Source organism: Gobio gobio (genome assembly GCF_949357685.1).
Source record: "Gobio gobio genome assembly, chromosome: 24".
Taxonomy (NCBI): domain Eukaryota; kingdom Metazoa; phylum Chordata; class Actinopteri; order Cypriniformes; family Gobionidae; genus Gobio; species Gobio gobio.
In genome coordinates, this window is record NC_137120.1 from 7,502,019 (window position 1) to 7,606,651 (window position 104,633).

Here is a 104,633-nt window from a genome sequence, read left to right on the forward strand (position 1 = left end):
CATGTGATATTTCAGTTTTTCTTTTGTAATAAATTTGCAAAAATGTCAAATTCTGTGTTTTTCTGTCAATATTTGTACATTAATGAGAAAAAAATGAACTTAAATGATTTTAGCAAATGGCTGCAATATAACAAAGAGTGAAACATTTAAGGGGGTCTGAATACTTTTAGTACCCACTATATATATATATATATATATATATATTTTTTTTTTTTTATTATTTTTATTATTATTATTATTATTTTTAAATTCCAGTAGTAATGAACAGATTTATCTTGAACTCTGTCATGGAAACTAGCACGAATAAACCGTAATTAAGCAATATAATAATCAATTAAAAATAATGTATACCTGTATGATATTACACTGGACCAGTGCGGTTTGGAAAACGGAAGGATGATTGATTCTGCTGCGGGCACCCTCTTCTGGCGAGACGCAGGAATTAATTTGGCTTGTGAGTCTCACAGTGCATTATGGGTATTCTCTAGCCGTTGAGCATACATCAGTTGTACACTTGTTATTGTGGTACATTGTGGGATTGAATAAGTGTACATGATAACGTCCACTGTGGTTTCGGACATCACTACAAATGGCCGTCCCCTCAAATAGTGCCCTATTTAGGGTATAGGGGGCGATTTCGGACACAGCCACAGTTTTAAAATGTCTCTTCTTCTGCACCAAGTGTGCTGCACACATCCTGAAAAGTGAAGCCAAAATGTTTTGACCCCCCCAGGTGGCTGGTCCCAGTTTAGCTCATAAACCCCGCCCTCTCCGTGTATTCTAATGGGATGCGAGACAAACTAAACAATCAAATGAAACTTCAAATAATTTAAAAAAAAATTTTTTTTTTGGTCTAGCAGTTATCACGCTGATGTAAGTTCAAGTGTTCATTCTTTAAATACATTTGGTTTTAGTTAGTTATTTGATGCTATGAAAACAGGGGTGCGACGTCATGATTGACAGCTGAGATTGACGGCTTCTCTGAGTGTAGTCAATGAAGCTCCAAAATACTTTTTTTGGGAGGAGATTGGAGCTTTAGCTTTAATTTTTACATTTCACTGTTTATTTCACACAGACATGATGAATTGTTCTGTGGTAAACTGTACTACCCGATTCTGCGGGAGTGTGGGCGGGGCCTTGATATCGCCGCTCCACTTTATGCTCACTAATGCGCAGATTCTGGCTCCAAGATATCAGTGCCATATTTGGACTCTGGCGGCTTTTCTACAATGGAGGAGAGTGAATGGTCGTACGTACATTTTTTTTTTTTTTTTACAGTTATGGTCTGCACCAAAAACCAATTGACATAATGGTTTAATTAGCCTATAGACAAACACAAATCACACATGCACACACAATAATAAATACACTCTGAATTTGGACTGAAACTGACATTGAGACAAAGAATATATTAAAGTTAATTCCATAAACCGTCAATCCGAAACTGCAGAGAACAGACAGAATACCCAAAAGGCAAGGTGCCAGCAAAAGATGCAAGCAAACAATGGCAAAGCCCAAAGAAGAAAAAAAAATGACTGTTGCGAAACTACAGCACCAACACATTACACGCATGCTCACTCAGCCGAGACACAAACACAGAAGTAGATGTAGATTTTTTCTACACGACTTTACTAGAGTCCCCATCGAGCTCAGATAATCTTTTTCAACATCTATTTCAATCCTCAGAGCTGCTGGAAGAAAATGTTTAAAGAAAAAACATTTGTTTTCTGGCTGTGCTTTTGCTGTCTGGTTGGTAAGTTGCAAAACTTTTTTTTTTTTTTTACTTTTTGGTTCTGGTAGAAGTTTGTACAGATCAAGATGTAGATGTACAGATGTAGTCTGGATTTGTTTGTGATTTTAGTATAAGATACAGATTTAGTGCAGTAGTCTAATCAACATTATTCATTTCTTTATCAATGTCTTTATCTAATCGTCCTGTTCAGCTATAAAACAAGAAAGCTGTACTTTCAGTCAGTTTTTCCCATTTTAAGGTACAAGGTGTTTATAATTATTTTATTGATGGTGGAACTGAAGTTCTTTAGAGCTCCACACAAATAACATTTTACTGCAAATGTTATTTGAGTGGAGCTCTAAAGAACTTCAGTTCCACCGTCAATAAAAAAATGGAGATTGACACTGTTTATTAACTTTAATAACTCAAACATTTAAAATGTAAAATATATGAAGATGTGTTCATTCAGATACCTGTATTTTGCACCTGGCCATTTATTTTCCCACACTGCTGATCTTTTGTGGTTTCTATCTTTCTATAGTTTGTTTTCATTTCAAAACTACTTCAAACTTCAGTTATAGATTTATTAAACATAACTTTAATATGTGTGAGTGAGAGACTGTGTCTGTTCTTCAGGTGTGTTTGGTGATGAACTGAAGTCAGTGTCAGTGATGGAGGGAGAATCTGTCACACTACAGATTAATGTTACTGAACTACAGGCAGATGATGAGATAATGTGGACATTTGGTGCTAACAGGAATCTTTTAGCTAAAACCAATGGAGATTTCAGTAAGATCTCTATACATGATGATGTTCTTAATGGAACATTCAGAGACAGACTGAATCTGGACAATAAGACTGGATCTCTGACCATCACAAACACCAGAAGCACAGACTCTGGACTCTATGAAGTGACCATCAGCACCAGCAGATCAGAGACTGAACACAGATTCACTGTTACTGTCACTGGTGAGTAGACAATTACAGATCACTCTATTATATAGGCTACTACAGATTCTGCATATTATTCACATAATTCTTCTTAGAACTGCCAAAAAAAAAAAGTTATGAGTTATGGATTTTTTCTCAACGTCTTTGACACATTTCTCTATGACACTGTAATTCCATGTCAGACGAGGCAGGCCTCTTACTTCTGGTAGATAATTCCTCTGAAATTTCATGCTACTTTTTTCATGCTAGCTGTGTGTGTGATATCATGATTTATTACACAGCTAAAACTTGATTCTGATTGGTAAATCACACCATCCAGAGGTATGTTATTCCCCTATAACAACCTGTGAAAAGGATAACACAGGCTCATCCGGGTAACAAAAGTAAGAATAATTTCATAATCGTAATAAGCCAAATCGGTTTAAGTGTGACTTCATGTTAATTGCGATCAATCATGCAGCCCTAATACAAATAATATAAGAAACAAAAATGTTACTTTGAATGGGGCGATATGGCAAAAAATTTCATCTCTATTTTTTTTCTGAACGATTGACCGATTCACAATTTCGATATTTGTTAAATATCTTTGCAGAAAATATGCATGAAATATAAAGGCAAATATTGTACAAACAATATTGCATGATATATTGTTTTAGCAATGATTGCGATGTGCAATGAGTATAGGGATTGTAGTTGATCTGTGATCTGTATGGACAGCTGCTCCCCGGTCACGTGAACGCCTCTTTTTTTCTCTTTTCTTCTTTTGAGCTTAAATGGTCACGTGTGCGCAAAATAAAGTCAAAATCTTGTCGAATATCCTTGTAAACACAGTCGGTTACGTGTTGTAAACAATTGAGAAAGAAAAGAAAGCATGTCATGTAATTTATATTAGGTCCATGCATTTGTCTTAAAGGGACAGCAGCCTAATTTATTCACAGCTGAGAAATTACTTTAACACAAATTGTATTAATTAATTATATTTAATTTATATAATGAAGACTGTTATTTTACATTTGATTATTGAATTTCTGTATCTAAATACTGTTATATTTACCATAAAGCATTGCTTATTTCAATTTTAACTTTCTTCTATTGTATTTTTTATCTATGCTTGTAATTAGTTTATTATTTTCTATGCAGATTCACTCCCCTATAAAATCAGCCCAATTATTCTAGAATGATTAATTATTTTCAAATAGAGCTATTGAAATCTGGTGAAATTGTTTTTATATAAAATCGCAATATACATTGCAGAAAAACTAAATATCGCAATGTACGTTTTTTTTTTCCAATTTCGTGCAGCCCTAGTACAAATGCATTTGTAACATATCCTATACACTCAGAAATAATATAAATGCTGAATATTTCTTTGCCAAAAAGTAATAGCAATAAATAACACCAGTAATAGGCTATTACTAACAGCAAATGCTCCATTCAGCCTATCATGCAAACATGAAATATCAAACATACAGTAGTAATTCTTTACAGGCTTTAGCATTCCATTGATCTATTTTTAGGGCCTGAGCACCGATGGTGTGAGGACCCTATTGGAATTCCGTTTATTATTATTATTCTCCCAAATTAATCGCTTTTTTGAGGGCATAAACACGCTTGAAAACTCAGAAAACTTTACACACGTGTCAGAAGTCTGTTATGGGATTCAGAATTGGGTGTGGCAAAATGGCTCGCCACCAAAATTTCAACAAAGTGCCCCTCCCGCTACGTTTTACATACAGCTATGAAATTCGGTAGACACATGTAACAGCCCAATACCTACAAAAAAGACCCCTGGTACGAAATCTGAACACCAACAGGAAGTGAGATATTTTGAAAAGATATTTTGCAAAATTGTTGCAAATTTAGCCATTTCCAGTTTTCTATTGTTTACATGTTTAGTTGTGTACTCGTGTCTCGCGTCATTTGCAGCGTCTCACTCATAATGAAACGGCATTCTAAAAAAGCAGCGCTCAAGTTAGAAGAAAGTTCAACTTGTGAATTTTTCGCAGCTTTCATTGGCCAAGGACCGCCCAAGAGGACGTTTGACTGACATGTAACGCAGTTTTGACTGACATGTAACGCAACCAATCACAGTTTGTTTTGTTCCTCGTCATGTTTATGGGAGTGAAAATGTAAAGTCGATGTCCCTGCAATAACAGATCGGCGTGTATCTATAAATTAATCATTCAAGAATGTTGTGCAAGTTTACTGCAACAATGGACCCGCAAACTTGCCAGTGTATAGTGTAGATGTGTTCCTAAAAAATATATGCAGATTTTTAGGAACACATCTACAAAAATATGCCATGCCTGCATTTCAAGTTGATAAAATAATTTCAAATCCATATCGATTTATTTGTGCGCGCACCCTCCTAGGAGAATCACAACCGCGCGATCTGCCTGCACTGCACTCGTCGAGATGGATCATGAGGAGTTGAAGAAAAGATCGTATATTGGATAGTCGCAAATGTGGAACTTCATCACAGAGGAAGCACGCAGATAATGTGGTAACAAACCAAGCACAAGCAGTTCTATCGAACGGAGACAGAACTGAATGTGCCTCGTAGAGATGATAAGGACACAACCATGTTCTTCATGATGTAGCCTTTTGACAGCTTCAGCTGAAGTTGTCCTTGGGTTAATTGTCGTGTAATAACTTCTGATGCTGGCAATAATCATTTTTGTAAGTGTGTCTATAATGTGAATTGCTAAACTGATTTTATTTTGGGTGCGGGTCGGGTGTCGGTTCTATTTTAAGCGGGTTGGGTCGGGTGCGGATTTTAATTAGTGCTGCTGTCGGGTATGAGCGGGTGCGGATTTATAAAATCGGACCCGTGCAGGACTCTGAAGTAGATCGAGTCCATCAACAACTCAAAGCTTCATGGTCTTATAGCTTGTCCTGGGGCGACATTTCATTCAATGAGCTGTTTTGATTTATATGCTGTTTATTGTTGACGATCGCATTATTTTTCATATGCATCTGCTTATATGAGATCGCTTATTTGTGCTTCTTTTTCGCCTCTGTTTTGATCAGGAGATTCTGTACTCATTCAGGAGATGTGTAATAGCACCCCCTACCGTATAACAGTGAAAACACGGAAAGCCAGAACATCTCAAGTTAACAAAAAAATAAAAATAATAATAAATCACTCACTGCTCCTGACTGAATAACTTTGATAAGAGTTAATCTATATTTATACACTGAAGATTATGAATTGATATTTGACATTTGATTACTATTTCTGTACCTGAAAATCTAGTTTAGACTCACATGAAAAACCTGAAAATAACTTTTTCATTTGTATGTTCTATTGTATTTATTTGAGCTGTTGCTCGTAATTGTATTATATTTATTATTTTATTACTGACCATCTTTAATAATATTTAAAATTTAAATAGTTAGGCTAGTAGTTTTTGGAGTCAACTTTATTTATTATGGATTAAAAAAACAAAACAACTAGGCCTATTTTCTTTCATTTACACTTTTTTGTTGAGGGGCCAGTAAAATTTTGACTTGCCCTGACAAAATTTTTAACCACTTGCCCGACCTGGCCAGTAGAAAAAATCCTTAGCGTTGAGCCCTGCTATTCGCATTTCTGGAAATCCATTTCAGTCTGACCACTCTGATCGGATTTTGTGTGGTTTACGATTTAAGTGTAAACGTCGCTGCAGAAACAAGTTTGTGTTGTTGCAAAGTGCCGGTCTAGCAGAAAATGACAATATAACAGAGACATGTTTTGAAACCGGCGGAGACGACAGCACAGAATAAAGCCACTCATTTCAGCCTCCTACAGTTCTGCCATTGCCTCAAAAGACGCAGTAGTCCAGTGCGGCTGATACACATTGTCATGTTGTAAATAATATCTCTATTGCAAACTCATGATGCGGTTGTTGTTGCTGTTTTGCCATATAAACCAATGCAGAAATTCCGGAAAACGAAACGGCTGCATGATCGGATCAGAACGGTTGAGATATACAAATGTAGACATCAATAATTTTAGATCGGATTCCAATCGGATACACAAATAATCGGATTTAGACTGACAGTGTGACAGAAAGACAAAGACAAAATCACTTCCTGCTCTTCACTGGCTTTAATAAGAATCAATGTATAATTTACGCAGTAAAAGGGATATTAAAATTCACTTGAAAATTAAAAATCTGTCATTTACTCCAAACCTGTATGAGGTTCTTTGATAAGTTTCATTCTTCTTTATTTTGAAGAATGTTTGTAACAAAGCAGATAGAGCAACCATTGACTACCATTGTATTTTTTCCCCACTATGGTAGTCAATGGTTACTCTATCTGCTTGGTGTTTTTAATAACAAAGATAAAATTAAAGCTGCAAACAATGATGAAAGGGCCCTCGCACCCGTGCCACCCAGTGGCTTTAGGAAAACAAAGCACAGTATGCAATATGCATTTAAGATAATAAAAACATCAGTCATTTGTATTTGTCACACTTCCGGCTACCAAGTGGTGACTATAACTAAATATTGGCATGTAGATGTCTTCAGGCCAGGGCACTTCTCAAACTCTTTAATGTGAAGTTTGAGGCAGATCGGACATTGTATGTTACAACAACTTCCTGTTGAAAGATCTTCTCAATTTTACATCACCAAGGCCTTTAGATTAGACTGTGCAAATATGATGTTGATCTGATTAAATCTCTAGGAGGAGTTTGTTAAAGTACGTCTAGAAAAGGCAGAATTTTGCAGCTTTTTGCAGAAAAAATTCTAAATATCTCACTTCCTGTTGGGTTTTCAGATTTTGCTCCCAGGGACATTTTTGTAGGTATTGGGCTGTTACATGTGTGTAATTTCATACTTGTACGTGAAACGTAGCACGAGTAGAGCTTAATTGAAATTTTGTAGGTGGCGCTATCAAGCAATTTTGCCACGCCTAATTCTGAAACCCATATCAGACGTAAATTCTCACCACTTCTGACGCGTGTACAAAGTTTCATGAGTTTGAGCATATTTAGACCCTCAAAAATGTAATTCATTTCGGAGAAGAAGAATAATAGGCCTAGCAAATACAATAGGGTCATCATCACACCATCGGTGCTCAGGCCCTAATAATGATATAAAGATTTTCATCTTCATCCACCCCTACTCTGGCCTAAATGGTCTTTTTTCTTTTATATTTTGTTACCTTGTAAGGCTACATAATTAAATTAAGAATCATGCTAAAATCATGATATATTTTTCCCATATCACCCACCCCTAATTTATTCATATGGTGCATTTTTTATATCCAACTCATGAAGCCCATCTAAATGAATGTCATGCAAGCATGGTGAGAGTTTTTGCATGGAGACAGCATCTCCTCCATTGACTTCCATTCAAACCAACAAATAATTTAATCATTTGACAAAGAACAAGAAAAAGAGGAGTTAAAATGCCACACAACCACAAAACATAGCATTTACTATCTAGTCCATCACGTATTGATAACTACGGCAAATCAGCTCTTCTCCTGTAGTAGACGGTTACAGTAGCAGAAGGTTACAGAACGTCACAAAGTAGCAATAAAAGCAGCACATGTTAAACGCCAGAACGCCGATCGTTTGACATTGAACATACACTCACTGTACTATAAAAACATACTTTGAGGTGTCCACTGATGCCCAGAGGTATGAACAGGGCAGCCTCTATTTAGACTATCTAGACTGCCATCTATAACTGTTTTATTGCCTGACTGTTTTATTCTGTTGTGCCATATATTGCTGTCTTTGTCAGGTTGCTTCACATTCATATTTTTCCTTGAAGACTTAACGAATCAGTGCCAAAAAACCCTGATAATCAAAAGAAAGGGTAGAAAATGTATTATGAAATTAATAATGAAAATAATACAATTATGAGTTTATCATCACAATAAACTCTCACTGACTTACATAATACACTTTTGTATTGCTGATATTGTATAGTGTTTGATACAGCTCTACTGCTTTCTCCTACCCATTCACTCACACAAATCAATGTCCCTCTTCAGCTGCTACAACAACAGATCCACCCTCTACATCACACTCTACTTCACATCATACTTCAGGTTCTTCTTCACGTCCTCCTTCAGGTTCTTCTTCACGTCCTCCTTCAGGTTCTTCTACACGTCCTCCTTCAGATTCTTCAGATTCTTCAGATTCTTCAGACTTCCACTATCTGACAGTGTGGATCTCTGTTGCTGCTGCTGTTGGATTTCTGTTGCTTGTGGCTTCAGTCGGGATCTTCTGCATGTGCAGAAAACAAAAAAAAACAGAGCAACAGGGCAAGTGTTACCTACTGCAGACACAGCTGTAAAAATATATTAAGTATTGTAATGAATAAGCATATTTTATAATACACCTCAAATAATGAAAATGGATGTCATCAACATTTGTTGATTTATTGCATCTATTATTGTTGTTAACAGCGGAGACCCGTGAAGAAGATATCACTTATGCTAATCCGACATTCTACAAAAGAAACACACCGAAATCGGTAAGATCGTTGTCATCTGTGTCATTTGTGTTCACATTTATATATGTTTAGTGTATCCCACTATAAGTGTGACTGGGTATGCTTCCCAATGTTTTAAACTACTAATTTGTATTATTTGTAGTTACTAAAAAACATGCAACACTAAAAGAACACAATGATTAAAGCATTAATCGTCTGGTCAGAAAAAAAATCTGGGATTTAAAGCTGTAGTTTGTTTCATTCACTATAAATGGCTGCCTCGGCAGTTTAAGCAAAAATGATGAAGCAGTGAAGCAGCTCATGTCTTTAACAGTTAAATGGGAAGTACACCCAAAAAAAAAATTGTGTGAAACTTATGTTTAGTTCCCAATCTTCACCCAATCTGCTGACACCATCACAGCTTTCACCAAGCAGCTGAAAAGCTTTCACAATCACACGGGTCTCAGATATACTAATGACAAAGTTTTTTGTTTTTTGCTTAGGGGTAAAAATAATATTGGAATGTGTTTTCAGTGATATCCACCTTATTTTTCAACGCTGAAGTAGTAAGCTATTTTCTGTGAATGTGCGAGACTTACGATTCATTAGCTGTTATAGGTATAATTAGAAGAATAACAAAGTGTAGTAAACGGTTAAACTATTTACACTACAAACCAGTGTGTTTATAATTATGGCTATACATTAAAATAATATAATAAATAACAGAAATATCAAGCAGCATAATGAGCTGTTTTGTACAGCTAAAAATAACTGTATTCCAATTTATATTAGGTGGCCTTAAAGGGTTAGTTCACCCAAAAATGAAAATTCTGTCATTAATTACTCACCCTCATGTCGTTCGACACCTGTCAGACCTCTGTTCATATTCGGAACACAAATGAAGATATTTTAGTTGAAATCTGATGGCTCTGAAAGGCCTCCATTGGCACAATGGCACTTTACACTCTCAAGACCCTTAAAAGGTACTAAAGACGTTGTTACAAAGTCCATCTCACTACAGTGATTCTAAAATAACTTTATGAATCGGCGAGAATCGTTTTTGTGCGCAAAAAAACCCTAAATAACGACTTACATAGTGATGACGATTTCAAAACAAGGCATCATGAAGCTTCGAAGCGTTATGAATCAGCGAGTCGAATCAGCGGTTTGAATCGCCAAATTTCAGCAGTTTGGCGGTTTGACGCGCAATCCGAATCATGATTCGGCTCACTGATTCATAACGCTTCGAAGCTTCATGATATTTTTCATGATAGCTTCATTAATTTCTGTTCCGAAGATGAACGGAGGTCTTACGGGTGTCGAACGACATGAGGGTGAGTAATTAATGACAGAATTTTCATTTTTGGGTGAACTAACCCTTTAACTACTGGGTACTTACATCAAAAAATAAGTACAATGTATTAAGTTTAAAGGTGTGGGACAGGTGTGGTGGGATGGGTAAGTTTAAGGGTAAAGTTAGGGACAGGTGTGGTGGGATGGGTAAGTTTAAGGGTAAAGTTAGGGACAGGTGTGGTGGGATGGGTAAGTTTAAGGGTAATGTTAGGGACAGGTGTGGTGGGATGTGTGGTGGGATGGGTAAGTTTAAGGGTAAAGTTAGGGACAGGTGTGATGGTATGGGTAAGTTTAAGGGTAAAGTTAGGGACAGGTGTGGTGGGATGGGTAAGTTTAAGGGTAAAGTTAGGGACAGGTGTGGTGGGATGTGTGGTGGGATGGGTAAGTTTAAGGGTAAAGTTAGGGACAGGTGTGGTGGGATGGGTAAGTTTAAGGGTAATGTTAGGGACAGGTGTGGTGGTATGTGTGGTGGGATTGGTAAGTTTAAGGGTAAAGTTAGGGACAGGTGTGGTGGGATGGGTAAGTTTAAGGGTAAAGTTAGGGACAGGTGTGGTGGGATGTGTGGTGGGATGGGTAAGTTTAAGGGTAAAGTTAGGGACAGGTGTGGTGGGATGGGTAAGTTTAAGGGTAAAGTTAGGGACAGGTGTGGTGGGATGTGTGATGGTATGGGTAAGTTTAAGGGTAAAGTTAGGGACAGGTGTGGTGGGATGGGTAAGTTTAAGGGTAAAGTTAGGGACAGGTGTGGTGGTATGGGTAAGTTTAAGGGTAAAGTTAGGGACAGGTGTGGTTGGATGTGTGGTGGGATGGGTAAGTTTAAGGGTAAAGTTAGGGACAGGTGTGGTGGGATGTGTGGTGGGATGGGTAAGTTTAAGGGTAAAGTTAGGGACAGGTGTGGTGGGATGGGTAAGTTTAAGGGTAAAGTTAGGGACAGGTGTGGTGGGATGTGTGGTGGGATGGGTAAGTTTAAGGGTAAAGTTAGGGACAGGTGTGGTGGGATGTGTGATGGTATGGGTAAGTTTAAGGGTAAAGTTAGGGACAGGTGTGGTGGGATGGGTAAGTTTAAGGGTAAAGTTAGGGACAGGTGTGGTGGTATGGGTAAGTTTAAGGGTAGAGTTAGGGACAGGTGTGGTGGGATGGGTAAGTTTAAGGGTAAAGTTAGGGACAGGTGTGGTGGGATGGGTAAGTTTAAGGGTAAAGTTAGGGACAGGTGTGGTGGGATGTGTGGTGGGATGGGTAAGTTTAAGGGTAAAGTTAGGGACAGGTGTGGTGGGATGGGTAAGTTTAAGGGTAGAGTTAGGGACAGGTGTGGTGGTATGGGTAAGTTTAACGGTAGAGTTAGGGACAGGTGTGGTGGTATGGGTAAGTTTAAGGGTAGAGTTAGGGACAGGTGTGGTGTGGTGGGATGGGTAAGTTTAAGGGTAGAGTTAGGGACAGGTATGGTGGGATGGGTAAGTTTAAGGGTAAAGTTAGGGACAGGTGTGGTTGGATGTGTGGTGGGATGGGTAAGTTTAAGGGTAAAGTTAGGGACAGGTGTGGTGGGATGTGTGGTGGGATGGGTAAGTTTAAGGGTAAAGTTAGGGACAGGTGTGGTGGGATGGGTAAGTTTAAGGGTAAAGTTAGGGACAGGTGTGGTGGGATGTGTGGTGGGATGGGTAAGTTTAAGGGTAAAGTTAGGGACAGGTGTGGTGGGATGTGTGATGGTATGGGTAAGTTTAAGGGTAAAGTTAGGGACAGGTGTGGTGGGATGGGTAAGTTTAAGGGTAAAGTTAGGGACAGGTGTGGTGGTATGGGTAAGTTTAAGGGTAGAGTTAGGGACAGGTGTGGTGGGATGGGTAAGTTTAAGGGTAAAGTTAGGGACAGGTGTGGTGGGATGGGTAAGTTTAAGGGTAAAGTTAGGGACAGGTGTGGTGGGATGTGTGGTGGGATGGGTAAGTTTAAGGGTAAAGTTAGGGACAGGTGTGGTGGGATGGGTAAGTTTAAGGGTAGAGTTAGGGACAGGTGTGGTGGTATGGGTAAGTTTAACGGTAGAGTTAGGGACAGGTGTGGTGGTATGGGTAAGTTTAAGGGTAGAGTTAGGGACAGGTGTGGTGTGGTGGGATGGGTAAGTTTAAGGGTAGAGTTAGGGACAGGTCTGGTGGTATGGGTAAGTTTAAGGGTAGAGTTAGGGACAGGTGTGGTGGTATGGGTAAGTTTAAGGGTAAAGTTAGGGACAGGTGTGATGGTATGGGTAAGTTTAAGGGTAAAGTTAGGGACAGGTGTGATGGTATGGGTAAGTTTAAGGGTAAAGTTAGGGACAGGTGTGGTGGTATGGGTAAGTTTAACCCTTAATCGCCCCTCAAGTAGGGTTTACGTTTGAGTCCCTTGGGGTCAGATAGACCCCAAACTTTTACAGAGCGATTGCATAAGGAAATATAATTTTTTTACATGGAAAACTATATATCATTTTTTTTATTTACTTCTCAACTATACATTTATGCTGTGTTTTTGTGGGTATTTGGTAGTTTTTTACCTATTTACTGCACAAATACTTAACTATGTCATAAATTGGCTCATTAAAAATTATTTTTTTATGAAAAAATCACTTGAATGATGATCTTAAATAAATATAAATAGTTTTTGGACATTGCTCTATGTGTTAGGGATAGAATACCGCCATCTGTAGGTTTGTGGAAAAACTTTAGGAATTATAGTTAAAGAGAAAGAGAGTGCAATGACCACATTATCCAATAGAGGTCCATAGGGAAGTTATGCAAAAGTTAAGCTGCTTTTCATCTTTCTTTTATTTGCCCTTTTCCCTCTCTTTCTCATGATTGTTCCATGTTGCATTTGTGCTCTAGTATTTGTCCTTCATTTATGTATGGAATTTTTTCAGATTTATGCCAGTTTTGTTGATTTTATTTGCCAGTTTCTATAAAAATGCTCTCTGTTGCAGTCATACACGTGTGTGTTTGTGTGTGTGTGTGTGTGTGTGTGTGTGTGTGTGTGTGCGTGTGTGTGTGTGTGTGGGCATGTTTTCGTGAAATATCAGGACACAAATGTGTATAATGACATGGGTATGACACAGGTATTACAAAAAGAGGGTGAAATATGAGGACGTTCCCCATGTCCTCACTTTTCAAAATGCTTATAAATCACACAGAACAAGTTTTTTTTCACAGAAAGTGAACTGCACAGTCTCCTGTGAGGGTTAGGTTTAGGGGCAGGGGCAGTGTAAGGGGATAGAAAATACGGTTTGTACGGTATAAAAACCATTACGCCTATGGAATGTCCTCACATTTCACAAAAACAAACATGTGTGTGTTTGTGTGTGTGTGCGTGCGTGTGTGTATGAGACAGAAAGTTCGTTCTACTTTGTGTTTATGCTCTAGGACCAGACCTTGATATAAATGTGGAAATTTTCAGATTTATACTGGATTTAGTAAAACATTTTTGACAAAAAAAGTGAAAAAAAAAAAAAAAAAAATGTAATTAATTTGTTATTAATTTGTTACATTTATATAGCGCTTTTCTAGGCACTCAAAGCGCTTTACATATAGAAGGGCAATCTCCTCAACCACCACCAATGTGCAGCATCCACCTGGATGATGCGACGGCAGCCATATTGCGCCAGAACGCCCACCACACACCAGCTGATTGGTGGAGAGGAGACAGAGTGATGAAGCCAATCTGTATATATATAGGGATGATTAGGAGGCCATGATGGACAGGGGCCAATGGGCCCATTTGGCCAGGATGCCGGGGTTACACCCCTACTCTTTATCGAAGGACATCCTGGGATTTTTAATGACCACAGAGAGTCAGGACCTCGGTTTAACGTCTCATCCGAAGGACGGTGCTTGTTACAGTATAGTGTCCCAATCACTATACTGGGGTGTTAGGACCCACACAGACCACAGGGTGAGCACCCCCTGCTGGCCTCACTAACACCTCTACCAGCAGCTACCTGGTTTTCCCAGTTGGTCTCCCATCCAGGTACTAACCAGGCTCAGCCCTGCTTAGCTTCAGTGGGAAACCAGTCTTGGGCTGCAGGGTGATATGGCTGCTGGTACACTTTCCCATTCATTTTCAATGTGGGGTCAATCTCACTTTCCCATTCATTTTCAATGTGGGGTCAATCTGACCCCGAGGGACTTAAAGGGTTAGTTCACCCAAAAATGAAAATTCTGTCATTAATTACTCACCCTCATGTCGTTGGACACCCGTAAGACCTCCGTTCATATTCGGAACACAAATGGAGATATTTTAGTTGAAAGCTGATGCTGAGAAAGGCTTCACACAGGCCTCCATTGGCATTCAGTACATTGACACTTCCAAGATCCATGAAAGGCACTTAAAACGTCGTTACAAAGTCTATCTCACCACAGTGGCTCTACAATAATCTTACGATGCGACGACAATAGTTTTTGTGCGCAGAAAAAAAATCAAAATAACACCTTTATCCAACTTGTTCTCGACTTCCGTGTATGCCTCCACGACGCATGCGCGAGAATATGACGCAGATCCGGCGTTCGGACAGATGACCCAGAAGCGATTTGTTTACGAGCAGAGGAAGACGCGCGTGTCTAAGCTGTTGGATTCTACATTGATCGTGCTTTAGGTCCCGGCGTAGTGCTCAAAATGGGGTTAAAGTGTGTATTTCATGGATTCCCGAACACCAGCGCTACGTCATATTCTCGCGCATGCGTCGTGGAGGCACACACGGAAGTCGAGAACAAGTTGGATAAAGGTGTTATTTTGATTTTTTTTTGCGCACAAAAACTATTGTCGTCGCATTGTAAGATTATTGTAGAGCCACTGTGGTGAGATAGACTTTGTAACGACGTTTTAAGTGCCTTTCATGGATCTTGGAAGTGTCAATGTACTGAATGCCAATGGAGGCCTGTGTGAAGCCTTTCTCAGCCATCAGCTTTCAACTAAAATATCTTCATTTGTGTTCCGAATATGAACGGAGGTCTTACGGGTGACCAACGACATGAGGGTGAGTAATTAATGACAGAATTTTCATTTTTGGGTGAACTAACCCTTTAAACGGTAATTTTTTTTTTACACACCTTTAGAACAACCAAATCAAGCCCAGATTTTTTGTGCATTTTTAGATAGATTATTTAGGAAGAGTCACAGAGTCTCATGGCCCTGAGATGAAGGGAACACTTTTAAAAAATGGAGGAAAAGTCCAGTGGGGTCAGCTGGACCCCAAGGGACGATTAAGGGTTAAGGGTAAAGTTAGGGACAGGTGTGGTGGGATGGGTAAGTTTAAGGGTAAAGTTAGGGACAGGTGTGGTTGGATGTGTGGTGGGATGGGTAAGTTTAAGGGTAGAGTTAGGGACAGGTGTGGTGGTATGGGTAAGTTTAACGGTAGAGTTAGGGACAGGTGTGGTGGTATGGGTAAGTTTAAAGGGTTAGTTCACCCAAAAATGAAAATTCTGTCATTAATTACTCACCCTCATGTCGTTGGACACCCGTAAGACCTCCGTTCATATTCGGAACACAAATGAAGATATTTTAGTTGAAAGCTGATGGCTGAGAAAGGCTTCACACAGGCCTCCATTGGCATTCAGTACATTGACACTTCCAAGATCCATGAAAGGCTCTTAAAACGTCGTTACAAAGTCTATCTCACCACAGTGGCTCTACAATAATCATACAATGCGACGACAATAGTTTTTGTGCGCAAAAAAAAATCAAAATAACACCTTTATCCAACTTGTTCTCGACTTCCGTGTATGCCTCCACGACGCATGCGCGAGAATATGACGCAGATCCGGCGTTCGGACATATGACCCAGAAGCGATTTGTTTACGAGCAGAGGAAGACGCGCGTGTCTAAGCTGTTGGATTCTACATTGATCGTGCTTTAGGTCTCGGCGTAGTTCTCAAAATGGGGTTAGAGTGTGTATTTCATCGATTCCCTAACACCGGCGTTACGTCATATTCTCGCGCATGCGTCGTGGAGGCGCACACGGAAGTCGAGAACAAGTTGGATAAAGGTGTTATTTTGATTTTTTTTTGCGCACAAAAACTATTGTCGTCGCATTGTAAGATTATTGTAGAGCCACTGTGGTGAGATAGACTTTGTAACAACGTTTTAAGTGCCTTTCATGGATCTTGGAAGTGTCAATGTACTGAATGCCAATGGAGGCCTGTGTGAAGCCTTTCTCAGCCATCAGCTTTCAACTAAAATATCTTCATTTGTGTTCCGAATATGAACGGAGGTCTTACGGGTGTCCAACGACATGAGGGTGAGTAATTAATGACAGAATTTTCATTTTTGGGTGAACTAACCCTTTAAACGGTAATTTTTTTTTTACACACCTTTAGAACAACCAAATCAAGCCCAGATTTTTTGTGCATTTTTAGATAGATTATTTAGGAAGAGTCACAGAGTCTCATGGCCCTGAGATGAAGGGAACACTTTTAAAAAATGGAGGAAAAGTCCAGTGGGGTCAGCTGGACCCCAAGGGACGATTAAGGGTTAAGGGTAAAGTTAGGGACAGGTGTGGTGGGATGGGTAAGTTTAAGGGTAAAGTTAGGGACAGGTGTGGTTGGATGTGTGGTGGGATGGGTAAGTTTAAGGGTAGAGTTAGGGACAGGTGTGGTGGTATGGGTAAGTTTAACGGTAGAGTTAGGGACAGGTGTGGTGGTATGGGTAAGTTTAAAGGGTTAGTTCACCCAAAAATGAAAATTCTGTCATTAATTACTCACCCTCATGTCGTTGGACACCCGTAAGACCTCCGTTCATATTCGGAACACAAATGAAGATATTTTAGTTGAAAGCTGATGGCTGAGAAAGGCTTCACACAGGCCTCCATTGGCATTCAGTACATTGACACTTCCAAGATCCATGAAAGGCACTTAAAACGTCGTTACAAAGTCTATCTCACCACAGTGGCTCTACAATAATCATACAATGCGACGACAATAGTTTTTGTGCGCAAAAAAAAATCAAAATAACACCTTTATCCAACTTGTTCTCGACTTCCGTGTATGCCTCCACGACGCATGCGCGAGAATATGACGCAGATCCGGCGTTCGGACATATGACCCAGAAGCGATTTGTTTACGAGCAGAGGAAGACGCGCGTGTCTAAGCTGTTGGATTCTACATTGATCGTGCTTTAGGTCTCGGCGTAGTTCTCAAAATGGGGCTTAAGTGTGTATTTCATCGAATCCCGAACACCGGCGCTACGTCATATTCTCGCGCATGCGTCGTGGAGGCGCACACGGAAGACAAGAACAAGTTGGATAAAGGTGTTATTTTGATTTTTTTTTGCGCACAAAAACTATTGTCGTCGCATTGTATGATTATTGTAGAGCCACTGTGGTGAGATAGACTTTGTAACGACGTTTTAAGTGCCTTTCATGGATCTTGGAAGTGTCAATGTACTGAATGCCAATGGAGGCCTGTGTGAAGCCTTTCTCAGCCATCAGCTTTCAACTAAAATATCTTCATTTGTGTTCCGAATATGAACGGAGGTCTTACGGGTGTCCAACGACATGAGGGTGAGTAATTAATGACAGAATTTTCATTTTTGGGTGAACTAACCCTTTAAGGGTAGAGTTAGGGACAGGTGTGGTGGGATGGGTAAGTTTAAGGGTAGAGTTAGGGACAGGTGTGGTGGTATGGGTAAGTTTAAGGGTAAAGTTAGGGACAGGTGTGATGGTATGGGTAAGTTTAAGGGTAAAGTTAGGGACAGGTGTGGTGGTATGGGTAAGTTTAACGGTAGAGTTAGGTACAGGTGTGGTGGTATGGGTAAGTTTAACGGTAGAGTTAGGGACAGGTGTGGTGGTATGGGTAAGTTTAAGGGTAAAGTTAGGGACAGGTGTGATGGTATGGGTAAGTTTAAGGGTAAAGTTAGGGACAGGTGTGGTGGGATGGGTCAGTTTAAGGGTAGAGTTAGGGACATGTGTGGTGGTATGGGTAAGTTTAATGGTAGAGTTAGGGGCAGGTGTGGTGGGATGGGTAAGTTTAAGGGTAAAGTCAGGGACAGGTCTGGTGGGATGGGTAAGTTTAAGGGTAATGTTAGGGACAGGTGTGGTGGGATGGGTAAGTTTAAGAGTAGAGTTAGGGACAGGTGTGGTGGGATGGGTAAGTTTAAGGGTAAAGTTAGGGACAGGTGTGGTGGGATGGGTAAGTTAAAGGGTAAAGTTAGGGACAGGTGTGATGGTATGGGTAAGTTTAAGGGTAGGGTTAGGGACAGGTGTGGTGGGTAAGTTTAAGGGTAGGGTTAGGGACAGGTGTGGTGGGTAAGTTTAAGGGTAGGGTTAGGGACAGGTGTGGTGGGATGGGTAAGTTTAAGGGTAAAGTTAGGGACAGGTGTTGTGGTATGGGTAAGTTTAAGGGTAGAGTTAGGGACAGGTGTGGTGGGATGGGTAAGTTTAAGGGTAAAGTTAGGGACAGGTGTGGTGGGATGGGTAAGTTAAAGGGTAAAGTTAGGGACAGGTGTGATGGTATGGGTAAGTTTAAGGGTAGGGTTAGGGACAGGTGTGGTGGGTAAGTTTAAGGGTAGGGTTAGGGACAGGTGTGGTGGGATGGGTAAGTTTAAGGGTAAAGTTAGGGACAGGTGTGGTGGTATGGGTAATTTTAAGGGTAGAGTTAGGGGCAGGTGTGGTGGGATGGGTAAGTTTAAGGGTAAAGTCAGGGACAGGTCTGGTGGGATGGGTAAATTTAAGGGTAATGTTAGGGACAGGTGTGGTGGGATGGGTAAGTTTAAGAGTAGAGTTAGGGACAGGTGTGGTGGGACGGGTAAGTTTAAGGGTAAAGTTAGGGACAGGTGTGGTGGGATGGGTAAGTTAAAGGGTAAAGTTAGGGACAGGTGTGATGGTATGGGTAAGTTTAAGGGTAAAGTCAGGGACAGGTCTGGTGGGATGGGTAAGTTTAAGGGTAATGTTAGGGACAGGTGTGGTGGGATGGGTAAGTTTAAGAGTAGAGTTAGGGACAGGTGTGGTGGGATGGGTAAGTTTAAGGGTAAAGTTAGGGACAGGTGTGGTGGGATGGGTAAGTTAAAGGGTAAAGTTAGGGACAGGTGTGATGGTATGGGTAAGTTTAAGGGTAGGGTTAGGGACAGGTGTGGTGGGTAAGTTTAAGGGTAGGGTTAGGGACAGGTGTGGTGGGATGGGTAAGTTTAAGGGTAGAGTTAGGGACAGGTGTGGTGGGATGGGTAAGTTTAAGGGTAAAGTTAGGGACAGGTGTGGTTAGGGGTGGGCGATATCTCGATATTTAAAATATATCGAGATATTTTTTAAACACGATATGGATTTTGACATATCGTATATATCGATATATTGTTTATATTTAATTCTGATTCCGCCACTTTGCTTGTTTGCTCTCTGTGCTGTGCTCGCCCCCGCTCGCTCGCCCCCTGCCACCTTGCTTTTGTTCCCCCTCCCCTCGCGTGTTGTCATGGCGGCGTCCGCAACCAGCTCGAGGCTACAGAACTCGTCTTAAAAACAACTGGCTCCATTATATGGAGATACTTCGGTTTTAAGGCGTTGGACAAACAGCAGACAGATGTCTACTGCCATGAATGCTGACAGTTGGTTCTCAAACACTTGATCCAAGATACAGTTTACCTAGGCAGCATTACTTTGCGAGACAAGAACTCCCGCGACTGTATACTACGGAGAGAGAGCGGCTTGCTTGCTGGAGAAGGTTACTTACTATGCCCTTGATTTGAGTTGTTTTATTTTTGAATGAAAAATCCTTAATTTCCAAGCGTTTTAAAGCCTTGTGCTTAGGGCACCATGTGCTTTCCTGAGCGCGCGCACTAAAAGCCTGTCAAACAAGTGATTACTGGACTAAATCTTACTGCGCTAATACTGTCAAATACACACAAGGTTAACATAAACACAGTCGGTTATGTCTAAAGTGAAAGTAAAATCGGCGTGTGTCTGTATATTAGATGCGTGAAAGTCTTAAATTGACAGCAGGGCAGCCAGTGAACACGCTGCCGCTTGTCCTTAAAGGGACAGTTCACTCTAAAATGATGTCATTATTTACTCACTCTAATGTTGTTCCAAACCTGTATTCATTTCTTCTGTTGAACACAGACAGCTGATGGTAGCGATTGACATTTATATAATTATTTCCTACAATGGGGACCAGCAACTGTTTGGTTTCCAATATTCTTCAAAATATATGTTATGTCCAACAGAAGAAAGAACTTTATTCAGGTTTAAAACAACTTGAGCGCGAGTAATCAATGACAGAATTTTCATTTTTGAGTGAACTATTCCTTTAGTGGTTAATAAAATAACAAAAGACAAAGACAAAATCACTCACTGCTCTTGACTGAAAAACTAATACAGTAGCTTTAATAAGAATCAATGTATATTTTATAGGGAAGTCTATGTAGTGTTTTATTTTTTACATTTATTAATTCAATTTCATACTTAAATGCTGCTGTACAGCTCTGAGCTGCCAGTGTAAATCTTTATAAATATATATTTATTTTATATTATACAGTACACTAGGAATGTGTACAAGGTTTTTTAAAAGTAAAGTTTTAAGTTTAAGTAAGGTTTTTCAAGTCTTTTAAGTAAAATAAAGAAAGAGTATTGCAATAAAAAAACAGTATTGTTTCCTCCTTAAGCTCTTGCTGTTTGGCTAAGAATAGAATAGCAAAAATCTGATGTGACTAGCCATCAGAACCGAAAATCGTGGTAAAAAAAAACAGAGGTATGTATTGAACTGTGGACTGTTGCATCCCTACTTTGTTCCTACATGAACTGCAAAAAAAACTTGGTGGTATTTGGCATATTTGTTTTTGCAGTAGTTTTTGGGGGGTTATTTTTCCTGTAAAGATAGATATATATATCGTATATCGAGATATAGCAAAACATATCGAGATATATTTTTTGCTCCATATCGCCCAGCCCTAGGTGTGGTGGTATGGGTAAGTTTAAGGGTAGAGTTAGGGACATGTGTGGTGGTATGGGTAAGTTTAAGGGTAGAGTTAGGGACATGTGTGGTGGTATGGGTAAGTTTAAGGGTAGAGTTAGGGACATGTGTGGTGGTATGGGTAAGTTTAAGGGTAGAGTTAGGGACAAGTGTGGTGGGATGGGTTAGTTTAAGGGTAAAGTTAGGGACAGGTGTGGTGGTATGGGTAAGTTTAAGGGTAAAGTTAGGGACAGGTGTGGTGGTGTGGGTAAGTTTAAGGGTAAAGTCAGGGACAGGTGTGGTGGGATGGGTAAGTTTAAGGGTAAGGTTAGGGACACGTGTGGTGGGATGGGTAAGTTTAAGGGTAAAGTTAGGGACAGGTGTGGTGGTGTGGGTAAGTTTAAGGGTAAAGTCAGGGACAGGTGTGGTGGGATGGGTATGTTTAAGAGTAGAGTTAGGGACACGTGTGGTGGGATGGGTAAGTTTAAGGGTAAAGTTAGGGACAGGTGTGGTGGGATGGGTAAGTTTAAGGGTAAAGTTAGGGACAGGTGTGGTGGGATGGGTAAGTTTAAGGGTAAAGTTAGGGACAGGTGTGGTGGGATGGGTAAGTTTAAGAGTAGAGTTAGGGACAGGTGTGGTGGGATGGGTAAGTTTAAGGGTAAAGTTAGGGACAGGTGTGGTGGTATGGGTAAGTTTAAGGGTAAAGTTCGGGACAGGTGTGATGGTATGGGTAAGTTTAAGGGTAGGGTTAGGGACAGGTCTGGTGGTATGGGTAAGTTTAAGGGTAGGGTTAGGGACAGGTCTGGTGGGATGGGTAAGTTTTAGGGTAGAGTTAGGGACAGGTGTGGTGGGATGGGTAAGTTTAAGGGTAGGGTTAGGGACAGGTCTGGTGGTATGGGTAAGTTTAAGGGTAAAGTTAGGGACAGGTGTGGTGGGATGGGTAAGTTTAAGGGTAAAGTTAGGGACAGGTGTGATGGTATGGGTAAGTTTAAGGGTAGGGTTAGGGACAGGTGTGGTGGGTAAGTTTAAGGGTAGGGTTAGGGACAGGTGTGGTGGGATGGGTAAGTTTAAGGGTAAAGTTAGGGACAGGTGTGATGGTATGGGTAAGTTTAAGGGTAGGGTTAGGGACAGGTGTGGTGGGTAAGTTTAAGGGTAGGGTTAGGGACAGGTGTGGTGGGATGGGTAAGTTTAAGGGTAAAGTTAGGGACAGGTGTGATGGTATGGGTAAGTTTAAGGGTAGGGTTAGGGACAGGTGTGGTGGGTAAGTTTAAGGGTAGGGTTAGGGACAGGTGCGGTGGGATGGGTAAGTTTAAGGGTAAAGTTAGGGACAGGTGTGGTGGGATGGGTAAGTTTAAGGGTAAAGTTAGGGACAGGTGTGGTGGGATGGGTAAGTTTAAGGGTAAAGTTAGGGACAGGTGTGGTGGGATGGGTAAGTTTAAGGGTAAAGTTAGGGACAAGTGTGGTGGGATGGGTTAGTTTAAGGGTAAAGTCAGGGACAGGTGTGGTGGGATGGGTAAGTTTAAGGGTAAAGTCAGGGACAGGTGCGGTGGGATGGGTAAGTTTAAGGGTAAAGTTAGGGACAGGTGTGGTGGGATGGGTAAGTTTAAGGGTAAAGTTAGGGACAGGTGTGGTGGGATAGGTAAGTTTAAGGGTAGGGTTAAGTGTAAGGGAAGTGTCAACACTGTAAATGGGTTGTAGTCTCTTAATAAATCATGGGTGTGTTTTGGGGGTAACATGCAATAAACCAATCAAAGCAAAAAGGGCACTCATCTAATCAGAGCAAAAAGGGCATGTGCTTGAGCACCACTTGTGGTACATGTGAAGACTAAACCAATTCAACATGGTGGTGTGCAGACTGGTTTTGTATATTATGCTGGGGCCGAATCTGAAATCTCCCCCATACCCTTAAATAGGGCACTATTTGAAGGGACAGCCATTTGTGGTGGTGTCCGAAACCATAGTGGACATCATTAAGTGCACTCATTCTATCCCACAATGCACCGCAATAACGAGTGTACAGCCAATTTACACTCAACAGCTGTCTGACTTCATGCACTCGTTTTCATTTACTCATCAACTGAACTATATTAGTAGACTAACGTAGGGAATAGTGAATGAGAGTTTAGGGGGCAATTTCGGATTCAGCCTGCTTTTTGACACAACCAGAAAAAAAATGATTATTGAGTACCATTGCTCCCTATACATGGATGATGCACAATCTCCACCTTCTAGTAGTCCATCTAGCTCACAAACTACAATCAGGGCGTCCACTCCGACAAGATTACCTGGGACAGGTGTGGTGGGATGGGTAAGTTTAAGGGTAGAGTTAGGGACAGGTGTGGTGGGATGGGTAAGTTTTAGGGTAGAGTAAGGGACAGGTGTGGTGGGATGGGTAAGTTTAAGGGTAAAGTTAGGGACAGGTGTGGTGGGATGGGCAAGTTTAAGGGTAAAGTTAGGGACAAGTGTGGTGGGATGGGTTAGTTTAAGGGTAAAGTCAGGGACAGGTGTGGTGGGATGGGTAAGTTTAAGGGTAAAGTTAGGGACAGGTGTGGTGGGATGGGTAAGTTTAAGGGTAAAGTTAGGGACAAGTGTGGTGGGATGGGTTAGTTTAAGGGTAAAGTCAGGGACAGGTGTGGTGGGATGGGTAAGTTTAAGGGTAAAGTTTGTGACAGGTGCGGTGGGATGGGTAAGTTTAAGGGTAAAGTTAGGGACAGGTGTGGTGGGATGGGTAAGTTTAAGGGTAAAGTTAGGGACAGGTGTGGTGGGATGGGTAAGTTTAAGGGTAAAGTTAGGGACAGGTGTGGTGGGATGGGTAAGTTTAAGGGTAAAGTTAGGGACAAGTGTGGTGGGATGGGTTAGTTTAAGGGTAAAGTCAGGGACAGGTGTGGTGGGATGGGTAAGTTTAAGGGTAAAGTCAGGGACAGGTGCGGTGGGATGGGTAAGTTTAAGGGTAAAGTTAGGGACAGGTGTGGTGGGATGGGTAAGTTTAAGGGTAAAGTTAGGGACAGGTGTGGTGGGATGGGTAAGTTTAAGGGTAAAGTTAGGGACAGGTGTGGTGGGATGGGTAAGTTTAAGGGTAAAGTTAGGGACAAGTGTGGTGGGATGGGTTAGTTTAAGGGTAAAGTCAGGGACAGGTGTGGTGGGATGGGTAAGTTTAAGGGTAAAGTCAGGGACAGGTGCGGTGGGATGGGTAAGTTTAAGGGTAAAGTTAGGGACAGGTGTGGTGGGATGGGTAAGTTTAAGGGTAAAGTTAGGGACAGGTGTGGTGGGATAGGTAAGTTTAAGGGTAGGGTTAAGTGTAAGGGAAGTGTCAACACTGTAAATGGGTTGTAGTCTCTTAATAAATCATGGGTGTGTTTTGGGGGTAACATGCAATAAACCAATCAAAGCAAAAAGGGCACTCATCTAATCAGAGCAAAAAGGGCATGTGCTTGAGCACCACTTGTGGTACATGTGAAGACTAAACCAATTCAACATGGTGGTGTGCAGACTGGTTTTGTATATTATGCTGGGGCCGAATCTGAAATCTCCCCCATACCCTTAAATAGGGCACTATTTGAAGGGACAGCCATTTGTGGTGGTGTCCGAAACCATAGTGGACATCATTAAGTGCACTCATTCTATCCCACAATGCACCGCAATAACGAGTGTACAGCCAATTTACACTCAACAGCTGTCTGACTTCATGCACTCGTTTTCATTTACTCATCAACTGAACTATATTAGTAGACTAACGTAGGGAATAGTGAATGAGAGTTTAGGGGGCAATTTCGGATTCAGCCTGCTTTTTGACACAACCAGAAAAAAAATGATTATTGAGTACCATTGCTCCCTATACATGGATGATGCACAATCTCCACCTTCTAGTAGTCCATCTAGCTCACAAACTACAATCAGGGCGTCCACTCCGACAAGATTACCTGACCCACACGCTGACATGATCGCAACATATGCAAATGAACGATAGAAAACCACTGCACAAATTACCTTTTTTTTTTTTCCGTGCACCCAATGCCGTCCATGCCTGATCCGCCACTGACAAATCCATAACTATAAACAAAGGCACTTACTATTAAAAAACCTCTCCTTCTCTTCTTTTCTGCATTTCACCTCTAGCTCTTTTATTCATATTTTAGTTTACTAAACCCGACATTGCCTGCTATGAATACTGACAAGTTGTTCTTTGTGTGTTTTCTTTCTTTTAAACAGGAGGATGAGGTGATATACGCAAGTGTCGTCAGACGTTAATGAAATTATCTTTTCCTCATTAATGATGTTCTTATCAATAGGGTTTACACGCACACTAGAAAGGCTATTGTAACAAAGCAGTTTAAGATTCAAAAGCGGTGCTCATGCTTAAATGTGGTGTGTTATCAGCCGCTTCCGTGGCCATAGAGACACATAATATGCATTCTTACTATTTTCTAAAGAGTGCATGAGTATGAGAGAGAAGTAAAGTAATAGAGAGGTTTGGTTAAAGCTGATTACTGATATTGGCCATTGTGTATGCAGGTTAAGAGCATGACGCTAACACAGCATTTCAATTTCTTGTGTGCATGTAAACTCTGAGTGTGTAATGTGGATTTTTTTTTTAATTTATTTTATTTTTCTGATTATTGTGATCCTGCATGTTAATGTGTGTTTCAGTTATAGTAAAGGTTAAAAGATCAAACAATCCCATAGAGATAGAGGGAGATCATCATGGGAGATCATGGGAGATTAACTGGATTTTATTCAAGAGTTTCTCATTTTTAACACATCTTTTGATTTGTGAGTCTATAATTTCTGAGCTCTTATAACCCTGTGGATTCTCAACAAGCCCAAAACTCATCCACATTTACCAGATGTTTATTTATTCATTTGAATTTAGCACAAAATCTGGGGGGAGAGTGCAAAGTTAGGCCCCACTTTATATTAGGTGGCCTTAACTACTATGTACTTACATCATAAAATAAGTACAATGTACTTACTGTGTTCAAATTGTATTGCAAAACACCTTTGCTGATATTGAGGTGGGATACGGGTAGAGTTAGGGACAGGAGTGTTGTAATGGGTCAGTTTAAGGGTAGGGTTAGATGTAAGGGAAGGGTCAACTGTGTAATTACAAATGTAACTACAGAAATTAATTACAGATCATATAATTACATGAAGGTATTTTTAAAAATGTAAGTACAATGTAAAAACATGTGTGTACACAATAAGTGCATTGTATCAAATTATTAATTAAAATGTTACTACATAGTAGTTATATTATAAACCTAATATAAAGTGGGTCCCAAAGTTACATAGATGACAAACTTCATAACTGGGACTGATGTGAGAGCTCACATGGGAACGGCTCAGATATTTGTTCACAAGTATTTATTTTGAGCAGGGTATTTTTTCAGTTTTACAGTTTGTATGTTCAGGAAATCCCAGCAGACTTTAAACAGCCATTTTATATGTTTTAGCAGCTCATTCTCAATGCATTCAAATCAAAGTTCACTGATTGACATACAACTAGAATAACAGTACACATTTAATTTCATGATAAATATTAGCAGATGTTTTTGATGTATTTGTAGAGTATTGTATTCAACAGACTCAAACCACAGAAGGCCTCATTTTTAGATCTGGTGTAGTTTCATCTGTTGGGTAGAGAACATGTGCATGAGAATGTGGTTTATCACTGGACGCTTGTGGCTCATGTGCGCTTGTGTTTGCATGTCTTGAGGCGTGAATAGTGTGAGTGTGTGTTCTTGTGAATCTTGAGGGTTGAAGAACTTCCACAATTTAACTTCCTCTTTATGCAAAACATAACGGCTTACAGCTAAATGTAATTTTACAGAATTGAAAATGTTTGACAAAAATAAACTCTCTCTGTGAGATCTTACTGTGTGAATGTGAAACATTAAAATGTATCATATATGATTGTGTATGTGAAATATAAGAATAATATTCAGCGGCATGTGCTTCTCTCTGTATGTCCATGACCTTATACTCTTATACTCTCATGCTGTGACCCTGCAGATAAGAAGTGTTAGTTTCAGATGTTATTTGCAGCTTCAGCAACACTTCATTATTTCTGAGAAGTTTCCACTCTTCTTATCATCACGCCCAAGTCCGTCTATCTTTGTTGCTAAGAACATATCATGTTGGTCTGTCAGAGTCAAAGACAAACAAGTTAATCATTTAAAAAAATAAATGCAATGCCTTATTTATTGCCAGTTGCAATATTTTGTGTTTATGATGCATGAGTAGGCTATGTATGACTATGATGTCTTGTTTTCATACATTTTGGGGAGTGTTTAACTGAAAGTGGTAACATTTTTATTAGCATAATTGTTTTAAACATCGACTTTTCCAGTAACAAACTTTTTTCAACCACTAGCAGTGCAGCATGACAGATGTCAACCACTTGAGTGAGTCATGTGACTGATCGCTCTAGAGTCTAGATTAAACTTCCTTCAGCAGACAGTGAAAAACATCTATTTAACACTCTTTAGAGCCTTTAATTAAAAAATAAAATAAAAAAAACTAAGCCATCAATGGAAATATATGATTTTTGCCTGAAAAGGTTTGGTGTAATTACAGTATCTGTAGGGGCTAACAAGGCTATGCTAACCTGCTAAACTCTGACCCCGTGTTATTATGATACCGTTCTTTCACTGTTACACTGCGCCCTCTAGTGTTCAGAACAAGAATTGACCTCTATAAGAATAGCTCGTCAATGAGAGTTTCAATCTAACTTTAGGAAAATTAATAAAAAACTTGCAAAAATAGTCACAGATACTTTACATATTTGTACTGTTTTTTACATGTTCAGATCTAAACATGGTTTTATCTGCAGTAAAGCGTCGTTCACAAATAAGTTCAGCTTAATAAAACCTTTAGTGAAAAGTTGATCCAAACAATTCATGGCATCAGACCTTAAAGGGATAGTTCAACTAAAAATGACATTTCTGTCCTAATTTATTCAGCCCTAAGTTGTCCCTGTTTGAGTTTCTGTCTTCTGTTGAACAGAAAGGAAGATATGTTGATGGACCCCATAGTGACTTCCATAGTGTTTTTTCTATTTATTGATTCCCGTTTGTGCATTCGTTTCTTCCTGTTCATGAAAGGCTGAATAATTATTTTACAGGAAAATACAACAAAGGATATTGTTTACATGTAGCACGTCAATTCTGTGTGGTATAAGACTCTCTCGCTCTCTTTGAGTGTGTGTGAAACGTTAGGTTACTTACGTAACCCTGGTTCTCTGAGAACAGAGCGAGGTATCTCACATATGGGGAACGCCCCCAGGCGTGATAGACTATGGAAGCACCAATTACACCATGTCTGTCCGAAGGATGGACCAATCACAGCTCATACAAGGAGCCCACCCTCTCCCTATATATATTGCTGTGATCCCCGAAAACGGCATTCTAAACATGCTCTTCCCCCGTGTAATGCGAGTAGGGAAGCTTGGTGAGATACCTCGCTCTGTTCTCAGAGAACCGGGGTTACGTAAGTAACCTAACGTTCTCTTTCAAACATAGCTCGGTATCTCACATATGGGAATGATATAGCCAACTCCCGAAACGCATGCTTTCCGAAGCCGCCGAACAGACCCGGCAAGAACGAAAGATAACCTTTCAATTCTTCAATGAGCCACATTAAGAACTGCATGAGCCATTGAAGGCGCAGTGACATCCAGACGGTAAAATCTGATAAATGTATGAGGGGAAGCCCAGCTTGCCGCTGCACAAATATCTCCTACCGAAATCCCCTTGAACAAAGCCCAAGAAGTAGCCATACCTCTTGTAGAATGAGCCTTTAAGCCCGCTGAGGAATTATAGCCCATAGACGTATAGGCCAATTCAATCGCCTCCACCATCCAGTGGGAAAGGCGCTGTGAGGAGATCGGTTTACCCTTACATTGAGTGGCCCATGAAACGAATAACTGATCATTCTTCCTGAACGATCGTGTCCTGTCAACATAATAGCGTAATGCTCGTACAGGACACAAGGTGTGCAATTTCCGCTCGTTCTCCGAAGAAAAAGGAGGGGGGTAAAAGGCACGTAACTCCAAAGCAGAGCAGTTATAAGCTGAATCGCTGACTTTGGGAACGAAGGCCGGGTTAGGCAGCAGCGTAACCTTGCTGTCATCCGGACTAAAATTCAAACATGTTCGATGAACTGACAAGGCATGCAATTCCCCCACTCGTTTAGCTGAGACTAAAGCAAGTAGTAAAATTGTTTTTAGAGATAGGAGCTTAATATCCACACTCTCCAGAGGTTCAAATGGAGCCAGAGTTAAAGCATTCAGAACCATGGACAAATCCCATGACGGGACCAGGCGTTTAGATACTGGTCTCAGACGCTTCACTCCCTTCATAAAACGGCATATTAGAGGGTGCCGTCCCACTGAAGCTCCATCGAAGCCTACATGACAAGCTGAAATAGCTGCCAGGTAAACTTTAATTGTAGAAAACGCTCTCCCATTGTTCATTACATTTTGTAAAAAGCAAAGCACATCACTCACCGCGCACTGAAAAGGAATAACTCCTTTGCGCGTACACCATTCCTCGAACACACGCCATTTAAGGTCGTACAGTGAGCGCGTTGATGGAGCTCTCGCGCTCTGGATAGTGTTTATAACCTCCTGCGGAAGCCTGAGTGCGTTTAAATTTAACCCTTCACGGGCCAAAGATTGACTCGTTCTGGGTAAGGGTGAAATATCTGCCCCCCCGCCTGTGACAGCAGGTCCCGGCGCAGCGGGAGCGGCCAAGGCTCGCCCTGGAGGAGCTGGACAATCTCTGCCAGCCACAGCCTCCCCGACCAACGGGGCGCTATCAAAAGGAGAGATAATCCGTTTTCTCTTACTCTTTCTAGGGTGGGAGAAATCAGACTCAGCGGTGGGAAGGTGTATAGCAACACGTTCGGCCATGGGTGTGCCAGCGCATCCACACCCAAAGGCGCATTTTCGTCCCTGAGAGAGAAATACAGCGGACACTTTGTGTTTGCCTGCGAGGCGAAGAGATCTACGGCGGCCTTGCCGTACATCTCCCAGATCTGATCCATCACCTGCGGGTGAAGCACCCATTCTCCGTACAGCGGGTTTCCCCTTGAAAGCAGATCCGCCCCCACATTCAGGACTCCTGGTACGTGCGTGGCGCGCAGCGAGCTTAAGTGCGCCGCGCCCCAGACAATCAATTTGCGCGCTAGATTGTGCAATTGCAACGAACGCGTTCCCCCTTGGCGATTGATATAGGCCACCACCGTCGTGTTGTCTGTCCTGACCAGAACATGAAACCCTTCCAAGAATGGGAGAAAATGTTTCAGGGCCAGAAAGACTGCCATCAACTCCAACATATTTATGTGAAGCTTGCGAAGCTGGGGCGTCCAGCGGCCGTTTACCGACCTGCCCTGGAAAACAGCTCCCCAGCCCAACAGGGATGCATCCGTTGTCACTACTTTTCTCAGCAACACGCTCCCCAAGGAAACCCCTGTCTGGAATAAACAGGGATCTCTCCACTGATGAAGAGCCATCACGCAATCCAAGTGTATTCCCACTCGGCGCGCAAGGTGCCGATGAGGACACAAACGCTTCGCTGCCACCCATCGCTGGAAGTCTCTCATTTTTAACAAGCCTAGCGGGACCAAGGATAGCGACGAAGCCATCATGCCCAAAAGGCGGAGACAGGTCCTGAACGATACCAGGTTTCCCTTGCGAAACTGGGCAAGGCACTGATAAAACGTCATGATCCTCCTTTCCGAGAGCATGGCGCGGTAAGCCACAGAGTCTATTCGTAAGCCCAAGTATTCTATCTCCTGGGATGGAATCAGCTGGCTTTTGGCCTCGTTGATTCTGAATCCCAGATTCGATAGATGAGATGTGAGCATCTCTGTGTCCCGCTCCGCGCGCTCCCGCGAGTGAGCGCATATCAGATAATCGTCCAGATAAGCCGATATTCTGAGCCCCTTGTGTCTCAACGGTGATAACGCTGTCTCTATGCACCTGCTGAACACTCGTGGGGCAAGACTTAACCCAAATGGAAGGGTAACAAATTCGTACGCTTCGCTCCGAAAGGAAAACCTGAGATATTTCCTGTGCGCAGGATAGATGCTTATATGAAAGTAAGCATCCTTGAGATCTACCGGTTAACCAATCGTCCCTGCGGATAGCGCGCATGAGAGTTGTGACAGTGAGCATCCTGAATTTGTACTTCCTCAAGTGTTTGTTTAGAACACGTAGGTCCATTATCGGGCGCAAACCCCCGTCTTTCTTTGGAATTAGAAAATAACGGGAGTAAAAGCCTTTTTGAGTTTCCCCCTCTGGAACCCGTCTTATAGCTCTTTTCTCTAAGAGGGAGGATATTTCCTCTTCCAACACACGCGCTGAATCCCCATTTGCTACAGATGCTATGACCCCGTTGAACGGGGGTGGTTTTACAGCAAACTGAAGCCTGTAACCTTTGGTTACCGTCGTGAGGACCCACGGGTGCGCAGAACACTGTCTCCAAGCCTCTTGGCAAAGAGCCAACGGGTTCAGCTGAACCGAATCCATAGATGGGGTTAAGGCGCCATCTAGTGGACCGAGAGAAAAACGGCCGGGCTCTGTGAAGCTCAGAGACCGCTTTATTTCTGGGTTCATTGCTGTTATTTTGTTTTTGTTTTTCTGCGCCCTCGGCAGTGAGCCTGGATGCGACAGAGAATTTTTTATTATTTTTAAACCCAGGGGCTGAAGTGCTTTGTGACAATGCACTTGAGAACTTGTGCTTGTACCCAACAGACCACCTACTGGTGGTTGAGTGTTTTGCACTCGACGGAACCTTGTGTGTCGAGGGGAAGCTGAACTGGCCTGACCACAACTTGGAACCATTTTCTCGTCCAAACTCCACATCCTCCGCTTCTTCGCGGGTGGGGGAACAGATATGGCGGACTCGGGAGGGGACATCACAGAGAACCCTAGGTGCTGTCCGTCCCTCCCATGCAGAAATTGCGTCCTAGGTATCCCTCCTCTTTTTGTAGGACGGGATAGCAGACTTTGACTTTACGGCTGTCGCCGCGAATGACTGCTTTGCCCACGGTTTAGCGTTTGAAGCAGCGGGGGGACGAGCCGCCTGCTCCGTGCTCTGGGGTTTCGCGGGCCTGGATGCATTCAAAAACCCCCTGTTCTGCGCCGGAGGAACAGGACGCGGGGGAACAGGAGGACGCGGTGCTCTCTTGCGTGGCAGGCATATGTCGAACGCCTCACCCTCCTTCTTCTGAAGGTCGCACCGCTGTCTCATCGCTGCAACGGCCGTGCCAAACAGCCCACTAGCATCCATTGGAGCATTGAGAAAATCTAACTTCTCTTGGTCTCCGATGCTCGAGAGATTTAGCCATAGCGATCTCTCGCCTGCGACGGCAAGAGCCATAGTAAGGCCGCAGCTTTGCACCGCGCCACGTGAGGTGCGCAAATTGAGATCCGTTATGTTGCAGATCTCCTCCCAGACAGCCGGGTTTGGATTTCCGGCGTCCAGCTGAGTGCCCAGCTCCTCCAACAACTCGGCTTGATAGGCTGTCAACAATGAAGTGACATTAAGTGCCCGCACTGCCAGTCCAGAGGATTTATATATTTTTTGGTACATGGAAGCGGTGAAGCGTTCCATTTTTCCCGGGAGGGAGGGACTGGCAGATGAGAGAGTGGTCCGCCTGTTTGGATGCAGGTGGTGGGCCACTGACTGCTCGACCGTGGGGGGGTTAGAAAGCCCTAGCCCTTCCATTTCACTCACATCGAGTGACGAGTAACCCTTGACGGGCACCCGGTGAGAAAAGGGCTTGTCCCACGATCGCTTCATCTCCGCTACACACGCTGGCAACGCGGGAAGAAGTTGTTTCGCCGGTGGAAGGCGAGCAGGGAGCCTTTTCCCGTCATAGATATCCCGTTTAACTCCTGGATCCCCAGGAGTTACGGGCCAGTCGATGCCAAGCTTGGTCGCTGCACGTTTGCAAACTTCCACTAGGTCGCAGTCTACGACCGTTGATGCCATGTCGCCGCTTAGCGCGCTCACTGGCCTGGACGCTTGCGCCGCAGACAGGATTGCATCATCTTCCTCATCATCCGGCTCATCACATTCTTTCTAAGACCCTGGCCGGCATTACACGACAGTGCGCGCAACTCTCCGCATCCGCCAGTGCAGCCTGAGCGTGCTTGACACCCATGCATGCGATGCACATCAGATGCGAATCCCTGCCTGAGATCATGAAACCGCATGCTGCCGGACACGAGCGCGAAGAGGCCTCTTTCTCCGCTGCGGTCTTGGACACCTTCGACATGGTGAGTAAATGAAGTTTAGCTCGCCTTAACGCGTTAGCTACAATAAGAAAATGACTCAGTAACGAGTAGAAATCCACAACAGATTTAGTCTGCACTGCGTTCGGCAACGTCTACCTTGACGGTACGTTTGTGAACTGAAGCAGGACAGGTGCTAAAGGAAAGTCTTCACGGGGAAGAGAACAAGAATGCCGTTTTCGGGGATCACAGCAATATATATAGGGAGAGGGTGGGCTCCTTGTATGAGCTGTGATTGGTCCATCCTTCGGACAGACGTGGTGTAATTGGTGCTTCCATAGTCTATCACGCCTGGGGGCGTTCCCCATATGTGAGATACCGAGCTATGTTTGAAAGAGAACACGGAGCGCTCTCAGTCGCGCGCCTCACACTAGTGTTTAATGTGCGTCAAATGCACTGCGCGTTCATTGAGATGAACAGAAATAGTTTGCTTTACCGATCGATTGAGAAAGAGCGAATATCTTAAGCGCTCAGTCCAAGTGCTCAGCGAGTGAAAATACATCTGTATGTACAGGTTCAGATTGCCCTCAGGTAGCCCCTCGTTTAGCTATGAACTCTTCCGCAGCTTCCGCCATAGTTGTTTTCGCTCTGCACGTGAGATGCGGATTCAGTGCCGCCGCTCCCATTGCGCGGCGCTTAGGGGGCCGAGTGCTGCGGGGGGCACCACGAGACAATTCTCTCTCCAACCCCCGTTCAGCTATACAAATTTACGAACGCAGCCACCGCGGCCATCATAAAATAAACGCTTTAAGCATCAAGAGACGGCCAGCGGTGGCACGGTGCGGATGGGTCGCGCTATCAACTAGGCTTTATCGTTATTATCGCGGGAAGACAAATTCTTATCGTGGGGAGAATTTTTACCGGTATATCGCAAACGATAAGATATCGCCCATCCCTACTTATAAGTATAGTAGAGCAATTCAACAAGCTTTTTTGTTTCAAAAACATTTGGCATTATTTTACTTCCATACTAGGAGACCTTTGTGTTTGACAACGAACAACTGCAAAGCTGTAATGTTTTTTCTTTACGTAATCGGGAAATGATCGCCTTTTTGGTCGGAAGGTGGAAATATCAACTTAAGGCCAAAGCTGGAACCCAAAGACAGCAGATGTGAACACCCTCAGAAATTATAACATAAAGAAGGAAGAATCATTCTCACAGAATAAACGACGCCTGTAATGTGCTATTTAAATGGGCAATAATGCTATTTCGTCATATTAAGGATATTAAAGTACTCTTCTTAAAAAGTCAATTAGCATTCAAAAAACATAATTGATTGGCCATGGTATCCATAGTTTTAATATGGCCTGTTCTATGTAAGACGCTTCAGAATCTTTCTGTCTGATATCACATCATTGCCACTTTAAGGGAAATGCCCCTGTTTGCAATGGCCTGCATGAATCTTGAGTAGTAAGCTTGAAATAAGGAGGGGAGGGGGGGTTATTAACCAGGAATTCCCCTTTCCAAGATTACTTCCAACATCCAATAAAAATAGGTCTACATTAAATAGAAAGCTTTTTAAATTACACTTGACAGGACTGAGTTGAGCAGCTAGTCAACGCGAGTAAAGGTCAAATGTTGAATCCTAAAATGTTAAAAGTTTAGTGTATCAGTGTTGAACTGTGGACAGCGCGAGGGTGTTTCTGTCAATCTTGTGGGTTGAAGAACTTCCACAATTTAACTTCCTCTTTATGTAAAACAATATTTTACTGCAAAACGGAATTTTACAGAATTTGACTAAAATAAACTCTCTGTGAGATCTCACTGTGTAAATGTGAAATAATAAAATGCATCATATATGATTGTGTATGTGAAATATAAGAATAATATTCAGTGGCATGTGCTTCTCTCTGTATGTCCATGACCTTATACTCTTATACTCTCATGCTGTGACCCTGCAGATAAGAAGTGTTAGTTTCAGCTGTTACTTGCAGCTCCAGCAACACTTCATTATTTCTGAGAAGTTTCCACTCTTCTTATCATCACGCCCAAGTCTGTCTATCTTTGTTGCTAAGGACACATCATGTTGGTCTGTCAGAGTCAAAGACAAACAAGTGAATCATTTTTTTAAATAAATGCAATGCCTTATTTACTGCCAGTTTTGTGTTTATGGTGCATGAGTATGTATTATGTCTTGTTTTCATACATTTGGGGAGTGTCTTACTGAAAGTGGTAACATTTTTATTAGCATAATTGTTTTAAACATCGACTTTTCCAGTAACAAACTTTTTTCAACCACTAGCAGTGTAGCATGACAGATGTCAACCACTTGAGTGATAGTCATGTGACTGGTCGCTCTAGATTAAAACTTGATTGGACACCGTGTTCAGGACTGAGTTGAGCATAGCGTTGCCACCCGTCCCGGTTTTCACAGGATTATTCTCTTTTTTGAGCGTCTGTCCCGGAAAATATAGGCCTATATTCTTTCCCGGGACACAAATTGTCCCGTTTTTTTTGTGAAAATTTACTTCTAAAGTAGAATTTCCTGGCTTCAAATTAAACCGTTTCCTTATTGTTACTGTGTTTTCTTCATGGTTATGTATCCAATCCTGTGTGCTGTCGGTCGGTCGCACGCACGCATCCATCCACGCACATGCGGGATAAAACAGTGTGTTCAGTTGCTAGCTAGCTTTTTTTAAAACTTTATATTAACTCAGTTTTGTGAAATGGGGGGAGAGACGGACTAGGAGGATAACGCAACAAAATCGGATGAGCCACCGCCAGTGTCAAAGATAAAACGATTTACAACCTACAACTGAGACTGGGCGAAAAGAGAGAACTTTTCTGAATGGGTAAGGCCCTCCCCCAAGGAGACCCATTCTCCGCTACCTGCGTTTTGTGTCCTGCCAAAATTTCAGTTAAATAGGCTATGAAGGAAAAAAAGCGCTGGAAAATCATGCAAAAACAAAGCAGAACCCGAGTTTTGCATTAAGCAAACGCAAAAATCTATAGCCATTGCAACGTTTATGACGAAGAAAGGGAGTCCTACAACTGTTAACATATTTGCAAATATGGGTTGACCACCGTTAACTTCCTCTTTATGCAAAACAATGTTTTACTGCAAAATGGAATTTTACAGAATTTGACAAGAATAAACTCTGTGAGATCTTACTGTGTGAATGTGAAATATTAAAATGCATCATATATGATTGTGTATGTGAAATATAAGAATAATACTCTCTCATGCTGTGACCCTGCAGATAAGAAGTGTTAGTTTCAGCTGGTATTTGCAACTTCAGCAACACTTCATTATTTCTGAGAAGTTTCCACTCTTCTTATCATCACGCCCAAGTCTGTCTATCTTTGTTGCTAAGAACACATCATGTTGGTCTGTCAGTGTCAAAGACAAACAAGTGAATCGTTTTTTTAAATAAATGCAATGCCTTATTTACTGCCAGTTGCAATATTTTGTGTTTATGATGCATATGTATGCATGATGTCTTGTTTTCATCCATTTTGGAGAGTTTCTTACTAAAGCTGATAACATTTTCATTAGCATAACGGTTTTAAACAGCCACTTTTCCAGTAACAAACATTTTTCAACCACTAGCAGTGCAGCATGACAGCCACCAACCACTTGAGTGATAGTCATGTGACTGATCGCTCTAGATTAAAACTTCCTTCAGCAGACAGTGAAAAACACAAAACTTTTACACTCTTTAGAGCCTCCAAATACTTTTAAATAGCTATCAATGGAAATATATGATTTTTGCCTGAAAAGGTTTGGTGTAATTACAGTATCTGTAGGGGCTAACAAGGCTATGCTAACCTGCTAAACTCTGACCCCGTGTTATGATGATACCGTTCTTTCACTGTTACACTGCGCCCTCTAGTGTTCAGAACAAGAATAGCCCTACTGTTATCCCTCTATGGTACGGTGTTGCCTCCAGGCAACATAGTCTATTTTAGTTTATTTTTAACAAAATGTAACTCCAATTTATTGGTCAAACCTATCTCAGGGAAGAAGAACTCAAATACTAATCAATGAAAGTGCAAAAAAATGGTCACATGACCCAAAGGGGTCCATTTTGTGTCCTGTTTCAGTACATGTGCACAGGTCACATGGTTCCATATTTTCTCCAATTAAAAGAAATTCTGTTCAATTAATCACCCACAAAGATATGAGTCACCTTCACTGGTAAGTAAAGAAGTAATTTCAAGAACTACATTCATCAAATGTTTTAGAGTAAATAACAAAAAACTGTGTGTTGCCTCAAGGTAACATTGTGGAATTGCATAAGGCCATACCAGACACACTAGGTTGGATACAAATATAGTATTTTAAAGAAAAGAGTTAGAATTCTCTAAATATATTTGCATTTTTGCATGATTTTGTAATGCACTTATAAGAGTAGTAATTCACATACTATAACTGCACATATTATGATCTGCACATTTTCTATGGCACTTAAAAAAGGTATAAAACACAACTGATGAGGGTGAGGATGAGGATAAGGTGTCATGTGATGAGGAAGATGAGGTCATAGTGACAATCCGGCTGGGAGAGAGTGAGGATGAAGATGGATATGATAACTTGATATGATGGTTTGGTAATAGTTGTGTTCCACGATGGTACAATGTTGCCTGAGAGCAACAGCTGAATATGAAATGTGACTTTTTATTAAATATGAAATTTGTAATACATTAAAAACTGGATAAATGTGTTATAAATTGAGAACATTTCCTTTTTTCTACACCATTGTGGTACAATGTTGCCTTGAGGTCACATATATATTTATATACTTTAAATATTTTCGTGTATTGATGTTTTGTTTTTGTACATATTCAGTTGATGGTCCCCATTGACTTCCATAGTATTTTTATACCATGCAAACATAATTCAAAATATCTTATTTTGTGCTCAGCAGAAGTTTAAAGAAATTCATACATGTTCATACATTAATTCTCATGTCTGGGTGAACTATCCCTTTAATGAATCATTCAGACTGAATCGCGAATCGATTCAAACAATTATGCTAACCAACCCGTTTGGCCAATTCATTGAAAAGAACCGACTCAAGAGAGTGATTCATTCACAAATCCGATTTGTTTTCATTCTAAACAGCCGACAGAAAATACCGGACACATTATAATCCTGTCGGAATAAGAAATAACCCTTTAGGCCTACATTTAGGACTAAATATTTAATAGCAAAATGGTGACAGACCATATGTGTGATTCGCGGTATAGTTTAAAGCAGTTGAAGATTTAATAGACAGAGCCTCTTTGATAAATACACCTAATTTATTGCTATCTACATAATGAACCGTTACAAATTATTTATGCAAATTCGGCACTTCACAACGCCAAAGGATACAAGAAAATGCACAATTAAAATCAAGTGTAATTCAATCAGCAATTCAAAACAACATGTGCAAGCAGAACAGGCACGGGAAAATGAAGTTAAACAAAATGTGTCAGAAAAAAAAGCGTATATCAAAGAAATCTCACCTTAAGGAATCCTGATGGCGCCAGACAGACAGACGATGAAGATCTGCACCTGCTCCAGTTCTCAAACTGTAACCTGTCAAGGTGGTCTGAGGTTTCAGTGGCTAACTGCGGTTGCTAGGGTGTTCTGTGTGGTTGCTATAGGTGGTTGTTTACTAGTCTAAAGAGCCAATCGTCAATATTGCTCGGGTCACTCATTCCATCAAAGTCTGTGGGAATTTTTCATCTGTTTATCGTCCAACAGGTGAAAAATGTTAATGTTATCACTTTGTACTTGCAAATATAACTGTGCAATATTATTTTTTAGGTTTAATGTTAATTTGCCGCCTCACAAAGTGATCATTTCCAACTTCTGTTAAGAAAAGTGCAATATAACGCCACTTACATCGGATTTACAACTCATACGGAAGTTTATAACTTTGACGTTGCCGAAATGCTGATGCGTGTGACGTCATGCGAACATGGCGGCACGCAGTCAGATGTAAACACACGATAAACATTCGCTTTTAGACACATACAATTGATCAAATATGACACTACAATATATTACAACCTCTCAGTAAACGTTTTCGGAATCAAGTGTGAGAGACAGGCTAAATTATCCTCTCTGTCGATAGCGAGACACAACACAAGTGCTAGCACTATAGCAGAGTTTATCCGCTAGGATCTTCTTCTTCTCTTTTAACGGCGGTTAGCTTTTGGTGCATATACCGCCACCTTCTACTCCGGAGTGTGAATCAGATATCAGGTTTACAATCTAACATTATATATTATACCATGTCCTAACCTTAACCTCGTCAATACTACTTCCTCTCTTCTGTCTCCACTACTTACTCTGTTTACATTAATATTCTTTTGGATGTAATGTAAATGTCTCCCCTTCTCCTCTTCATCCCACCTATCTTGCCACATTTGTTTAATTATTCCCAAATAATACATTTCATCTCTACTTTAGTTTTCATTAATTACTTTTTTTGCCACCTCATTGACTCTCTCATTTCCCTTTACTCCCACGTGCGCTGGTACACACAAGAACTTAACCTGGCCTCCTTGTTTTATTATTCTTGTTACCAACTGAATAATAATATATTTTGACGACTTTTGGACCGAAATGATCTTAAAGGTGCACAATGTAACTTTTCCGTCCACTAGAGGTCGCCTGTTCAAAACAAAGGCGTAGTTTGATGACACTAAGTTTGAACGCAGAATCTTGGGACATGTGGTCTTGACCTCACAGCCGGTGGAAAAGAATCGGGATAGGACTCGGACAGAAATCATGTTCATGGATGTGATTATTAACGTTACTGTAGTATGAAGCAGAGCAGGGCCGAGTGTTGTGGAGCTGAGGAACCGCTGGAGCGATTGTTAAAGGAACACGTCGACTTTTTGGGACTTATTCACCGTATCCCCCAGAGTTAGATAAGTCCATACCATTCTCATCTCTGTGCCATAACTCTGTCTGACACACCCACCGCTAGCCTAGCTTAGCACAAACACTGGAGGTAAACAGCTCCAGCTAGCCTACTGCTCAATAAGTGACAAAATAACACCAACATTTTCCTATTTACATGTTGTGATGTGTAGTTACATCGTGTAAGACCGATGGAATACCTGAAAATAGGCTAAATTCTATCACCATAGCCAACGTGACAACCTGCTTACACAGAGAGTGCGCTGGGGACTATTTTCAGCGCTGTGTAATATCCTTGCGCCGCATATGGCAGCAAAGTTCCTTTATTACTACGCAGGAATGAGAGAATGGTTCCTAGCCATATCGGTCTAGAAAATCACAACTTTTCATTTTCCGTCGGTCTTAGTACACGATGTAACTATACTCATCACAACATGTAAATAGGAAAATGTTGGTGTTTTATTGTCACTTATTGAGTCACTGGAGCCGTTTACCTCCATCTAAGTGTGTTGAAAATTAAAAACTAAGGATATTAAGTAGGCCCACACCACTTTTTTAAAAGTAAATTAGCATTAAAAAGCATTAAAAAAATTACCATGGTATCAATATTTTGACCTCTTCTATGTAAGACGGTTCACAATCTTTCAGTCTGATACCATATTACCACATTTAGTTGTAAAAAGCACTATAATGTTTGCATTTCCCATTGTAAATTGGGGGGAAAAAATGGCCTGACATTAATCTTGAGTAGCAAAAGCTTACAATATGTGCTGAAAATAAAGGGGGAAAATAAAAAGAGGAAAGATTAACAAGGGATTCCCCTTTCCAAGATTACCTCCAACATTTAAAAATTGGGCTACATGGAATAGAAAGTTTTTAAAAAAAAAATGACAGTTGATTGGACACCATGTTCAGGATTGAGTTGAATAAGGTCAAATGATGAATCCTAAAATCTTAAGGTTAAAGTGCAATGCATCAGTGTTGAATGTACAGAGACACAAGGTTTTACGGTAAAATAAATGAGCAGGATTGATGATTCAGTCATATAAAATACTATAAACATGGAGTTATTACTAGAGACAGACTGACAAATGATTTACCGATATCCTCCTGGGACACAGAAAAAAAAAAGTTTTCATGTTATTACATTGTTAGAGCATAAGAAACAACTGAAAAACATATAATGTATTCATCATGTTATGATATGTCCTCTGTAGTTGACACCAGGACTCAGTTGTTTAAAAAATAAAATGACATGAAATTGCATGTACAGTCATAAACAATATAATTTATTTTTAATTCACCAATCAATTTTTAGGTTTCAGGTTTTTTTTTTTTTAACCAAACTTTGTTTAAAGATGATTCTGAACTATGTTATGAAAGATATAACGGAATGCATTGATATACCATTTTACTTTATGCAATATGAGGATAAAATGGCCATACTTGGATATTCCCATTCAATACAATGTATCTATACACTGCATCTAATTTGCATATTAATGTGTTCTTGGAGCAACATGTAATGAAAATAGAAGTGTAATAATGGGAGCAATAACTAGCAACATTTTCATAATAATATCTAATCAATGCCCTGTTTTGTAACAGAAAGTCATATTTTGATAAGAAACCCCATAACATTTTCCTGAGATGTTGATTTATAACAAACTATTTGAAAATGAATCTGATTTAAATTAACTACAAAATATTATAATATTTCCAAAAGAGTGCTAAACATTAATGTCAGCTGTTTTTAAAGACCAAGAAGAAGTTGTTATCCTGGTGAAAAAACGGTGACATATGATGTCAGAGACATTCACTAAAATATAATGTCCACTACAGTGGACAAAAGTCTATCCCTGGGTCCCAGGAGGATATAATGATATATCTTTCTACTTGGATCATCAGGTGTATGATATTGATAGAACTGATAAATTGCGCCATCTGGTGTTTTCTTTTTGAGGAACAAAGCGTTAGCCCTATGAGCTCAACCCCTACTATGTTTTCTGGGTTGGTTATTATGTAAATTAGCCGTGTTCTTTAATTTTAAAGCTTCGAAACATTTACAAACTGTTTGTTTCAAATAGTGGTTCAGATCGTGTTTCTACGGAGGCCCTAAAGGGACGTGGAACAAATTTAGGGTGGGACGATTTTTTTTTTTTTTTTTTTTACTTTTGCGTTCCCCCGAGAAACTTTTGCTTTCCTTGCAAATATATTTCAGTTCCAACTTCCCATGCAAAACAGTCAGTGCTTACTTCGGCTGCTTTCCGGTCCACTTTTAGACACACACTTGTGAACTTCCTTAAGCACTTAATTCCCCTCGGGGGAATCCCCGCCGCCATTTTGAAGTGTGTTCCATTTCATGTTTATTGCTGCGTTCCACTCCAGTTTTAGACACGCACTTGCGAACTTCCCCTCGGGGTAATCCCCGCCGCCATTTTGAAGTGTGTTCGGCCATTTTGAAGTGTGTTCCACTTCGTGAAGTGGACAAGGTAAGTTTATATGGACAGACCCTTGCTCCCTCGATTTTGACCAAGGGAGTGAGTCTACTTCATTTACACTTCAGGCAGCTTCATATACCACAATGCAACACGATTGTGACGTCACTGGCACTGCATATCGCGCTTGATTTACCTCACCACAAACAACTCTATGATATATTATTATTAATTTAAATGTTTAAAACCACCCAAACACATAAAATGCTGCATTAAACAATTTCGTAAGGAAAGAGACGGAGGGAAGTTAGCGAGCAGCACAAAATGAGTTCAGTAAAGTTGGCAAATTCACAGATTCAAACTTCCCGGATCGCAGACAACGAGCTACAACCTAATTTTCCTCTAAAACGAGCCTTGAAAAGATCTCCATGAGCAGAGCAGGTGCTGAGAGACAAGTCCGAAGGGACAGTCTGCAAAGTGCAAAACCCGAAAAGCGTTAAAAACTACAATGTTACACACTGTAGTGTCTCCAAATTGAGTTTACACATCAAGCTCTCCTACTAGTCATACAACAACACATAATTTTTATGATTTTATAGAAAGAAAAATATTGAGCTAACCTCACTGAAATGCACTGTCACCAAATTCACTTCACACATCTGCTCTCCTGGTACAACATTTAATTTGTCAAGTAATAGCACCTAAAATTATTAAAAGTTTTATTAAATAAAAGAAAAGTAATAGCACACAATATGCTTATTCTTTACACAAATGTTGGTAGCCTATACCCAGCTAACATCCTACAGTAGTTGCAACCATAACTTTTACATGATAATTGCTTACTGATTTTGATGGCATTACAATATATAACAGTGAAGTTATTGAATATTTTTTTAATAATGTGAATTAAGGTATTGCTTTTATTTAATAATAAATCATCATAAAATTACGCAAAAAGACATTTGATCAAACTAAGTGTTGTAGTATGAAGGAGAGCTTTGATGTGTAAACTCAATTTGGAGACACTAGTCAGTACAGTGTGTAACATTGAAGTCATTGCATATTTTTTTTAGTAACGCTTCTCTGGTTTTGCACTTTGCAGACGGTCCCTTCGGACTTGTCTCTCATATTATAAGGCTGGTTTTCGTATTCGTAACAATGTAAAAAAAAATAAATAATAAATAAGGTTGTAGCTTGTCATCTACGTTAAAGAGGTGTCATTTGTGTTTTAATACCTATTAGCTCACAAGCTATTGATCCGGGAAGTTTGAATCTGTGAATATGACAACTTTACACTGACTGCGTTTCTTTATACTTAAGTCCAAGTTCAAAATAAAACTCTGAATTGCTCCATTGTTAACGTATTGAGCTAAAAAAATTTTTTTTTAAAAATCCTCCTAACCTGCCAAGTCACGTGATTTCAGTAAACGTTTAGAAATTTCAATGGTTCACCGCTGGGGGCGATCTTTTTTTTTTACAGTCTATATGGGATTCACTAAGAAAAGTGTCTATTACCGGAGTATGAAGTGTCTATTTCCTTATCTGTCATGAGGTTTATACATTTGTAGACGTTTAACCATACATAATAAAGGCTAGATGTCTTACGGCGGAGTCTCTAACGTCATCATCGGCGGCCATCTTGTCACAGGCAAGCTTTCTGGCGGGCTCTGTGGTAACATGATGTAACGTGAGTGATCTGCACGAACACAAATACTCTTATCTCGCTGAAATCGTGACTGATTTACAAATGGTTTCGTTTCTTACAAATGTTATTAACGTGGCTATAATTCTGGATGCTTGGAACAAATTATGAATAATTATTCATAAATATGCAGTGTCATAACTACATCTATGACGTTTATAACAAACCAAACAGTTTGAAAATCGGTAGAAAATTGAGCAAGTTATGGATATTTAAAAAGTACATGCACCATTAAAACCTAAAACACAATGTTACGAGTGAGCCAGCTGACTAACAAGATGGCCGGCAGGTGCGGACGTCGACCTCCATTGGCCAGCAGCGCGGATGAGACATCTAGCCTTTATTATGTATATCTATGCGTTTAAATTAGGTATTTGTACAATTACATGGATTAATAGTAGTTAATAGTCTCTGGTTAGCTGACCCAGCCATATAACAAACAAAACAAGCACTGAAAATGGATAAAATAATACATATTATACAGACACTTAATATTTAATGGTATTAGATGATCATCTGAATTATACTTTCAATAAAACATTTGCAATGTGTTTGTAAAAGCAGTAGCCTATTTATGCATGTTTGTCATGAGTTTTTGTTGCATGTACACTGTTCTGTCCAGCAGGGGTCACCAGCGCGTGGAACGCTTCGAAACAGTGAATCATTTTGCGAAGCATTTGCTTCAATTGATTCGAAGCTTTTCTCCCATCCCTACTTTCCACTCCCTCCAGTGATTTGATGGGATTGAGCTCTCATGTTAATCTGGCCTGTTTATTAAATCTGGCCCTCCAGCACAAGAGAGTTGAATCTAGCAGGCCATTGGACATTGTGATGTTTGTCAGAAGTCCACATCCATTGCTACACACAACTGAAGCTGTTTTACAACAAACAAAACAATAGCACTGAGAATACATTTTATTTTATTTTATTCAGTGAAGTGAAGCAAATGTTAGGCTTAAAACAGCAAATATAAAAAGCTGAACCTTCTCTAATAAAATTATTATAAAAAAATAATCAGAAATCACATTAATAAACTCAAACAGCGATAAACCAACACCCGTATCAGATCGTTTAAATTCACATTCACAATCAGAGAATAAGGCAGATTTACCTCAGATAGGATGAAAAATAATTGAAATTAAGAGCAATTATGTCGTATAGTATAAACATAGGTGCAGTTTATATTTTGATTCAAGCAAATAGAAATAAATGTGCAGAATTCTTGCAGTCAGATCAAACTTTATACAGAGCAAAAACTGTATGTGTGGCACAAACATGTGTTACTAGAAACATTTAGAAAGTGTAAGTGTCACATGTCATTATTATTCTCTATACATGACATTTCTCATCAGATACTTTGGCTGATTATACAAGAAACAGGAAGTGGTTTATCCGGCATTCATTATATGTGATGAGTGAAAGGAAGGAAATGTGAGATTTAGATTAGATTTATCTGCACACACGTGGCTCACATGAGAAGTTTTGATTCATTTTGAATAACGATTTTGTTTGGTTTCATACTGAAGATGTGGGAAAGGTTTTCCTTCACCAAAGGCAGGTCTGTGTCCTCTGGATCATTTCTTCTTTATGTAGTGGAATCTGACAAAAACAAGGTCAGAAAAGAGAAACACATTTAAAAATAAAAGATATATTACGCACAAAACTTGTGTTTTTGGATGTACAGTCAGAGCCGACGCCAGCGTGTGAAATACTGAAAGGGGTCGATGATTACGTTCATTGCTGCCACATACATATTTTTTCTACTCAAATATGTCGTAATAACGAGATGTTATGTCGTTAAAACGACATAGTTTCTCCTAATAAGGACATGTCATGTGTACAAAATATGCATTTATCCACATTAGAGAATTTATATAGCCCATGTGCCTTTGTCACACTTCCATGTTTGAAAAGCAGAAACAAGCTCAGTGTAAAATCGGCTCTTCCGCTGCCTGTATCAGTGGCAGTGCCCATAGCACGAAATTGTTATAATTTATTGATGTAGCCTAGCCTACAGTTTTAACAGATAGCCATGGGTAACAGGTGCCATGGACCGCTCATGATTAGCCTCAGCGGCGTAACTTATGGCGGACCCTGGTGCAGCCACAAATATCATAACTAGCCTATCTATAGTAGGCCTACTGTAATTAAGACATATATTCAAGAAGTGTATTAAAAACAGAAAGACGGGCTTACTCAAAGGCCGCGGAAACATTCCAGTGGGTTCGTTACGCACGTCAATAGGCCTACATTCCCGACGATCTTGGTTTGCTTCTTATTTATTAAATATACTAGGGATGCACCAAATCCAGATTTTTGGGGTTCGGCTGAAAACCGAATCCACTGGTTAACATCCGGCCGAATCCTAAACTGAATACCGAATCCTTCTCCTCAGTCCATTATCACAGTAAACACATTAACGAAGTAAACAACGTCCACAGCAGTGTAGCCTATGCTATTGACCATTTAACCGTTAACCGAAAGTAAGAACTTTGACAGATTAATACTACCAGTTAAACGGTTTAAATGTTTTTAACGCTTTGTTTGTTTGTTTTTTGATGCATGGTTAAGAAATATGCTGTATAGCGTTATTTGTTCACTCACGGAGCGCGTCGACGTGTGCAACCACAAACCAGATATATCTCGCAAAATTAAGCAATGGAAAAGCTTACTGTGGACCATTTTGACAGAAAAATACAGCAGCACAAGCTCCTGACTGGTGGAAAGCAAATGAACGGCGCTTCCCGAGGCTGGCCACTCTAGCGAGGCGTTCTCTCTGTATTCCCAGGACATCAGTGCCATCTGAAGCCTTGGTTAAAGCTTTTAATATTGTGGTTTTGGTCAAGTTTACTAAAGTAAACATTGTCGCGTAAGTTCTTCTCGCCGCTGTTTCCTGATGGTTTATAGAAAAATTACCCAGAGTCGTCCTCTGTCGTTTAAAAGAAGAACACAACGGAGAGCGCAGGAGGAGCTACAGAGACAGAAGGATTGAGGTTGTTTTCTGCCGCGGATTTAACTGTCAACAGGCTGCGCTCCAGACTAACCCACATCACTTAGACATGTTACTTAAAAAACAAACAAAAAACATACAAGGTGTGGATTGCGGTAGCCTAGGCCTTAAATTTGTATTTAAAAAAAAATAATAATAATAATTCCGGTTCTTCAAAGCTTACGGATTCAGTGTATTTTCATTTTGTCATCTTAATTTGGTAATTATTTAAGTGAAAAATATTTAGTGTAGGCCTATGTATTTTTTTCTTTTTATTTATATTTTATCTGATCTATATGCGACTGTTTGCACGGTAAAATAAAATACATTTTGGCTGCTGTCTGTAGATTCCTTCATGCTCAACTCGTATTCTCTCGGATGTTTCATATGCAAATATTTTAACAGCGGCTGTTGTTTAGGGTCCGTCATCACGAGACAAATCGGCATTGCAAATTGAACATGTAGCTCGACTTGAATCGCCTTCTTTTAACTTAAAGTAGCTACTGCCACGTTTTCTGTTCTTGAGTTCCATTTTCACTTTCAACGGCGACATCATTACGTCCGACCAGCGGGCCGCGCATAGTGCAAGTCTAGGGTTCGGGTTCAGTGGAAAAAAATTCGGAGGTTCGGCAGAAACCAAACCCGAATCCTGGACTCGGTGCATCCCTAAAATATACAGCCATTTAGTTGACGAAACCTTACTCAAAATTAAAATAGCTACAATTTATAGAAATTAAAAACCACTTTAAAGAAAGACTTTCTACAAAACAAAACTCAATGAAGTCTCCAGGCATATTGCACATCTTATAATGAAGTTTATCTTATGCTGCTCACTTTTCATAATCAACATATGAAAAAAAAAAAAAAATTATATATTTATATACATGCGGCAACACATTTTTTCCTTTATGACAGCGGAAACAACTCACACTCTGTCATTTTTAGCCATACAGATAAGTTCAAGATATAATTATAAACTTTAAACTGTCTACTTTTATTTGTGTAAACTCATAATACCAACAAAGGCCGTGGATTCAGGGAACAGATTATTTTGCATGCGCTCCACTCCAAACGCTGTCTTCATTTCAATATTAATTTTGTTTATTAAACACAACGTTTTTAATCTCAAAAGCATTTCTAAATACAGTTCAAATTTGTATTTCCAAAATTTCAAACAAACGAAATTACAAGCCAAAATAACGAAATGGTAAAAAAAAAAAATTCAAACATGACTAGGCCTACAACCCGACAGGAGAACGGCATTCAACTAAATGTTCTAAATACATATGCACATAATAATAAACAAATACACAACTTATAATAAAAAAATTGGTTTAGTTTGTTTTGTTTTTTTTCCTCTTAACAACTTAAGTCTTACCCAGACAGTGCGCAGGTGCGACTCAGTGTGACAAAGGCACATGGGCTATATAAATTCTCTAATGTGGATAAAGGCATATTTTGTGCACATCATTATACAACACGTATATATGTCGTTCGTAGGGTGGGGATGGGGGAGAATACTTAATAATATGGCCGGACCAATCAAAATTCGACTTTGCCTAACAGACTTTCCTTTACTAAAATATTGCTATTTAAGATTAATATTCACTCTAGGAAGAAAAGGCAATTTGCAAATGTTATTTTTTTAAATAGAATATTTTATCATTAAAATTCAAGGTTGATCTGAGGGGGCGAGAGTGTCCGGGTGAGGGGGTGTCGCCCCCTCACGCCCCCCCTTGGCGCTGGCCCTGTGTACAGTAGGGAGTATAGAGCTTTGACCAATAAAAGACCACTGGAAATATTAGACATAAATACAATATCAATACATTATTGTTAATGTTAAGAACACTTTTTCTAAATATCTCAAGTTAGTGTCATTTTAGTTAACATATTTTGATCATTATAAGAATTTCATTTAGAGGTTATTTGAAAAACTATTTAAAATGAGCAGATGATTTAAAATAAATATAATCTCTTCAAATAAAGGATTTAAAGGGATAGTGCAGCCAAAAATGAAAATTAGCCCATGATTTACTCACCCTAGAGTCATCCTAGGTGTATATGACATTCTTCTTTCAGACGAATACAATCTGACAATGACAGTGACTGGCTGTTTTGAAGTCCATAAAAGTGCATCTATGCATCCTATAACTGCTCCACATGGCTCCAGGGGGTTAATAAAGGCCTTCGGAAGTGAATATTTATCCATATTTAACACGTTATAAAGTAAAATATCTAGCTTCCCGGCGGACCGCCTTCCGTATTCTACGTGACAACGTAGGACCAGTGTTAATTTTGACAGCAAATTTAGATTTTAGTTTTAGTTATAGTCATTTGTCAGGGATTATCCTGCATTGAAATTTTTTTGACGGCCGCCAAAACAAATTTGTCCCACCAAAGCCTAACTTGATGAGTTATTGTGATTTATGAGTGATGTAGATGACTGCTGCACTTGTTATGGTGTGCATGTTAACTGAGTGACAGAGAGAATGAGTAGAGAGCCCTCCCCCTTCAAAATAAGCACTGTAGTTCTTTCTCATAGCCTAATTCACATATTAATCAAAATCAAAAAGTCGGAAGACAGAATTAGGGCTGAAACGATTCATCGAGTTACTCGATTAACTCGATTACAAAAATTCCTCGAGGCAAAAATTCTGCCTCGAAGCCTCGTTAAATTCCTATGACGCGCACTATACGTGCAGGGATCTGATTCACACGGACCGCTGTTCAATGTTCAGGAAGCACACCATAGCGCGTTACACATTTTAAATTTAGTTTAGATTCTAGATGCCCAGAATCACTATAGTAACTGTATGTTTTACACAGTTTATGCAAGTTGATTACCGTTCTTATAGCTGCCCCACACACACACACACACGGCACGCGCAAGCCCCGAAGCCAGATCGCTTTCACTTTCATCCTCATTAAGTTTGTCAAGTAAATGCTTTTAAAGCCTTGCCAGTTTGAACATTGAAGCGATTGTGCACTATTCAAAAACAACAATACGGAAAACTTATCTGTTCAGTGCTCAGCTTTTTTCTGTGACACGGAGAGTTGAGCCGTGTTGCGTCTTTGACAACGAGCGCGCGCCCAGAAGGCAGACCTCTTTTCACGTGAAGATCGCGCACGGAGAGCAACGCAGAAACGCAGTGTCAACGCCGTCCTGTGACTAAAGTAAAGTCACTAAAGTAGCTTAGAAACTCAACTCAACCGTTATAGGCATATATTTGAATACCTTTGAAGTAATTACAAACCACAGCTTCATAATGAATAGAGACGGAATGAGTAATTCACACACACAATCTCTCTCATTAATGCATCCAAATAAATGTAATGTAGGTCTACTACTGTGTTAATGTATCTGTATCTGATGTACAACAAACAGAAATCTGCTCCATAGACAATAACAGCTGAAAGTGAACCGTTTCCTTCAAGTATTTTAAAATCACAAAGAAATGCACTTTTTGCATTTGTTGGAAAAATTCCAACTTTAATAGTAGAAAATCAGTAACACACACACACGCATGCACCCTCCTCTCTCTCGCGCCAGTCAGACCAATCGTGGCAATGCATCACATATGCTTAAACTTTTATGTAGCCACGCAACAATAATTTCAGCATTCACTGTATACACTGGGACGTGATGTTGTGACGCGATTTTTCGAACGGATGCTTCACCTAAAATGCACCGCGATGCAAGCCAAATACAGCGTTCTATTGAAAATGAATGTATGTATTCCGTACCAAACTGCAATAAAGCCGCACACACACACACACACACACACACACACACACACACACACACACACACACACACACACACACACACACACACACACACACACACACACACACACACACACACACACACACACACACACAGGTTGCTAGGTTACCATAGCAAATAGGCTCACCCCATAAATTATATATTATTTGTTAGTAGCCTAATGGTAAATGCTGCAGGTGTAGAAATCTACATAAAAGATATTTACTTTGATGTCAGGGCTAGGCATGAAACCTGTTGTGCATATTAATAAATGAAATTGCTTTTCCTCTTCATTTTCATTATGCATTATTTGTTTTGGTTGTTTAAAAACACAGAATTTTTTATCCGATTAATCGATCGATTAAGTGCTAGATTAATCGATTACAAAAATAATCGATAGCTGCAGCCCTAGACAGAATCCATGTTGCATGTGGAGCATTGACACATTTTTTTAAGTAACTTTAAGTAATAAGTAACTTAAATTAATTTGTGTATTCTACTTTTCATTTTATTACTGTAACAACAGCGCCCCCACTAAATATATATATTTTTATATATATATATATATATATATATATATATATATATATATATATATATATATATATTTAGTGGGGGCGCTGTTGTTACAGTAATAAAATGAAAAGTAGAATACACAAATTAATTTAAGTTGATATACATATATATATATATATATATATATATATTAGGGGTGTAACGGTTCGTGTATTCGTACCGAACGGTTCACGGGGTGAGTTCCAAATGGAATCAGTATTCCCTATTTGATCATCCCTATGTGAGCAGGACACGCGTGTGCCGTATGTAGCAGTTTGGAATGCACTTGGCAAAGGGAGCGGCGTAAATTCCTCATTATCTTCAGCTGGGATGTTCCGGTGACAACGCAGCACAGTGTCCGTCAGCAGATCAGGGTTGCCAGATATTCACAACAAAACCCGCCCAATCGCTACTCAAAACTAGCCCAAAACAAGCCCAGTCTCATTTCAGTGGGGTTTTTTTGGTAAAAATCTCTTATGGGGGGTAAAATATATGTCTTTTTGACAGGGTTTCCTGCTGAAATACGCATTCCCGGTGCTAAATATCACACAATTGGGGTCGCTTCAACCTGCGGACATGTATGAACTTGGCAACAGTGTAGCAGATGTCGCAGTTTTATCTGCATCATTTTCTTTTTTTTAGCCTAACTGTTGCAAATAAAAATAAACATTTTTTATTTTAAAATGTTTATAAAAATATGCTTTGTAATACTGTATATAAAAAGTAATATAACTCTTAAAAATATGAATTGTATATTTATTTATGCTGGCGCTGCATTGTCACGGGAACATCCCAGCTGAAGATAATGAGGAATTTACGCCGCTCCCTTTGCCAAGTGCATTCCAAACTGCTACATACGGCACACGCGTGTCCTGCTCACATAGGGATGATCAAATAGGGAATACTGATTCCATTTGGAACTCACCCCGTGAACCGTTCGGTACGAATACGCGAACCGTTACACCCCTAATATATATATATATATATATATATATATATATATATATATATTAGTGCTGGGCGGTATGACCAAAAATGTATATCACGGTATTTTTCTAAATTATATCGGTTTCGTGGTATATGACAGTATTTTTTCCCCTATGCATGACAGGGTGTTAACCGCATTTTCTACTGATTGAGGGAGGAAATACTGCAGGAGATTGACTAGAATGCCCTGTTTTACTGTCATGACGAGTTAATATTGTAGAAAAACTCCACACTAGAGTTAATACAGGTTTACAAAGCCCCACAAAATGATGCTGTGGAGAGACGACAACCAATAAAACACAGACCTGCAACACACTCAGAGTCATACTTACAGACACCTGAATATTAAAAGTTGAGGGAGGGCACCTTAAAGGTGAACTATGTAGGATTTTTGCAGTAAAATATCCAGAAACCACTAGGCCAGTGTTATATACTTTGTTCAGTTGAGTACTTAGAATATCCCAAATGTTTTAAACTATTTGTAAATCATGAGAAAATTGCTATTTTAACCAAGGAACCGGGACGTGTGAGCTATGCGTGTGAGGGAGTCGCCTGTCGATTGCGTCATATCTGCGTCACCCTCGGTCTCCGGTTTTATTCAGTGAAACAATTTACTCTCACTGCAGTGTGAATAAGTGTCAAAGCAGCCGCCGAGCGAACGTCATAACTTCCTTTTCAACACACTCAGATATATCTAATACGATAAACAGAGTTGCGTTACCTCAGACTCATGACTGGAAAAGAGGAAGTAGCGCCGGCAACCGTGTCATAATAAAAGTCCCGCCAGCGACTATGCCATAATAACAGTCCCGCTCTTCAATCGCTCCTGCGGCCTTGCTCAGCTCCACAACACTCGCTCCTGCTCTGCTTCATACTACAGTAATGTTAATAATCGCATCCATGAACACGATTTCTGCCCGAGTCCTATCCTGACTGTTTTCCACCGGCTGTGAGGTGAAGACCACATGTCCCGAGATTCTGCGCTCAAACGTGCCGTCATCAAACTACGCCTTTGTTTTGAACAGGCGACCTCTAGTGGACGGAAAAGTTACATAGTGTAGCTTTAAGCATTTAAAAAATCTAACCTTATATAACAACAAACTGCTAAAACAAGGGAGAAACGCGGATATTTGCAATACATTTAAGAGCACTCGCTGAACGAATGACACACATCAGTTTAACACAGAAAGAATAAAGCAGTTACTTTTTGGCCAATTCTTCTTTGAATTGTCAGTTTATTTATTAATTTACATCATTTTCTTCTGTGTAGCAGAATAATCCATCATGTCAGCGCGTTCGTGATCAGACATAGGCGGTTGTATCAGTGTAATCAGTGCATACATTTCATTTTAATAAGACGTGATGAAATATGCGCACATACACACATCTGGTTCATGTCTAGAGCACTATAGTATATGAAATATGTCCATAAAAAATGTAAATGCGATCGCTCCGGTCTATATCAGTGCTATATGATCCATGTGGAGAACGCTGTTAATCTCATCACGGCGCTCTCACACTCTCTCTCGCGCGCCGCGTGTAGTTTGAATTCTCAACTGTAATCAAGGGTTGAATCTGAAATCGCCCCCATAACCTCAAATGGGGCATTATTTGAGGGGACAGCGCTTTGTAGTGGTGTCCGAAACCCTAGTGGACGTTGTTGAGTGCACTCATTCTATCCCACATCGCACCGCAATAACGAGTGTACAGCCGATGTACACACATTGCTGTCCGACTTCACGCAGGTTTTCATTCACTCCTTCAAATGTGATAACGTAGGGAATAGTGAATGAGGGTATAGGATTCAGCCATAGGCTGTGCTGTAATGCAATCTCAACTGTGCTCTGACTGCCCTTAATACAGTGCATCAATGAAATGGGTCCCCTCTCAAACAATGACGCGCTGCGCCACGTTCCGAACGTCGTTTAAGCGACATATACCGGTATAGCGGTATCATCAAAATTCATATCATTAAAAAAAAAAAATACCGGTATTCGGTATGAACCGGTATACCGCCCAGCACTAATACTAATATTAATATTAATACTAATATTAATATTAATATATATATATATAAATATATATTAATATATATATATATATATATATATATATATATATATATATATATATATATATATATAACAGTCTAGAGGGCGGGCACTAGGACCTGGAGGAGGCTACTGCTGCTGTGGAGGCTGCTGCGCAGGCTAGAGAGTTGGGAGACGCGTTTGGGCTTGTTTTGGGCTAGTTTTGTTGTGAAAACCTGGTAAAACCAGTGGAAGAGCAAAGGCTCATAACAATTTCATTAAAGAAAATCTAGGTGCATTACTTGTGATTTTTTATATTTGTTACACAGATGTCAAGCACTTCCATCAATGATCCTTCATGCTTGGACAACTCATTTATTAGAGGTGATCGAGTCACGTCCTTCTGTACGCGCATTCAAAAATTCAAGGCAGCATTTAAAAACTGCCAATATAAAATCACCGTAAATGCAATGTATTTGCTTGTTTTCACTTCAAGAATGGCCACACTGCTGACGCGATCTTATCGCTATAGCACTCCTTGCACACGTGAGTTATTGCAGGCGCACATCAACACGTTATCATATCGGCAAGGCATATCGGCATTATTTTTTCATATCGGTCGATGTTGTGCCGATAATATCGTGCATCCCTATTAAATATGGATATTTTTCTTACACAAACCCATCGATTTAACCCCCCACAGCCGTGTGGAGTACTTTTATAATGAATGTATACACTTTTTTGGGCTGTAAATGTTGTCCTCCATTCACTGCCAATCTAAAGCTTGGAAGAGTCAGGACATTTAAAAAAAACAAAAAAAACAACAACTCTGATTGTATTCGTCTGAAAGAAGAATGTCATATACACCTAGGAGGACTTGAGGGTGAGTAAATCATGGGCTAATTTTAATTTTTTGGGTGAACTAACCCTTTAAGTAAAAGATTCAGAATAGCTCATTGCAGTGAAATGTGTTTTTATAGTTTGTGATGAACATTTAAAGGGTTAGTTTACCCAAAAATGAAAATTCTGTCATTAATTACTTACCCTCATGAATCAGTGAGTCGAATCATGATTCGGATCGCGTGTCAAACCGCCAAACTGCTGAAATCACATGACTTTGGCGATCCAAACCGCTGAATCGACTCACTGATTCATAACGCTCCGAAGCTTCATGATGCTGTGTTTTCAAATCGTCATCACTATAGAAGTCGTTATTTAGGGGGTTTTTTTGCGCACAAAAACTATTCTCGTCACTTCATAAGGTTATTGTAGAACCACTGTAGTGAGATGGACTTTGTAACGATGTCTTTAGTACCTTTTATGGGTCTTGAGAGTGTTAAGTGCATTGTGCCAATAGAGGCCTTTCAGAGCCAACGGATTTCAACTAAAATATCTTCCTTTGTGTTCCGAAGATGAACGGAGGTCTTACGGGTGTCGAACGACATGAGGGTGAGTAATTAATGACAGCATTTTCATTTTTGGGTGAACTAACCCTTTAAAACATTGCGGATGGACAGAACAAAAACAATGACATAATCGATCGGTCTAGTCATCCGAACTCACAATCCTTCATCAAAACAATTCACACATTGCTAAAATCATTAATAATGATAATAAGAGAATGTATTACACTGAAATATTTGAGTTACTTACCAGAGACGGTCAATATCTGTCACAGAAGCTCATACTGTAGAAACAGAGAAATATGGAACATAAATAAGATTACAAAAAAAATAACAAATGAACAAAGAATTTGCTCCACATTTGCCTCCAGCTTCCTGTTCATTAAATCTTCATAATCGGTCATATCACTACATTGCCATCTTCAATATTTGAGTATTAATGATAGTTCTTTCTAATGCTGCTGGAAGGAAACCACAAACAATTACAAACAAAGGCACAGAAAGGTTTAAACCTGACTACGATCTACACCACAGTATTATTCTCACGCTATATCAGCTGTGATACTTACAGATTTGTCCCTTTTTCCCGTAGCCATAGCAAATGCCACCAACAGCTGCAGCCAGCGCCGCAAGAACACCAATGACTATCCCTGCTATAGCACCCGAAGACAGACTTGAATCATGTGGAGACGGACCTGGAACCGGAACCACTGAAGAGAGACAGTCATTAATAACACTGACAGTGAAGCAGATACAGAGCTCTCGGCTTCTAGCAAATGCTTCTACACTGAAAAAAACAACAACAACGATTTTTCATAAAACAAAGATTAATGGAGTACCTTTTACAAGAAAACAATTTCTGATTTTCTACCACAAAACTGACAGATTGTGTTCTGCGTTCTCATTGTCAGTCACCACCACATCCCTTTACTGCTCAAGTTCAACTCAAACATAGCTGTAAATAACCCTTCGATATCATCTATCGCAGGGGTTCCCAAACTTTTCAGCCCACGACCCCCAAAATAACGGTGTAAGTAATAACGCAACCCCCACTATCCTCAGGGGTGGTTAAAGTATACAAAAATGTGTAGGGATGCACCGAATATTCGGCCAGCGAAAATGTTCGGCCGATAATGGCCCAAAAGTGCATTTTCGGCCGAAAGACTTTTATCACTGAAACAACACGGCCAAAATGTTGTGATGACGCAAACAGAAACCGCAACCTGCACGTGCTTGTCTGAAGCAACATGTCTGCGGTGTGGACGTATCTCAGTATATCTGAGAAACACCCACGTCTGCTCCATGCACAAGCACTGATAGCGAGAGCTCAGAGCTGTTCATGTTCTCGATGAGAAGAGGAACAGACTTCACTGTGAAACCGAACGGTTTCCCAATGCAATCTTTAACAGTGGGTATGTTTTAAGCGCGGAACACACTTCAATCCGAGTTCCCACACCAACATCGATCAACATGTATCACGAAATTCAAACGATAAATGCCGTTTTGACGCTCTTTAATGTGGCATCATTAATCAAATCACAGTTCAAGCGGCGGCGCGCGCGTGTGTGAACGCGATCGATCATCTCTTCTTTAAGAATAAACATGAATGAACATCTAAGGTGTGTTGAGGATACATTACAACTCACGTGTGGTGTAATCGCTCAGTGTTTCAACGGTGAAAAGACGTCAATATAACTGCTGTAAACTAACTTTAGCATCACATTTACCTCAGGCAGTCATTCAGTGTCCACAGAATTTTATTCACTAGAGTAAATCAACTCTTTCACTAAATATATGACCTATATTAGCCGTTATATTCATTATATTCTACTTAACCTGTTAATGATTGCTTGATTATTTCATGTATGTTTAAATAAACCTGTCATGAATTATACACAGACACTGTGCACAATTCAACAACGAATTGGATAAAAAAAACTATTTTATAATCAGATTTAGAAGTTATTGCAAAAACTGCCTTATGTGAAGTTTACATGTTTGCGTACTATGTTATTTGAGTGTTGATTATTAGACCTAATGCACTTTCTTGTAGTAGTCCTACAGAGAAAATGTTTAAATGCATTAGACCTAAATGCACTTTGTTTTTATAAGAACATTTAATTTTAAAACCTTTCTGTAGGCCTGTACATTATTATTTAATGTACAAATGAGTGGGGTCACGTTAAACATTTTAGTTTGAATTTTATTGTATACTGTGCATTGTTGCAATGTGCTAAATAAATATTGGCATAATTTGTAATTGATTTATTCTTTGAAACTTTAATATTAATTTATGCAATCGCAATGCCTTGATTTGAGTTAAGTTAGTACACAGTCATAGCCATAAATGCAATGGTACTAATAATTGGCATAATGTGTTTCGGTTTTCGGCTTTGGTTTCCTCTTTTTCGGTTTTCGGTTTCGGCCAAGAATTTTCATTTCGGTGCATCCCTAAAAATGTGACGCGCAATTGCACACTTGTCACAATCACCAGTGAGAGTGCCCCTGATTACCACCTGAGGGCACTCCACCCCGGACTTGTCACTTCATCATAGACTACATTACCCATAATCCTTTTCCCGGACTCATCTTCACGCATTGTTTGCACCTGTGTCACATTACCCCAGCCTATATAAACCATGTTCACTCTGTCAATCATTGCTAAGTCTTGTTTTGTCTATACTGCATTTCTGAGCGTTTCCCTGGTTTCATGTCTCTGGTTTTGGATTTCTTGCCTGTTCCGTGGATTACCCATTTGCCTGTCTCTCCTGTCTTGTTTGCTGTATTGGACTGATTACCTGTTATGACCTCTTGCCTGTTTGTTGACTACGAGTGTGGATTACCCTCTGAATAAAGCTGCATTTGGATCTTCTACCTTCTGTCTCAGAGCAGTACGTCACAGAAGACTTCGCCAATATGGATCCAGCAGTTGAACTAGTCCGTATGCGCCAAGGTAACTGCAATTTTGAAGAAGGCATTCAGAGGTTCCTGGTCATTGCTAATGATTCTGATTTACCAGACTGTGCTCTCATAGACTTTTTCTGTTATGGGCTTAACCCTCTTCTCAAGGACATATTAATTCACAAAGCTCCTCGAAGTTCTTTCAGTGAATTTCTGGACTATGCACTGTTTTTAAGTGGGTCCTCCTACACTGTTGGGGAAGTAGAGGGGGAAGTTTCCCCTAAACGTTTTTTGGGTGGGGGCACCGTGCATCAAGCTCCAAAGCCTGCAGAGCTTGGTCCATCACAGTGTTCACCATGTCCAGTGCTGATGATTGCTAGTCCCATGTTTTCTGCACATTCCTGTCCTGTGGTTTCCCCGCCTGAATCTGCTCACAAGATGGCCCCCACACCAGTTTCTGCAGACAAGATGGCCGCCACACCAGTGTCTTCAGGCAAGATGGTTGCCATGGCAGAACCTCCAGCTACCATGGATGCTATGCCAGAGTCTCCAGTTGCCTTGGACACCAAGGCAGAGTTCTGGGTTGTCATGAACGCTGAACATGGAACCAGTAAGGTGGTCCCAATGCAAGTGAGACTGGCATCCAGCTTGGAGGACACACCACTGACGTCGGTGCGTGCAAGTGGCATCCCTAGATCCGCGCCATCTAGCCCACAGGCCTCGGTGCTCTCAAGCCTTCCAGTACCCGTGCCATCCATCTCAGAGATTGCTCTCTTGTCCTCTGTTCTCCACGTCACAGCAATGGCCATTTTGTGTGTTTGAGCCACTGACCAGCGTCCAGAGAGGGCTGCTCCAGCCACTGACCAGCGTCCAGAGAGGGCTCCGGCCCGTGTCCCGAGTCCAGAGAGGGCTCCGCCTCCTTCTGTCACAAGCCCAGAGAGGGCTCCGCCTCCTTCTGTCACGAGCCCAGAAAGGACTCCGTCTCCTGTCACGAGTCCAAAGAGGACTCTAACCGGGCCACCTGCTCAGCCTGCACCACCGTGGGGGTCTCCAAGACCGTCTGCGCTGCTGTGGTGGTGGTCTGCTCCGCCATGGGGGTCTTCAAACCCGTCTCCGCTGCTGTGGTGGTGGTCTGCTCCGCAGTGGGGGTCTTCAACCTCGTCTGTGCTGCTGTGGTGGTCGTCTGCTCCGCCGTGGGGGTCTTCAACCTCGTCTGCGCTGCTGTGGAGGTCGTCTGCTCCATCCTGGCCTCCTGCTCTGCCTCAGTCTCCAGGCCCTCTTCCACTTCACAGGCCTGGCCCTCCATCCCGCCCCCAGGTCTGCCTCCGCTCCACCTCCCTCCTTGCCAATTTTAGGAGCGTCTGGAAGCCACTCCTTTGAGGGAGGGGCTATGTCACAATCACCAGTGAGAGTGCCCCTGATTACCACCTGAGGGCACTCCACCCCGGACTTGTCACTTCATCATAAACTACATTACCCATAATCCTTTGCCCGGACTTATCTTCACTCATTGTTTGCACCTGTGTCACATTACCCCATTACCCCAGCCTATATAAACCATGTTCACTCTGTCAATCATTTTTTGCTAAGTCTTGTTTTGTCTATACTGCATTTCTGAGCGTTTCCCTGGTTTCATGTCTCTGGTTTTGGATTTCTTGCCTGTTCCGTGGATTACGAGAATAGTTTTTGTGCACAAAAAAAACCCTAAATAACGACTTATATAGTGATGACCGATTTCAAAATAATGCATCATGAAGCTTCAAAGCGCTATGAATCAGCGAGTCGAATCATGATTCGGAATTCGGAACTGCTGAAATCAGTTGACTTTGGCGATTCAAACCGCTGAATCGACTCACTGATTCATAACGCTTCGAAGCTTCATGATGCCTTGTTTTGAAATCGGTCATCATGATATAAGTCGTTATTTAGGGTTTTTTTGCGCACAAAAACTATTCTCGTCACTTTATAAAGTTATTGTAGAACCACTGTAATGATGGACGACGTAACGACGTCTTTAGTACCTTTTATGGGTCTTGAGAGTGTAAAGTGCATTGTGCCAATGGAGGCCTTTCTGAGCGATCGGATTTCAACTAAAATATCTTCATTTGTTCTGAAGATGAACAGAGGTCTTACGGGTGTCGAACGACATGGGGGTAAAGGCCAATTTATACTTCTGCGTCGAGTGTACGCCGTAGGCTACGCGTGTAGCCGACGCCGTCGTGAGCATTTATACTTCTGCGCTGTTGTCTGCGTCAATGTGCAATTCCACATGCAGACGCTAGAAGGCAGTGTCCTCGGGCATGATGGTGTAATCAAGAGAACAGCCGAAGAAGAAGCAGCTTGTTGTGTAGAATCTGTACATTCATGTCGGATTATCAGCAGCAGTGAGAGAGCGGCTTTTCTTGCAGCTTGAGTTGTTGTATCTAATACAAATTAAGCATCTCTAGTTGATTAGTAAAGTTAAATAAGGCGATATGGCGCTGGAATGTGTTTGTGAAATCATGCGGAGCCCGTGGCCGCTGTTTTCAGTAGCGGTGGCTCGAGCAATCGATTGCTGTTGCGGAGACTTCATTCACGAAATATACCCTAATGTGTCCCTGTTCTTGATATACAATTACTGATTAACATCTTTGGTTTTAATGAGAAAATAAATAAACTATACTCAGCGGATCTATGTATTTATTTACTACCATAAAGAATCGCTGGACTGCAAAATATTGTGTTATAGCAGACGTAAGGAACTATCATCCAATTTCTGGACACACACACACACACACTCCTATCGCAGATTTTTTTATTCCAATCACAGCGCTTGCGGTCCGCGTAGAATTGACGCGTTGTTACATTTTTGGAGAGGTGCGCGTCAGGGTACGGCGTATCCAACGCGTCTATGCGTAGGGTACGCCGTACCCTCTGCGTGCACTCGACGCAGAAGTATAAATTGGCCTTAAGTAATTAATGACATAATTTTCATTTTTGGGTGAACTAACCCTTTAATGAAAAACACAGCAACAAAACAGTATAATGACACACTCCCTTAAATGGCGCTTTTACATTTCGTTTTGAAACCATATCTTCCGCAATCTCATCTTGTCTGTCAGCTCCTCGCTCTCGTGATGAAATCTGACTCCAGTCCTGCTGCTTTTGTGCCATGAGTCGCAACTCTCGTTCGGCTCTTGCTGTATTGAGCAGACACGATCAGTTTTTAGTTGTTGTGTCTGTTCTCTAACTATTTACTGGAGTTTCACAACTGCTGTCTGCTGTCTTTGTTCTCTCCCCAAACTTGTGTGGTAGTTTTTTACGGTCTGGGTAACGTTAGTTGAGGTGCGCGGTGGATCAAACCACTGTGGGGCAAGGGGGGACTCAATGTTTCTAAACTTAAAATGCATTTTTGTATCTTTTGCGTTTGTATTGTTTTATTACTTACACAATTATTTTAAGTATATATCATTATATTATTTACAATACTCAGCATGTTTTTTTGGGGGGGGTCCTGTCCCACCCCCGTGATTTACGCCCCTGCTTAACCTGATAAGCTTCATGAGCGCGTGCACGGGTTGAAGCGCTATTTTTAGCACGAGTGTAATGTTTGTTAATAGATTTAACGTAAAAAAACATCATTAATCTTGACAAACTATATATCATTCTAAAGGTCTAAACCTCAAGCATCGAGGACAGACCACTGTTTTTCATTGAAAAGCTTATAACGGCTGTATTTTTGCATCAATGTAAGCAATACACATCAACGATTTTATAAATAAAAACAGAGTACATACCTTTAGTGTCCTAATTACGAGCCACACACGCATCCATTGCAAACAATTCCAGAACGAATGGAAAGGTGAGGGTCCACTGAATAACATCCCATAGAGCATTTTAATCCAACGAAACAATAACGGTGTAATATTGATGGTTAATCCTTTGTTTACATTGCATTTCTGCGGAGCGAAGTATCATACTAGACTGTTATGCAATAAAATAATGCACCAAAAACAGTCTCCCGGTAGAATAAAGTGGCATGGGTTTAAAGCTTAGAATGTTACGAACAAAATCCAACTAACCCCACTCAAAAACATGCAAAGATAGCCGCGATATAGTCAAAAATATCCAACCATAGCGATCGTTTTATCTGATGTCATGACGTGCTCATCCAATGATAATGTCTGTTTATCTGGAGCCAATAAAAGCATTGAATCGTCATGACTGACAGAAAATGTAGCCAATGAGCACACGATTCCAACGAGACCTTGCATGTGTATGTTTGTCACATGGGCGTGAATATTTATTCATCTGAATGTGCCAATGTGGCGCTATCTCCGACGAGATGCTGCGAGCCTGACACCCCCCATCTGACAGCTAAAAGCTAACGCGCTAGTAAACAAACAGAGGTCTCTTTGTAGTAACTGTTTGCTAATCTTACTAACTGGACGGAATGTATTATCCAATGGATCGTCAAAAGAAGTTTTTATTGTGGTGAAGATGCTTTATTTGAGCTCACTCGAAGCAGCGATGTGAAAAAGGAGAGTGAACACAGCGGTGACGGTGCTTGTTGACAGAGAAGTTGATCCAATAACATACCGGTGAGTTGCTATGTGTAGTTGTTTATGTATATTGAGAATGTGTGTGAGAATGTATGTATTTTATTGTTTCTGTGTGCTAGAAAAAATGCAATATACCAGTATGCATTATACATATGCTGATATTTTGCATTTTTCCTAGCACACATGGGGAAAAAGTATATAATTTTTCCCCATGTGTGTGTAAATAAAACATATATATATATAACACATGTAATTGTTTATATATATATATATATATATATATATATATATATATATATATATATATATATATATATATTGAGACTGTATTTATTTTATGTTTTTCCTGTGTGCTAGAAAAATTACAATATACCAGTATGCATTATACATATGCTGATATTTTGCATTTTTCCTAGCACACATGGGGAAAAAGTATATATAATTTTTCCCCATGTGTGTGTAAATAAAACATATATATATATATAACACATGTAATTGTTTATATATATATATATATATATATATATATATATATATATATATATATATATATATATATATATATATATATATATATATATTGAGACTGTATTTATTTTATGTTTTTCCTGTGTGCTAGAAAAATTACAATATACCAGTATAGATTATACATATACTGATATTTAGCATTTTTTCTAGCGCACACAGAAAAAAAAAAAATATATATATATAATATATAAAATGCATTTTTTTTCCCCTGTGCTACAAAAACAAATTGACGAAAAAAGAAAAGTTCTGGACGGCCGACCATCTGTGTGATTGTTGAATGCTCACTGTTTCACCGGCCATTATATTGATTGTAGGACTGTGTGAGAATGTATAGGTGGCCATCAATATGAATGCTCACTGTATAGCCGGCCGTTAGATTGATGCTTGGGCTGTGTGAGAATGTATGGGCCGCCGTCAATATGAATGCTGTCTAACCGACTGCCCATCAGTTTCATTGTTCATGGGATGGCCTGTAATTAGAGTGAATGATGACAGTGTGATTGTTGATTGAATGGGCAAACTATACAGAAATAGGACATGCAGTGCTAATTCTCATTCCTTTCCTTGCCATTCTACAGGCATCAGGTTGAGTCTTCAGATGAGCTATGGCATCCAAGCACCAGCCAACCAGCAGAAAAGAGAAGAACGCTTTCAGATTCTTCAAGATCTGCACTTGCTGTTGTAGACCTGAATCCGCCAGTAAAAGGCCAGTAAATGTTTTTTTTTTTTACATTTGCAAATTGTGTGTGTTTTTATAGCTATATATTTATATTATATTGTTATTTATATTACTAGTTATATTTATAGTTATTATACTTATATTACTTGTTGTATTTTCAGTTGCAAAGAAGTTTAGCTCTTTTTTATTAATATTTCATTTTTATTATATTTTTATAAGTTCTGTTGTACAAATAAATCACTAATACAAAGTCTTATGGTTCTGCCTATTATTTTATAGTTGAAAAAGCATTCAAGCATCATATATGATGGCTAAAACAGCTTGCAGTACACTTCATAACATTAGGTTATCAAGTCTCCTGTAGGTTTCTTGGCACCTGGACATATTCTTAGAAAAAAGCATGCAGGAACCCCATTTTTCATGATATCTTCGTCAAATTTTAAATATAAACTGATGAGACTTTTGCCTTTCAATTCATTAACTAACTGGATTCCTCCAGGCTTATTTTCATATATTTTTACATCAAATAATAAAGTGTTCATTGTAGCACAAATCATCTTCAAGACACTTCAACTTCTATAACTGTTTGTCTTTCTAAGTTTTTTTCTACTTTAATGTTTGGGTAATAAACTGTAAAGTGTCTTCTTTTTAAAGATGTCTAAATTGTGCATGTAGTGCAAATTGTTTAGCAACTGCAATTGTTTTAGTTGGGAGATGTCATTTCTGGGGATGTGCCTCAAGCAGGCGGAGGGAGAAATGGAACAGACATAGTCTTGGAAAAAAGCTTGCAGGAACCACATTTTTCATTATATCTTCCTCAAACTTGAAATATAAACTGATAAGTCGTGTGGCTTTCAATCCATAACTGAACTGGATTCCTCCAGGTCTATTTTCATATATTTTTACATGAAATAATACAACATTCTGTGTAGTGCAAATAATTTTTGAGGCATTTCAACTATTATAATTTTTTATCTGTTTGAGAATTATCAACTCTGATTGCTTTTTAGTAGAGTCCCAAGTGTCTTCTTTCCAAAGATACCTTAATTGTGCCTGTAGCACACTGTTCTCAGGAGCTATAATTGTTTTAATTCAGGTAGGTCGTTTTCAGCTGTGAGCCCCAAAGTGGGGTTGCAGTTTAACAGGTTAAATGTATTAAATATCCTTAGATCTTTTAAAGGTTCTTCAGTGTTTCTCATCTTTTTGGCATCGGTTTTTTGTTTTATAGGGTTAGATATTTAAAGTGCTTAATGTGCCCTCAACTCTGTTTTTTTTTTTCTTTCTGTGGTCATATTTTAATATGCATGCGTCTCTAATGAGTGTGTAGTCTGTTTTATTGGTTGTCGTGTCCGCACAGCATCATTTTGTGGGGCTTTGCAAACCTTTATTAATTCTAATGTGGAATTTTTCTACAATATTCACTCATCATGACAGTAAAACAGGGCATTCTAATCGATCTACTGCAGTATTTCCTCTCTAAATCAGTAGAAAATGAGGTTAACACCCGGTCATGCATGGGGGAAAAAATACGTCATATACAGCAAAACCAGTATAATTTTGAAAAATCCCATGATATAAATTTTTCCTCATACCACCCGGCACTAGTGAGTACCAGGTTTTACCATGCCTAATATCGATCTAGCTTACTTCAGTGTGAACAAGTGTCTCATAGCAGCCTTCGAGCGAACGCACAGAGTAGCAGTATAACATAACTTTCAACACACTCAAATAACATGTCTAATATGATAGAACAGCGCTGTGCTACCCCACATACGCATGAGCGAAGAATTGGGAGCGTTCATCTGTGGCATTATAAAAGCTCCGCGAAATCAAGGCATCATCAAGCTACGCCTACAATCTCTAGCGGCGAAAGATTACATATTGTGGCTTTAAATGCCAGTACAGATTTTGCATCTGTAAAATTACACATTTCAGAGAATTTAAATTGTTCATAGAGTGATAACTACGTAAATAACATTATATTAAAAAACATACTCACCACTGACACTGAATGTCTTCGATGACGACCCTTTGGTGCTCCTGATCTGTAGTTTATATTCTCCAGCGTCTCTGGTTTCGATGTTTGTGATCTTGAGATCTCCATTTAGTTTATCCACCCCCAGTCTGCCTCCGAATGCCCCTCCAGTGTTATCGAATACTTCTGAACCACTTATTCTAAATATAAGTTTTCCATTTAACCTCCACTCTATCAAATCACTACTTTGTATTTCAACACCGGTCTGCAGAGTGGCTGAACCTCCCTCATTCACTGACACTTCATCACCAAACACACCTGAAGAACAAAAGGGAAACAGTTACCCAGAGATGAAACTTATAAAACACTCAGAAATCATAAGTCTCGCTTGAGTGATCACATGGAAATCTCCTGTGATTTTGCGGCAGACTACATTAAAATGAATGAATATTGTTATATAATAGTATTACAAAATAGCCTAAAGCAAATAGCAGGGTTCCAAATAAAGTGGAGTGGTGAAAAATATTTTATAAAATAACACGGACTGTAACAGTTTGCATTAAATAGGCCCATTACTGTGATTAACATAATTAGGCGATGTAGTCACAAAAACATGAGGTACACATTGGAAAAAATTGTATCACGGTTATTATATTTATAAACACAACAGGGAAAAAATAACGTAAGGAAGAGAAAATGCGCATAGAAAATCGAAACCGAAAGTGCTGCAGCTGCTATGTTCAAAAGCGGACTTACCAAGCGCGAATAACGGGAAAAGAACAAGGATAAGTGTACTCTTCATCCTGATGTAGGGTTGAGTGGTTATAGATGATCCGTACAGTTATTAATGTCTTCCGAGTGTTTGTCACAGATCCGTTTCTGAGGCGCGCCCTCAACCAAACATCTAACGTTACAGTAGGCTATGAGCCGACTAACAGAGAGAAAACTATTTACACTGAACAGCATTTATTGGTGAATTATTTAGACGATTCATACTATGCTGAAGCATACCGGTCTATATTGCTTATGACTTTCAAGAACAGCAAAAAGCGCAGTCCAGTAGGCCCGTCTAAAATGGCTGAATCTTCCAGTTATTTGAATCAGACACAGACGTGTAGCTCCACCTACACCGTAAAATATGTTTTTGAAACGAGTCGTAAATAAAACAAAGATAATTTTGAGTACGTTTTACAAGAATACGATTTAAGTCTTTCTACTTCAAAATCCCATGTTTAATTCAATGTGTTACCTGCCGTTTCTTGAATTTTAGCTAACATGGCGCTTCTTCTTCTTCTTCGTCGTCGTCTTCTGCTCACGCCTTAGGAGTATTACCGCCATCTACTGTATAGCTTTCATGGGTGATGCATCTGTCTTTCATTTGGCTTCTTGCTGTTGTAACAATGGATTAATGTCTGTAATATATTTGATTGGGCGAGTGGAGTGGTGTTTGCATTATTGCAGACAGGTGTGGGTATTTTTGAACTCTTTCTGCATGTCATAGGCTAGTGGGTGGTAATTTAATGTGAGTAGTTGAGACTAGCTCATTCGAGTCCGAGTCGAAACCTAGTTCAGAGAGGGTTGAGTCCAGAGAAAATCCACAAACAACATTAGAACTCAATTTAATTACTTTTTAGTTAGGCCTATGGAGGGCGTGCATAAACGCATGACTGCAGAAAAATTGCTGCCTTTTTAATACAAGTGTGAATGTGCCGGAGGAAGAGAGGGCGGACAGCCTTCAGACATTTTTTGGGGAAGATGTTCAGTGTTGAGACTTGAGACTGTCAGCAGTCATCGTATCTGTATTCATTTTATTATTAAATGAAACGAGATTTGGTTTTCTCTGTGAAACTTTTGTCCCACTTTGTAAACAGAAAATATAATAAAATAGCACAGTTGAGAAATAAGGTAGGCTAGTGTACGACCATGCTTTTGACCATATTGGAACTGTACTCCTCTCTATGTTTTTTATTTTATTTTTTCCCCAATGTAATTTCTACAGTTATTATTGATTTACATATCTTTATTATTATGACTTCAATTATTCTATCATATCTAATGTTGTTGTTTTATTATTTATTTATTTTATTTTCAAAATACCAAAACCAATAAAAAGACAATAGAAGATAAATAATGTAGAAATGTGACTTTCTGGAAAGCGGGACCACTACAGGTTGATGGCAGGTGGACACAGTGTAAAATAGAATCGAAAGCGGGCGGGTCACGGGTGTGGGAGAGAACCTGGCGGGAGTCCTGCACAGTTGTGCACAAAAAAACCCACCAATCATTGGACGTGTCAATCAAACATCAATTTAAAGAAATATTTTGAATGGGACTCTAGTGGACTCGGTAATAAGTACGATTTCTAATATGTTCGAGTACGAGTCAATATCGAGTCCATGACAAGACCAAGACCAAGACCATTAAAATATGGTCTCAAGACCGAGTCCGATTACTACAACACTGTGAATAAATGATTTAGTAAATGAAATTCAAACAATATCACACTCGTAATTGTGCTGTTATAGGCCTACTCTATATCAGCAGGCTGTGGTATAGAGTTTCACACTACAAAGATGGAATAGAAACACTGAATACTAGTGGCATTTACAGTGAGGAAAATAAGTATTTGAACACCCTGCTATTTTGCAAGTTCTCCCACTTAGAAATCATGGAGGGGTCTGAAATTGTCATCGTAGGTGCATGTCCACTGTGAGAGACATAATCTTAAAAAATAAAATCCAGAAATCACAATATCTGATTTTTTAACTATTTATTTGTATGATACAGCTGCAAATAAGTATTTGAACACCTGAGAAAATCAATGTTAATATTTGGTACAGTAGCCTTTGTTTGCAATTACAGAGGTCAAACGTTTCCTGTAGTTTTTCACCAGGTTTGCACACACTGCAGGAGGGACTTAAATTGAGTTCTAAGGTGAATGTTCTACAGGAACACACACATTCACTGTGGACTCAGTAACCTCTTACTGCCATTTCTTTATCCTGTAAATATAAGAAACTTCTTACATTTATATTCAATTACACACTGTTATTACTTTACAGTTACTCCTTTTTATAAAAAATATGTGAATTTAAACGTAAATTTAACATCCAACAACAGATATTTCAGCAAAATGAATATGGGTAGTTGACAAATAAGCAGTACAATGCTTCTTTTGTAAAACACCAATTTTGAATAAAAAATGCATATTGTTATGTAGTGTGAAGCATAGTCTGATGTTTGAGAAAATATGAGGCGAGAGCACCACACTCCTCGCTCTCTCTCATCTATCGGCATGCAGTCAGAATTCAACAAACCTGTGTGTATGTGAGTGAGTGAGTGAGTGAGAGAGGGGGGCGCGGGCGCAATCGAAAAGTGGACACATAAAAATATACTCCGTCATTTTGTTCATGCAGGACATCATTCAAACTGCAAAGTGTTTACTTATATTTGTATGTCCCGTTCTTAAGCTTTATGCCACTTCTATCGTGAGAACGACTATTGCAGTTTATAACACAGCAGTAGACGGCATCTTGAACACTGCGTTCTTTCCTCCATGCAAAGAAGACTGGCAACTGGCGCGGCGCCCGTTTGTGCCGCGGATTCCCAAAATGCTTTGCGTTCACCACTGGGAATACGTCATGATGACGACACATTAGCAATCTCTTATGTATCTCATGAAGCTTCGAAGCGTTATGAATCAGCGAGTCGAATCAGCGGTTTGAATCGCCAAATTTCAGCAGTTTGGCGGTTTGACACGCGATCCGAATCATGATTCGGCTCATTGATTCATAACGCTTCGAAGCTTCATGAGGCCGTGTTTTGAAATCGTCATCACTATGTAAGTCGTTATTTAGGGTTTTTTTGCGCACAAAAACTATTCTCGTCACTTTATAAAGTTATTTTAGAACCACTGTAGTGAGATGGACTTTGTAACAACGTCTTTAGTACCTTTTAAGGGTCTTGAGAGTGAACCGTGCCATTGTGCCAAGGGAGGCCTTTCAGAGCCATCAGATTTCAACTAAAATATCTTCATTTCTGTTCCGAAGATGAACGGAGGTCTTACGGGTGTCGAACGACATTTGGGTGAGTAACTTGGGTGAACTAACCCTTTAACGCAGTACGGCAAACAACCTGAGGTGTTTTTTTTTTTTTTAAATGACGCTTCTCCGCCTGTGGTTTTATGCATACTCTCATTGGCGCCCTTTGTTTAGTCAAATAGTGAATTAACACCGGAGATAAACAAGCACGATAATAGTCCCACTGTGAACAAGCCTTTGTTTACACGACACCGCTTTAAACTGAAAATGGAGAACTTTTTATGCGATTTTGGCTATTCATTTACATTTTTTACGTGTACCTTTACGTTTTATGGCCCTTAAAACACAAGCTTTTGAAAACAGGTTTCAAAGTTGAAAACGATGCATTCACCGTCTCCATGTAAACATAAAAAACGTGAATTTGTGAAAATGGCATGCATATTACATGCTTATTACATATAGACAGAGCGACACACGTCATAATCTGAAAACCACGCCCACAGGGCACCACTGGCACAATCAAACCGTCTCCATTGACTTTGCATTGTGTGAAGTTGTATTATGTATTGTCATTTCTGACTTAGAACAAAAAACAGAATAATGTCTAAAAGCTGATATGTGACAAAGTGTACACTAAACAAGCTAAAAAAAACCTAAGTTTTTATAAGCTATCGACCTTAAGGACACAACAGTGGATATACAGGCAATTGAGACAACATGTCATACTCTGAGAACTACGCCCTCTGGAGGGGAACATAATCGGTGACAGGATATGCTAAAATATAATATATAAAACTGACATTTGGATATTTGACTTACCAGTGACAAAATGTTGACTATACACGTAGGCATACTGAGTGTCAGGATCCCACAATCTACCCATTCTTCCTGCTGATGCTTCACGTCTTATTGCCTGTATCCACATTTGTCTCCTTAAACACTAGGGTTTTTTTGGGTCGACAGCTTATAAAAACTTAGTTCTGATTTGTTTAGCTTGTTTGCTGTACACTTTGTCACATATCAGCTTTAGACATTGTTCTGTTTTTTTGTTATAAGTCCGAAATGACAAGGAGGCAGCCTCACGCAATACAAAGTCAATGGAGAGCGTTGGATTGCCCCCACCCCCCACCGTTTGCATATTCATGAATGTGTACTAAATGAGGCAAGGCAAGGGTGTAGTGTTCCATTCAAGCCATTCCGTTCAATTTTAAGACAAATAATTTCAGTTAAATATGTCATTTTGGGGAGCAAAGATGCGTTTTAAGGTATAAAATCGACTACAGGGGGATTTTAAAGATGTAAACAGTTATTTATTCCAGTCCAAGATTATTTTTGTTTGCTGTCTGTTATCAATCCAGCATCAACACAAGACTCAATGAACAATGAACAAAAATATCACTGTTGCGAAACTGAACTACAGTGTCAACACACAACACGCATGCTCACTCAGACAGAAGACACAAAGGCAGAAGTAGACTTTAGTACAGTTTGCTAAGCACCTAGTTCAGACCTAACCCCAGAGCTGTTGGAAGAAAATGGTTAGAGAAAAAACATTAGTTTTTTTCTGTCTGTGCTTTTGTCATCTGTTTGGTAAGTCACACAAGTTTATTTTTTGGTACTTGTTATTCAAGGTCCATCTAACACTATTAAAATCAGTTAGACGAATGTGCTCTTGCTCTTATTCCCAGATGTTACTGTCATGAAATGTAGTCTGGATTCAGGTTTGAGATTTCACATCACATAAAGATAAACATTATTAATTTAATTATAAATTACATTTTTCAAGTTGTCCTGTTAAATTAGGAATTTACGAAACTGTCTGAATTTCCAGTCAGTTTATCTGATTTTAAGATACAATGTGTTTATATGTATGCAGTGAAATGTTATTTGTGTGGAGCTCTAATGAACTTCAGTTCCACCATCAATAAATACAAATGTATACTGACACTGTTCTATTTACTATCTCTTAACACTAAATCAAAACTTAAAATGCAAAATATATGAAGATGCATGAATTCAGATATCTGTATCTTATCTAGCCATATTATTTACACGCTGCTGTTTATATCTTTTACAGTTTCTGTCTTTCTACCTTTCCAAAGTGTGTAATCATTTCAAAACCACCTCAAACCTCAGTTAAAGCTTTATTAAATGTAACTTTAATATGTGTGAGTGAGAGACTGTGTCTGTTTGTTCTTCAGGTGTGTTTGGTGATGAACTGAAGTCAGTGTCAGTGATGGAGGGAGAATCTGTCACTCTACAGTCTGGTGTTCCTGATGTTACTCAAATGGAGAGAGCTGATCTGATAACGTGGACATTCGGAACTAACGGGAGTCTATTAGCTACAATCAATAAAGAGAACCGCACGATCCCTGATGATCTTGATGGGAAATTCAGAGGCAGACTGAAGCTGGACAAGAACACTGGATCTCTGACCATCACAAACACCAGAAGCACAGATTCTGGACTATATCAATATCTGATCAGCGGCAACGAGGAACATCCTAAATACGGATTCAATGTTATTGTCACTGGTGAGTAGAGAATTACAGCTCACTCTATTATATATTTTACAGATTCTGCACATTTATTGACATAATTCTTCTTAATGCTGCACAATAAAAAAGGTTTTTTTTTTCATAGACACATTTCTGACACTAATTCCATGTCAAATCCCTGATTATGAGAAAGGCCTCTTACATATGGTAGTGTCATAAATAATTCCACACAAAATTAATGTCATTTTTTTAAACTAAAACAGTTTTTCATATCAAACTTGTAAAGCTCACTCTAAATCAATATGTCATGCACGCATGGCGAGATGAGCTTCTGGTTCTTCTACTCAGAATAGTTGATTATGGGGATCTTGATATGACAAATCAAATTGTGCTTGAACGTTTGACATTGAAATTGTGATTGTGCTATAAGTTTAAAACCTGAAAACTTCCTCCTTACAAAAGCGTTCGGAATATTTTAAAACTCTACTTCCTCCACATTACAACATCACACTATAAAAAACATGTCAGCGCAGAACCGTCTCCACAGGAAAACATTATTGATTTGACCACTGATGTCCAGTAGATAAGAACAAAACTATCCTTACACACCAATTGGTCTTATTAGGAGTTGTTCAAACAAGACATTTGCTCCATTTCCTATATAATCGTTAGTCAAAAATACATATTGCCATATTAGACTGTTGAGAAACATCTCACTAGGGGTTTTTTTTCAGAGAGTTGTGTCATACGACAGTATCTATTATTCATGTTTATTTTGAAGACCGGGGACAAATTCAAGCTTTTCATTCAGATGGTCAAAGGGTGGAAAATGTATTGTGAAATTAATCATGAAATAAAGTAATTATGAGTTTATCATCACAATAAACTCTCACTGACTGACATCGCAATACACTTTTATAGTGCTGATGTTTCATAGTGTTGGAAACAGATCGACTGCTTTCTCCTACTCATTGACTCACACAAATGACTGTCCCTCTTCAGCTGCCACAACAACAGATCCACCCTGTACATCACCCTCTACATCACACTCTACTTCACATTCAGGTTCTCCAGGCCCAAAATTTGAGACAGTACTGATCTCTGCTGCGGCTGCTGGATTTCTGTTGCTTGTGGCTGCAATTGTGATCTTCTTCATCTACAGGAAACACAGAAAAACAGACCAACAGGGCAAGTATTACCTACTGCTGACACAGTAAAAAAAATATTAAGTATTGTAATGAATGAGTTTATACTTTCAAAACACACCTCAAATAAAAGGATTTTGTATGATGAAAATGGATTTAGTGATCACGTGTTATTGATTTATTGCATGTATTATTATTGTTGAAACAGTTGAGGCCCGTGAGGTAGAGGTCGTTTACGCTGACACGACATTCCACAAAAGAAATGCACCGGTAAGATCATGTCATATTTAGTCACTTTTAGATGTATAGGGTCAGATTTACTAACAGCTTGCTCAGTGCAAACCCTCTTTTGCCGTTAAAAAACTACTGTCAGGATTTACTAAACACTCTAAAAAAAAAAAAGAGTACAAAATTGGACCTTTTAAGGTACTGGGCTGGTATGTAAGTGTTTCTGTAAGGCCGCTGAATTTGCTCCAATGATCGGTAACGAACCGCGGTGAAGGTCGCTGCGCATTCTGTGTTTTCCAGCTGGGCAGAGTGGATTTAATTCTAATTCATCTTTAATCTGACTCCATTTATCATATTGTCCAATTTAGCCCACATGGAAAGAACCTATATGAGGATATATGCGCATATATGAAACCTATATGCAGTTTATATGCACATATATGCTGCCTATATACAGCATATATGATAATATATATGCTGCATATATGCGTATATATGCCACATATAGGCAAAATTGAGGTGCATATACAGTATGTGCATATACAGGCCGTATAGGTCTCCTGTATTGCTTCTTTATATCCACATATAAGCCCTATACATACAAGATATGTCTCCTATATAGCTCATGGCAGGATCTGGTCATTTTGTAGCTCATATCTCACTTTGGCAACTGTCATACATGATGCCTAGCTCCTATTATCTATTATCAATGCAATAAGAACTAACTAAACTTATGTGCGAACACGTGAAATTGGTATCACATGTAATTGGCATGTTATGGAATTTAAATATGGCAATTAGGTGAGAGGAGATGGAAAGCTTTGATGTCTACACGTTTTCCTGAAACATTTACACGGTCGATTCTTTCTTGTATGAAGATAGTGGAAAAGAAGCAAATGTATAACAAAATGGTTTGTCGTTTTGTTTATTTTGTCAATCAAGTCTTTTTTTCCAATTTCAGGTCACTTCCAGATACACATTAGAGCTCATACACATCCACACATTCACCGTTACATCCACCAAATGCAATGCAAAATGCAATGTTTTCTGTATTGTCTTAATGCAGTTTCTAGATGAATATGGCTGAAAGGTCATTACAGTCTAAATGTAGCAACAACAAAAAAAGTACATATGAACATATAGGTGCATTTATACGTGCATATACAGTCAGGTCCATAAATATTGGGACATCGACACAATTCTAATCTTTTTGGCTCTATACACCACCACAATGGATTTGAAATGAAACGACCAAGATGTGCTTTAACTGCAGACTTTTAGCTTTAATTTGAGGGTATTTACATCCAAATCTGGTGAACGGTGTAGGAATTACAACAGTTTGTATATGTGCCTCCCACTTTTTAAGGGACCAAAAGTAATGGGAGAGATTAACAATCAAGTTCAAGTTCAAGTTCAATTTTATTTGTATAGCACATTTCCAACAGCCCCCAGGCTGACCAAAGTGCTTTACAGAAGAGCAAGAATATCACACATACAGAAAAATAAAAATAAATAAACCACATAAGAATATAAAAACCACCTATAAAAAAGTTTAACAAATCACCATAATCAGTACACTAAGGAAAATAAAAAAGTTTTTAGCAGGGACTTGAAAATAGACAAGGAAGGGGCCAGCCTAATCTCTAAAGGCAGGGTATTCCAAAGTCGTGGCCCTGCCACCGCAAATGCACGCTCACCTCTACGCTTTAGTCTAGCGCGAGGAACGACCAACAAAGCCAGATCACAAGAACGGAGGCGTCTGGGTGGAGTATAGGAGTGAAGGAGTTCAGATAAATAGACAGGAGCTTTGTTATGTAGGGATTTATACACGAAGAGTAGAATTTTGAAGTCTATTCTCTGACAAATCGGCAACCAGTGAAGGGATCTAAGAATCGGAGTGATGTGATCATGTTTACGACACTTTGAAAGCAGTCTGGCAGCAGCATTTTGGACAAGCTGAAATCGCGCAATTTGAGATTTAGATATACCGCAATATAGGGAATTGCAATAATCTAAACGCGACGTAACAAACGCATGAACAGCCATTTCGAGTGTTTTTGGGGAGAGAAAGTTTTAAATTTTTGACAGTAGACGAAGCTGATAAAAACTGGATCCAACAACAGAGGAGATATGTCTGTCAAATTTTAAAAGCTGGTCAAAAATAATACCCAAGTTCGTCACCCGTGTCGATCTAAAAGCGGATAAACTTTCTAGCTCAGGACTTATACACTGAGAGTTTTCATTTGGACTGAATACAATCACCTCCGTCTTGTCCTCGTTTAAGAAGAGGAAGTTCTGGGCTAGCCATAATTTAACCTCCTATAAACATTGGAGAAGAGAGGTGATCGCAGTGGAGTTGTTTTTCTTTACTGGAAGATAGATTTGGGTGTCATCTGCATAGAAATGAAAGGACACACCATGCTTTCTTAAAATAGAGCCCAAAGGCAGCATGTACAAAGAGAATACAGAGGGAGCTAAAATATGAAACCATTTCAGAGCGTTTGCTTTTAGACCTACCCAAGACTCTAGTCTAGATAATAGTAAGGAGTGGTCAATGGTATCAAAAGCAGCTGATAAATCTAAGAGAATAAGAACCACAGAGTCCCCTGAGTCAGTGGAGATGTAGATGTCATTTACAACTCTCAGAAGGGCGGACTCAGTGCTGTGAGCGGACTTAAAGCCAGACTGAAAAACCTCATAAATAGAATTGCTAGTCATAAAGTTTTGAAGTTGATTCAGCACAATTTTTTCTAAAACTTTTGAAATAAAAGGCAAAACCGAAATGGGGCGAAAATTTTTTAGGACAGTGGGGTCCAGAGAGGGCTTCTTGAGCAGAGGAGTGACTGTAGCGACTTTAAGGTCAGCAGGAACAGCAGGAATCATAAATCAAACTTTCACTTTTTAATACTTGGTTGCAAATCCTTTGCAGTCAATTACAGCCTGAAGTCTGGAACGCATAGACATCACCAGACGCTGGGTTTCATCCCTGGTGATGCTCTGCCAGGCCTCTACTGCAACAGTCTTCAGTTCCTGCTTGTTCTCGGGGCATTTTCCCTTCAGTCTTGTCTTCAGCAAGTGAAATGCATGTTCAATCGGATTCAGGTCAGGTGATTGACTTGGCCATTGCATAACATTCCACTTCTTTCCCTTAAAAAACTCTTTGGTTGCTTTCGCAGTATGCTTCGGGTCATTGTCCATCTGTACTGTGAAGCGCCGTCCAATGAGTTCTGAAGCATTTGGCTGAATATGAGCAGATAATATTGCCCGAAACACTTCAGAATTCATCCTGCTGCTTTTGTCAGCAGTCACATCATCAATAAATACAAGAGAACCAGTTCCATTGGCAGCCATACATGCCCACGCCATGACACTACCACCACCATGCTTCACTGATGAGGTGGTATGCTTTGGATCATGAGCAGTTCCTTTCCTTCTCCATACTCTTCTCTTCCCATCACTCTGGTACAAGTTGATCTTGGTCTCATCGGTCCATAGAATGTTGTTCCAGAACTGTGAAGGCTTTTTTAGATGTTGTTTGGCAAACTCTAATCCGGCCTTCCTGTTTTTGAGGCTCACCAATGGTTTACATCTTGTGGTGAACCCTCTGTATTCACTCTGGTGAAGTCTTCTCTTGATTGTGGACTTTGACACACATACACCTACCTGGAGAGTGTTCTTGATCTGGCCAACTGTTGTGAAGGGTGTTTTCTTCACCAGGGAAAGAATTCTTCGGTCATCCACCACAGTTGTTTTCCGTGGTCTTCCGGGTCTTTTGGTGTTGCTGAGCTCACCGGTGCGTTCTTTCATTTTAAGGATGTTCCAAACAGTTGATTTGGCCACACCTAAAGTTTTTCCTATCTCTCTGATGGGTTTGTTTTGTTTTTTCAGCCTAATGATGGCTTCCTTCACTGATAGTGACAGCTCTTTGGATCTCATATTGAGAGTTGACAGCAACATTTTCCAAATGCAAATAACACACTTGAAATGAACTCTGAACCTTTTATCTGCTACTTGTAAATGGGATAATGAGGGAATAACACACACCTGGCCATGGAACAACTGAGCAGGCAATTGTCCCATTACTTTTGGTCCCTTAAAAAATGGGAGGCACATATACAAACTACTGTAATTCCTACATCGTTCACCTGATTTGGATGTAAATACCCTCAAATTAAAGCTAAAAGTCTGCAGTTAAAGCACATCTTGTTCGTTTGATTTCAAATCCATTGTGGTGGTGTATAGAGCCAAAAAGATTAGAATGGTGTCGATGTCCCAATATTTATGGACCTGACTGTATGTACCTATATAGGTATATGTATGCATGTGTATATATGTACATATAATATAGGAAAACCGCCAATTTTATATATGTCACATATTAAAAACCTGTATCAAAACCTATATTAAAACATATATGTTCATATAGATTATTTCCATGTGGGAGGATAGAATGCCAATTGGTTGTTTGGTCGTTTATAATTTGTAATAGTTAGTCACACGTTTATTCATTCTGTTTTAATCTTTTGTTGCAATTATATCGCTCCGTACTGGAGATAGTTAAAGGGTTAGTTCACCCAAAAATGAAAATTATGTAATTAATTACTCACCCTCATGTCGTTCGACACCCGTAAGACCTCCGTTCATCTTTGGAACACAAATGAAGATATTTTTGTTGAAAGCTGATGGCTGAGAAAGGCTTCAGTTAGGCCTCCATTGACATTCAGTACATTTACACTCCCAAGACCCATAAAAGGCACTTAAAACGTCGTTAAAGGGGTGGGGAAACACTCAGTTTCAGTCAGTCTCATGTCAATCTTGAGTACCTATAGAGTAGCATTGCATCCTGCATATCTCCGAAAAGTCTTTATTTTTATTATAATTATAAAAGGAAGATGCGCTGTTCCGAGTCTTTCCGAAAAAAGCCGTGCGGCTGGGGGCGTATCGTGTAGGCGGAGCTAAAGAATGTCGAGCGCGCGCCGCTGTTACTGTGTTGAGTGCGTCTGAAAGCTGCGTCATCCCTAAAAGCGGGGAAAAACTTTATTCAACATAAAAAATGGCTTTTAATCAGATACAGCCATACATCTATGATCCGGAATCAGACCCAGAGGCTGAAGTTGAACAGGAGCAGCAGCAAAAACGACTAGAGCAGGACGTCAACTATGTGGTATAAGTTACACTAACTATATAATATGTTTAGCGGCTTGTGTTATTTAGAACACCATGTCAAGCGCGAGTGTTACAGTGTGTGTGTGTGTGTGTGTGTGTGTGTGTGTGTGTGTGTGTGTGTGTGTGTGTGTGTGTGTGTGTGTGTGTGTGTTTACGCGTGGTTTGTGTAGACATGATTTGTAGTAAGCGGACTGGTTTTGCGCGTCAGGCTAGTGTTTACATAGAAAGACATGGAATAGTAGCGCATTTGAATGAAGAAGCGCGCTTATTTAGTTCAACATATCTCCCCACTCTTTGTGTATTGTTGTTTGGAGTGCTTTTACAATACACAAACATACACATATAGTGGCCAGCTAAACAAATGTACACACACTATACATCGCATGCTTCATTGATCATGTTTGGGCTACTTGATGGGCATAGGCAAAAACAGACATTTGAAGCAGTCAAACCTGCGGTTCCAACGTTGGGACCTTTATCGTTGGGACCGCTCCATCCTTCAGTATTAGGCGATCTGAAAATCCGTCGTCGAACTGGGCCTTGTTTATAAAACAATCGGCACCGAAATGCAGGGAACAGACATAAATATTTGCTCAACTCAGTTGCTGATCTGGAAAAGCAAATTCCATCTGTACGAGCCAGCGCTTTGATGGGCGTAGCCTATTGCTTTCACGCTCTCTCTCTCTCTCTCTCTCTCTCTCTCGCGCGCGCGCTCTTCCGGTAGAATTGTCCGTACGGCCCATACAAGGAAATTCCGCCCTGTTGACGTCAAGCGGATCCATGATCGAAAAAAACTTTCCGAAACTTATGACTAACAGGAAGTACTAATTTTGGCAAAGAAATACTCCCATCAAACGTCCACCTTAGCTTTTGAAACTGTGTCCATGTTTAGCATGGGAATCCAAGTCTTTAACAGTGCAAAAAGATCAGTATGCATGAAACAGCATTTCACCCCCCCTTTAAAAAAAGTCCATCTCACCACAGTGACTCTACAATAATTTTACGAAGCGACGACAATAGTTTTTGTGCGCAAAAAAAAAGCAAAATAACGACTTTATTCAACCTCTTCTTGTCTTCCGTGACGCATGCGCGAGAATATGACGTTTCGCCGGCGTTCGGGAATCCATGAAATGCAGACTTTAACCACATTTTGAGCACTACGCCGAGACCTAAAGCACGATCAATGTAGAATTCAACATCTTAGATACGCACGTCTTCCTCTGCTCGTAAACAAATCGCTTCTGGGTCATGTGTCCGAACGCCGGATCTGCGTCATATTCTCGCGCATGTGTCGTGGAGGCACACACGCAAGACAAGAACAAGTTGGATAAAGGCGTTAATTCGATTTTTTTTGCGCACAAAAACTATTGTCATCGCTTCGTAAAATTATTGTAGAGTCACTGTGGTGAGATGGACTTTGTAACGACGTTTTAAGTGCCTTTTATGGGTCTTGTGAGTGTAAATGTACTGAATGCCAATGGAGGCCTATCTGAAGCCTTTCTCAGCCATCAGCTTTCAACTAAAATATCTTCATTTGTGTTCCGAAGATGAACGGAGGTCTTACGGGTGTCGAACGACATGAGGGTGAGTAATTAATGACATAATTTTCATTTTTGGGTGAACTAACCCTTTAATAATTACAGAGTAATTCAGAAAACGTTTTGAATATTACGTAACACAGAGCGTTTTCTGTGTTACGGGCCAATCTTGTTAATAGTATTGCGCCCCAAACTCATTGCTGTATCGCTTTAAGTAACCCAGACCAGACCGAAATATTTCAAATGGAAATACATGATAACAAAGGGAATTTAAATTGAGTCGATGTCCCATTTGCCTGGATTGAAAGAGACCAAATGGCTCCAAAAGCCACACCCACCGTCATGAGTAAAATATCTCTAAGCTCTAAAAAACTCTTATTAACTTCTTGTATACTTCTGTGGTTATAAGATTTTTGTACCAGTCGCACTGAGACATTTCAAACTATCAAACACGTATAATACTGTATAGTGAGAATTGACATTGAATCCAATAGATTTCGGGTGAATTCTAAATGATATCTCAGCAGGAAGTGGAATAAGATGGGGGAAACTCGGGGCAAGGTAAATACAAGCATACTAAGGCCATTCTCAGTTGATTCATGCAAGTGCAATGCAAGTTTTCACAGTCTTTCATAGCTAAATTAAAAAGAGGACATTAAAAGAACTAACATTAACAGACACTAACAGAACATTCTCATATGGTTCCCTTGTTAGTCAGATGGGGACGTTTCATTCGGGACTGTGCAACATATTGTTCAGTGAAGTTGTCTCTACACTACATTCCCATAAGGTTTGCAGGACCTTTAGGGGACCAACCTAGAATGTAATTTTTTTGGTCCTATTTGGGTCCTTCATCACGTTTACTGAGTGTTTTCAGAACATGTTTGTGTAAATCAATGTACACTGGGCTGCTGTGCAAAAAAAGGTCAGTAAAACACAGTTAATATCTGCTTACACTTTATTTTGATGCTCCCCAACAGACATTCTATTGACTATAAGTAACTTTACAACTGCATGTCAACTTACTAACCCTAACGCCTTTATTCTACTAACCCTAACTCCATCTGTAATAGTCTCTGAGAGTTAGTTGACATGTAGATGCAACGTTACTTATAGTCAACAGAATGTGTTAAAGGCACCATCAAAATAACGTGCAACAGAACAATCTATAAATATAACTGTCAGACAAGTGTAAAAAACACTTTTAACAGTTAACTGTGTTTTTGCTAAACAGGCACTCTTAAACTGGAAACTGAGGTCTTCAGAAAACCAGTGTGTGAAAAGATTTCTGCTGATATATGCATGATTGTGTGTGAGAAAGAAAATGTGACAGAAACTGACAACTGTGAGACATTACTGCTGTAAGGAGACAGGTTACATGCTTCCTGGATAGAACTTACCAAAAACAAAACAGAATCATTTGAGTTTAACATCCCATGTAAAGCACCAACGTGAAGGAACCCTGAAATGTATATGCAATCATAGTTTGTTTCATAAAACAAGATTTATAGATACTAAAAACAGCATCTCTTTAATACACTTTATAATGTATTTAATTTTTAACGACACTCGATCAAACTGCTTTTCCAGTACCGCTACTCACTCATTAAAGATTAATGGAGCAAACAATTCTCACTGCTTCCTTAAAGTGATAAGGCTGATGGGATTTGTAGTGCCCCAAACACTTCTTACAGCACACTCTTCTTGCTAACTTTATAAGACAACAAATAATAAACCACAAAACTAACTATTTAAAGGGTTAGTTCACCCAAAAATGAAAATTACCCCATGGTTTACTCACCCTCAAGTCATCCTAGGTGTATATGACATTCTTCTTTAGACGAATACAAATCAGAGTTATATTAAAAATGTCCTGGCTCTTCCAAGCTTTATAATGGCAGTGAATTGTTGGGTAATTTTTGAAGTCCATAAAAGTGCATCTTTCCATCATAAAAGTGCATCTATCCATCATATAACTGCTCCACACAGCTCGGGGGGTTAATAAAGGCCATCTGAAGCGAAGTCGCAAGTTTTTGTGTAAGAAAAATATTCATATTTAAAACTTTATAGACTAAAATAACTAACTTCCAAAGCGGTACCCAAGTCGACTTGCTCTAAAAGAGTAACCCTTTTACCCTTGACACATGCGTATTGACGAACGCATAAGCATAGAGGATAGAGCAAAACAAAACACCGGTCATGAATTAGAGTCTGAAACGAGAATTTTTTAAGAGAAATGGCGGAGGATTTCGATATAAGAGAAGAGGGGCTTGAGTTTGTTGCCCAGCGCAATCCAAGAGAGGTGTCAAAGCCCCCCCCCCCCCCCCCCGGAGCCATGTGGAGCAGTTATATGATGGATAGATGCACTTTTATGATGGATAGATGCGTTTTTATGGACTTCAAAAACGAACCATCAAGTCACTGCGATTATAAAGCTTTGAATTTTCATTTTTGGGTGAACTATCCCTTTAACAGGGCAAATATGTAATGTAAGATATGTTTTCCGGAACAGAATTCTGTTTAAATTTGAATTTATTGTTTTGGGCGGAATGTCACAAAATTTTGAATGAATAAATCAAAGTAGGGCTGTACAAGGAATCAAATAGCGACATGGACTAGTGTCTGTGAATAATAAAGTGCAAAAGACTGCTATTGAAATATGAAGTCTATCCCCTGGTTTCACAGACAAGGCTTAAGCTAGTCCCAGACTAAAATGCATGTTTGAGCTGTTTTAACTGAAAGCAACTTGCACCGATATTATAAAATATGTCAGTGCCATTGTTATGTCTCAAGATTCACACCAGTGATGTTTTTTCTGAGGCACGTTTCTAAAAGCCACTTAAATACCTAAGTAGACTAAGGCCTAATCCTGGCTTAATCATGCTAGCATATCTCGGAGTGAATAAGTGGCGCGGTTTACTCAATCACCTGTGACACTCGTGGTGTTTTGAGCATCTGAACACATGACCTTCACCTCCAGAGCTGCTCCGAGAGTCACTTCAGCAGCATTTCAGCATTTCATTTGAGAAAAACTAGTCAGATTTTCAGAAATTCAAAGGTCTTCACGACAACCCGCCAGAATAAAAGTTATGTTTAACTTAGATTACAAATATATTACTATTGTACAGTAGAATTTACTTCTCAAAATATAAACAAAACCTCTGTGTGCCGCACTTTGCCAAAAAATAAAATAATTTTTTACATTTTCAATTGATTATATTTTAAAATATTTAGGTTTATTCAATTATTTGACTACCACAGTTATTGATAATACATTTGTATTTTTACATTACATTATTTTTACATCACAATGTTTTCATATGTTCTCCTGACAGTAAAATAAGCCACTATAAATCATTATAAACATCTATAAACCAATATCTTTGACACAGTGTCACTCTATATTGCTCGATAGATTACAGAGTTGGCTCTGTATTTCTGGCACTGTGTTTGAATGGTTCAGGTTCAGGTCACCTTACAAATAGATCCCAGTTTGTTGTTCTGGGAAACAACAAATCTGAAACCGGCCAGGTCCAATATGGTGTACCTCAGGGGTCTGTTTTGGGTCCTATCATTTTTAGTATTTATATGCTTCCTCTGGGGCAAATCATTAGGAAACATGGTTTTGGGTATCATTTCTATGTTGACATGACCCAAATCTACATTGAAAACCCACCTTTTTAAAATTGCTGTGATACTGCTAGAATCTTAAATAATACTGTGATGGAGATTTTTAGTCATACCGCCCAGCACAACTTCACCCAGAAATTCTGTCATGAATTACTCACCCTCATGTCATTCCAAAATTGTAAGACTTTTGTTCATCTTCAGAACACAAATTAAGACATTTTTAATGAAATCTGAGGGATTTATGTCCCTCCATTGCCCCAGAAAGGTAGTAAAGACACCATTAACGTACTCCATATGACACCAGTAGTTTAGCCTCAATTTTATGGAGCGATACGAGTACTTTGTTTGCACAAAAATAATTTAATTAATTTAACACTTTATTTACAAAAAATTAATTTCCAACACACATTCACAAGAGCACCACGACGCATGCGTGTTGTGTTGAGGCAAGAACAGACGTTGTTGCATGAACGTGCGTTGTAGATTAATATTTTGTAAATAAAGTGGTAAATTATGTCCACTTATTAGTGGTAAAGCATAAAATTGAGGTTGAACCACTGGAGTCACATGGATTACTTTAATGATGTTTCTACTAACTTTATGGGGCAGTGGAGGGTCAGAAATCTCTCAGATTTCATTAAAAATCTCTTCATTTGTGTTCCGTTTTTGGAACGAGGGGATTTTTTTGGATAAATGAACCCTTTACATGCCGAAGAATTTTACACCAACTGTTTGATATGTTAGCAAACAATACTTTTTTGCAACCACGATTTCTGACAAACTTTTTTATCCTGTCTCTTAGTATCTCTTGTGTTTGTGTTTTTTTTCCCAGGAAGTCAAAGTGGAGGAAGAGGTGGTGTACGCAGGTGTCGTCACCAGAAAATGATCTAAATCCTCATCAATGTCAGTACGGGTTACATGCATGCTAGGAAGATGAATAGCAACAAAGAAGCGCTCTTGCCTGCTTTCTGCACAAAAAAGCTGTTATGTACAACAGCTATTATACACTATATTGCCAAAAGTTTTGGGACACCCGCTTTACATGCACTTGAACTTTTATGACATCCCATTCTTAATCCGTAGGGTTTAATATGGAGTTGGCCCATCCTTTGCAGCTATAACAGCTTCAACTCTTCTAGGAAGGCTTTCCACAAGGTTTAGGAGTGTGTTTATGGGAATTTTTGACCATTCTTCTAGAAGCGCATTTGTGAGGTCAGGCTTCATCCACACCTAACTCGCTCATCCATGTCTTTATGGACCGACGTTTTGTGCACTGGAGCGCAGTCATGTTGGAACAGGAAGCGGCTATCCCCAAAGTGTTCCCACAAAGTTGGGAGCATGAAATTGTCCAAAATGTCTTGGTATGCTGAAGCATTAAGAGTTCCTTTAACTGGAACTAAGGGGCCAAGCCCAAACCCTGAAAAACAACCCCACCCCATAATTCACCCTCCACCAAACTTTACACTTGGCACAATGCAGTCAGGCAAGTCCCGTTCTCCTGGCAATTGCCAAACCCAAGCTCATCTATCGGATTGCCAGACAGAGAAGCTTGATTGGTCACTCCAGAAAACACGTCTCCACTGCTTTAGAGTCCAGTGGCGGCGTGCTTTACCCCAATGCATCCCACACTTTGCATTACTCTTGGTGATGTAAGGCTTGGATGAGCTGCTCGGCCATGGAAACCCAGTCCATGAAGCTCTACACACTGTTCTTGAGCTGATCTGAAGGCTACACAAAGTTTGGAGGTCTGTAGCTATTGACTCTGCAGAAAGTTGCAGACTTATGCGCACTGTGACCCTCAGCATGCGCTGACCCCGCTCTCTGATTTTTATGTGGCCTACCACTTCATGGCTGAGTTGCTGTTGTTCCCAATTGCTTCCACTTTGTTATTATACCACTAACAGTTGACCGCGGAATATTTAGTAGTGAGGAAATTTCACAAATGGACTTATTGCACAGGTGGCAACCTATCACGGTAACACACTTGAGTTCACTGAGCTCCTGAGAGCGACCCATTCTTTCACAAATGTTTTTAAAAGCGTCTGCATGCCTAGTGCTTGATTTTATACACCTGTGGCCATGGAAGTGATTGAACACCTGAATTCAATAATTTGGAGGAGTGTCCCAATACTTTTGGCAATATAGTGTATGTACAGACTTTAAACAGCCCTGGTGTTATATGTCCTAGAAACATATTCTCTTCACTGCATTCAGATAAAACATAATTATTTAACAAGACGATGGCTATTATTCTGCAGGCGCAAATTCAGATTAGAACATAAAACTTTAGAGCAGACCTTTAATCAAATATTAGCAAATGTTGGTGTCTTTTGACAGTATTGCATTCCATAGAATTAGAGTCATGAATGTGATTCACTGAATGCAGACACTTTGTGAGTCAAACTGAAACTGGCTGTGGTCTGCTTTCTTTAGATCTGGAAAAGAAATGTGGTTTCATCTGTTGGATGGACAGACAGCTTCTGGATGAGAATGTGTCTATTACTGTACGTTTCTGGTTAATGTGCATTAGTGTGTGTGTGTGTGTGTGTGTGTGTGTTTGTGGGTGGGTGTGTGTGTGTGTGTGTGTGTGAATAGCATATGGTTGAAAACACTTCCACAACTGAACTTCTTCTTTTTGATGTGAAATATAGTGCCTAGTCTGTGAATGCCGATCCTAGACCAAGACAATATCTTATAAAATGTACATATACTGTGTACTTGTATATTCGGTGTTGGCAACTTTTAAGGTCAGGTTAGAAAAAAAATTTTTTTTGCGAAATCGATTTTGATCTTGATTCAATATCAGTTCATATGTATATAGCCTACTGTACATATAAGGAAAAATACAATTACACAAATACACAATTTTACACCTTAGCACTATTTTAGCACTATTTTAAACGTTTCTTGGCTTAAATTATATGTGCTTGCATTCATTAATATTCACTTGTGTGTGCTTGTATAATACCATTAACAGGGGCGTAGCACAAAATCCCGGGCCCTATGCATAGACAGTCCTGATGGGCCCCCATGTTCCATGTTAAAATATATCCCAGGCTTTTCAAGGGCCCGCTCTGCCCTTGGGGCCCTGGTAATCTGTACTGGTTTTACCCCCAGTCCGACGCACCTGATCATTAAAAATATTAGGATGTAAGTTATTAACGTTTTAAAATTTCACATTTAAAGAAATCTAGTGTTTGATCATATCTAAATATTTATTAAAATGCAAAACTGCAATACTTTTTTTGAGCAACTAGATTAGATACATGTATATTGATAAAGAGCTATAAAGGCACATAGTGGGTAATGGCATTACAAATGAAAATTATTATTTTTCCAGTCACAAAATGACTCTAATTTGCCTCTTTGAATTGGAATTCTCTATTTTAACCTTAATTACTACACTAATTGTAATATAAATAATACAAATATTAGGAGAAAAATATTTTCAGTGGTCATTAATTGACAATAATTATTGCAAAAATAGTATTTAGCACCAAAACAGCTCCTCAAAATAATCAATAAATATTATTATTATCAAGAGTTCAGAAGTTCATTCCAAGGAGTTTCAACTATTCTTGATATCACACCCTTTGTGTCATAGCTGTCAATATCTAGGTCAAAATGCATGACAACCGTCCACCACCCGAGTCAGATTAGCTGTGGTGTAATACTACAAAAAAAAAAAATATAATCATAATCATTATCTTTATATTGTAATCATTTCACAGTTACTCACCAAATGAATGTAGAAACAACTTAAAGACTGTATATTTTAATATATTTGTTATAATGGCACCTTTTTATGAATGAAGGCCAGTATCACTGTTACTAATCCAGCTACTGATGTCCTTATGATGATGATTTTTTATCGATAGACATTCAACATTACAGTATAATTGAGAGCTATCAATTTCAACATTTATTACGCTTTTAAGATAGCAATTTTTAATTTAAGTGAACTTAAAACATTCTTCACATAAAACAAACGACACACAGTATTGAGAATCAGTGGTTTATAAACCTTTGAACAGGGCATGTTTTAATAAATTCAGCTATTTGTTTGTCTTGTGGACAATATGTTAAAACATTTATGTAAAATATCTTATTCAGGACAGTACTAAATAAAAAATTATGCATTTATTTTGTTAAAATTATATGACGGTGAGATTTTGTAATGTTTATTTTTTTTCTTAAGTCTCTTCTGCTCATCAAGGCTGCATTTATGTTATAAATACAAGAAACTGTAATATTGTGAAATATTATTAAAATGTAAAATAACTGTTTTCTATGTGAATGTAAAGTGTAATTTATTCCTCTGATCAAAGCTGAATTTATCATCATTACTCCAGTCTTCAGTGTCACATGATCCTTCAGAAATCATTCTAATATGAGGATTTGCTGCTCATGAAACATTTAATGAGCTATTATCAATGTTGAAAACAGTTTTGCTGTATTTTGGATCAAATAAATGCAGCCTTGGTTTAAAAACATTACAAAATCTTTCTGTTTGTATTGTAGTTGTTAGTTTGTATTGTAATAATAATCATCAATATTATTCTATTATTGATCAGGCAAGTTTAATATATGATGGTGGTCTGATATCTGGAAATCTGATCTCACTATCTGGGCTTTTGCTTACAGTTTGGTCCCCCACTTTGAAAATGTATCCTGCACCCAGTGCTTAACAATAAATGTTTCATTACTCAAACATTTTCAATAGGGTGTATGGTGTGGCCATCTGGTGGCCAAAAAGATGAATTTCTTCATTTTTTGCACTTTATTCTGTACTGGTATCTATTTTTATTTATGTTTTTATGGTTCTTATTGCACTGTTTTAATTGTACGCAGCAATGCTGCAAATGCTTTGATAATATAAATAATGTGTGTCATGCCAATAAAACATGGAAACTGAAAAGCATCTACGAATCTATGAATCATATATAATATACAGGCATTGCTGCTTTATGTCCAGGGTATAGGCATACACTCAGACAGGTCTCAGATGTGTGTGTACAAGCAAGAAATCTCACATTAAAATGAAATAAATTACACATGAACAGACACAAAACAACATATTCCTGTAAATGTAAAACAAATGACAGTGAAAAAAATCCCCTAAATTCTAACTGTTTACAAACAACATATCAATTAACAATACGGATATAAAAGGTCAAAGGATCTATACAATCCATGTTTGCTTTAGCTACAGGAACATTCTGACAAATAAACCAAGATATGCTGTCACATGACAGCAGGCTACACTACAGCTATATCTATGATACACTAGTGAAAATACTTTCACTTAAATCTGCTGACAAGCTTAATCATCCATTGAAACAAATGTCCCATGTTAATGTGAGTGTGACAGGAGAGCATGAAAATCTTTCTTTAAAGGTCCCGTTTTTCGTGTTTTTTTTAAGCTTTGATTGTGTTTACAGTGTGCAATATAACATGTGTTAATGTTTCATGTGTAAAAAAACACAGTATTTTTCACACAATTTACTTATCTGTATACTGCTGTTTTCACTGTCCTCAAAAACGGCCTGAGAATTTCCTCGTTCTATGAAGTCCCTCCTTCAGAAACACGTAACGAGTTCTGATTGTGCCAGCGGTTCCAGTGTTGTGATTCGACAGCAGCTTAGCACACGTTGCCCGAGAAGGTCACGCCTCTTAGCATAACGGGGAGATGAACGCACTCAAACTACAGCCCCTGAAGGCCAAACAAAGGTGATTTGACTCCGGGATGAAAATAACAGCGTCTGGACGACATGGCGACAAACGCAACCGAACCGAACCGAACCGAACCGAACCGAACGAAACACTCCCTCTTCTCCACGAGGGAGCAACAAGACCACGCCCCCTTTTTCGCGTATTCTTGTGGGCGGAGGTTAGTCAACAAACTGCTCTACTGACGTAATTAAAGCAGGAAATACCAGGATGTAGTCCAAACCGGCCGTTCGCTGTAGGCTTTGAAAGGGAATTTCTGTTAAATAAAATATCTCGCTTGGCATTGAACTTTGAGCTTTATAATTTTACAGGTATTATTTATGCTCTAACAGCAACATTACACACTAACTAAAGTTTGAAAAATGGGATCACGAAGAACAGGACCTTTAAACGGCATCAAATACACAGGAACAGAAGCAGCCATGTCAGAGTTGTCTAATATTCATACAAACATAATGAGATTAGTGTTTTAATCATGCTCAGTAGAATATTGCATTCTCCGAGAGTCACTTCAGCAGCATTTCAGCATTTCATTTGAGAAAAACTAGTCAGATTTTCAGAAATTCAAAGGTCTTCACGACAACCTGCCAAATTAAAAGTTATGTTTAACTTAGATGACAAATATATTACTATTGTACAGTAGAATGTACTTCTCAAAGTATAAACAAAACCTCTGTGTGCAGCACTTTGCCAAAAAATAAAATAATTTTTTACATTTTCATTTGATTATATTTAAAAATATTTAGGTTTATTCAATTTTTTGACTACCACAGTTATTGATAATACATTTGTATTTTTACATTACATTATTTTTACATCACAATGTTTTCATATGTTCTCCTGACAGTAAAATAAGCCACTATAAATAAATATAAACATCTATAAACCAGTATCTTTGACACAGTGTCACTCTTGCTCGATAGATTACAGAGTTGGCTCTGTATTTCTGGCACTGTGTTTGAATGGTTCAGGTTCAGGTCACCTTACAAATAGATCCCAGTTTGTTGTTCTGGGAAACAACAAATCTGAAACCGGCCAGGTCCAATATGGTGTACCTCAGGGGTCTGTTTTGGGTCCTATCATTTTTAGTATTTATATGCTTCCTCTGGGGCAAATCATTAGGAAACATGGTTTTGGGTATCATTTCTATGTTGACATGACCCAAATCTACATTGAAAACCCACCTTTTTAAAATTGCTGTGATACTGCTAGAATCTTAAATAATACTGTGATGGAGATTTTTAGTCATACCGCCCAGCACAACTTCACCCAGAAATTCTGTCATGAATTACTCACCCTCATGTCATTTCAAAATTGTAAGACTTTTGTTCATCTTCAGAACACAAATTAAGACATTTTTAATTAAATCGGAGGGATTTATGTCCCTCCATTGCCCCAGAAAGGTAGTAAAGACACCATTAACGTACTCCATATGACACCAGTGATTTAGCCTCAATTTTATGGAGCGATACGAGTACTTTGTTTGCACAAAAATAATTTAATTCATTTAACACTTTATTTACAAAATATTAATTTCCAACACCTCTCCTTGAACTGTCACCTTATCGTGGTGGAGAGGTTTAAGTACCCGAATGATCCTGGGAGCTATGTTGTCTGGGGCTATATGCCCCTGGTAGGGTCTCCCAACGCAAACAGGTCCTTGGTGACGGGCCAGACCAAGAGCAGTTCACAAACCCTTATGTTCACAACCACACCAAGGACCGTGACGTCGCCCGGCATGGCGCAGCCGGGGCCCCACCCTGGAGCCAGGCCCGGGGTTGGGGCTCGTATGCGAGCGCCTGGTGGCCGGGCCTCCCCCCATGGGGTCCGGCCGGGCTCAGCCCGAAGGAGTGACGTGGGGCCGCCCTCCTGTGGGCTCACCACTTGCAGGAGGGAGCGTAAGAGGGAGGTGCATAGTGAATCGGGCAGCAGTCGAGGGCGAGGCCCCCGACGACCCGATCTCTGGACACGGAATCTGGCTTTAGGGACGTGGACCTTGTTGGCGAGGAAGGAGCCTGAGCTTGTGCGGGAGGTCGAGAGGTACCGACTAGAAATAGTCGGGCTCAGCTCCACGCACAGCTTGGGCTTTGGAACCACACTTCTTGAGAGAGGCTGGACTCTCTACCACTCTGGAGTTGCCCATGGTGAGAGGCGGAGGGCTGGAGTGGGTTTCCTTATAGCCCCCCAGCTCAGCTGCCATGTGTTGGAGTTCACCCCGGTGAACGAGAGGGTCGCTTCCCTGCGCCTTCGAGTCGGGGATAGGTCTCTCACTGTCGTTTGTGCCTACGGCCCGAATGGCAGTGCGGAGTACCCAGCCCTCTTGGAGTCTCTGGGAGGGGTGCTGGAAAGTGCTCTGACTGGAGACTCCGTCGTTCTACTGGGGGACTTCAACGCCCATGTGGGCAGTGACAGTGACACCTGGAGGGGCGTGATTGGGAGGAACGGCCCCCCTGATCTGAACCCGAGCGGTGTTCTGTTATTGGATTTCTGTGCTAGCCACGGTTTGTCCATAACGAACACCATGTTCAAGTATAAGGGTGTCCATCAGTGCACGTGGCACCAGGACACCCTAGGCCGGAGGTCGATGATCGACTTTGTGGTCGTGTCATCAGACCTTCGGCCATATGTCTTGGACACTCGGGTGAAGAGAGGGGCAGAGCTGTCAGCTGATCACCACCTGGTGGTGTGTTGGATCCGATGGCGGGGGAGGAAGCTGGACAGACCCAGCAGACCCAAGCGTACTGTGAGGGTCTGTTGGGAACGTTTGGCCGAGCCCCCTGTCAGAGAGATCTTCAACTCCCACCTCCGGCAGAGCTTCGACCGGATCCCGAGGGAGTCTGGAGATATTTAGTCCGAGTGGACCATGTTCTCCACCTCCATTGTTGCTGCGGCCGCTCGGAGCTGTGGCCGTAAGGTCTCCGGTGCCTGTCGAGGCGGCAATCCCCGAACCCGGTGGTGGACACCGGAAGTAAGGGATGCCGTCAAGCTGAAGAAGGAGTCCTATCGGGCCTGGATGGCTTGTGGGACTCCGGAGGCAGCTGACCGGTACCGGCAGGCCAAGCGGACTGCAGCCCGGGTAGTCGTGGAGGCAAAAAATCGGGCCTGGGAGGAGTTTGGAGAGGCCATGGAGAAATACTATCGGTCGGCCTCGAAGAGATTCTGGCAAACCGTTCGACGCCTCAGGAGGGGGAAGCAGTGCCCTACCAACACTGTTTACAGTGGAGATGGGCACCTGTTGACCTCAACTGGGGATATCGTCGGGCGGTGGAAGGAATACTTCGAGGATCTCGAGAATCCCACCGACATGTCTTCCGTTGAGGAAGCAGTGGCTGGGGACTCAGAGGTGGACTCGTCCATCACCCGGGCTGAAGTCATCGAGGTGGTTAAAAAGCTCCTCGGTGGCAAGGCACCGGGGTTGGATGAGATCCGCCCTGAGTACCTCAAGTCTCTGGATGTTGTGGGGCTGTCTTGGCTGACACGCCTCTGCAGCATCGCATGGCGGTCGGGGACAGTACCTCTGGACTGGCAGACCGGGGTGGTGGTCCCTCTTTTCAAGAAGGGGGACCGGAGAGTGTGTTCCAACTATAGGGGGATCACACTTCTCAGCCTCCCCGGGAAAGTCTATGCCAGGGTACTGGAGAGAAGAATTCGGCCGATAGTGGAACTATGGAAGGAGTTCAGGTATCTTGGGGTCTTGTTCACGAGTGAGGGAAGGATGGAACGGGAGATTGACAGACGGACCGGTGCAGCTTCTGCAGTAATGCGGTCGATGTACTGGTCTGTCGTGGTAAAGAAGGAGCTGAGCTGCAAGGCAAAGCTCTCGATTTACCGGTCAATCTACGTTCCTACTCTCACCTATGGTCATGAGCTGTGGGTCATGACCGAAAGGACAAGATACCGGATACAGGCGGCCGAAATGAGCTTTCTCCGTAGGGTGGCTGGGTGCTTCCTTAGAGATAGGGTGAGAAGCTCAGTCACTCGGGAGGAACTCGGAGTAGAGCCGCTGCTCCTCCACATCGAGAGGAGCCAGCTGAGGTGGCTCGGGCATCTATTTCGGATGCCTCCTGGACGCCTTCCCAGGGAGGTGTTCCAGGCACGTCCCACCGGGAGGAGGCCCCGGGGAAGACCTAGGACACGCTGGAGGGACTATGTCTCCCGGCTGGCCTGGGAACGCCTCGGGGTTCCCCCGGAAGAGCTGGAGGAAGTGGCTAGGGAGAGGGAAGTCTGGGCATCTCTGCTTAGACTGTTGCCCCCGCGACCCGGCCCCGGATAAGCGGAAGATGATGGATGGATGGATGGATGGATAGATAATTTCCAACACACATTCACAAGAGCGTGTTGTGTTGAGGCAAGAACAGACGTAGACTAATATTTTGTAAATAAAGTGGTAAATTATGCCAAAATACACGAAACAGAGCTCAATTCACTTTTTTGTTTGTTTTTTAAAAACATCTATATAGTTTTTATAGCTTTGTATTTCTGTTTTAGTCAGTAGGCCATATCAGGTTAAGCTAAAGCTTCAAATAAGTTCGTTTATTTATTATTTATTTATTTCAGTTAACATTTATTTAATTTCAAGTAATTAATTTTTTTAATATGTTTCAAAAAGGTCTTTCCTCCTGACTATGAATTAAATGGGAATTAAATTAAATACAGTTTATTGTGTAACCAAAAAAAAAATATTAAATGTGTGACTTTTAATTATAAACAAACTTGAAATACACATTGACTCTTATTTTGAAATGTCTGCTCATTCAAGTTCTGATGAGGGAGATAAAATATGTATTGTTACAACCGTCTAAAACATATTACTATATAAACATCATAAAGTAAACATTGTCATTATTCATCAGCATTAGTTCATAAACAATTGCTTGGCATAAATGTGCGCTATTAATTGATTGTGAGCCGCTCTGGAGCACTGGATTGGGGATGCGTGAGCCTGTAGAAGCGCAACAGCGCTGTGTTTTCCGGCGGTTAGATCAGCACGTTCAAATCAAATGTGCGCATCTGGATATCAGTTCTGACTGGATCTCTTCCCTAATCGTCCCTCCCTAAAATTTTCGTCTCGTTTTTATTTGTTGACGAAAATGACAGTTGATTTTTGTCATAGTTTTTGTCATCCGACAGTAGTTTTTATTTAGTTATCATCTCGTTTTCGTCAGTGAAAAAAGGTTGTTGACGAAAATTATGAAGAAAATTATTCGTCAACGAAATTAACACTGGTGGTAAAGCACTCGCATCACTTCATAAAATTGAAGTTGAACCACTGGAGTCACATGGATTACTTTAATGATGTCTTTACTAACTTTATGGGGCAGTGGAGGGTCAGAAATCGCTCAGAATTCATTAAAAATATCTTCACTTGTGTTCTGAATATGAACGCAAGTCTTACGTTTTTGGAACGAGGTGGCTTTTTTTGGATAAATGAAACCTTTAACGTGCCGAAGAATTTTATACCAACTGTTTGATATGTTAGCAAACAATACTTTTTTGCAACCATGATTTCTGACAAACTCTTTTTTATCCTGTCTCTTAGTATCTCTTGTGTTTGTGTTTTTTTTCCCAGGAAGTCAAAGTGGAGGAAGAGGTGGTGCATGCTAGGAAGATGAATAGCAACAAAGAAGCGCTCTTGCCTGCTTTCTGCACAAAAAAGCTGTTATGTACAACAGCTATTATACACTATATTGCCAAAAGTTTTGGGACACCCGTCTTTACATGCACATGAACTTTTATGACATCCCATTCTTAATCCGTAGGGTTTAATATGGAGTTGGCCCATCCTTTGCAGCTATAACAGCTTCAACTCTTCTGGGAAGGCTTTCCACAAGGTTTAGGAGTGTGTTTATGGGAATTTTTGACCATTCTTCTAGAAGGGCATTTGTGAGGTCAGGCACTGATGTTGGAACGAGAAGGCCTGGCTCTCAGTCTCCACTCTAATTCATCCCAAAGCTGTTCTATCAGGTTGAGGTCAGGACTCTGTGCAGGCCAGTCAAGTTCCTCCACACCAAACTCGCTCATCCATGTCTTTATGGACCGACGCTTTGTGCACTGGAGCGCAGTCATGTTGGAACAGGAAGGGGTCATCCCCAAACTGTTCCCACAAAGTTGGGAGCATGAAATTGTCCAAAATGTCTTGGTATGCTGAAGCATTAAGAGTTCCTTTCACTGGAACTAAGGGGCCAAGCCCAACCCCTGAAAAACAACCCCACCCCATAATTCACCCTCCACCGAACTTTACACTTGGCACAATGCAGTCAGTAGCGTTCTCCTGGCAAGCACCAAACCCAGACTCGTCCATCGAATTGCCAGACAGAGAAGCGTGATTGGTCACTCCAGAAAACACGTCTCCACTGCTCTAGGGTCCAGTGGCGGCGTGCTTTGCATCCCACGCTTTGCATTGCACTTGGTGATGTAAGGCTTGGATGAGCTGCTCGGCCATGGAAACCCATTCCATGAAGCTCTACACACTGTTCTTGAGCTAATCTGAAGGCCACATGAAGTTTGGAGGTCTGTAGCTATTGACTCTGCAGAAAGTTGGCGACTTCTGCACCTCAGCATGCGCTGACCCCGCTCTCTGATTTTATGTGGCCTACCACTTCATGGCCGAGTTGCTGTTGTTCCCAATTGCTTCCACTTTGTTATAATACCACTAACAGTTGAGCATGGAATATTTAGTAGTGAGGACATTTCACAAATGGACTTATTGCACAGGTGGCAACCAATCACGGTAACACACTTGAGTTCACTGAGCTCCTGAGAGCGACCCATTCTTTCACAAATGTTTTTAAAAGCGTCTGCATGCCTAGTGCTTGATTTTATACACCTGTGGCCATGGAAGTGATTGAACACCTGAATTCAATAATTTGGAGGAGTGTCCCAATACTTTTGGCAATATAGTGTATGTACAGACTTTAAACAGCCCTGGTGTTATATGTCCTAGAAACATATTCTCTTCACTGCATTCAGATAAAACATAATTATTTAACAAGACGATGGCTATTATTCTGCAGGCGCAAATTCAGATTAGAACATAAAACTTTAGAGCAGACCTTTAATCAAATATTAGCAAATGTTGGTGTCTTTTGACAGTATTGCATTCCATAGAATTAGAGTCATGAATGTGATTCACTGAATGCAGGCAACACTTTGTGAGTCAAACTGAAACTGGCTGTGGTCTGCTTTCTTTAGATCTGGAAAAGAAATGTGGTTTCATCTGTTGGATGGACAGACAGCTTCTGGATGAGAATGTGTCTATTACTGTACGTTTCTGGTTAATGTGCATTAGTGTGTGTGTGTGTGTGTGTGTGTGTCTATTACTGTACGTTTCTGGTTAGTGTGTGTGTGTGTGTGTGTGTGTGTGAATAGCATATGGTTGAAAACACTTCCACAACTGAACTTCTTCTTTTTGATGTGAAATATAGTGCCTAGTCTGTGAATGCCGATCCTAGACCAAGACAATATCTTATAAAATGTACATATACTGTGTACTTGTATATTCAGTGTTACCCAACTTTTAAGGTCAGGTTAGAGTGAGAATTTTTTTTTTTGCGATATCAATTTTGATCTTGATTCAGTATCAATTTATATGTATATAGCCTACTGTACATGTAAGGAAAATATAAGCACTATTTTAGCACTATTTTAAACGTTTCTTGGGTTAAATTATATGTGCTTGCATTCATTAATATTCACTTGTGTGTGCTTGTATAATACCATTAACAGGGGCGTAGCACAAAATCCCGGGCCCTATGCATAGACAGTCCTGATGGGCCCCCATGTTCCATGTTAAAATATATTCCAGGCTTTTCAAGGGCCCGCTCTGCCCTTGGGGCCCTGGTAATCTGTACTGGTTTTACCCCCAGTCCGACGCTCCTGATCATTAAAAATATTAGGATGTAAGTTATTAACGTTTTAAAATTTCACATTTAAAGAAATCTAGTGTTTGATCATATCTAAATATTTATTAAAATGCAAAACTGCAATACTTTTTTTGAGCAACTAGATAAGATACATGTATATTGATAAAGAGCTATAAAGGCACATAGTGGGTAATGGCATTACAAATGAAAATTATTATTTTTCCAGCCACAAAATGACTCTAATTTGCCTCTTTGAATTGGAATTTTCAATTTTAACCTTAATTACTACACTAATCGTAATATAAATAATACAAATATTAGAAGAAAAATATTTTAAGTGGTCATTAATTGACAATAATTATTGCAAAAATAGTATATAGTACCAAAAGAGCTCCTCAAAATAATCAATAAATATTATTATTATCAAGAGTTCAGAAGTTCATTCCAAGGAGTTTCAACTATTCTTGATATCACACCCTTTGTGTCATAGCTGTCAATATCTAGGTCAAAATGCATGACAACCGTCCACCACCCGAGTCAGATTAGCCGTCAACTAAAAGATATGGGCCCGGTTTCACAGACAGGGCTTAGACTAAGCCAGGATTAGGCCTTAGTTCAATTAGGACATTTAAGTAACTTTTATAAACGTGCCCAAGAAAAAAACATTACTGGTGTGCATCTTGAGACAAAACAATGCCACTGACATATTTTAAGATTTGTCAGTGCAAGATTCTTTCAGTTAAAACAGCTCAAACATTCATTTTAGTCTAGGATTAGTTTAAGCATTGTCTGTGAAACCGGGGGATGGTTGTCAAGTCTGACGTCACGCGGCTGCGCTTCCGGGTCCAAACGCTCATACCACAAGAAAAACAACAAACGGTGCTAATATACACACACACAATGTGGTGTAATACTACAAAACATATATATATATAATCATAATCATTATCTCCATACCTAAATTCCAGATGGCCAGACAGTGATTCATCTTTTATAAATCGTTAAAATATTAATGTCTGCGACGCTGTGAGCACAGAGACTGTTGTGTAGACTGTGAGTATTTAAAATGTTTAACTTATTAAAATTTTTGATGTTTAATATGAATAAATAGCGCTCATAAACGGCCGTCGATGGCATTCTCAAGTGAAACGAGTTGAGGCTTGGACCCAGAAACGGCGTTCCTTACGTCACGACTTAACAAAAAACAGCCTAACACTTTAAAGGGGTCATAGAATGACATTTTTGTACAAGTTAATATGATTCTTTAGTGTCTAAATGAAAAGTTTGTAATATACTTTAATTAAAAATTCTCATTAGTATTGTAAGAAAACACTCAATTTACCTGGTCAAAACCAGCTCAGTTTTCAGCAAGTCATTTCAGTGTATGTGACTTTAAATGATAATGAGCTTTGCTCACCCCGCCCCCTCTGCTCTGTGGGGCGTTCGGTTCGACCCGACACAACAGGTGTGTTCGACATCGGCTGCGGCTGGATGCAACTGACCGGCGAGAGTAGCCGCGTGCAGGCGGGGAGGAGCTGCAAACACAGACGTGAAGTCGGACACTTTCTGCTTCCCGCGGTGACGCTCGCGCTGTGTTTGCACACTTTATCAGCTGAAGTGAAATAAATGCAATATTTGGCAATACACAGATGTTTCAGAGACATTATTGTCATGTAATACTTTATGCACCGCTTAATACAGCGTGTGTTTTTACAAGAATAAAGTTCAACATATAAGCCTACAATATCAATGAAGTGGGGTCTATGTTTTTAATCAGTTATATTTTGATAAACATGACAATATAACATCGCGACTACATGAAAGGAGGTTTTACTGTTATAAAAAACAGATTTGTGCGCATTAGTGGAGCTGAAGGTTTTAGAATAAACACGAAACACACGTGATCGCTGTCATGCGGTGAATCTGGCCAATCGTGGAACGGCTGTGTCGTCATCAGAGCCCGTGCAGCCTCGTGCAGCCGCTCTGGAGAAACTGCACCGGCTGTAATCGCCGGCTGCTCTCGAATCGCTCTCGCGGCACTTTGTTGACATACGTCACTGTCACGTGGCGTCGGCGCTGCCTCAATCCGGACAAAATTTCTAACCGGCATGCACTGCTTCAAGTCAGCCGCCGATCGGTCTGCGCATCGCTGGGTGAAGTCGAACAAGCCTAACACCACAACACACGTGGAGTGTTGCCTTGACAACATTTGAGGGTATATTTTCGAGAAATAATGGCAACGGGAGTCTCTGAGGACACATCTAAGCAACCTTATCATTTTGAACCGGAGTCGGACCAGGAACAGATGACGAACCCATCGAAGTTCGAACAGGACGTTTCTGAATGGTTGGTTAACGTCATGTCACTTTGATCTATCTTTGTACTGGCAGAGTAGCGTAGTTGCTATGTGTTTACTGATGTGTTAGTTCATTGACAGATTGATGTTATGTTATAAGATTTTTTTTTTTTAAATTACTTCTTAATCAGTAACAGACACCGTTATAAACCATGTACAAAAGTAAGCTTAGTGTAGTGTTACCACGTTAACTTTATCACCCGAGTACACAGTTTGTAATAACAAACACAACGCGTTGTTCATTATAAACGTGGGATTATGAATTATATTGAGAACGTCATACACAGAAAGCATGCCGTAATGTAACTTACCCTGTAAACTTTAGCCTCATTCATCGTGAAGCGTGCAAGCGATTTGCAAAGATTAATACAAAGGTTAATAAAACGTTACACTCACATCTTCGATCTTCCTGAGGTGCAGCAGGAACACGATCCTTTTTTCAAGAGCAGCTTATTAGCAAAACCTGCTTTCTGCTCCAGAGTATCAACAATGGCGGACTGATGACAGCTCGCTCAGGGCGGGTCTGTGTTGAAACGCTGCTGTCAATCAACAATCTTAGGAGGGGCGTACACCGTGTAACGTCACACGGTCAGACGGCTCGATTTGAGACAGGGGAAAATATATAAGGAGATAAAAAAAAACACTGGATGTATTTTTATCATTATAGGATGGTTGTGTACAGGCACTGCCAACACACATTTCTGTATAATCAACTTGTAAAAGTGCATGTACCATTCTATGACCCCTTTAAAACATTTTTTAAAAAAATTAAACCGTCTAATTTATTCATGAAGTAAGTTACAAACAGCATACACTGCACTAGAGCGCCATCTAGTGTTCTTAACCAGGAATTCACCTTCCCAAGATTGACTGACTATAGCCTACATACTGTGTGTGTGTGTGTGCATATATATATATATATATATATATATATATATGTATATATATATGTGTGTGTGTATATATGTATGTGTATATATATATGTGCATATATATATAAGTGCTGTCAATCGATTAAAAAAGTTCAGACATCAGACATTTTTCTGTAATTAATCACGAGTTTTGAATATTTTTATATTGTAAATAATCATTTCACAGTTACTCACCAAATGAATGTAGAAACAACTTAAAGACTGTATATTTTAATATATTTGTTATAATGGCACCTTTTTATGAATGAAGGCCAGTATCACTGTTACTAATCCAGCTACTGATGTCCTTATGATGATGATTTTTTTATTGATAGACATTCAACATTACAGTATAATTGAGAGCTATCAATTTCAACATTTATTACGCTTTTAAGATAGCAATTTTTAATCTAAGTGAACTTAAAACATTCTTCACATAATACAAACGACACACAGTATTGAGAATCAGTTGTTCATAAACTTTTGAACAGGGCATGTTTTAATAAATTCAGCTATTTGTTTGTCTTGTAGACAATATGTTAAAACATTTATGTAAAATATCTTATTCAGGACAGTACTAAATAAAAAATAATGCATTTTGTATGATCTCTTTTATTTTGTTCACGTGCGGTTCACGTACTTTTTTCTACCAGTCAAAGTTTTTGGACGGTGAGATTTTGTAATGTTTTTTTAAAAGAAGTCTCTTCTGCTCATCAAGGCTGCATTTATGTTATTATAAATACAAAAAACTGTAATATTGTGAAATATTATAAAAATGTAAAATAACTGTTTTCTATGTGAATGTAAAGTGTAATTTATTCCTCTGATCAAAGCTGAATTTATCATCATTACTCCAGTCTTCAGTGTCACATGATCCTTCAGAAATCATTCTAATGAAAATTTGCTGCTCATGAAACATTTAATGAGCTATTATCAATGTTGAAAACAGTTTTTTTGCTGTATTTTGGATCAAATAAATGCAGCCTTGGTTTAAAAACATTTAAAAAATCTTACCGTTTGTATTGTAGTTGTTAGTTTGTATTGTAATAATAATCGATATTATTCTATTATTGATCAGGCAAGTTTAATATATGATGGTGGTCTGATATCTGGAAATCTGATCTCACTATCTGGGCTTTTGCTTACAGTTTGGTCCCCCACTTTGAAAAATATCCTGCACCCGATGCTTACCAATAAATGTTTCATTACTCAAACATTTTCAATAGGGTGTATGGTGTGGCCATCTGGTGGGCAAAAATATAAATTTCTTCATTTTTTGCACTTTATTCTGTACCAGTATCTATTTTTATTTATGTTTTTATGGTTCTTAGTGCACTGTTTTAATTGTACGCAGCAATGCTGCAAATGCTTTGATAATATAAATAATGTGTGTCATGCCAATAAAACATGGAAACTGAAAAGCATCTACGAATCTATGAATCATATATAATATACAGGCATTGCTGCTTTATGTCCAGGGTATAGGCATACACTCAGACAGGTCTCAGATGTGTGTACAAGCAATAAATCTCAAATTAAAATGAAATAAATTACATATGAACAGACACAAAACAACATATTCCTGTAAATGTAAAACAAATGACAGTGAAAAAAATCCCTTAAATCCTAACTGTTTACAAACAACATATCAATTAACAAGACGGATATAAAAGGTCAAAGCATCTATACAATCCATGTTTGCTTTAGCTACAGGAACATTCTGACAAATAAACCAAGATATGCTGTCACATGACAGCAGGCTACACTACAGCTACATCTATGATACACTAGTGAAAATACTTTCACTTAAATCTGCTGACAAGCTTAATCATCCATTGAAACAAATGTCCCATGTTAATATGAGTGTGACAGGAGAGCATGAAAATCTTTCTTTAAACGACATCAAATACACAGAAACAGAAGCAGCCATGTCAGAGCAGTCTAATATTCATACAAACACAATGATATTAGTGTTTGATGAGATACACATGTCCTCTGTTAACACCATCCCCAGGTTGATCCATTACACTGTAACTGATCAGGGCCGTTTTAAGGCATAGGTGAACTAGGCGGTCGCCTAGGGCAGGGGTTTTCAAACTGGGGTCCGGGGACCCCCAGGGGTCCTCCAGAAGGTTCTAAGGGGTCCCCAGAAAATTTCAGGTAATAAAAAGATAATGGATAAATTCTACACAACTGTTTCATTTCTTAATGTTTCTCTCCCTCTCTTGCCGTATACACAGTTTCCAGAATTGTATATGTTTGCTTTGTATCTTTAGTGAGTATTTCTCACTATAGTCCCCTTTATATTGCTCCCTGGGGTTGTAAGGCAGTATTCTTGACGCAATACGCAAGCTGCTTACATACATTTATTTATTGTGAAAGTTGCTTATACAAATCATTTTTTATTTAAAATAATTCTTCTTCAGGTTTTGGAAATTTGGAAACAATATGTTGTATTTATAATGTCACACTTACTATTTGTAGAAATGTTTTTTCATATATAAAAATATAAAGATGGATTTTAGGAAGGGGG

At 39.8% G+C, this 104,633-nt stretch overlaps 3 protein-coding genes across 10 annotated transcripts; 2 read left to right on the forward strand and 1 right to left on the reverse strand.

The window, feature by feature from the left end:
• Nucleotides 1-1,554: 1,554 nt before the first annotated feature.
• On the forward strand, nucleotides 1,555-27,840 carry LOC307120268 (uncharacterized protein). 6 transcript variants are annotated; one of them, XM_079807207.1, is made up of 5 exons: nucleotides 1,555-1,753; nucleotides 2,369-2,701; nucleotides 8,675-8,947; nucleotides 9,092-9,159; nucleotides 25,554-27,840. In XM_079807207.1, the coding sequence occupies exons 1-5, from the start codon at nucleotides 1,702-1,704 to the stop codon at nucleotides 25,590-25,592; spliced, it is 765 nt and encodes a 254-aa protein (XP_079663333.1). In that variant the 5' UTR covers nucleotides 1,555-1,701; the 3' UTR covers nucleotides 25,593-27,840. The 6 variants fall into 6 exon arrangements, with proteins under 6 accessions (XP_079663333.1, XP_079663335.1, XP_079663337.1 ...); XM_079807209.1 differs by having other exon boundaries at nucleotides 8,756-8,947; nucleotides 25,554-27,704; XM_079807211.1 differs by having other exon boundaries at nucleotides 8,780-8,947; nucleotides 25,554-27,704.
• A 17,280-nt stretch (nucleotides 27,841-45,120) lies between these two features.
• Nucleotides 45,121-68,490, reverse strand: LOC307120754 (uncharacterized protein). Of its 2 annotated transcripts, XM_079807923.1 has the most exons (7): nucleotides 68,246-68,303; nucleotides 68,008-68,120; nucleotides 67,753-67,927; nucleotides 67,021-67,314; nucleotides 56,942-57,082; nucleotides 56,623-56,656; nucleotides 45,541-46,241 (listed from the first exon to the last, which is right to left on the reverse strand). In XM_079807923.1, exons 3-6 carry the CDS (start codon nucleotides 67,796-67,798, stop codon nucleotides 56,652-56,654), a joined length of 486 nt encoding a protein of 161 aa, XP_079664049.1. In that variant the 5' UTR covers nucleotides 67,799-67,927; nucleotides 68,008-68,120; nucleotides 68,246-68,303; the 3' UTR covers nucleotides 45,541-46,241; nucleotides 56,623-56,651. The 2 variants fall into 2 exon arrangements, with proteins under 2 accessions (XP_079664050.1, XP_079664049.1); XM_079807924.1 differs by lacking the exons at nucleotides 67,753-67,927; nucleotides 68,008-68,120 and having other exon boundaries at nucleotides 45,121-46,241; nucleotides 68,246-68,490.
• A 3,989-nt stretch (nucleotides 68,491-72,479) lies between these two features.
• On the forward strand, nucleotides 72,480-90,155 carry LOC307120306 (uncharacterized protein). Of its 2 annotated transcripts, none has more exons than XM_079807287.1 (6): nucleotides 72,480-72,626; nucleotides 73,238-73,570; nucleotides 74,600-74,722; nucleotides 74,888-74,949; nucleotides 86,074-86,144; nucleotides 87,675-88,918. In XM_079807287.1, the coding sequence occupies exons 1-5, from the start codon at nucleotides 72,572-72,574 to the stop codon at nucleotides 86,125-86,127; spliced, it is 627 nt and encodes a 208-aa protein (XP_079663413.1). In that variant the 5' UTR covers nucleotides 72,480-72,571; the 3' UTR covers nucleotides 86,128-86,144; nucleotides 87,675-88,918. The 2 variants fall into 2 exon arrangements, with proteins under 2 accessions (XP_079663413.1, XP_079663412.1); XM_079807286.1 differs by having other exon boundaries at nucleotides 72,517-72,626; nucleotides 74,537-74,722; nucleotides 87,675-90,155.
• The last annotated feature ends 14,478 nt before the right edge of the window (nucleotides 90,156-104,633 follow it).

What these genes read in the sequence shown, in the direction of transcription:
- LOC307120268 (XM_079807206.1), top strand. Translation starts at nt 1,702, where the DNA reads ATGTTTAAAGAAAAAACATTTGTTTTCTGGCTGTGCTTTTGCTGTCTG. An exon ending in GTGCTTTTGCTGTCTGGTTG is followed by an intron (nt 1,754 to 2,368) that starts GTAAGTTGCAAA and finishes TCTGTTCTTCAG; the next exon opens with GTGTGTTTGGTGATGAACTG. An exon ending in AAAAAAAACAGAGCAACAGG is followed by an intron (nt 8,948 to 9,091) that starts GCAAGTGTTACC and finishes TGTTGTTAACAG; the next exon opens with CGGAGACCCGTGAAGAAGAT.
- LOC307120754 (XM_079807923.1), bottom strand. Translation starts at nt 67,798, where the DNA reads ATGAAGAGTACACTTATCCTTGTTCTTTTCCCGTTATTCGCGCTTG. An exon ending in TTTCCCGTTATTCGCGCTTG is followed by an intron (nt 67,315 to 67,752) that starts GTAAGTCCGCTT and finishes TTTGTTCTTCAG; the next exon opens with GTGTGTTTGGTGATGAAGTG. An exon ending in GAAGACATTCAGTGTCAGTG is followed by an intron (nt 57,083 to 67,020) that starts GTGAGTATGTTT and finishes GTCTCTCTTCAG; the next exon opens with TGGTTCCGGTTCCAGGTCCG.
- LOC307120306 (XM_079807286.1), top strand. Translation starts at nt 72,572, where the DNA reads ATGGTTAGAGAAAAAACATTAGTTTTTTTCTGTCTGTGCTTTTGTCAT. An exon ending in GTGCTTTTGTCATCTGTTTG is followed by an intron (nt 72,627 to 73,237) that starts GTAAGTCACACA and finishes TTTGTTCTTCAG; the next exon opens with GTGTGTTTGGTGATGAACTG. An exon ending in CAGAAAAACAGACCAACAGG is followed by an intron (nt 74,723 to 74,887) that starts GCAAGTATTACC and finishes TTGTTGAAACAG; the next exon opens with TTGAGGCCCGTGAGGTAGAG.